This window comes from Euleptes europaea, chromosome 14, assembly GCF_029931775.1.
Source record: "Euleptes europaea isolate rEulEur1 chromosome 14, rEulEur1.hap1, whole genome shotgun sequence".
Lineage (NCBI taxonomy): Eukaryota > Metazoa > Chordata > Lepidosauria > Squamata > Sphaerodactylidae > Euleptes > Euleptes europaea.
This window is the reverse complement of record NC_079325.1, coordinates 59,756,506-59,899,994: the sequence shown is the minus strand read 5'-3', so window position 1 is coordinate 59,899,994 and position 143,489 is coordinate 59,756,506. Positions and strand designations below refer to the sequence as shown.

The window sequence follows — 143,489 nt, the reverse complement described above, 5'->3', positions numbered from 1 at the left end:
ACCAAGAGCCTCCTTGTTCGATTACACCAGGAGGCAGGGTTTGTTCAGAGCGTTCCATAAGGCATTGTTCCCGAAGGGAATTTAAGAAGGATTCGGAGATGGGAACCCCCCCCCTTGTTTACAGTGGCAGTAGTTATGGGGGATGACGAGGGGGAAGCGCTTACGTGCGGCGGTGTGCAGATTGCAGGCGGCTGGGCGGCCGGTTGGGTTGGAGGAGCTGGAGCGCCGGTCATCGTGAGCTTCCGTGGTGGGAGCAGCTGGGTGGCCGGTAGGGCTGGAGGAGCTTGCGCGCCGGCTACTGCGTGCTTCCGCTGGGGCAGCGTCTGGGATCGAGTTTGTACAGCCAGTACGGGTAGGGCTTCTCTTTGCGCGGGCGTAAATAAAGAGTCTGTTGGCCAATCGAGTTTCGTCGGATATTGAGGCAGCCGGGAGAGAGCATCTGCGAGAACGTTTTGTTTTCCTGGGACATGTTTCAGGACAAAACGAAACTGAGCGAAGAATTCCGCCCAACGCTGTTGTTTCGCGGATAACTTATGGGTTCCCGTGAGGGCGGCCAGATTCTTGTGATCGGTCCAAACTTCGAAGGGGACCTTAGACCCTTCTAGGAATTGTCGCCATAGAGTAAGTGCATGGTGAACGGCTGAGGCTTCTTTCTCCCAAATGGGCCAGTTCAATTGGGAGTGCGCAAATTTCTTTGAAAAGTAAGCGCAGGGGTGAAGGAGACCATCCAGTCCTCTTTGGAGCAGGGCCCCTCCCATAGCTACGTCGGAGGCATCGACTTGCACAATGAACATTCGATTTGGGTCTGGGTGACGTAGCACAAGTTCCGACGTGAAGAGGCGTTTGAGGGCTACAAAGGCTGTCTGGCATTGATCAGTCCACAGTATCTTAGCGGAGGGTAATGTAGCAGAGCTTTCTTTACCCTTGGTTTTCAGAAGGTCGGTGATGGGCAGCGCTATTTGGGCAAAGTTAGGAATAAATCCGCGGTAGAAATTAGCAAAGCCCAGAAACTGTTGTACTTGCTTGCGGGTAGAGGGAGGAGTCCAATCGAGGACGGATTGGACCTTGGTCGGGTCCATGCTAAGGCCATGGTGGGAGATTATATATCCCAAGAAGGTTGTTTTGCTCTGGTGAAATTCGCATTTAGCTAGTTTTGCAAACAGTTGGTGATTGCGCAGGCGGTGCAGAACTTCTCAGACCAAAGTGACGTGCTCGTCCATGGTTTTTGAATAAATAAGAATGTCATCCAAATAAACTACCACTCCGCGGTACAGTAAATCATGGAGGATTTCGTTGATGAGTTGCATGAAGACCCCCGGGGCACCTTTTAACCCGAAGGGCATCACAAGGAATTCAAACATTCCAAAACAGCTAGAGAAGGCAGTGAGGGGTTCGTCCCCCTCGCGGATACGGACGCGGTAGTAGGCTTCCACTAGGTCTAATTTGGAGAATATACGTCCCTCTTGCAGTTGTCCCAAAATATCTGAAATGAGCGGAATAGGATAAGCGTTGGCTTGAGTAACTGCATTGAGTTTTCGGAAGTCAATGCAGAGACGTAGGTCGCCCTCCTTTTTTCGGACGAAAAACGCGGGGGCTGAGTTGGGAGCATTCGACGGGCGAATAAACCCTCTGGCAAGGTTTTTGTCCAAAAAGTCCCGTAGTACAGTGCGCTCGGAAGTGCTCATAGGGTAGATCTTACTCTTGGTTAATGTGCAGTCTTTCACCACTTCAATTGCACAGTCAGTGGCCCGGTGGGGGGGTAAGGCATCACATTCTTTAATGTTAAAGACATCCGCAAAGTCCTGGTATACATCAGGTAGGGACGGCGGTGATGGGACATCGGAGATTAATGCCGGAGCGGGTGGAGACAGCACCGCAACTTGCTGCCGGTGCTGGTCGCATTTGGGGTTGGCAAAGGAGATCGTGTTCGTCTCCCAGTCTATACTGGGACTATGACCTTTAATCCAGTTAATTCCCAGGACCACTTCAAATCAGATAGGGGCTATGGTAAAGTCTATTTGCTCCCAGTGGGAGCCAATTCCCATCGCCACTCCTATAGTGCGATGATCAACTGGGCCCCCCTTGAAATGGCTTCCATCCATTTGGGCAAATTGGACGGGGGCTGGTAAAGCCCGGACTTGACTTTGAGTGCTGCAAATGTGGCCTCATTGATGAGAGTGCGACCGCAACCGGAGTCAATGAGTGCCTTAACGGGTAGTTGGGGACCACCTTCATAGTGTTGTAAAACTGCGTCCACATAAACGGTGGTTTCCACTTCCTTTACTTTAGTGGGAGCTTTTGGTTTAGCAGGAGAATCTGCAGAGGTCTGTGGAGACGCTCCACTCACCACAGACCGGAGCCGTTTTTTGACAAATCAAGGGGGGAATCCAGGTTTAAAGCTGGAGAATTCCATGGGTTCTCTTCGTCCGAAGAAGGAAGGTTGTCCCCCAATGGGGCATTTGTAATCCGGGACCCGGCGGGGTCATTTGATGTAGGAAGGATAGATGAATCCTCAACGTGAAGTGCAGAGGGTGTGGGTCTTCCCGGCGCTGCGCTGCGGGTGGCCGCGGTGCCTCTGCGTTGAGGTCGTCCTCTAGCTCGGGCTGTCATGCTGGGACGAAAGGGTTCAGGGCGATGTGGGCAGACTGCTGCAAAGTGGCCCTGTTCCCCACAAGTGAGGCAAGCACCTCTTTGAAATCGGGTTTCGCGGTCCTGGGGTGGACGCGCGGGTTTCCGTGGATTGGGGGGCGGTGCCTTGGGCTGTGGCTTTTGGACGCTTTTCTCCTTGTTTCTTTGGCGGACAAGGGAAATAAAGCGCCGGCGGCTTTCCACCTCTTCGGCTAATAGGATCCAATCCTCAAGGGTGTCGGGATCACCCCGCATATACGACCAGTTCAGAATGTCAGGGTGTAAGGCTTCCCTGAAATGGTGAATTAGGGTGGCTTCGGGCCAGCCCACAATTTTGCTTGCTAGTCTTTGAAATTCATCGGCAAACTCTCGAACTGGAGTAGAGCCCTGTCTTAGTTGTAGAAGCTCCGCTTTGGCTCGTTCCCCCAGAAAGGGGTCCTCAAACCTCCTCCGTAAGGCAGTCATGAAATTGTTGAGGGAACGGATAGAGCGGGATCGGGTGTCGAACTGGAGGACCATCCAGTCGGCTGCTTTACCTGTCAAAAGGGAAGCCACATAGCGAACCCGGCTGTCCTCTGTAGGGAAGAACTGTCCTTGTTCTCGCATATAGCTGTCCACCGGATGCAAGAAACAGGGTAGGGTTTCGAGAGATCCATCGTAAGTAGTTTTCAACTTGAGTTGTTTCCAAGGACTGGGCATAGGTTGACCCGGTTGCACGGGTGCCCTGGGTGCAGGTAAAACGAGACCTCCGGGAGCCGGAGGTTGCGCAGGCACATTAGCGGGTGGCTGGGCTGGCACTCCCTGAACCGGTACTGCGGCTCCCTGTGGAACGGGTTGTGCTGGGGTTGCCAGGGCCTGCTGCAACTGCCTGTTGTCCTGAAGCAAACGTTCCATTAGCTCCTGGAGTTGATCAACACGGCCAGATAGCTCTCGATTCTGAGCTCGTAACAGGTGAACGTCCTCTCCTGGGCCACCTGTACGATGAGGTTTGCTTGTCCTAAAACTCGTGGCCCATTGAGAACTGTCCCCATATAAGTCCTCTTCCTCAGACTCCTCAGAGTCTTGGCGTCGTTCCACGAGGCGGCGTGCGCATTGGGTCGTGCGCGACGGGGCAAATACCGGGGAAAAAGACAGACCCAATGGAGGACCGCTCCTTCTGGAGTCTTTGGGGCGGCCGCTTGTCCGCGCCCGATCCGCAGCCAACTGCAGTTCTTTATCCCTTGCGGCTTGAGCCTCGGCTTCCGCCTTAGCCGCTTCAGCAGCTTCCTTTTCCGCGAGAACTTTTGCGCTTTCAAGTCTCAGAGCTGCAGCTGCGGTAACGTGCGGTAAAAGTTCAGTTTCCAGGAGTGTGAGTAGGGGGTCGGGTTCCCCACCTAGCAATGGTTGCACTCGGACCGCAATCGCGGGTGCATCGGCCCCGAACGTCGAGGCCAAACATTGAGCCAAGGTGGCTATCGTGGTATCCTTTGTACAATCCGCAAAGAGGAGGGCCGTCTGGATAGCGACCCTCTTGGCTTCAGCTTGACAGCTAGCTGCATCGGGTACCAATGAAAAACCTGCCGGTGCGGCTCCCGCCATGGTACCTTTCCCCAAGGCGACAGGACGCGTTAGAGCCGTGGATGAGAGAGTCTCACGGGCAATAAGCTTATCCAATAAACCGGTTAGTATTTGTAAGTCCTCAGTTGCCAGCCGAGCATCATCCAGCAACTGATCAAAATCCTGGAGGTCTAAACGAGCATTAGTATCCTCCGACGTTAACATCCAGAGAACCCTCACCAGAGATTGCCACTGTGTCTGGACCAGTCCACTCAAGCGGCAAACCTCTGAATTAGTCCTAAAGAGTTCAGCTACTATGTCCTGTAGAAGGGTAGGATCCTCAGATGAGGACTCCAGGGTTCCAAGAAGCAGTAGTCACGGTTCACTCGGAGAGCGCCCTCCTAGCTCCCATCCGAGTGGCAGGCGAACCCTCCGGGGCTCCAGCCTGACTAGAGAATCGATGAAGTAGAGATAGCTGTCATAATGTGAGCTCTTGACCCATCGAACCAGAAATCACCACAGAGACAATCAGATTCCAAGCAGATGGCTTTACTGGTCAAATAGGCAATACAGTGCATTGAGGATAAGATGACAGCTATGAGTTGTCTTGCCCGTTAGTTGGAAATATAAGGCAGAGAAACGGCGGGAGATTACAAAGCATAAACAGAGCATTATTTCCCAGGAGTGGCGTTCCCAGGCTTTGGTATGTGAAGCCGTCCTTGAAGTCTGGACGGTTCAGCAGAGAAACGAAAGGAAACATCTGAACCGAGATAACAGCCTGACAATAGCGGACTTGTTTTGCGCGGTTTTTCTCTTTTCTTTTTTCTTTCTGCCAGTAATTCTTCTTCTAGCTCTTCTGCTTCATCCACATTTCTGATTAATCTTCTTCCTTTTGGCAGCTGTACACTCATAAAATATGGGCCGATCCACTTATACCATATTTCTAATTCACGAAGTAGTTTACGTAGTGAATCAAATTCTCGTCTTTTCTTTCTCACCGCCAGTGGAATATCTGGGAAGATTGCGATCTCTTTACCTTTAAAGACTAAAGGTTTCTTTCTTTGTTTGGACATAATTTCATCTTTTATTTTTTTATCAGAGAATTTTGTCAAGATTTCTCTTGGAAGTTTTTTCTTAGATGCATACGCTGAGTTAACTCTATATATGTCACATATATCTAGGGCTGTTGATTCGGTTCGGCCCGAACTGAAAAACAGCCAAATTTCCCCTGATTCGGTGGGTTTTAGTTCAGGACGAACCGAACTAAAAAATGGCGGGCACCGGGAGGGGGTGCGAATTCAGCGAGTTCAGGAGTTCACGAATAAATCCGGCCAATTCGGGGCTGTCAGTAAGCAGCATAACCATCAGTAAGCAGCATTCTCCTCCCCCAGCCAATTGGTGGCCAAGCTGGGTCTTCTTCGGGCCAATCAGTCAGGATTGAGTACTGGAGGAATCAGCTGATGTGCAGCCCGGCCGGGGGGGGGGGAGAGAGAGAGAGAGAGAGAGAGAGAGAGAGAGAGAGAAAGAGAGAGAGAAATCTTTGTGTGTGGGGGGGTGCTTGTGCACATTCGCTCCTTTCTGTGGCTGCAGGGAGCGTATTTTTTGGGGTACAGACACAAAACTTTCATCAGAGATTCAGACAAGCCTTCTTAAGAGACCACCCAAGTTTTGTAAACATTGGGTCAGGGGGTCTCGAGATATGGGCTCCCCCCTTTTTTCTTTCCATGGCTGCAGGGGGCGCATTTTTGGGGGTATAGACCCCAAACTTTCAGTGGAGCTTCAGATGAGCCTTCTTAAGATACCCCCCAAGTTTTGTAAACACTGGGTCAGGGGGTCTCGAGATATGGGCTCCACCCCTTTTACCTCCCCCCTTTTCCATTTCCATGGCTGCAGGGGGCGCTTTTTTGGGGATACAGCCCCTAAACTTTCATCATAACTTCAGACAATCCTTCTTAAGATACCACCCAAGTTTTGTAAAGATAGGTTCAGAGGGGGCAGAAATATCGGCTCCCCCCTTTTCTCTTTCCGTGGCTGCAGGGGGCGTGGAGCTTCAGACAAGCCTTCTTAAGAGACCACCCAAGTTTTGTAAACATTGGGTCAGGGGGTCCCGAGATATGGGCTTTCCCATTTCCCCTTTTCCCTATTGGGATGAATGGATCAGTATGCATCTCCAAAGCAAAACGTCCCATGCCTAAATGGAATTGTCTTGGATTACCGGGTCCTCCCCAGCCCCTCCTGATGGAACAGAAGACAGCCACAGTAAGACCCCTTTGGGGGCTTTAATCTATAATTTTTCTCCTGTGTGTGTGTGTGTGTGGGGAAGCAGAGTCTGTGTGTATGTGGGGAGGGAGCAGTTTCTGTGGGTGGGGGGGGAAGCCAAAGGGGGCTTTTGCCGGTTCTGCCTGGGGTGTGTGTTCCTCCTCGAGTCTCTCTCTCCCTGGTTTGAGGGGGGGTTTCAGCTGTGTGTCTTCAGGTTTTCCCTCATTCATAAGAGCGGTTAGGTCTATTTGGATGCTTGCTCAAAACTTGTTTTCAAATGGTGACTTAAAGAATGCATTTGGAGTCCCATGCAAAAGGGGAAATTCCACCCCTGCTCATTATGCATAGCTAGCTGCCTCTGTCTCTTTCCATGGTTTGCAAACTCCCAGGTGTCAGGTGTTGCTTTGCACAGTTGCAAAGATGTTGCTTACAAGGTTGTGTTGCTTTTGCAGTCGTGTTGCTTGCAGTTGTGTTGCAATGCTTTGCAAACTTCTCAGCTGTTTGTCGGGGCTGGGAGCTTTGTGCGTGGGCGGCAAGCTCTGCTCAGAGATGCACATTAAGGGTGGGGGGACCCCTTTCAGGGCCCATATCTCAGCCCCCCCTGACCCAATCTTTACAAAACTTGGGGGGTCTTTCAAGAAGTGTCCTTTGAAGCTCCGCTCAAAGTTTGGGACCTCTACCCCCAAAAATGCCCCCCCGAGCTGCGGAAAGGCGCGGTTGTGTTTTTAATGGCTTTATTCAGCCGAATTTATTTCCCGAACTTTGAATTCCTGCTGAATTGCACGGACCCGAAGCGGGGGAGTTCGGACTTCGGCATATTCCGAATCTAAACGGGCCGAATTCAGCCAAATCCGAACTATACCGAATTTTTTTTAATTCAACAGCCCTACTTATATCTACAAGTTTTTCTTGTATTTCCAAATAATCTGCCAAGGTCTGAATCATTGTCTCTTCTAAGTGTTCTGGTTTTATGCCTTCAGTGACCCCCTGGAGACAAAGATTCATTTCTTTCGATTGCATTTCAGTGGATGCCAACCTATATTCCGTATCTTCTTTCCAAGCTCTTTGTTCTGATTGCGACTTTTCTACTCTAATTTGTCTTTCTTTAAGCTTTTTAATATCTTCTCTATTGGATAAGATCTCATTGGTGTTTTTCTCTAACTTTTGTTTTATGTCCAGGAATCCTGTAGTTAGTTCTTGTTTGACTGTCTTCATTTCAGTTTGCACCTTCTGGACATCTGTCCTGACTGAGATGCATTCCTTTGTCAACGATTCAAGTTCTTTATTCACTCTATCCATTTTGTTACTGACTTGATCTACCTTTGCATTCAATCTTTCTTCTGTTCCGGCTATTTGAGCTGTGAGTGCTGCAAGTTGGGTTGCCAATTTTTCCAGCATCTTTTTCATGTTAGATTTTGTGCCGCTGCCTGAAGGCTGTTGATAGAATTGCTGTTCTGTGATTTCTTCCTCTTCTTCTCCTTCTAATTCCTCCTCCTCTTCTTCTTCTTTCTCCCGATCTTCTAGATCTTTTTTAGCGGGTATAGGTTTTTTCCCTGTCTTCCTGTTTTTTTCCCCCATTAGATTATATCTGTAGACTCGTCTTCTAGTTTGTAGTTCCTTAAAGGTGTCTGACATACACGGAGAAATCTACAGTATTCTGGCTTCTGAATGAACTTTGGTGCAAGTATTCTTATTAATCTTGTAAATCTTATAAATATGCTCAAAATTATAAATACCTCAAATAGTATCGCTTGAACTAATACTTAATTTAATATTCAATTAATTCAATTAATTTTCCACAATCATCTGAATCACTCTGTTAGTGATCTTTTGTTTTCTATGGTGTTATCAGCAATGAAATTAGCTCCATTAGATCACCAATAAATGATTAGTTATCTTAAAGCATCAACCAATTTCATATAAATAGGCTAATTTTCCGTTAATTAATCACACAATCAGTTATTATTTCAGCACATGAATTCATGTTAATTACTCAGTCCACTCTTCACCCACCAAAATCCCCAGTCTGACAGGAAACTTTAAAAGTCTAGCAGACTCAGTGTTTGGCTGGCTGCACGTTTGCTCCGTGCCTTACTGCCGCTATGCCACCTGGGAGTTGTAGTTTTGATCTTATTTTACTTTTGAATGTCACCGGAAGTTCATGTTGTGCTGCCGGGGGGGGGGTTGAGAGGGGTTAGTTTGTTAAAGTGGCCAGCCGTATTTTCCCAGTTCAGAGCCTTTCCTCAGCCAAGCTTTGCCTCTTTTATACACAAACGAACGCCATCCGCCGGCTCCTCCCGAGATGGCACTGCCTTCCAGGTACAGCCAGCCGGCCTCGGAATCGCCACCGCTGCTTCTCTCCGCCTGCCAGCTGGTGCCGAATTCTTCTGCCGTCCTCTGCCTCTCTCTCACTAGCCTCTGCGCCCGCACTGCCACCTCTGCCTCCTCCGTAAGCCACCTCCGCGAACCGCCGCTTCGGGCCGCCGCTCCCTCCACAAACCGCTGGCCTCCACGAACCGCTGCCTCGGTCCGCCACCTCCTCCGCAAACCGCCGGCCTCTGCAAGCCACAAACCGCCGCCTCGGGCCACTTCCTCCTCCCTCTCGGGTCTCTGAACAGGACAGCCCTTGGAAAAGCGAGAAACAGTAATTAGTGGTGTTCCTATCCGAATAATATCTTTCCTTTCCAACGTTCAGTACAGGGTGACGTTATTAAGGGAAGGGAAGGGACGGGAATGTGAGGAGAGTAGGGAAGTGGGGGGGTCGGTTGGTAGGTCGGAATTGCAAGGACTTGCCTGAAATTGCCTGCTAGTATGTCTGTAGCTCTTGTAGAGTAGCGACGTTCCTCCTCCCAATCAAGAGTTGGGTTTTAAGAAGAAAATCTTCTGACCCCGGGCTAAAGAAAGTAGTTTTTAGCCACAAAACAGATATTTTCAATCCTGCTCCTGCGAGGTGCGGTCATTCCGCCATCTTGACCAACCGGAAGTTCCCCTATGGATGCCTCACTCTTGATAGAATTATTTATTTATTAATGCTTCCTATTACCCATCTCTCTAAAAAATTTCCCTAAAGGCAGCTTACATCACAATTGATAAAACATCAAATCATCACGATGAACCAATTAGGCTTAAAAACATAATTCTGTCACTTTAAAAATTCCATAACCAGCAAAGCCAGTCAGATCCAGCCATTTAACCGGTGCCAGGGACTAGTCAAAATAAGAGGGGCCCTTAGGTTGTCCCCTACACTGCAGGAACAGTCATCATGTCCCCAGGGAAGGGGTTCTGGAGGTTTGGAGCAGGGTTCCCAACCCTTCTGAGACCGTGGACACCTTTGGAATTCTGACACAGAGTGGTGGGCACAGCCACAAAATGGCTTCCACAGGAGGCCGTGCCAACCACAAAATGGAAGGGAGCGAGGTTAAGCATGATTATAAGTAAATATTCCTGAGGGGGGGTATGTGAAGTTTCTTAGGAGCTGGCATGACCCCGCACCAGTGTAAGTGCCCATTTAGCCTGGGATAAGGGGCACTTACGCCAGCACAGAGGACATGCTGGCCCCAGGATACCATGCCATTGCATAGGCTTGGGCACTAGCACAGACTCCCGCCAGCATTCTCCTGGTGCAGTTCCCCGGGCTGACATCCTGGGGAGGGTGTTCCCAAGGGCAGAACCTTTCAGATCAGGAATACCCCTTTTGCCCTTACAGCAATTTACACCACCTTTTTAGGTGACGTAGCCCCGTGGAACGCTATGAAACAGTTCCATGCGGCTTGCAAGTAAGGGCAGCTTTCTGGCTTCAGTGGGTGGGCTGGGTCCTGCTTTGGAGGCAGTGCAGCTGTCCTGCCTCCAGCCTCCACCTAACCCCCCCACAACAGGAATGAGCTGCCCCCCTCCAACATTTCATGCAGAAGCTCCATTTATCAGGATGCCTTTTTAAATGAATTAAATTAATTTTATTTGCCTCTAGTATGTCAGATAAAACAGGTAAAACAGAAACTGGCCATACAGAGTAGATGTTTACAACCAAGGCCAACAAAATTAGGAATCATCCAATTTTACAATATATTGTCGAAGGCTTTCACGGTCAGAGTTCATTGGTTCTTGTAGGTTATCCGGGCTGTGTAACCGTGGTCTTGGAATTTTCTTTCCTGACGTTTCGCCAGCAACTGTGGCAGGCATCTTCAGAGTAGTAACACTGAAGGACAGTGTCTCTCAGTGTCAAGGATGTAGAAAGAGTAATATATAGTCAGAAAGGGGTTGGGTTTGAGCTGAGTATTGTCCTGCAAAAGTATTGTCCTGTAAGTATCAAGATAATGTGCTAATGAGGGTATGGTATGTTAATATGGAACCATTGTATCCTGAAGTGATCTGTTAATGTGTGTAATCCAAAACTAATCTGTATGGCTATTGTTGAATGTTGTCTTTGTCTGGAGGTTTTTCAGGGCAGGAAGCCAAGCCTTATTCATTCTTAAACTCTCCTCTTTTCTGTTAAAGTTGTGCTGATGTTTGTGAATTTCAATGGCTTCTCTGTGCAATCTGACAAAATAGTTGGTAGAATTGTCCAGTCTTTCAGTGTCTTGGAATAAGACCCTGTGTCCTGTTTGTGTCAGTCCATGTTCAGCCACTGCTGATTTCTCAGCCTTATTTCATCATTGTTTGACAACAAGTTATTTCCTATGGGATCAAGAATTTTATGAACAGATTGATGGAGTAGCTATGGGAAGTCCACTCAGTCCAGTAATAGCAAACTTTTACATGGAATATTTTGAAAAGACAGCATTAGAATCAGCACCTTACAAACCTACAGTCTGGTTCAGGTTCGTAGATGATACATTTACCATTTGGAGCCATGGTGAAGAAAAATTAATGGACTTTCTAAACCATCTTAATAATATCCATCCAAACATTCAGTTTACCATGGAAAAGGAAATTGAGGGTAAACTCCCATTTCTTGATACCCTTGTCATCCGTAAATCAAACCTTCAGTTAGGTCACAAGGTCTACCGGAAACCAACTCACACAGATCGCTACTTACACAAAAACTCCAACCACCACCCCCGACAGAAAAGAGGAATAATCAAAACATTAATGGACCGTGCAAGACGGATCTGTGAACCACAGTTTCTCAAGGAAGAAACTAACCATCTAAATCACGCACTGCTAGCAAACGGCTACTCCAAGAATGAAATCAGAAGGACCATTGAACCAAACAAAAATCAGAAAACTCAAGAAAAACAGTCTCCCATAGGAAAGGTATTCTTGCCATTTATTAAAGGAGTCACTGATAGGATGGAGAAACTTTTGAAAAAACATAACCTACAAACAGTGTTTAAACCCACCAAGAAAATACAACAAATGCTACGATCAGCAAAAGACAAAAGAGACCCCCTCACCTCTGCAGGAGTATATCGTATACCTTGCAGCTGTGGAGAAGTTTACATCGGGACCACAAAACGCAGCATACAAACAAGGATAAAAGAACATGAAAGATACTGCAGACTTGGCCAACCTGAGAAATCAGCAGTGGCTGAACATGGACTGACACAAACAGGACACAGGGTCTTATTCCAAGACACTGAAAGACTGGACAATTCTACCAACTATTTTATCAGATTGCACAGAGAAGCCATTGAAATTCACAAACATCAGCACAACTTTAACAGAAAAGAGGAGAGTTTAAGAATGAATAAGGCTTGGCTTCCTGCCCTGAAAAACCTCCAGACAAAGACAACATTCAACAATAGCCATACAGATTAGTTTTGGATTACACACATTAACAGATCACTTCAGGATACAATGGTTCCATATTAACATACCATACCCTCATTAGCACATTATCTTGATACTTACAGGACAATACTTTTGCAGGACAATACTCAGCTCAAACCCAACCCCTTTCTGACTATATATTACTCTTTCTACATCCTTGACACTGAGAGACACTGTCCTTCAGTGTTACTACTCTGAAGATGCCTGCCACAGTTGCTGGCGAAACGTCAGGAAAGAAAATTCCAAGACCACGGTTACACAGCCCGGATAACCTACAAGAACCATCCAATTTTACATTTCCACAGATCAAGGGAGTTCATTAAGGCGACGTAGCTTCATTGCTACTGCACAGTCTTTTGTGACCTGGGTGCTGATTGGCGAGTCATCTCCCAGCAGAAACCTTTTGGTCCATTCACCCTCTTCACCAGAGCCCATTTCCCTAAACAAAGGGTACCTTTTAAAATGAACATATGAATATATTCTTTAAAAGTATTTTCTTCCTCCAGTCACACAGTGATGGTCCTTGTGCCTTGGTGGCAGCTGCAATATTTTTTTGCACCTGTAGTGGAAACTGCGGAAGACCATTGTACTACGAGGAGGTAGATGGTGGTCAATGCAGCCCTTCCCCATGTGAGAGCAATCTCAGGTCATTAACTTGCACACAGCACTGTAAATGATGAGCACCTGGTGGTGGGGATATAAATCACTACTGAGGAGAGAAGGGAAGGGGGCTCCAGATAAGAAGCCAGAGAAGAAGCGTCTGCAGAACAAGGACGGGCTACCAGACAGGACGAAGTGGCTTACCTCCCAGGAGATGACTTCCCATCTTCCTAAGGTTATTAGCCTGGATACAGGGTTATTTTTGTTTAATAAAGCTGCATACCTTTTCCTCCCCAATATCTGCCTGTTGGAATAATTTCCTTACCTAACCATGGGTAATACAGCACCTGCACAGCCAATCAGATCCCCAATGGCTTATCAGAAGTCCTGTTCAGCAAAAGTCCCACCTAACCCCACCCACTTCTAAAAACACTTGGCTGGTGCCAATAAAGTTGCTGGCAGACTCTATGGCGCTCACAGATGCCATGTTGAGGACCCCTGGACTGGAGCTACCATGGCGAAGGCCCTTTTATGGGCAGCTGCTGTACATTCTTCTATAACAGATGGAATGTGCATCTGCAAAGCAAGCCTTCACAGAGTAAGGTGGGGGTATTTAGCCTCAGCACCTCACCTCTGGTTTCTAATTTGGGGCTAATACTAGCAACCTGCTTTGTAAAGATGTTTGGAAACCTTAAAATGTGTTATCTAAATGGAAAGTGTTAAGACAAGGGCCCCGCAGGCACCTGTTTCTGTCATGGGGGACATGGAATTTACTCAGCTGGTCCACGTCTCAAGCCGCTAGACCTCAATGAAGAACCACCTCTTTAGGGTTGTGCCACACCCCTCTCCCAGCACATCTAGGACTCCTCTTTGCTGCCACCAACAGGCCATCAGCAAGAACCTACAGCTTCATTCCAATAATATTCATTGGAATATTATTCAACCACCCAACTGAATTAGTACATTAAAATAATTTTCATCCAAGGTTGTCTAATCAGCTATTTTCTGTTATAAACACGATGATTATTTTGTTCTGATGCATCAGAATCTGTTCTTGGCCAGAGCCAAGCTACTGGGTAAGGTGCTGTGAGTACTGCCAACTTGTCCGGAACACAGAGTGCTTGGAGGAGATTATCACTGGATCCAGGGAAAGAGCGGCAGCCAACCAAATGCATTGAAGAGATGCAACTAAGCCATCTGTCCATGCCATGTGCTACTGCAAGCCTCGTCCTTGCTGGAGAGGCACCTGTGCTGCTGACTGAAGAACATGATGCTCAATGGAGTCACTTGGAGGGAAGAAACACAACAGTGGAGTTCAGGGGTATGTGCTGCAGGGGGTGGAAGCATTCCTTGTTGTTTTGTTTAAACTACCTGGGGAATCCTTCTGAATTGAAAGGTGGCAGTGGGGGAAGACGATATGATACGAATGAATAAATGAATCATTATTCAAGTCTGCATTGCAAAAACAGCACATTTTATTTTGTTGATAAATATCCCAAACTCACAGTGTCTGCATATGGGGAGGCAGAAATAGTCACACAGAGAGAAATCCTTTCTGCACATTCCTAGCCAGACTCAGCATGAACAGCAACACCATGTTCTTTGTCCACTTGTGAAAGACAGACAAATTCCATCTATAACTTTCTGTCATCTCCAGATGGCTCAGAATCCACCGGAAGCAGAAAGCAAAAGTGTCCCCTCCTCCAGGTGCTGCAATTGATGCCTTCTTTATAGGACTGAAGCTGAAGTGCTAGAAGGAATTAATGGGACCTGTCACTGTAGAAACAACCATTATTTGAATATTGGAATTTTGACGGAGCCCACATTTACGTACACAAAATGGCACATGTAATTTAAAAATACCTACAGGAGGCTTGTAGTTGGTTTCTGTCAGAACTGATGGGGCTCGGCAGAGAGGAATGCTGGAACCAGGACAGATTCTGGGCTTGTCTGGCAGGAAGGCACAGGCAAGAATAGGGCTGCCGTACTCTATTGCTATCTTAGACTTGATTCTCACCAACAGGGAAGAACTGGTCGATGAGGTTAAAGTAGTAGGCACCCTGGGTAGTGACCACATACTCTTGGAATTTACAATCTTAGGGAAAGGAAAACCTGTACGTAGTCAGACATATAGGTTGGACTTTAAAAGAGCAAATTTTAGCAAACTTAACCTTATGCTGGGTATAATCCCATGGTCGGAAATACTTAAGGAGAAGGGAGTTTCATTTCTTAAAAATGAAATACTGAAGGCGCAATCCCAAACCATTCCTATGAGAAAGAAAAATGGGAGGAGCCTAAAGAGGCCAGGGTGGCTCCATAAACAGCTTTTTAAAGAGTTGAGAAATAAAAAAGACTCATTTAGGAGGGCCTTATAACCAACGAGGAATATAAACAAATAGCTAGTGCTTGTAGGGAGAGTGTTAGGAAAGCTAAAGCTCAGTATGAACTTAGGCTAGCGAGAGATGCTAAACGCAGCAAAAAAGGTTCTTTTCCTATGTACAGAGTAAGAACAAGGACAAGATAAGCCCATTGCATGGACCGGAAAGTGAAATTGTAACAGGAGATGAAGAGAGGGCAGAACTCCTCAATTCCTACTTTTCCTCAGTCTTTTCTCGTGAGGGAAGTGGTGCTCAAGATGGCATAAACAGAACATGTGATGAGGGAAGGGATTTGCAGCCTAGAATTGGCATTGGGGTAGTGCACAAACACCTGGTTTCTTTAAATGAAACAAAATCCTCTGGGCCAGATGAATTGCACCCAAGGGTACTCAAAGAACTTGCAGATGTAATTTCTGAACCTCTGTCCATTATTTTTGAAAAGTCTTGGCAAATAGGTGAGGTGCCAGAAGATTGGAGGTGGGCAAATGTTGTCCCCATCTTTAAGAAGGGGAAAAAGGAGGATCTGGGTAACTACCGAGCCATCAGCTTGACTTCTATACCAGGAAAAGTGTTCGAACAAATCATCAAACAGACCGTCCTTGAGCATTTAGAAAGGATGGATCTGATCACTAAGAGCCAGCACAGGTTCCTCAAGAATACGCCATGTCAGACTAATCTTATCTCCTTTTTTGAGAAAGTTACTACCTTGCTGGATCAGGGGAATGCTGTAGACATAGTTTATCTAGATTTCAGTAAGGCTTTTGATAAGGTTCCCCATAGTATTCTAGTTGACAAATTGGGAAACTGTGGTTTAGATCCTATTACTGTTAGGTGGATTTGTAACTGGTTGACAGATCACACCCGAAGAGTGCTTCTTAATGGTTCCCCATCCACTTGGAGAGAAGTGACTAGTGGAGTTCCTCAGGGATCTGTGCTGGGCCCTGTGTTGTTCAACCTCTTTATAAATGATTTGGATGAAGGAATAGAGGGGATGCTTATTAAATTTGCAGATGATACTAAATTGGGAGGGGTAGCACAGAGCCAAGATGCAGGATGATCTTGACAGGCTGGAGAAGTGGGCCAGAACAAATAAAATGCACTTCAACAAAGACAAATGTAAAGTTCTGCATTTAGGTAGGAAAAATCAAATGCATAATTATAGGATAGGGGAGACTTGTTTGAGCAGTAGTGTGTGTGAAAAGGATCTTGGGGTCTTAGTAGACCAAACACTGAACATGAGTCAGCAGTGTGATGCGGTAGCTAAAAAAGCAAATGCAGTCTTGGGCTGCATCAACAGAAGTATAGTGTCCACATCACGCGAAGTGATGGTATCGCTTTACTCCACTCTGGTTAGACCTTAACTAGAGTACTGTGTTCAGTTTTAGGCACCACAATTTTAAAAAGATGTAGACAAGCTGTCTAGTTGTCCAGAGAAGGGCAACAAAGATGGTGAGGGGTCTGAAGACCAAGTCCTATGAGGAAAGGTTGAAGGAGCTGGGTATATTTAGCCTGAAGAGGAGAAGACTGAGAGGGGATATGATAACCATGTTCAAGTACTTGAGGGGCTGTCATATTGAGGATGGTGCTGAGTTGTTTTCTGTTGCCTCAGAAGGTCGGACCAGAACCAACAGGTTGAAATTAAATCAAAAGAGTTTCCATCTTGTTAGCCGAAATGCTATTAAAATGGGGAATTTAGTTATGCATACGATAACTATAATATTTATAAAGCGGGATACAACCAACTATACCACAGCCAGTAACCGTGACCTTAAAATAACGACAGAGGCAAGGGATTCCAAATTAAGAGAGTATGTTTTTCAAGCATTCAAATGGTGCAACATAAACATACACAGAGAATCTAGGAATAAAAGGGAGGAGAGACTTTTGCCATGTGGCAGGCAGATGGAGGAATATACTGCACTTTTCCTGTAGAGGAGATGCCCTGAGTTCCATGCAGCTAAAGGAAAGGGAAGGGGTATGGATTTCCGTGGCTTAACCAGCAGGGATGGAATGCTGGGTGGTCTGGCATTGCTGCCTAGACCGGCAGAGTGACAGTCAATATGAAGGGGAAGACCTAAGGTAATAGTATGGACTTTCAGGACCTCAGTTATACTCTTTCAGGGGGTGTGGGCTGACTGGATTACCCTCGTGGTTCCCAAGCTAAAACAAAAGTTGACAAAAAACTAATGGTCGGCTACCGGGGTGAGGCGACGGGCAATTTCGTAACACTATACTAGTTCCATGGAATTGTGCAACTCTGAGATGGCCAGGAATTTCTGGAAGACTGGATTAACGATCCTTCGTAATGGCTCTAATTGCTGTGTCCGGACCGCCTCACTCTGCATAGCTGGAGGGGAGCGGCTCTCCAGTGCTATCTTGACTTCTTCTGATGGGATCTTAATCATGTTGATGAAGGAGGCGAGGGGGGGGGAAGGACTGCTTGCGTGCCTGGACATGTCTCGCAGAATGACAGCTTACTGGAGACTGGGTCAGAGAAGATGGCTTTCCTCTGGTTCTCTCTGAGAGGTTCCTCTGTCCGTGCTTCCTCCTTGTCAGTTTTCACTGGCAGGCACGGGAGCCTTCCCCATTGCGTTTGGAGCTTGGCGCACGCCTGGAACAGTGGTGTCACACATCTGTTTTGGTTGCCATGACCAGTCCAAGAGATTGGCAAGCCCATTTGCTAACAGTCTAGACATTAGGAAGAATTTTCTAACAGTTAGAGCGGTTCCTCAGTGGAACAGGCTTCCTCGGGAGGTGGTAAGCTCTCCTTCCTTGGAGGTTTTTAAGAAGAGGTTAGATGGCCATCTGTCAGCAATGCTGATTCTGTGACCTTAGGCAGATGATGAGAGGGAGGGCATCTTGGCCATCTTCTGGACACTAGGTGGGGGGAGGTAGTTGTGAAATTCCTGCATTGTGCAGGGGGTTGGACTTGATGACCCTGGTGGTCCCTTCCAACTCTATGATTCTATGATTCTAGCCCCGGCCCCCAAATCCAGGCCACCAGATTTGGACTGCATGCAAACGGTGGGCAAATGCTCATGACAGGTATTACCAAAGTGGGGAAGGAGCAGCGGATTGATCTTTGTCCCTGGCATTCATCCAGCTGTAGCGGTAACTGTTGGTGCAAAATCCTCAGGGCTGGGAGCTGCACCAAGGCTGGGCCACGGTGCAGGTCCAGTATAGCTGAGCTGCTCCCAAAGGGCTTAGTTGTGCTGTGGCCAGCACCCCACGATGGAGGGAAGTTTTCATTTTTAAAACCACAACACCAGAGCATGGCCACGGTGGCACTGTGCTGCAGCCTAGGAGAGTGGCAGCAGGGCCCTGACAGACAGGGTGGCTGCTGCCAACCAGAGGGCTGGAGGAATGCGGTAGGAGCGAGTGGCCAGCTCCAGCCCTAGGGGGGAGAGAGGTGGGAACAGGCAGACAAGCTCCCAGTCTGGGCCCCACTCCTCTTAGGGGAGGGAGGGAAGCCTCCCAGTGGGACTGGGAGAGGCCCAGCAAGTGCAGACCACTGCCTGCCCCATAAGACCAGTCACCCTGTAGACCACAGCTGCTGCCTAGCAGGGTGGACCTTGTTAAGTTCTCTGAAAAGACACTCTGCACCACGGGAATAAAAACAGCATGTTTATTGTCACTCCATAAATCAACCACCGTCCAAATATCTGAAGCTGTTGGAAAAAGGGAAAGAAACCAGGAACCAAAAGTGTGAGGGGAGCCCCACGCCCCCCTGTTGAGAGCCAGCGTGGTGTAGTGGTTAAGAGCGGAGGTTTGGAGCGGTAGACTCTGATCTGGAGAACCAGGTTTGATTCTCTACTCCTCCACATGAGCGGCAGAGGCTAATCTGGTGAACGGGATTTGTTTCCTATACACGAAGTCAGCTGGGTGACCTTGGGCTAGTCACACTCTCTCAGCCCCACCTACCTCACAGGGTGCCTGTGGTGGGGGGGGGAATGGAGGTTGATTGTAAGCCGGTTTTATTCTTCCTTAAGTGGTAGAGAAAGTCAGCATATAAAAACCAACTCTTTTTCTTCCTTATTTAAAGGGCTAAGCTCCCACACAATTAGGTATGGCAAGCCAGGGAGGCCAATACATTACAGACCCCATAGCGACACAGCCCCCCCATGTCCCCCTCCTTCCCTGGCCCATTGCCACATGAACGGTGCTCTCACAAACATCAACAGGCCATCCTCGCCACCCCCCTTTCCACCAGCCAATCACTCGCCTGTTGAAAGGGACCGAGGAGAAGCCCCATGCCAGGGCACAGGACAGTGGTCACCTGTCCAGCAGCATCCCTTGCGCAATCACCACCCCCCAGACGACACACGGTGCAAAGTGCGAGCAATGTTCAAAGGGTGAGGGGAAGGAATTGGGGGGGGTGGACATGGTCCCCAGCATGTGCATCTGATTGTGGCCGTCACTCACCAGCAACCGCTCAGTGCAGCTGGTCACCCCCATCTCGATGTACATCTGTCCCTCTGCCATGCTGCTTGTGACAATTAGCGACCCCTCCAGGTGCCCGGCAGCCGCTGTCACCAATGCTGATAGCCCTTCTATCCACTACTGACCCTGGCAAAGGAATCCCATTACTGCCCCAGGCTCCTGCCCCTGCCAATGGACCACTGGCATTTGGGTTCCCTTCCTCCCCCCTTGCCTTCCATCGATTTGGACCTGAGGACTCCCACCCGCACAGGGGACTATGGCCACTGTGCCCAGTCGACGGCACATTTCCCCACGGCTCTACTCCCGCTGCAAACTGCCCCCTCCAGAGGCTGAAACCAGCACCTGAAGTTCACTGTGGGCATTCATCAACACAGCCAAATGAGGGCGAGGTACCAGGCAGCTGCGTGGCCCCCACAGGCCTCCGTACAGCTAGACCCCTTGAAATTGACCAGACTATTTTCCCAACGCAAACTGATGGCGTTTGCAATCTCATCTCGTGACTGCGGTGTTGTATTCTAGACGGCTCATTCGGCCCTCACTTTCTCCCCGCCCCACTCTATTCGGTGCACATGGAGTGTGCCCTCTCCCTCCACACACCCCTTCTATTGTGGGTGTCCGCCCACCCTTGATTGATGCCTTCCTCTCCTTCAGCACTGTGGCCCCTTCCCTTCTACAGGTGCCTGGCCTTCCCCAAAGCATCACTCCACCATGCTGGAGCTTTGGGCACCTGAAGGACATTTGGGTGCTGTCCCTCATTACTGGAGGTGCAGGCAGGGCCGTAACTGGGGGAGGCAAGGAGGGCAGCCGGTGCCCCCGTGGCATGCAGAGAGGGCGGCAGAACTGCCTCTCATACCTGGCACAGAGGTGCCTACAGGAGAAGCAGTTCTGCTACTCTCTCTGCTTTCCACAGGGGGGGGGCTGCCCTCCTCGCCCCCCTCCCAGTTACAGCCCTGGGTGCAGGCTTCAGATCCAGAGGTGTGTCCATGCTGTCTTGAAGCCATCAATAGGAGGGGACAGCTGCCCTCATTTGGTGGCAAGCTTTCAGCCTGTGCTTTTCGCAGCAGCCTCCATATATTCCCTCCCCAACCCATCCACCAATCCTTCCACCCTTACAGAGAGGCGAACACACGGTACTCAAAGTCAAGAAAGCTTTATGGGGGTGGGGGGGCAGAGGCATGGGAGAGTCCAGGCTCTGTATCCACCTCTGGTTCTGCCGGGAGTGAGCATGCCTGACTCTCCCGGAGCAGCTGGGCAGTCAGGTTGTGGAGCAAATGGTACAGCCGTCTGAACGGTCTAGATCCATGCCTATGGGGGTCTTGTTTGGCTTGGAAACCTCTGGGTGGAGCAAACAGTTAGAGGTCCTCTGCACATCTGGACCACTTGAACAGCCTCCTGCAACAGTCGGTGAATAGAAAAACAGCATGGATGGCTGCAGCAGGGTGCCCGAGACTTCCTGGTGGGCGTATAACAACCCCTCTGGGATGTTCAACCGGTCCAGATGCAAGCCCTTGGCGGTGGGGTCAGTGGCATTGGTGCTGCTGGCCCTGGCCCCCCTGGCTTTGGGATCACAATGTTGGGGTCTCTGCCAGCTGCCTGGTGCTCCAGCCAACGCTGCCTTTAATAGATGGGTCCTCCTTGGCATCTTCTCCGGGGGAGGGGGGAGAGTTAATGGATAAAAGTTCTCTTTTGTAACATAGAATCATAGACTCATGGAGCTCGAAGGGGCCACACCGGCCATCTAGTCCACCCCTCTGCTTAATGCAGCATCAGCCTAGAGCATCCCTGATAGGTCAGGCTGTGAAGGGTGGAGCTGAGCTTTACGTCCCCAGCCCCTCGCTCCCTGGCCATTGGAGGAGGCCGTTGAAGCGGATGTGGTGCGTTTGCAGGTCCTTGCTATCTGCCCTTCCCTTTGCCCACTCCCCAGCACATCACACCCCTTTGCCAGAGAGGGAGGGGGAAGGGCAATGTCTGAGAGCCAACAGCACAAGAGGCGCCTGATCTGCTAGGATACCCAACCCCACATGGGGGAAAGAGAGGGGTGGGAAGGGGGTTTGGGGGTGCAGTGCCCAGTTTACCTGTCAGATCACATCTGGCCCGTCGGGTCCTGGCACTGTACCTTTTGTACCTGAGCAGTTGCTAAAGTGGGAGAGCTCAGCCACAGAGCGAGTGGACTTTGCTCTCCCGGATGAGTGTTTGTACAAAGTGCAATCCCCAATGTGCTAAGTGCTCTTCTTGTGCTTTTCCCACCACCATGCGTGCCAAACCACTCACTCTAAGTCTGCACATCAGGTAGCTATAAGACAGCATCCCATGCTGCACCCCTACTGTCTGAGGTGTGGTGTGTCCTGCCAGGGGAGTTTCAAGGTGAAGGGGGGCTGCCATTGGTTGCTCTGGAGCAGGGTTGACCAGAGTTTGGGAACATGACATGGTTCATCATAAGGTGACTGTGGCCATGAGAGTGAGGCTGCTCCAAAGGGGAGGCACTATTTATTTATTTATTTATTTATTTATTTAATCACATTACATTTCTACCTCACCCTCCCCAGACAAAGGCTTTTAACCTCTGCATGCCGCCTAAGGACTGTCTCGCCATTTTTCCCGGCACAACTTTATGCCGGCAAAAGGGGGTGTTCCCATGCTGAAAGGTCACAGGGAGTCAACTAATGTCAGCCCCGCCCCCAGGGATGAACCAGCACACAAAAACTGCACAGCTACACCAGCTCTCAGCTGTGGTGCAGCTGTGCCACATCCCTGCGCCAACATAAATGCCCCTCGTGCTTGCATAACTGCTAGTTTTCCCAGTGTGGGGGTCAAGCCACCTCCTAAGAGGCTTCCCCCCTTTGAGGATTGCACTGCCCAATATCACTAACCTTTTCTTGCTCAGTTTGCAAACTAACAAAGAGTTCAAGCACTTCTCAGTTGTCAGTGAATTTTGTTTGCTTCAAGTTACTTTCATCTTGGACAACTAATTGAAACAGTTACAGAAATGTTACATTAATTGTTTTTTACTAAAGGTTAAGAATTGAGATTGGCCTTCTTGTGTTATATCAGATGTAACTCTTCTGCACATTCTGATTGGATTGTTTGCACTTATGTTGATTATCTCATATTTAGTTATGCACCAATCAGTTATCCAGATAATAATCACATTATTATGATAGAACAAATTTAGAGAAAGATAAGATTGATACTTTTCTATCAATATGCATTCCTGTGATAAGCAAATCAGATTTCTCTGGATGGAAGTCTCATTAGAAGACTAGGGCCTTTTATGCCCTCAATTATCCCCTCCGTCAACTGCACTGGCTCCAGCTGGAGTACCGGATCAGGTTCAAGGTGCTGGTTTTGACCTTTTTGGGGAAATTTTTTTTAATTAGTTTTTATAATATAAATTTTCCATGTTAACAAACAACAATATACGTAGTATTAAAAACTAAATCATAGGTAATGTTGTTATAATTGTTTAAGTGCTAAATAAAATTAAAAAATAAAGGAAAATTTATTGACTTCCCCATCACCTCCGTCTGCCTCTTAATAAAGTATTCTATCCCATCATGATATGGTCTGATCTTAATTATTCTTATATCTCAATTAGGTTTCAATCACATTATACTATCAATATAATTGATTACGTTTCTTTATGTTAACAATGTCATCTAGATCAGATTAAAAGGTATTCTTCCATTTTCCCCAGTCCTAGTTCATATTCACAATATTTCATCCACGCCTCCCATTCCCCCATAAATTGAACATTGTCTTTTTGATTTAAAATAGCTATAAGTTTTGCCATTTCCACCAGTTCAAACATTTTCATAGTCCAGTCTTTTTTCCCAGGAGTGTCTGCCCCTTTCCATTTTGCTGCATAAAGCAGTCTTGCAGCTGTAGTCGCGTAAATCAAAAAAGTCCTGTGTTTTAACAAATCATCAGGTATCATACTTAATAGCATCATTTCTGGTGTTTTGGGTATGTTTTTTTGTACTATTAGTCTTAATTCGTTATAAATCATATCCCAAAAATCCTTAGCTTTGTCACAAGTCCACCACATATGATAAAAAGAACCAACTTCTTTATTACATTTCCAACATTTAGGGGATGTCACTTTGCAAAGATCTACAATCTTCTTAGGCGTTAAATGCCATCTATACATCATTTTATAGATATTTTCTCGAATTGACTGCGCATTTATTCCTTTCAGGTCTTTCGCCCATAGTCTTTCCCATTTGTTTAGGGCAATATCATGTCCCACAGTTTGAGCCCAATTAATCATTGTTGGTTTGATTATTTCCTGCTCACAATAAATTGTTAAAAGAAGATTATACATTTTAGAAATCAGTTGAGTATTATTATCTAATAGCATCCTGTGAAAAGATGATTTTTCTTTAGAGAATCCATTCTTCATATCTTGTGTAAATACTGATTTAATTTGATGATATTGAAGCCATTGTAAATCGTCTTTAAGTAACTGAAAGTCTTTTAGTGAGCTTTTCTTTCCTTCCCAGTTAATTAACTCTTAGTAGGTGATAAATTTGTCCAATCTAAGTGGGCGTAATATCAACATTTGTTGAGGTGTTATCCACATCGGTGTTACTGGTTCAAGAATATGTTTATATCTCATCCATATATGAAATAAGGAGGACCTGATTATATGGTTACGAAATGATGCTTGTATCTTAATTTTACCATACCATAAATAGCCATGCCATCCACTTATATTGTTAAAACCTTCAAGATCTAACAAACGCGAATTGGATAAGTTCATCCAGTCCTTTAGCCATACTAAAGCGGCCGCTTCAGCATAAAGTTGAAAGTTAGGTAGTGCTAAACCTCCTCTAACTTTAGAGTCCACCAGATGTTTATAAGCAATCCTCGGTTTTTTCCCTTGCCAGATGAAATTTAATACGTCTTTCCTCCAGGTATCAAAGTATTTAACATGTGATATTATAGGCAAATTTTGGAATAAGAAAAGCATCCTTGGTAAAATGTTCATTTGGATTGTTGATATACGTCCCAAAAGTGACAATTTTTTATTTGACCAAATGATCATATCAGTTTTTATTTTGTCCCATAGTTTAAGATAGTTATTGGTTATCAAGTCTTTATTCTTTGCAGAGATCCAGATTCCCAAATATTTGATCTTATTAGCCTTCTCCCAACCTGTGTATGATATAAATTCCTGTTGTTCTGTTTCTGATAAATTCTTAAATATTGTCTTTGTTTTTTCTTGGTTAACTTTAAATCCCGATACATTTCCAAAATCGTCCAAAGTTTCCAACAGTATCTTCATTGATTGTGTTGGATTCTCCAAGATTAACAGAAGATCATCCGCGAATGCTCTCAATTTGAATTCATGTTTTTTAATTTTTAATCCGCGAATGTCCTCCATACTCCTTAGCTTACAGCATAGTGATTCCAACACCAACAAAAATAATAATGGAGACAGAGGACATCCTTGTCTGGTTCCTTTCTTGATTGCGCAGTTGTCGGACATCGATTCATTCACCAGAATTTTTGCCTGTTGGGATGTATATATGGCCGATATACCTCTCAAGAAACGGTCTCCAAAATTTAATTTTTCCAATATCTAGGTTCTGGTTTTGACCTTTGAAGCCTTACACAGCCTGGGACCCTTGTATCTGCGGGACCGCCTCTCCTGGTATACCCCCAAAGATCTTTCCGATCATCAGATAACAACCTACTGGTGGTCCCTGGCCCTAAGAATGTGTGGCTGTCCTCAACGAGAGCCAGGGCCTTTTCAGTTCTGGCTCCGGCCTGGTGGAATGCTCTGTCTGGTGACATCAGGGCCCTGTAGGACCTTAAAGAGTACCGCAGGGCCCACAAGACAGAGCTTTTCCACCAGACCTACAGTTCAGGACAGCTGTGGGTATCATCCTCTGCTGGCCTCCCTATCCCCCCCTTGTTCTATGTTACTCTCATTGGGGGGGGCAACCTACTACCTATTCCAGGCACTATGGGCCAAATTAAGCGCCATCTGGAGTTCTTAATGGTTTTTAATTGGGTTTTATTGTTTGATTTTAGAATTATTACTTTTACTGTTAATATTATAAGTGTGATGTTCCCCACCCTGAGCCTGGTCTTGGCTGGGGAGGGCGGGTTATAAATTGAATAAATAAATAAATTTGCAAGATCTGAGTGGGGCTGTTGAGGCTAGGACGTTGATTCATAGGGTCTCCATGAGTCGGAGGTGACTTGACGGCACTTAACACACACACACACACAGTTTCTGCTGGAAATGCTGCTCTCTTGATGCACAGTATATGAACTCATAGGGGCTTTTCCCACAAAAGAAATTCCCAGAGTACTTAGTTAAATTTATGCATCACCAGGGGAAATGTGGCGCTTCAGAATGTGAGGGCCGTGTGTCTCTGACTCCCCTTCCCCTTTTTTTGCTTCCTCTATCTCTGTTCCTTTGAACTTGTAAAAGCAGTTCACACCTCCCTTGCCTTCCCAGGTGCCGCTCTTGCCCTCCCCTGCTGCGCTTCCTGCATGCACTCCCTCGGGCCGAATATGGCCTTGGGGATCTGATAGTCCTAACAGTCTCTCTGGGACCTGTTTGATGTTTTGTATTGCACCAATCTATCTTGTAACTTCCCACGACAAAAGAGCCTTGTAGTAGATATATACTGTAACCCCGATAAGCTAGCTCACTTGCAACTTCAAACCCGTGTCTGTCTTGTACTATCTGAAGTCTTCAATAAATCCTTTGTTTCTGCATCCAAGTCTGAGCAAGTGATTTTGCGAAGTTAGCACAGCTAGGTTGAGACTCTCACATTAAGTTGCAAGTCTCTGCCTTTTCGTTCTGCATCTGTACCTTAAGGGACAGTAATGCCAGGCGAGGAGGATACCTCTTCTCCCCCAGGTTCACCGGATAAATCCGAGGTTCCGGAGAAACCGGACCCTAAGGAGGAGGGTGCCAGGCGGAAGGTACCCGGTGCCCCCCACCCGGGACCGGGTACGAAGCCCAAGAACACCTTTAACTCCTGGCTGGACTCGCCTAAGGGCTGGTCGCTTTCCCGGACCGAGGCGAAGCACCGCCGCTTGGGGTTGTCCGGTACGGGACTCGAGGACGACCCCGCGCGTAGGGAAGTCCTGATGGACGAGGAACGGAGGCAATGGCAGGAGCGCCTACTTCTCCAAGAAGTTTTCTCAGTCTGAAATCAACTGGGCTATTTGGGAGAAGGAGGCGGCGGCGGTAAAGCATGCCCTCACCATCTGGAGGCATTTTCTAGAAGGGGCAGAATTTCCGTTTGAAGTGTGTACTGATCACAAGAATTTGGAGGCTCTCAAGGGGGCTAGAAAGCTCAACGCCAAACAGATTAGGTGGGCTCAATTCTTCGCCAAGTTCCGTTTCACCCTCAAGCACGTCCCCGGGAAAGAAAATGCCCTGGCCGATGCCCTGTCCCGACTTCCCCAATACCGCAACGACTTTGACCGTCCCGTGGACTCCCTGTTCACACCCGAGCAACGGGGGGAAGTCCCAGGTTTAGCCGTCACCACCCGGTCCCAAGCCCGCCACCCGGGTAGTCCCATGCTCAAAGGAGTCCCGGAAGCCTTCCAACAAAGGCTCCGAGACGCGTCTCTGCAGGAGGCGGAGCAACAGCTTCTCCCCACCGGCATGGAACAGCGGGATTCCTACTGGGTACAGGGTGGGAAGCTTTACGTCCCTACACCTCTCCGCAAGGAGGTCTTGGGGCTCGTCCATGGGGCCAAACTCGCAGGTCATTTTGGTTTCGTGAAAACCCTACACCTGGTAAGGCGGCAATTTTGGTGGCCAGGCATGAGAGCCGATGTTGAACTATACGTGCGCAGTTGCCCCATCTGCGCCACTGCTAAGAAGAGGATGGGAAAACCCCCGGGGCTTCTAAAGCCCTTAGAAACGCCCTCCCGGCCGTGGGAAGTAATCGCCATGGACTTTATCACCGATCTACCCCCTAGCCGGGGTAAGACGGTCCTATGGGTAATCACGGACCTTTTCTCCAAACAGGTCCACTTCGTCCCCTGTGCCGGACTCCCCTCGGCCCAGGGGCTAGCCAAACTATTTGTTACTCATGTCCTGAGACTTCACTCGATTCCCAAGAAGGTCCTCTCCGACAGGGGGGTCCAGTTCGTTGCCAAATTCTGGCGTGCTTTCCTGAAATTGATGGGAGTGGAGGAGCAGGGACTCTCCTCAGCTTACCACCCCCAAACCGATGGTCAAACTGAGCGTGTAAATGCTGTGGTCGAGTGTTACCTCCGATGTTATGTCAATTACCACCAGGACGATTGGGTGGACCTACTGCCATTTGCTGAATATGCCTATAACAACGCCCCCCACTCCTCCACTGGATTTAGTCCTTTCCAGGTGGTGTACGGTACGGAATTTGGCCCTTTCGGCTCCACCCCCGTCACTCCTGAACTCGAGGCGGTCCCGGAGGTCCAGGAGTGGGTACAGGTGGTTCGATCCACTTGGCCCTGGTTGCAAAAAAACCTAGAGCGGGCCAAGCGCAAATACAAGGAACAGGCCGACAAACATCGGTCCCCGGGTTGGGAGCTCAAGGTGGGGGAGCAAGTTTATCTCTCCACCAAGAACCTACGCTCGCTTCGGCCCTGCAAAAAGTTAAACGATCGTTTTGTAGGTCCTTTCCCCATTTCCCATGTAATCAATGATGTTACTGTGGAATTGGAACTGCCAAAAACCCTTAGGGGCGTTCACCCCGTTTTCCATATCAGTCTGCTCAAGCCTTACGTACCCGCTCCCCAATTCCACTCCCCCCCCGACCAGAGGTTCCGACAGTAGTAGGTGGGGACACGCACCTGGAAGTATCCAAGGTTTTGGATTCTAAGTGGAAAAAGGGTAAACTGTTTTACTTTGTCCGATGGAAACATCTGGGACCTGCACATGATGAATGGGTGGCAGCCCCCCACATGGCGGCCCCCCGTCTCATTCACGAATTCCACTGCGCCTACCCCGATAAACCTCGCCCTCCCGACCTTGTGGGAGGGGGGCCTTAAGGGGGGCAGAATGTGAGGGCCGTGTGTCTCTGACTCCCCTTCCCCTTTTTTTGCTTCCTCTATCTCTGTTCCTTTGAACTCGTAAAAGCAGTTCACACCTCCCTTGCCTTCCCAGGTGCCGCTCTTGCCCTCCCCTGCTGCGCTTCCTGCATGCACTCCCTCGGGCCGAATATGGCCTTGGGGATCTGATAGTCCTAACAGTCTCTCTGGGACCTGTTTGATGTTTTGTATTGCACCAATCTATCTTGTAACTTCCCACGACAAAAGAGCCTTGTAGTAGATATATACTGTAACCCCGATAAGCTAGCTCACTTGCAACTTCAAACCCGTGTCTGTCTTGTACTATCTGAAGTCTTCAATAAATCCTTTGTTTCTGCATCCAAGTCTGAGCAAGTGATTTTGCGAAGTTAGCACAGCTAGGTTGAGACTCTCACACAGAACTTCTCACGAGCACGCTCACTAGTTGCAAACACAAAAAACCTGTTCGATCAGGCAGAGGGCTGGAACTGACCACACTCACTGTGAAACTGACCAGATAAACAGCAGCATAGGTCATTTGTGATTATTTCAACATTCTAGCTAGTCGCAAACAAAAAAAACTTGTTAGTTCAGGCTGAGGTCTGAAACTGACCACACTTGCTGTGAAACTGACCAAAAAGCAGCCTTATAGTATTCCCAGATTCAAGGGGAGGGGTTGGATGGGAGGGAAAGACAAGTGGGAAGGAAAAGCAAGAATGAGCCCAAATTGACAAGTATGCACAGGAACAGCTTTTGATTTGGGATCGAGTCAGATATTAAACTTGGGGTAAAACAGCACCCACAAGACACAGGAAAAACATAAGGGGAGAGCAAGGCAACTTCTAAAGGTCAGTAAAGTCATGCATAATGAAAACAAAGCCCCAAAGTAGTCCAGACTTGATGGCAATGGAAACACCCAGTGCATAAAAGGCTTGGGTGAAAATTCTTGGTGGGTAACTTGGGCTTTTTGATAATCCCTAAAATCAGAGAGGCCCAGATCTGGATAGCCCAGGCTAGCCCAATCTTGTCAGACCTTGGAAGCTAAGTAGGGGCAGTCCTGGTTGATAATCGGACGGGGAGACCACCGAGGAATACGAGGGTTGCTATGCAGAGGAAGGCAACGACAAGCCACCTCTGAACTTCTCTTGCCTTGAAATCCCCATAAGGGGTTGCCATAAGTCAACTGTGACTTGAAGGCAACTTGACAACACACACACACACACACACACAAAAGCAGTGAGACAAAAAGCTGATTTGCTTTTTAAACTATTATTTGTTATAATAGGATTAAACGATGTTAGGATCATTGCTTATTTTAGCATCCATCTTCACAGTAATTATAGGGTTTTTAACCCTATAAGGGTGTGCATCCCTTCTGGATGCACACCTTAATGTGGTGAGGGGGTTAGTGAGTGTCAGGGAAGCTGAGAGCAATACCATAAGTGGTCTAGACTCTATCAAGAGACTAAACTCCTAGCAGAGTCACTCAAGACGGAATGGTCACAGCTGAGACACCAGACGAAGATGCATCCACCCCCTTAAGGGATCAATGGCCACATCCGCAGAAGAGAATAGGCAGTTCCAATGGGGATGGGGGTAGAGGAATCCCTGAAGGTTAGCTACTGGGCAGCAGCAGTAGTGGAAGGTGACACTGGCGGAAGATCTTTCGTAGACAACGGCAGTGCCACTACGGCTAACTGTGGTTAGTTCTGCACAGAAGAAGGCACTGATAAACCACTTCTGACCAACCTTTACCTTGAAAACCCTATGATGAGACAATCCAAAATGAAAAAAGATATAGTGCTGGAAGATGGGACCCCCAGGTCGGATGGCACTCAATCTGCTACTGGGGTAGAGCAGAGGACAAGTACGAGGAGCGCTGTTCTTAATGATGCGATTGGACTAAAGCCGAAAGGACATTCAGTGGTTGACATGAATAGATGCAAAAGGAAAGTCCGAAGCTGTTCGACGCATATAATAGGAACATGGAATGTGAGAAGCATGAATCAGGGTAAGCTTGAAATTGTTAAACAAGAAATGGAACACATGGACATTTCAGTCCTGGGAGTAAGTGAATTAAAGTGGACTGGATTAGGACATTTTCAATCAGAAAATTACAAAGTGTTTTATTCAGGGAATGACAAAAAGAGAAGAAATTGAGTTGCTTTAATAGTGAGGCAAGATGTAGCAAAGGCAGTCAGGAGCTATAATGCAAAGTCTGACCGAATAATATCAATCAGACTTCAGGGAAAGCCTATCAACATAAGCATCCTTCAAGTTTATGCCCCAACTACAAATGCTGATGAGGAAGAAATTGAAAGTTTTTATGCCAGTGTTCAGGAAGAAATTGATCACACACCTAAACAAGATATGCTGATAATCATAGGTGATTGGAACGCAAAAGTAGGAAACAAAGCAGAATCAAATGTTGTTGGCAGAGTTGGGGTAAGAGCACGGAATGAAGCAGGAGAACGCCTCATAGAATTCTGTGGAGACAACAATCTGTTCATTGCAAACACATGTTTCAGGCAACCAAACAGACGATTGTATACATGGACATCACCAGACGGCCAGTATAGAAATCAAATAGATTATATAATTGGAAGCAGAAGATGGAGAAGCTCTATTCTCTCAGCCAAAACAAGACCAGGAGCCGACTGCGGTACAGATCATGAATTGTTAATATCAAAAATCCAGATAAAGCTTAAGAAAAATACCAAAACATTCATAGCACCAAAATACAATCTAAGCAATATTCCGGAAGAGTTTAAAGACCATGTAAGGAACAGATTTGATTACTAAATTCAAGTGAATGTAAACCTGAAGAACTATGGGTGGAAACTAGAGATATTATCAAGGAAGAATGTGCAAAGACTATTCCTGTAGCCAAAAGAAAAGAAAAACCTCGATGGATGTCTGAGGAAACTCTTAAAATCGCCAGAGATAGACGAGAAGCAAAAGTAGAAGGTGACAGAAATAGAATCAAAAGTCTAAATGCAACGTTCCAGCGACTAGCACGTAGAGACAAAGAGACCTATTATAATAACCAGTGTAAAGAAATAGAAGAGAACAACAAAAAAGGAAGAACAAGAGATCTGTTCCACAAGATCAAAGAAATCAAAGGGAAATTTAAAGCATGGTTAGGCATGCTGAAAGATCAGCATGGAAATACATTAACTGAACAGGACAAAATAAAGAAAAGGTGGGAACAATACACTGAAGAACTATACAGAAGAGATGAAAGGATAAAAGATTCTTTCCAAGAAGAATCTTTTGAAGAAGAACCTACAGTTTTAGAAAGTGAAGTGAAAGCTGCATTGAGAGCAATCGGGAGAAACAAATCACCAGGAGCAGATGGGATATCAATAGAGCTATTCCAAGCCACAGAAATGGAGTCCATCAAAATCTTGACAAGAATTTGCCAACAGATATGGAAAACAAAACAATGGCCCACAGACTGGAAACGATCCATTTACATTCCAATTCCCAAGAAAGGAGACATCAAAGAGTGCAACAACTATCGGACCATTGCATTAATTTCTCATGCAAGTAAAGTGATGCTCAAAATCTTACAGCAAAGGCTGTTACCATATATGGAATGAGAAATGCCTGATGTTCAAGCTGGTTTCAGAAAAGGAAGAGGCACTAGAGATCATATTGCAAATATACGCTGGTTACTGGAGCGTATGAGAGAATTTCAGAAGAAAATCAGCTTGTGTTTCATAGATTACAGCAAAGCTTTTGACTGTGTGGATCATGAAAAGCGATGGATGGTTTTAAAGGAAATGGGTGTGCCACTACATCTGATCGTTTTGATGCGCAACCTGTACTCTGGACAAGAGGCCACAGTTAGAACAGAATATGGAGAAACGGAATGGTTTCCAATTGGCAAAGGTATCAGACAAGGATGTATTTTATCTCCCTATCTCTTCAATCTATATGCAGAACATATAATTAGGAAAGTTGGATTAGATTTAGATGAAGGTGGAGTGAAAATTGGAGGGAGGAACATTAATAATTTGAGATATGCTGATGACACTACATTATTGGCAGAAAATAGTGAAGATTTGACACAACTACTGCTGAAAGTTAAAAGAGAAAGTGCCAAAGCAGGACTGCAGCTGAACATCAAGAAAACAAAAGTAATGACTACAGGAGAATTACACAACTTTAAGGTTGACAATGAGGAAATTGAAATTGTTCAAGACTTTCTATTCCTTGGCTCCACCATCAACCAAAAGGGAGACTGCAGCCAAGCAATTAGAAGGAGATTGAGACTGGGAAGGGCAGCCATGAAGGAGCTAGAAAAGATTTTAAAGTGTAAGGATGTGACTCTGGCCACCAAGACTAGAATAATTCATGCCATCAGATTCCCTATTACTATGTATGGGTGTGAAAGCTGGACAATGAAGAAAGCTGATAGGAAGAAAATAGATTCCTTTGAAATGTGGTGTTGGAGGAGAGTGTTACGGATTCCGTGGACTGCCAAAAAAACAAATCAGTGGGTTATAGATCAAATCAAGCCTGAACTGACCCTAGAAGCTAAAATGACTAAACTGAGGTTGTTGTATTTTGGTCACGTCATGAGATGACAAGAGTCACTGGAAAAGACATTCATGATAGGAAAAGTTGAGGGCAGCAGGAAAAGTGGAAGACCCAACAAGAGATGGATGGACTCAATAAAGGAAGCCACAGCCTTCAATTTGCAAGATCTGAGCAAGGCTGTCAAAGATAGGACATTTTGGAGGACTTTCATTCATAGGGTCGCTGTGAGTCGGAAGCGACTTGATGGCACTTAACACACACACAACTTTTTCATGCCTGTATTTTTTTCTGTCTTGTTTAATAAAGAGAGCACTCTCTTTTCTCAATTAAAGATAAACGTTTCTACAGGTGTTCTGTCTGGTTTGCTGTTAAAAGTTCAAAGAACTGAACTCCCCCCACTTTTTATTATCAAAGGTTGTTAATCACCCTTTAAATAGATAAATCCTGGAGAACTCCACTGCTAAATAGTTTTGCACAGACAAAGCCTTTAAAAGTGTTTAGTGCAGGCCCTCTAATTGGATGTGGGAGGGAATCTCTTGTTACACACCCAGCCCACCTTTCTTCTTGAAGAGCAAAGCAAAACATGCTGGGTAGTAGGGTTGCCAACTCCTGGTTGGTGTAAACTCTAGCCCTGTGGCGAACCCATAAACAGATTTCAGCAGACGGCAAATCCACGAAAGCAGTTTTATTGGTTAGAATCGACAGGTTTCAGAAGCCATATTCAAAAGGACACTAGTAAGGGGCAAAGGCAAGGTGCATAGCATATATGGAAAAGCAAAAGAAGATAACTGGTATCCTAGGCAACCCCCCTCCCAGAGGCAGGAAGGAGCACTTGGCGATTCCCACATTATGGGAATCTATGAAGACTAAACACGGGGCACAGACTGGCCTTGGACAGAACAGCACAACAGCACCTGGGAGCAGCACAACCGCACTACCACATACCATCCTCATGGCTTGCTCCTGACATTCTGCCCCCTAAAGACCCCCCCTCACCCTCCCACCATGGGTTTGTGAGGGTAGGCTGCATGAAATTCTTGTACTAAGCGGGGGGCAGAGACATCACTGGCGCGCACCCATTTTTCCTGGGCGGGACTAAAATGCTTCCAGCGAATGCGAGAATCCAGTATTTTAGCCAGTTCAAAATGCTCCTCCCCCCCCCACCATTTCAGGCACTTCGGGTTGTGGTTCAGGATGCCATTTTTGGGAAGGAACAAACGGTTTTAAAAGACTGACATGGAACACAGGATGGATTCTGCGTAGGGACTTGGGCAAGGAGAGTTCCACAGCCACTGGATTAATAATCCGGGAAATGGGGAACGGACCTACATACTTGGCACTGAGTTTATCACATGGGTAGGTGGATTGTAGGTTCTTGGTGGACAAATAGACAAGATCCCCCACTTTGCATTCCATACTGGGGGAGCGATGTTTGTCAGCCTGAACCTTGTAATGCCGTTTGTCCCTCTCTAGATTTTTAACCAGCCATGGCCAGGTTGTTTGAATAGAACGTACCCATCCGGCCACATCCGCTCCCCCCTCCTCCTCAGAAACATCAATATGACCAGCGGGGCCAAACTCTTTACCATGGACAACCTGGAAAGGGCTGAATCCTGTGGATTGGTGAACCGCATTATTATAAGCATATTCAGCAAAAGCCAACAGGTCTACCCAATCATCTTGATGGTAATTAACGTAACAGTGTAAATAGCATTCCAACACAACATTTACCCTTTCAGTCTGACCGTCCGTTTGGGGATGGAAGGCACTAGACAGTCCTTGTTCTATTCCGACCAGTTTGAGAAAAGCCTTCCAGAATTTGGCCACGAAAGTTGACCCCCTGTCTGTCACTATCTTGCGCGGAAAGGAATGTAGACAGAAGACATGTGACACAAAGAGGCGGGCCAATTTCAGGGCGGAAGGGATACCTGTGCAGGGTACAAGATGCACCTGTTTCGAAAACAGTAATCACCCAAAGAACTGTCTTTCCCCCACTAGGGGGTAGGTCCGTCATGAAGTCCATTGCAATCACTTCCCACGGTTTTGAGGGAGTCTCTAATGGTTGTAAAAGTCCGGGCGGTTTGCCCTGTGATCGTTTGGCCGCTGCACATATGGGGCAGCTGCGGATGAAGGAGTCCACATCTGATCATATGCCCGCCCGCCAAAACTGTCTCCCTAGCAAATGCAATGTTTTGAGGAATCCGAAATGTCCGGCGGTCTTGGCGCCATGAACCAAACCCAAAACCTCCCCCCGCAATGCTGCCGGAACATACAATTTAGAATCTTTGTACCCAAACTCCCCGTGTTTAAGTAAAGTAGCTGGGAGGGTTTGCGAGGACAGTTCCGCTTGATAACTGCGAAGGAGAGTCTCCTTAAAGGAATCAGACAGTCCTTCCACCCCCTCCGGAGAGGAGGCGGCGGGCAGCTTGACTGGGGACGAAGCCGATACGGGTGCAGGGAGCGACTGAACGGGGCGCTCGGGTCCCCACACCTTGGGAACCGTGGTTGTCAATCGCTCAGGGGGAGGAGGAAGCGAGGCTGGTGGTGCTGTCAGCTCAGCTGGGCGTGGGGCTTCCCCCCCCCATCGAAAGCGGCGGCGGTGGGGATCGGGTCTGAGAACGGGTTTGTACGGTCAAAGTAGGCAACAGACCTCGTTGGGCAGGGGTGAAGAGCGACTCTGTGGGCCGATCAACCTTGGTGGGATATTGGGGAAGTCTGGATCAAGCGTCAGCCAGAAGGCTTTGCTTCCCTGGTACATATTTTAGGACGAATCAAAACTGGGCAAAGAAGTCCACCCAGCGCACGTGCTTCGCGGACAGCTTGCGAGCCCTCGTTAGGGCCTCTAGGTTTTTGTGATTGGACCACACTTCAAAGGGCCCCTTGGAACCCTCTAAAAACTGCCTCCACACTGTCAGGGCATGCTTCACCGCAGCGGCTTCCTTTTCCCAAACGGCCCAATTGAGTTTGGATTGAATGAACTTTTTAGAAAAATAAGCGCACGGATGCAGGTGCCCATCCTCCCCACGCTGCAGGAGTGCACCCCCCATCGCTACGTCGGAAGCATCTACATGCACTACGAATGGTTGATTGCAGTCCGGGTGCTGCAAAACAGGTTCGGATGTAAAAAGCTGCTTAAGATTATCGAAGGCGGCTTGACACTGGGGGGTCCACTCCACCTGGGCGTTGGGTAAGGTGGCTGTATTCCCCTTTCCCTTAGTCTTTTATATATATATGTGTGTGTATATATATATATATATACACACACACACACACACACACACACACACACACACACACACACACACATTTATTTATATTTATATACATATATTATTTTATAACATAAAACAATACAATACAATAATAAAAAGAAAATACAAGAGTATCAATTATATGCTCTAATTAATACATTCATAGCTACAAAGTTATAAAGTTCAAAAAACAAAAATACCCTTTTGACCCTCCACCCACCTTAAAAAGTGACCCATCACCAGACTTTCGAAGAAGTGTCGAAGAAGTTTTAAAAATTACATTATTAACAGTAAAACAGAAAAGTAATAAAACTTGTTTCAATAACTTACTAACTAAAATAGTAAAATCCATTTTTGCCAGTTTATCCCAATATGTGAGGGCCTTTGCCCAAGTTTTTTTGAATTCTTCCATATCTTTTCCATGTAGGAATTCTGTTAATTTGGCCATCCTCATATACATCCATAGTTTCTCTCTCCAGTCACGAATTGAAGGTTTATTCACTTGCTTCCAAACTTTAGCTATTACAATTCTTGCAGCAGCAAAACTATATTGACAAATGACCCTATCATTGCTACCCATATTTTCTTGTGGAATTCCCAATAAACAAAATGCAGGTTTTCTTTTTACTCTCATATTAATCAAATTATTAGTTTCTCTGAAAACTTTTTTCCAAAAGCTTTTAATTTTTTTTACATATCCACCATGCATGCATAAAAGTTCCTCTTTCCTTTCCACATTTCTAGCATAAGTCCATATCTCCTTTTTTTCATTTTGGATATCATCACGGGAGTTATATACCATCTATAAAACATTTTATATAAATTTTCTCTAATTTCATTGGTTATTGTAAATTTAAATTCTTTCTTCCAAAAAATTTGCCATGTTTCCAAATCAATATTGTATCCTAACTCCTTCATCCATTTCACCATTACTGGTTTAATTCTTTCTTGTTCTAAATTTACTTCAATTAATAATGTATATATCCTTCCTATCAATCCTTTAATTCCCTTTATTAGTATATTTTCCAATTTGGATTTATTTTTATTAAATCCAACCTGTTTATCTTTATTAAATATATATTTTAATTTATAATACAAAAACCAGTCCTTAATATTAAGTTCCTCTCTACTTCTTAAAGCCCATTCTCCTTCCTTACATTCGGTAATTTCTCTATATACATCCATCTCTAAATTTAAATGTATCTCTCTTCATAAATGCTTCTACTGGATTAATCCATCCTTATTTTCCAAAATCCTTTTATATTTTTTCCAAATTTGAAATAAACCAAATCTAATAATATGGATATTAAAATCTTTATTTATCTTCTCCTTATCATACCATAAGTATGCATGCCATTCAAAACGTAGATTAAAACCTTCTAATTCCAATACTTTGGGATTCTCTAACAAAATCCAGGTCTTTAACCAAACAAAACAAGATGCCTCATAATACATTCTTAAATCTGGTAACCCCAAACCTCCTGTTTCCTTTAATTAAATTATTATATGCTATTCTGTGTCTTTCCTTGCCCCATTAAAAAATTAAAATATCTTTTTTTCCAAATTTTAAATATTTAAATGTTTTGGCCCCTTTTATAATTGGTAGATTTTGAAACATCAGGAAAGAAAATACCTTTCACAGTTACACAGTCTGGATAACCTACAAGAACCAATGAACTCTGACCATGAAAGCCTTCGACAACAATCTAGCCGTTTGATGAGTGTAAATATTTCCAATAGCTGACTGAAATTTTTTCCTATACCCATGTATAATATTTCTTTCATAAATTTCCAATTTACATTATCAAACACTTTTTCTGCATCTAAAAATATCATTGCTATAGGTGTAGTGACAGATTCTGCGTATTCTAAAAGATCCAATACTATTCCAACATTTTGACTAATCAGTCTACCTGGAAGAAATCTTTCTTCCAGGTAGACTGATTAGTCAAAATGTTGGAATAGTATTGGATATTTTAGAATACGCAGAAACTGTGCTTTAGCACTGAGGGGTTCCTAGCTTCTCTGAAGCATGACCCTTTTAAATCCTCATGGCAAAAAATCTTAGATGAGAAACTGGCGTTGTTGGGCTTCTCGCAGGATATGTTATCAGATCTTGGGAAAACTGAAGCTTTTGCCAAAATTAAAAAGTGCATTAAAGAGCTCGATTATAACAGCACTACTTTTCGTGCTCGTGTCTGTTCATCCCAGTTCTTCGGAATACCCCCTCCACGTGGTCTGCCTGCCTATACATATTATCTAACAACTCCTCGTCTCTGTAGAGCTTTTTGCTTGGCTAGATTGAATGCTAACCCTTCTATGGTAATGCAGGGCAGAATTCTGAATATACCATACTCAGACAGGATCTGCCCTTGCTCTTCTGGCTCTATTGACTCATTAGCCCATGCCCTTTTGGAATGCCGCTTTTACGAGGAACTTCGATCGCACTATATTTTCCCCCTTTTAATATACAAATCCAATGCCTCTGTGACTGACATAATGCCTTTTTTACTAAGTGATAGGGACCCCAAGGCTACATTGTCAGTGGCAAGATTTGTTTCAGTCCTTATATCCCTCCAACACTAGATATATGCTGCTCAAGATCAATTGATCAAGGAGCTTCTAAGGGATAAAAGGAAAGGAAAGGATGGTTATCATAGCCCCTCTCAGTCTTCTCCTCTTCAGGCTAAACATACCCAGCTCCTTCAACCTTTCCTCATAGGACTTGGTCTCCAGACCCCCCACCATCTTTGTTGCCCTCCTCTGGACATGTTCCAGCTTGTCTACATCTTTCCTAAATTGTGGTGTCCAAAACTGAACATAATACTCTAGGTGAGGTCTAACCAGAGCAGAGTAAAGCGCCCAAATTCCTCCGTGCAACCGCGCAGACCCTTGGGGGTCACAGATCCGGCACCCCCTCAGCCGGATGCACATGGAGATAGGTTACTCGCTACCGTCCCGCTGACACAACCACGGCACAGGTTACAACAGCCTACTTGTTAGGGTCGGCATTGTGTTTTTAAAAACCAGCTCCGAATGCCACGAAAATAGGCGGGGCGCCCAAGCTCGCAGCCCCTGACCTCTGTGCCCAAGCTCACCACTCTGGCAGGCTCTCCCCGCGAGCTGTCATTGTGTTTTGTTTTTTTAAAAAACCACACATGTGGGGCAAAAAAAAACAGGAGGCCCCATTTGGTCTCTCTCGGGGCTGGGCGTCAGGGGTGGTCGTGTGAGTGTTTTGTGGGGGTGAATGACCCTACCGGCCTCTCTTTTTCCACAAGAGAGTTTAAGGAAAGTTTAAGAAAGTTTACTTTTACGTCAACATCCCTGCCCCAGGATGGGGTGATGGCTGCCCGCTTGGAGAGGTTGAAGAGGGGAGTGGAGAGGGGTATTCACGGCTCTGAGTTAGAATAGATACTAGTCATGCTTCCTACCTATTCTCCCTAGGATCAGAGGAGCATGTCTATTATTGAGGGTGTGGTGGAACACAGGCAGGATGGTGCTGCGGCACTCGTCTTTGTTTGTGGGGCTTCCTAGAGGCCTCTGTTGGGTCACAATGTGAGCACTTGTCCCCGTGGTAATCCCACAAACAACATCCACAGATGAGGAGTCCAAAAGAGAGTTGATTTATTGGAAAACCTACAGGTATACAGAGCTAACAGGTAAATTTGGCACGAATGGGAACTGGCATCACGGTACAGAACCTATATGGGAAAGCATTCGTCACAACAAGTCATGGCAACCCCCCTCCTAACGAGGAGCCGTTCCCACGGGAGATAGCGCTGGGACAGGAATTCAACAGCAGGCTCGGCCTTGAGAGGCACCTGGTGGAACCGAAACCAAAACATTCTCAGTCTGACAGGCTGCTGAGAGCAGTGGAAAGCAGGCCTGACACACTGTGTGAACAGACTGCTGGACTTGGTGGGCCTGGGTCTGATCCAGCAGGGCCTTCCTTATGTTCTAAGCAAGCAGGAGCCATACAGCCCCCTCCCCCCGCCCTGCTGCTGCTATGCTCTAATCTAGGGTCTCGTTCAACCACTTAGAAAAAGATAGAAGGCTTCAGAAGCTATTTCTCCACACACACACACACACACACACACACACACACACAGCCTTGCACGCTGGCTAGAGAAGTTCCATAGCCCCTGTTCCCACCCCCACCCCTGCCTTGGAGTTGTCAGATACTTCCCTGTTTGTAGCGTGTCTGTTATCTAGGTCTGCAGCCTCTGGGCGATACCCCCTCTTTCCCTAGAAAACACGCCATGAGATGGCTGTTTTTTGGCACAGAGGCACTTAGGAAAAAAAAGATGACATCTGGCAGTCGGGGCTGCCCCCCTAAAAACTCAGCTCATTCCACACCCTTGTGCTTCAGACACCCCGTCTGTTAAAAGCTTAAAACTGGTGTGTTCTGTTTTAAAAGATAAGGGGTAAGCTAGAGAGAACCCTCCCCCGCCCTTCTCCCCCTCCCTCCTCTCTTTCCCTGTCTCTGTGTAAAAACCCCTCGGCTAAGTGTCATACTCCCTCCTCCCCTTCTCCCCCCTGGGAGTAGCCTATCAGATTCTTTAACTGGATATCAGGTGGTAGGGCAGGGAGGGCGTTTCCAAAGACCCAACTCCGCCTTTCTTTCTTTTTGCTGGACGTCTCTGCAGGGGTGACGTTGGTTTAAACTAAAAAGAGAGACTAAAAGCCAGGCTCTCTCTTTAGCTGTCTCTCTCAGAACGCGTGTGGCTTTTAAAACAGGAAGCCTGGGCAGAGATAACAGCTAGCGGGGCTTTTGGATATGGAGAAGTTAGTTTGGGCAAAATCTGCTTTTCTCAAAAAGTTCCTGCAAGGAACTTGAGTTTGGAGGGGTTGGGGGGAGGGGCTGTTGGCTACACAGCACACTGAGTAGCATGCCTGCCTGGGGCCATCTGCCTGCCTTAGCTACGAGGCACTGTAGAAATAACGAAAAGGGCACAAAACAGTTCTTTTTTTCTGCTGGGGGGGGGGAGGAGATAGGCTTCACCCCTCATAAAACATGTTTTAAAATCTATGTCTGGGGCTTCTCTCCTCTCTCAGGCTCTCTCTGTGCATAACAGGAATAGCCGGGGGCCAGAGATAACCAGCTCTGGCTGGTACACACTAGCGAGATAGCAGCTCTCTGCCTTAGCAGCGTGGTTTTTTCAGAACAGCACCATGCCCTGCTCATTCTGTAAGGGAGAAAGCTGCTAATGGGCCTCCAGCCCCTCCTAGTAAAAAAAACCACTTGTTTTGGGAATCTCCTGGCTGGAGGTGGCATGGGCTGAAATAACCACTCAGAAGGGCTTTACAGCCCCACTGACTGGGGGAACATCCCACCCCCTCTTCCCCTCCCTGTACACAGAGGTAGGGGAACACAAACACACACACCCAGTATGCACGGTCTCTGGCAGTCTGTAAAAAAACAGGCTCTGCTGTATAGCAACTGATAAGGGCATTCACCGGCAGAGAGGCTTGACCCCCCACTCACTCACGGTCACACAATCCACACACACGCAGAAGTCCCCACCTCCTGTAATTTTTGACAGCTGGAAGTTCCGCCCTTTCTCTGAGTTGATAAAAGTCCCCTATAATAGCTACTAATATACTGAGCAGCCCCAAAGTCAGGGTGAAAAGAGAAGGAAGTCTCTTGAATCGCCAGGCTCTGACTCACAAAGCCCAGGTCACTGGGTGAGGTCGTCACAGGCTCTGAGAACCCTCTTTTTCTCATCGCAGAAGTCCCATAACCAGAAGATGGTCATACTTCTGCCAAGTGCCCTCCTCACAGCTCCATAAGCTGCCTCTTTGGGAACCCCGTCTTCCAGAGGAAAATCCTCCATCTCTTCTGAAGAAAATGTCTCAGCTCCTTCTTTTCTCTCTTGAAGTTCTCCCCCACTTCTCCTGTTGTGTTGGCACCCCGACACACAGCCCGTGCAGAACACCCCTCCCTCTAGAGAGCCAACGTGGTGTAGTGGTTAAGAGCTGTGGTTTGGAGCAGTGGAGTCTGATCTGGAGAACCAGGTGTGATTCCCCACTCCTCCTCATGTGTGGTGGATGCTGATCTGGTGAACCAGATTGTTTCCCCCACTCCTCCACATGATGCCAGCTAGGTGACCTTGGGCTAGTCACAGTTCTCTCAGAGCTCTCTCAGCCCCACCTACTTCACAGGGTGTCTGTTGTGGGGAGGGGAAAGGAAGGTGATTGTAAGTTGGTTTGATTCTTCCTTCAGTGGTAGAGAAAGTCGGCATAAAAAACCAACTCTTCTTCTTCTTCTTCATATTTCTAGACAAAGACCCACTACACTGGGGAAGGCTGGTCACACATCTGCATAATAACATATCTTACAAGGTTTACACAACTTCCCTTGTGCTTCCTGCATTTCATGGACCCTTGGCCATGCTGCAACACACACCCAAAACACACAATGCTGGAATCAAATCTTGTTAGTCCTTAAGCCCCCTACCCTGCTTTCTTCAGGCAGTATCCACTAGATTGGTGCTTAAGAGCCTCACTGAATAGGCAGCCAGGGTCCCACTTTCCAGAGCTGCCCCCACCCACCGGCAGCAAATGCTGAGGTTCTGAAGGGGGGGTAGCATTGGTGGTTCTAGTGAAATCTCCTGCCCTCTTCTTTGTTCGCTGTTGCTGCTGTTGTTTTTGCTTTTTGCACAAGTTTGTGCTTGCTCTGGTTTTTATAAAAAGAAACTTGTTCTAAACTAAATGACACTCAAACCTGTTCGTTTATTATATGTCTTGATTGCAAAGAACAGCTGCTTCATAAAACAAGATGTTTGTGTGAACATATAGAGAGGGCAGAATGGCAGTGCTGGTTAAATGCAAACATCTCCAGCTACCTGATCCGGCTGCTTTTCTCATCATCCCTTTAATGGCTTGCCTCAAAACTTTAATTTGCACCCACAACCCAAATCAATCCTCACTTGTATGCTGAAAGCAGAGTGCCTATGGGGTGGGACCGCAGCAGAAAATCCCTGGCCCTCCTGACAATGGCTGAGTTGTTGGTGTGGCCCAGGAAGATGCTTCCAAGGAGAGCTCCCACCAACAATTCTCCTTCAGGCCGGCAAATCAGCCGGGGGGGGGGGGGGGAAGGCTCATCCTCTGGCCAAAGATTGGAGTTTTAACAGAAGCCCAAAGAGCTCCTGTAAGAGGTGTGTGTGTGTATGGGGGGGGGGGGAGGCAATCTACATGATGGATGGCTGCCACACCCACGGCTCACCCCACCTAAGGGTAGTTCTCTTCTTCAGGACTTCCACTTTCAATATTGACAGATTTTCTCTCTTTCTTTCTCTAGGTAATGGACAGGCCGTTTCTCCACAGTCCTGCTCCAGGCGGCCAGGGTTTGTGACCTGCGTTTCACAAAAGAGGCCTCAGTGTCCACATGCAAAGGGACCCCAGCCAGCCAGCCAGCCGGACGGAGGCCTGTCCCAGCAGCCTGAGGCACCAAGGACAAGAAGCCTCCTTATTGCCCACCATGAAGGGAGAAAGGCCCAGATTGGCCCCTCTCCACAGTGGTGGGTGGGAGGGGGCAGCGAGCACAGTCTTGGCAGCCTGCCTGTGTCTTTGTGGTTCCCCCACATATTGGGGGGGAAGGAAATGGCAAATCACCCCGTAAACATAGTCTGCTAGTAAACGTCGGGATGTCATGGCGGTCAGTCTTTTGGGGTGATTTCTGGAGATCAGCTGGACAACCAAACCTGCTTGCCTCACAATATGCATGTCGGGCTTGGCTGAACTGCTTGGCTGCCAAGGGCCGCATCTCATGGGGCAGCACTGGTCGTGGGAAGATTGCCACTAAAAGGATTCACTCTCCCCCTCCCCTGCTGCCTTTCACTGTCTCCTCATCGTCTGTCATCTTTTCCTTCAGGACTTCCTGCCCCTGGCACCAGATGGAAATCTGACACATTTCCCCAGTTCGCTCCAGGATCCGGACTTCGCCCACTTTGCTCCTTCTGCAGCTTGTGGAACTAGTTCGAGGCAAGTCTGGCACTGGGCACCCCGTGGGGATTCCAAACAGAGAGGAGAAGTGGAGGGAGGGCAGGAGAACAGGAGGGGAAGCAAGAGGTAAAAGAGGGGCCAGGCAGCCACCTCCTTGTCTGTGCTTGTCCTTCCACACCAATCTCGGGCAGCTCTGAAATCCCTGACGAAAGAGTGGGGACTTTGTCTGATCCCAGAACCACCCAGGCCATCTTGGGCTATGGTGGACGGTCAAAGTGGCCAACAGGCTTGCTGTGCAGAGGCTTCCCACAGGGATCACCAGGCCAGGCTAGTCTTTCTGTTGGCTGCCAAGAGGAGGGATGCTCTCAGCCACCCTGAGGAACAGAGCTTGAAGTTAGTGCTATTTACTTCCAAGTAAACAAGCTTGGGGACTGGATGGTAAACCTCAAAAAAGCAACATGTGTGAAATATATTTTAAAAAGAGACCTCCAGCAGTTCTTAAGCAGAGCTCAAAGGAAAGGGCCCTGCCCTGATGTCTGGACATGGGATCAAGTGCCCAGAGGTGTCCTGCCTCCAGGAATTCTCAGTTCAGAAGTTAATACAGTACCACACACCCATGAATCTATACACACTGGTCTTTGGAGCAAAAGAGGTCTTGCGGCCCGTTACATCAGCAGCTGTCTGTTTTTCTCATGCTAAAAAGAAAGTCCCTCAGATTACTACGGTCATCTTCAGAGGCCCCTGCTTTGGGTGTCCCCGCCTTCTGAGGTTAGGTGGGGGGCGATCTGGGAGAGGGCCTTCTCAGTTGTGGCTACAGTTGCCAACCTCCAGGTGGTGGCTGGCATAATTCTTCTGGAAGTGGGACCGCCCAACTGTGAGAGAGACGGAAGACGGGAGCGCTCTCCTTGGAGGGTGCAGGGCCTTTCCAGGGTCAAGGATTCTGCCTTTTTCCAGACTGCTCCACCATACAGGTACCTCTTCTGGACAGCGGAGATGGGGCCGCAGTCTTGACTCGCCTGCCTACCCAGGGATTGTGGGACTGTGGGCTCCTCACCACCCCCTCTGGTCACCCACTAGCAAGGGCGCCAACTCCCTTGCTGCTGTCTTGGCTTGCCTGTCACCAGCAGACTATAAAAATATATAAAACTTGTAGAATTTTCCTATTTAAAGTTCATAAGCACAGCCTTATTTCGAGGCTTGTCTTTCATTTAAAAGTGAACCAGCCTAAACATTTTCTTGCCAAGGACTTGTACTGTAGTACTCTTGTGCCAAAGTCACAGTCTGCAACTCTCTCTACTAGAATGTTGCCACTTTCAGAAGGGCTCTCTCCTCTGAACTTTTCACTCTTATCAGAAATGCTTTTCTGCTCATGACCTTATCTAGGTACTCTAGCAATACATTTTGCTGACTGTGAATTAATGATGTAATGTAATAATACAATGTGATTTTATATTGAGTTTTAAGTCTTATAAAGTAAAGGAAATATTCATATTGATTGTGTTCTTCAGATGAAAATGTTGGAGAAATCAAATATTATAGAAACATAACAAAGACACAAACTGACTGTTTAGTACATGTGGCTATGGTCAGCAAATGACCTGATGTGGACAGGAACTCCTTATATGGGTAAATGCAGAAGAACTGCTGCCCCAGGTAACATACAGTTCAGGTGCATTTTTGCACAAACACTCTCAAGATCAGATAGACACTGATTTTGAAGGATATAAAAGGAGGAGCTTCCTAGCCAAGAGTTAGAGAATTCCTAATGAACCTAAATGGATCTCTCCATCCCTTGCATCGGATATAAGCTCTCAGACTTTGATCCTTGCATGGATTAAGGCTCTTAGAGCTTTTCAATCCTCATGGACTGGAGGAGCTTAGATTTTTCCAAGTCTTTGCATAGACATGGAGGTTCTAAGAGCTCCCTATAGATCTCTCCATCCCTTGAATGGAGGCACTGAAAACTCCTTAATACTTGCAAGTACTGAGACGTTTTCACTAAGATCTATCCAGCCCCTATAGACATGGAAGTTCTTAAGACTTCTCTAAGACTCAGGTCTTACACAGAACTCTTTACATGGCTTTAAGCTTTGCATAGCTTTCTCGTTCTGGCAAAGCTAGAGAGGGCATGCACACACAGAGAGATCTCTCTGATCTTAGCATAGATCCGAGGCATCTCAAACAAATGTAAAGACTCATAGACTCAGTCCTCTCATAGGCTGAGAACACTCCGAGATTTCTCTATAGTTTCATAAACCTGGTCCTGCCATGGACTGAAAATATGCTCTATAGACTTTAGTTCTTACATGAACTCATAGAATAATCAGAGATTTCTCTAGCCATTGCATACACCAAAGATATTTAAAGACTAAAATAACACATAGAGGACCTTAAAGGTCTATTCATCCTAAACATGGATTGGGAACTTTTAGATCTTTCCAGTCCTGCTGTACTGGGGAGGTTCACAAATGACATGATTGGGTAAAGTATGTCAATTTCTTTTATGATATTCTAGATACTTTGAATTAAGATGTTTTAACTAAATCAGATTTTATTCATTGCACTAACCATTTTTACAAGATTTCTGTAACTGTTATATTTGCTAAATGAAATATTACTGGTTTAAGGTTTGAAAACTCTCATATAGAGGTATAGAGATTGTTTAAGATTGCTTGCATACATGAACATGTTTAAGACTCATAATGTCTGAACTTTGTAACATTTTTAAGACTCTGTAACCATCTACTATAATATATATACTGTACATACATTTACACATTTTTCATATTTTTGAAGCATTTCAATAAAAAGTTTACTCCGGTAAGAAAGCAGTTGAGTCCTGCTCATTAGGTGTCTAACTGAATAAGATAACATACTTCTTCTCAGGAAGGGGTCGATTCTAAGAGAAAAAGGCACTGAAACGCATTGACCCGCTTCATGCCCACCTTGCAAGGGATCTGTTGGGCTACCGTCTCTCTCACTGCTGCCCCAGCGGGCCCACTCGCACTGCACACAGGATTTCAAAATGGTGCCCGGGCGCAGCGCTCCAACGCGCTCTAAGGAAAGTTCCATGAGGCACCAAGGCAACAACTGTTTCTTTCGGGCCTTCTGATTGGCCATGAGATTGAGCCTCTATATGCGTGGTCTAACTGCTGGATTACTGTAATGTTTTATTTATTTATTTTAAAAAAATAAGAAATCACTGCCCATTCCACCCAAAATGGCGAGGTGAGCAGAGCACGGTGGAATGGCACAGGCATTTCAGACTGCCAAAAAACCGAAATCAAGCTGTTTCAGAAAAAAATGTTTGGGGGGGGGCCTGGGAAACAGGTTTCAGAAAGAGCAGGAGGAGAGGGGAAACACAGGAAAACCAGGACAGCAAGGGATTGCTCATGAAGCTATGTGGAAAGGAGGAGGGGGGAATGGTAACAAAGAGAAATAAAACTGGAACATTAAGGCTATCTGGAAGATGCGTCATTTAAGGGCCTAGTGGTTATACTGGATCCAGCATTACTACTGGAGAAGCAAGCCAATGAAGCTGGAAAAAATCCTATCTGCTCCACTAAGCCTGGCAGCTGGGCCCCCCACCCTGACTCAGCCAAAATGGCCACCTGGATCTGTGCCATTTACTTATTTTTTATCCCACCCTCAATCCCCGGCCAAAGACCAGGCTCAGGGTGGCTAACATCATCAATACAGTACTCAATACAATAAAACAATAAAAACACAATTACATAAATCAATAAAATAAAACAATTTAAAACAACCCCATAATTTCATCAATTGTTACGTTGAGGCTAGACCACTATAATGCACTCCACATGGGACTTCCCTTGAAATCAACTCAGAAACTTCAGTTGGTACAGAACACAGCAGCCCGATTACTAGCAGGTGCCTGTTGCGGTAGCTGGCGGATTGTGCCAACGCCCAGGAATAACCATCAGTACCAGTAGAGCTTGTAGAAAATGCAGTTATTTATTCACCGTGCTACACACACACTCTTTCCACCACTATCTCCCGACATTAGACTCACAGAGTTACACTTATATACAGATGCCATCTCCAGGCAGCAATTAGTGTTCCTGGCTGAGTCACTCTCCAGGTGCAACTCATCACCTTCAGGCTGAGTCACCCTACAGGTGCAACTCTTTAACTCAGTCTCAGGCCTTCTAGGGGCTTTCCAGGTTATTGCATCAGCTTAGCTTGACACTTAGATCCCCTGAATCTAAAACCACCTGTCATTGCTAATATGAACAGACTTGCATATTCTGTCAGTGCCAGGCAGAACACACATGCTCAACCAACCTGCTGTCAGTTCACTGGCTACTGATCAGTTACTGGGCTCAATTCAACATACTGGTTATCAGCTACAAAGCCGATTATGGCCTAGACTCCCTTACTTGTATGTCCTGCCATGGCAGCTTTGGTCATCTCAGCAAGACCTTCTGAAAATTCCTCTCTGCAAAATGGTAAGGTCAGCAACCACCCACTCATGGGTGTTCTCTGTGGTGGAGTGGCCTGGCTGGAGAGGCCAGAAAGGGTCATCTTGTAATGGAATTGATCTGTAGTGGGACCGAATGATCCAGGTCATCTTCATATGGGAGGGGGAAAGGGGTAGTGCACTGTAATCCCACTCTCTGAATTGTTCCCATGATGTTGGCCTGGGTAGTTGCTGTTCATTGTCATTTAATTCCTATTGCACTAGTATTGTGGCATTTGGTTTTGAACTCCTGGTCCCATTGTATTGTTCATTCGATTTCCTGCACGGTATGATCACATCCCCCAATTTCTGTACTCTATAATCCACCCTGAGTCTCAGTTAGAAAAGCAGGTGATAAATAAGTGTGTGTGGGGGGGAGAAAGGAACAACAGCCCCACAGCACCCTGCCCACTCTGGCCAATTGTTCTCCTCTTGACCCACCATCTATCCAAGCCTCCTCAGTTTGTTGCCCTCCTCTCCAGACCCACCACAGGCTGGAGCCGAGAGACAAGGAAACAGAGCTGCCCTCGCAAAACAGCACCCTGGGAACAAGGCGTCCCTCAAGTCCAGCCTGTGCCAAGATGCATCAGCTGCTTCAGTGCCCCTTTAAGAAGAGAACAAGCCCAGAGGTGGGCTGGGGAGAGCGACGCCCAAGAGCCACCTGGTCCAAATTTTCTGGGAATAAGATCTACCAGACGGTCAAGGCTGGGGAGCAGAAGAAGAGCGTCTGGCAGGAACAGCCATTAAGAATAGGCCTGATCCTGGCACAAATGCAGGGTGCAACTCAAAGGCATTTGCTTGAAAGGGAAAAGCAATCTTTTAAATATATGCAACCCGTGGGCAACGTTAACATGCACTCTGGCGTCACTTGTGGGATTTACTGCTGGATGCCAATTTGCTCTGGTAGACCCTCTCTCTCTCTGTGTGTGTTTTTTTTCCCCAAAGAAGGATGTTGGTGCTGTTACCGTGGCAACTACCTGCTTGCATTAGGAGTGATGCTGTGCCTGAGGGACGCAGAGCCCTTCCTTAAAGGAACTGGGCGATTTCTCACCATCTGCTTATTTTGAAAAACAAGGGCCTGGCAAAGGGGACTGGGAACGGGCTGGCCTTCTGGAGCTTAACAGAACACCCAGTCTTCCTCCTCAACTGAAAGCAACAAGGGAACAGCTTTGCTGGATCAGGCCAGACGTCCATATCCAAGGACAGCCAGCCAGCCCCAGGAGGCCATGAAATCCAGTATTTACCCCTTCTTTATGCATCTCAAGCACCTGGTTCTTGGAGGTATGCTGCTGCTGCACATGGAGGTTCCATTACATAATCATGACTTATAGCTCTTCCCAGATCTACAGCTCTACCAGTCTTCACTTGTTTGTACCCCCCTTCTGTTATTTCACCACCTGCACCAATTTGGGAGAAGCACCTACCTTTTTTCCTTGTGCTGTTCTGAAAACCCTCCCACACTTAAATAGCACCGTAATAGGATACTAATGCTAGGTGTGTCCCTGAAAGATAGCAGTTTCTCAAGGGGCAAGGACAAAAAAATTTAAATTAGCCCTTGGAGATAATTGGGGACTAGGGGCGGGGCGGTGTCCTGTGATTGATATCAGCTGATCAGTGGAAGGGAATGAGTGGAGAAGAAAGCCAATAACCTGAGGGGAACACTTTCCTATCTATGCTATTGAGAGAATCCAATTCTCTATGCATTCTGCACTGGCCGGTCACCCAGCAGGTCTGTGAATAATTCACACTCCTGGCCTGGGGTGCACCATCTTGGGATTTCCAGCAGCCAGCAGAGGCAGAGCCCCACAACCATCAAGTGCCTCAGGAGGCATGGGGAGGGGGACGCTTTCAACTTATGTAGCATCCGTCGCTTCAGAGACACTGCCTCAATATATCTGCAAGGTAGGCATGAAGAGACACTGGCTGCATGAAGAGACACTGGCTGCCTGAAGGCCGCCGAGTGACTTTGTGCCAAAATTAACACCTGGTCACCTCGGCCACTTCACGTCCCATGAAGACCTGGCAGGAGCTGCCCGTGGTAGGAAGGGAGCTGGCAGGAGCTGGCCTCGGTCCAAATACAACCAAAGTCCAGCGGCACCTGAAAGACTCAGTCACCACACTGATGTTGTGAGCCCTCCCTTAGGAGCTGTGGTTATGAGAAAGGCTCCCGCTGAAATGCACGTGGCAAGACTTTCCGGTGCCCTGGGACTTGGGTCATAGCAGACTGCCAGGCCCCAGTGGGGCACAGACTCTGCAGGGGCAGCAGGCCCCAGGGGCAGCTTCCAGAGTTGCTTCCAGAGCTCCTAGTGTCAGTCGTCCTCCCCATGTCTGGGGCCTCTGGGGAGGAGGAGGCTGGTGGTGCTTCTCAGGAACAGCCTCTCTAGTGTGGTGGCTGCAGAGGCAGAGCAGTGAAAGAGCCGCCAGAAAAAACCCGACAACCTTGAGGCGGAGGGCAAGAGAGATGGGCGTTTTGCAAGGAGGGCCTGGATTGGAGAAGACTTCCCAAGGGACTCAGCCAGGTTGCTTTTGGAAGGAGGATGTTGGGCCAGATGGATCTTTGATCTGATCTCACCGGGCGGCCTTTATTATGCTAGAATTAGGATTAGATTCTAGGGTTAAAAGAAAACGGGGGATGGGTTTATTAGCTGCTACTAATCATGACAACTGAGAACGGAACCTCTTATGTTCAGAGGCAGTCTACCTCTTACTACCACGTGCTGATGACAAACCCAAGAGGGGATGGTCCTCTCCCACCATGGCTTGCTTGGGACCTTTTTGGAGGCATCTGCCTGTCCACGGCTGGAAACACAGAGTGCCAAAGTAGATGGATTTTGACCTGATCCAGCACGTGAAGTCCCTATGTCTCTGGACACGGACTGTTCTGAGCATCATGGCGCTTATAGCTGCAAAAGGGAGAAAAGAAGGTGTTTTAACTATTGACAATTTGCTCGTTTGAAACAAAAGCCTTGAGTGTCTGTGTTTGGTCAGACCATGTGAGACCAAACATCACCGTGACAATATTTGCATCATGTGATGTGTTAGTGACACAGCTATCGATCTGAACACAACCCAACCAAAGAAATTCAAAGGGACTCGGTTTTTCTCCCTCTCCAAATGTAGAAAGGGAATTCTCAGACACCTGATCTTGTGCAGGAAGGAACACTTGAAGCTCCCTCCGGACGAGGGGCCCCACCTACCCCGGCCCACCGGCAAAGTTGCTTCCCCAGACTTGGGGTCTTGGAATTGGAACCTCTGTCCTCCAGCGCAAGCTTCCTTTTGCTGACCTTCGGCTATGAGGGGAGGCAGAGAACTTTGCTTTGTGCTCTTGAGACTCGTGCCCACCGTGGGTTCTTCTACGTGGCTGGAAGGAAGGCGAGGAGGCGCCGGCTCTGGGTTGATGGTACAAAAGAGGCAGAAGCAGCAACCGGTGCCCGCCAGTGGTATCCACAGGCTTCCTCCCCCAGCAACAGCCCAGACCCGGCTTCCCTCCACCCCACTGAGCAGGACGTGCTGGAGGACCCTTGCGTGCATCGGCAGGGCCAGCCCCTCGGGCCACTCCTGCCTCCACCACAGGACAACGCTAGGCTGGCCCCAGCCCTCATGGCAGCAGGGGCGGGGTGGCGGGGGGGGGGGGCGACCCCTCAACCTCCTCAGCGTTTGGGAAACCCTGCAGGCTTGGCAAAGGTGGGGTCCCCTGGGCTGAGAGGCTGCTCGGCCCCTGCCCTGAGCCCAGCCCCGCCAGCTGCTCGGCCCCACCCCCACCCCCCTCGGCGGCCGCCCAGAGGTCGGGCTGCCAACTACGGGTTGGGGGGTTCCTGGAGATTTGGGGGAGAAGCCTGGGGGGGGGGCTCCCTGCGCAGGGAGTGGGGCTCGCGCCACCGCCCCGCCCCTCCCCCGCGGTGCCCGGGAGGGCAGCGAGAAGCCGGCGCTCCGGGCCCCACCTGCGCGGGCGGCGGGCTGCTGCGGGAGGGGCCGGTGCGCGCTGGGCGGGGGGGGGCGTCCCTCCTCCCCGCCCGCCCGATGCCTGATGTCACATCCGCTCCGGCTGCCCTCGGCGGGCAGGGAAAGTTTGGGCGCGGGGCGTTGCGGTGGGGTTGCGGGCGCGGAGGGGGGGGGGCGTCGGGGGCGCGGCGCCAGAGAGCGGCCTCCTCGCTCGCGGCCCCAGCGCGGCAGCCGGAGCCCGGCGGGCAGGCGGGTGCGCGGCGCGATGCCACCCGCCGGCAGGCTGCTGAGCCTCGTCTGCCTCCTCCTGATGGGCACCGACCTCACGCAGGTAGGGCCCCCGCCCGCACGGCGCCCCTGCAGAGTCGGCCGGCCGGGCGTCGTTCCGCGGGAGCCGCTTGGCTGGGGAGGGGGAGCCGCCGGCCAGCCGGCCGGGACCCTCCGAGGGGCCGGGGCGCCGGGGGGGGGAAGCGGCGCGTGTCCCCCCGCCCCCGCCTGCTGGGAGAGGCGGCCGTGTGATGGAGCGATGGGGGCCGGGGGGGCAGCGCGCTTGGGGCCCCTGAGCTGGGGGGGGATGGGGGTGCCAACACCGGGGCCGCTTCCGTTTGCGGCGCCCGCAGGGAGGTGGAGGGCGGGCGCGGGGCGCGGGGGGGGGTCCGTGCTGGGGGGGGCGGGCTTTGTTTGTGCAGCGAGCGGCCGGGCGCGGGGGGAGCGGGCCAAGCGGGCACTGCGCATGTGCCTCGGCCGGACAAAGCGGGGGCAGGGGATGCTCGTCCGGCGCCCCCTCCCCGCCTCACCCCCGACGGGCCGGGCGAGTCTCCCTGCGGCAGGGGTCGGCTCAGCCCCCCCCCCCCCGCGCCGGAGCCGTCTCCTTGGGCGTCGGCAAGGGGGGAAAGGACGAGAGATGGGGGGAGGGATGGCTCCCCTGGGGCCCCCTCCCCTCCCCCCCCCGGCGTCTTGCACCCGCGTCCCTCGGGGCCGCCCTCCGGCGACCGGCCCGCAGCAGCAGCAGCAGCCCCCGCGGGGGGGGAGGGGAGGGGAGGCGGGGCGGCCGGCGGCCCCTCCTCGGCCCGCGCTCGGGGGATTCGGGGCGGGGGTCGGAGCAAGAAACGGAGGCCGGCAGAGCCCCCCCCCCCCCAGCCGCCGGGAAGGGAGACCCCTGGGCCCCTTCTGCGCCGGTGGCCGCCTCGGGGGAGGCCGTCGAGTCAGTGGGGGGGGGGGTGCTGTGCCGGTTTGTGGCCCCCGGAAGGGCTTCGGCCGGAGTGGGGCCGCACTTGTGGGGGGGGGGTCCTTCCCTCCGCGGGGCCGCCGCCGCTTTTCTTCAGACGGCCCCCCCGGCCTGCCCTCCTGGCAGTTCCAGGGGGCCCCCTGGGAAGTTCTCCTGCGAAAGCCCTGAGACAAACAGGGGCCGCCCGAGAAGACCCCACGGCCAGGCGGGCCGCCCCCCCCCCCGTCTCTTGGGGCCTCTTCTCAGCCCCCTCAGCTCTTTTGCCCCAACAGAAATCTCCGGGTCTCTTTGGGAAACTCACTGGAAACTTTAACGGAAATGATAAAATGTTGCCAATATTAATGGTTTTGTTGGTTTGTTTGCCTGTCTGGCAGAATGGAAGGCGGGAGGGGGGGGGAGGTCTCGGTGGCCTCCCCGAATGTATCCGATGCTTCATGCTGAATGGAGCCCCCCTCCCTGGTGCCAATCAAACAACCTGTGAGGGAACCACGAAGGGGTAGGGGGGATAAAAAAAAAAAAACCCTTGGGGAAACCCACATTTGTGGTGAACCCCCCCTCCCCAAGAAAAGATAAGGTAAGGGTGTGCTTTAAAAAACAAACACCCCCCAAACTGCTGAAGTGCTCTATGTGCTTCGATACAACTTAGAGCAGAAATAGAAATCTTGCAGCCCAGCATGGTGAAATCTTGGCTGCCATTTTGGGGTTGCCCGGCAGCCCCGGTAAACATGACAGGTTTTTTTTGGGGGGGGGGGAGAAGGGGGAATGAGGCAGAGCAGAGAGGGTTGGATGGGAGCATGTTGGCAAAGGGGAGAGGAGCCAAGTATGTGGGCCAGTGAAGGGAGGGGTTTCCCCTCTGGTGCAAGTTCCTTGAGAAATAACAGTAAGGACAGGTGCCTCTGAGCATGTGCAAGGTACTTTTCTTCCCTCTTCCTCCTCCCAGGGGTGGGGCCGTGACTCAGTGGCAGAGCATCTGCTTGGCATGCAGAAGGACCCAGGCTCAATCCCTGTCATCTCCAGAAAGGATCAGGCAATAAGTTACGTGAAAGACCCTTTTCTGTCTGAGTCCCTGAAGAGCTGCTGCCAGTCTGAGTAGACAACACTGACCTTGATGGACCAGGGCGGGGGGGGGGGTCTGGTTCAGCATAAGGCAGCTTCATGAGTTCAATAAGTAATTATCTCTCACCGTACCACAGCTGGAACTTGTAGGCCATGCCTCTTGGGCAGCTTTTACAGGAAAATGTGAGTTCCCACATCTTTTCTGTACAGTTATTAGCCAATAGAGGACAAACATCAGCCGCCATGAAGGATGGAGGAAGGAGCTGCCATGTGGGGGCACTGAGGCCCCACTCCCTGATCCCCACTCTTTTGGCCGCCTCTGGGCACCGGGCACAAATCTGCCGAACAATGAATGATAGTGGAGATGTTTGGCTCACCCAATTAATTATGCACATACACACACCCCTCAGCATGGCATGGTGGACCCTCAAAATGACACAGGGTCACCCTAACCTGTTTCTGACCAATGTTTAACCCCCATGCCCCATTCCACACAGAGCGGAAAAATGGCTGCCATCTGTCCTGGGGGGCTGTAGAGTTACCTCTGAGGAAGGAGATGCTGTAGTGCGCAGCGTGAGGAGAGTGCAGAATAGGTTGCTTGCCTGGAACTTTGGAAGACAGATTGGCACCAGTGTGGTATAGTGGTTAAGAGCAGTGGTTTGGAGTGGTGGAGAACTGGGTTGGTTTCCCCACTCCTCCACAGCTGGGTGACCTTGGGCTAGTCACGGCTCTCTTAGAGCTCTCTCAGCCCCACCTGCCTCACAGGGTGTCTGTTGTGGGGAGGGGAAAGGAAGGAGATTGTAAGCCAGTTTGATTCTTCTTTAAGTGGTAGAGAAAGTCGGCATATAAAAACCAACTCTTCTTCTTCTTCGCCTCTCTTAAAGTAAAAAGGGATCCGTTGCTGTGCCCTGGTGTGCCGAGACTTGGGTGATGCTCCCTGATATCCCCCGCTGGTTCCTGGCCTGAGCAGCTTGGCTTTGCCCTGCCCTTGGCCCACGGTTCCTGCCATGTGCTTGCGGTCAGTCGCACATCTTGGCTGCAGATTGTTCTGACAGGAGACTGACGAGGTCAATGGCACCCATTCCATTCCGTTTGAGGTCTGTGGGTTGCTTCTGACCCACATCCCTCACTGAGTCTGAGTGGGAAAACTTATTTCTAAAATTAATTCCATACTTGGCATCTGGATGGTTTGCTCCAGTTCCTAAGTCTCACTCCTTACCCTCTCTTAAAGATTATGAGGGCACCTGAGCAACACCCGCACGTGCCTTAAAATGCTGCCCTAGAAGAAATCTGGTGGGGGCCATACCAGGCTTCCTTTCTCCACGGTGTTAATGAATGTGCTCATGGGCTTGCGTGCATGGGTGATGTGTGAGGGATGGGTGGGGTTGGATGGGGAGACAAATTGAAAACATGGCAGAGGGCACACGCGCAGTGAGCAAAGTGTAGGAATCAAAAATGGAAGCATGGGGGGCTGGGGCACGCTAACATGCTGAAGCTTCTCCATAAATAGAATCGAGGCACTTACACCTCCTCCAGCCTCGTGGAGAAAAGCAAATGGGAGCATTTTGTGAGCACACTCCCTGGAGGCCAGCAAAATGCCCACCGAGTTCATGTGCGAGCGGGTGTGCTGCCCACCTCTGTGTGCCCACACTGGTTCTTGATGCGCTGACTTTAGGCCAGCCCAGCGTGGCAGTGCTTAGTATGAGGCATGTTGGTTCTTGGGCATGCAGATAGGAGTGAGGCAATGGAAAGGGCTGCTATTTCCCAGTGCAGGTGCTCAGTGGAAGGAGTGCTTGGGAGCTGACCACCAGGCCAAAGGCTGTGGTTGCCGCCCTGTGATTGCCACCCTTCCCTCGGTTGGTTGGTTGGTTGGTTCGGGTGTGCTGCTGAGGCTGCCAAAGGAGGTGACTGAGACTGAGGAGGTGGACAGACACTGTGCCTGAGGCACTCCACTTCCTCTTCCAATTCTGCTGAGGACGAGTTCTCAGACAACCCTCCAGTTCTCCCAGCTTTTCTTCTGGCCCCGTACTCCCTTTTTCCCACACTGGGTAGCCCTCTTTTCCTCTTATGGGCGCAGGCATTTCCAGCTGGGGAAAAGAACTGAGTCCCCTCCCCAACCCTAGCCCTGATCCACATTGTGTCTCCCCTCTCCCATTGCTTTGTAAAGCCAGATTATCCACTCGTTTCAGTCCTGGAACACGTGTTATGGACACATGTTAGTCTTCTTGAGTGGGAGCATCAGTCACCCAACAGGGTTCTCCTTCCAAGTTGGAAACTCTGACCAGATCTATGTTCCTGCAGAACCTGTCCAGTTCAATGGACAACTGCAGTCTATCCCTCCAGGGCAGACCTGACAATCACCATTTGGAGGGGCCTTTCTCCCCTTTCACAATGCATTCTTGTTTCAGGTCCTCTGTGCCTATAGCGACGGAACAGAGTTCTTCCGGCTGGCTCCCTGGCTCTCCTGCCACCACACTGAAAAACTACCACTAATCGTAATCAGTGAAATGGGCCCATGTTCCTCTGATTCCCAAAGGCATGAATCCTTTTACTTGAGAGAGGGTGCTGCTTTGTCCTGCACTTACGAGTGTGTAAACCCCCTCCCCACCGAAAACCTATTTTGTTTCTTCCTGATATCCCTCCAAATTTGGCCATAGCTTTGTTTTGTTGAAATTCTTGCTGTCCTGTAGATTTGATGGAACTCGTTTAACAGGATCTAAGGAAATCCTGTTGAAATGCATACTTTTAGGGGGCTGCAGTTTTACCATATCCAAGAACGGCCTTGGGATCTTGTGCAATCTCCTCCCATCCCCCAGAATTATACATACATATACGTCTGTGCCTGAAGCACACACCTGTACCCATGAGCATGTATCTGTTCCCTTAGGCAAAGATGCTATTACATATTTATTAATGCCATTAAAGGATATTTTGCTATTTATTTATTTATGTTAAAGCCTGACTAATTTCTCTGGAAGCAGCTTCTCAGCTGTGAGTGCACTGGAAAAACGAGCACCTACATATTAGACAGCCCGACCCCCAGGAGGGCAGATCACTTTTGGCAATTTGCAGCTTGCCACGTGCCCAGAACAAGAAAGCTGGTGATGATGGGTGGCATTTGGGTGCCAGTTCTGACACGTTGTTACCCCAGAAAACAGCAGATTTTAAGAGACAGCAAGCCAGTATTTGACTGAGGCTGTATGGAATGGAACAAGCCCCAATCATATCTTTATTTAGCTGATTCACGTATTTATTTGTTGTTAATTCTTATTGTTCTTGGAAGTTGGGGCATAACACAAAAGAGGGGACTGGCCACACAAATTTTGCCAGGGAATGTTGTGGCCGTGGCCCACAGACTCCCTGAGCACCTGGTGGGGGGCACAGTCTTGTACGGCATTGTGTGGGATCCTTTGATGTGGGAACACCCCTCTTCTCCCCACATATCCAATATGGGGCTGACAAGGGGCAGCATGTCTGTGAACTGGGTCTGAGCCAGGAAGCCCTGTGGCTCACCCCCTCCCCTCCCCCGTCTGAAATATGGGGATAGGGATATTGTCCTGCCTTGTAGGATTGATGTCAGGTCCACTGAGAAAATGTACATGGGAGCCCTTTGGCCACTCTGAATGCAAAGCATCATGTGCTTGTTTCCACACTGTAGTACAACGCTCCTGTTAATGCATTCAGTTGAGGGAGGGGGCTGCTCCCACTGCCCTCTGGTGCAGTAGAAACAGACAGGCACCATGGCATGGCACCTGCTTGCCCTCCCCAGTGCCACCAACATGCACATTGGCAAGGAGCATTCTCCACCAAGAAATGCTCATGCACCCATGGCTTGCAGTGAGGTTTGTGCAAGGCAACGTCCCGGTGGATTGCGCCCCAAGAGTCTGTCCTGCTTGTCTGCCCCATTGAGGCCCCAGATGCCCCGTGGCCAGCAGGCCTGTGCCCCGACTCCTGGCTGCTTCAGCATCCAGGGTGGAGGCCTGCGAAAAGTCAACTGGCAAATCTCCAGTCCGTAACTCCAAGCAGCTGCCTCATCTCCTAAGCCAATTGATGTCACATTTCACTAACTTCAGCTTTCGCCAATAAAAGAGAGAGGTAATTTTCATTCTTGGGTCATATTTATTACTGGAGTTATCTGTCCTTGTAATCAGGATTAGCATCCCTGTGCAAAGTCATACAGAACTAATTACCATCTCGCTGAATTATACAGAGGAGGGCAGGGAGGCACCCAAGCAGCCGAAGGAGGGTCCAACTGTGGGCCGTTAATGACCAGGCAGGACTTGGCTTGCTGAACCGGGGAACCAGGAGCCTCCGAGATTCTCAGGACTCTTGCCAGTTTCATTCTTTCAGGGCAAAGATGAGGGGAAGGAAATGAAGCATTCATCTTCTCCATCGTAGGAACTGTTTCGGCAAGAAAGGAGAGGGGCTGGTGTTGGCTTTGGCCTTCTTTATTTGTATTTGTTTTAAGTATTTTACCCCACTTTTCTTTCCAGGGGGAATCCAAAATGGCTTGTAAAACAGAAAATACAATTTAAATAAGTGGGAAAACCAAACAGTACAATAACCACATCCTGTAGGAGTCTCAGGGGCACTGTAGGGGTCTCAGGGAAGGAGCAGCCCTGCCAGAAATCCCAGCCTCAAAAGAAATCTCCCAAGCCCAGTGTTGAAAGCCAGGTATGAATTTCTAGCATTTGACATCAGGATTAATTGCTCTGGGCTCAGTCTCTCAGTTGCTAGAATACATTTATGATGGGAATTGGGGAGGAGGAGTGATTGAATTCTGGGAAGGGAAGTCAGCAGACCAAAAGTGGGCGAGCATTCAAGGATTCTGGCAGGTCAAAGAAGCGAACGTCATCCAGGTCTGCCCACATCTTCCACAGGTATTTGGAGAGGTGTTCTCTATGCAGCACCACTGATAGCTGTTGAAACTATGTTTCATTCATCTCTGAAGGAGTCCGTGGCAGGATTTTAGCCTTACAATTGTCCTGTGAGGTAGGCTAGGCTGAAGAGGAAAGATTCACCAAGGCTACCCAGTGGGGGCTTCACAGAGGAGCCAGGAAGACAGCCCCAATCCACCCCTGCCTGCCTTTGCTCAGGGTGAAGGCTGTGACGATAGATGACTCCCTCCCAGTTCTTGCATGTTTGATTGTCACAGGATTACTCAGTGCTTGAAGGCTTGCAGCCAAATGTGTGAATTTACCGTGTCTGAAAAAAAGTGATTCATTTGATGTGGTTCAACAAAGGAGGCAGGACACAGAATTAGCTGCTACAAGACGCAGAGATGAATTACATGAGGTCCTTAGAGGGTCAAGACTATCTACAGCTGTCAGCTATGATTGCTACCCTGTAGTGGGGTCTACGCTGGGGACAGAACCAAGCAATAGCCAATGCCTTCATGTCCTGCTGGCGATCTGTGTCTGGAAACCATGCTGGGCTAGGTGGCCTGATCCTCTCTCAGCTATCATTAGTGGACATAAAGGCCCCTAAACATTCTGCTTCCTAAACTGCGTGGTCTGTAGTCCTGGTGGATGCCCGGACTGTAGGGTTCGATGGTTCCTCCTGACCCAGATGAAGGCTCAGATCTTATCTGTTCACACTGCTGAAGAGATTGCCTCTGTGTACCAGGGGTTGGATCCAGCCAGCTTATTTGCCAGATCTCAGCTGCTGCCCCTCCTTATTGCACCCCCCCACTTAGCTTTTGTCCAGGCTGCCCCTGTGACGCTCCTCCCTTCTTTGCCAGCACATGTGTGTGTGGGGGACACCATCTTAGAGTGCTTCAGGGGAGGGCTATTGCAGTGGGGGGGGGCTTTGGGGAAGGACTGCCTGGCCCCCTTGTTCAGAGATGACTCTGCCCCCTGTGGATGTTAAGGAGGGCTGGAGGAAGGGCGGTTCCTGGGCTCCCAATTAACAGTTTGGCTCTTCAAAGCACGCTGGTCCCTGAAGCACCTCATGTGTAGTCCCCCCCCCCAGGCTTCTTTCCCTCTCTGAGCTATTTCGAGCTGTTGGGCTCAAGCCGGCCCCTCCCACCCTCCCCAGCAGCTGCTGGCGTCATTCAGTGGCCCCAGAAGAACAAGAAGCATCCTCCTCAGTGCATGTAAGGCCATTTTTATTCATTTTTAAAGCATTCATTAGAAACCAAAATCTAAAAGCACAATTCAGACTGCAAGTATGACCAAATGCAATCCTAAATCAAACCATCTTGAAGAGCCTGCTAAGGATCGAGAGGGAGGGGGCCAGATGCACTTCCCTAGGGAAGTTGTTCCATAAATGAGGAGGGGAGCTGCCACTGGAAAAGCCCTCTCCTGGGTACCCACCAGATGGGGCAGTCCGGATGGGTCCCAGGCCGGAACGGGTGGTAGAAGGCAGTCATCCAGACAGCCAGGTCCCAAGTCATGTAGGGCTTTGAAGGTCAACACCAGCACCCAAATTGGGCTTGGGGGGTGGATCAGTAGCCCGTGTGGTTGCTGTCATGTTGGGCTGGCATGCGCCCGATAGCCGGCCCCACCCAGCAGTCCAGCCGCAGCATTCTGCTCTTGCCGCAGCCGTTTTTGTTGTAGCCTCTCTTTCTTTTTTAATATAGCAGACTTTTAAATTTGCTGCTGAGTCCCACAGGCATGCCATAGCCCTGCCTTGTCTACAGGTAGCCTAGCTTTGCTGCACTGTTGGCCGTCCCTTGGCCATTCTATTTGGCATGAGAAGGGTCGCCTGTTTTCCTCCTAGCTCCCAGCCTGGTTTCCCCTCCCCTCTGCCTCCCCCATTTTTATGTGTGGGGGATCTTTAAGCCTTATGGGGGTAGTTTTATATTTTTCTGGAAAACCAGGGATTATCCCAGGGCCAAAGCAACCCCAGACACCAGCCTCAGGTGCTCCCCCTTTGTGGCCTTTTTGATCAGCAGGGCAGGACCACCCGGTGCTAAGAGACAGGTGGGGATTAAACAGAAGTGGAGACCCACAAGCACTTGTGTGCCTGTCTCAAATCTATCCTCGTTTGCAACTGCATAAAAATGCTGCTCTTCCAGGGTCTCTTGCACCTCTTCTCTCCAACAGCAAACAGGCCTACTTGGTGTGGCAATCTGAATGTTCATAAATGTTCCATAACATCAAGCAACTGAGGCAATGGGAAGGAGGAGTTTGCTTCGATCAGCTGAAGCCAGGGGCAACTCTCAGTCAGTAGCCATGGAGGTTTAAAACTGCAGCCTGTGTTTCCTTCAGGCTTTTGACTTTGGATGCAATTATCTGATTATTTGGAGTGGAAAAATGGGCAAAATCAGCACTTTCTTGGTATGTCTGCAAGCTCTGTCTTTCAGTTATGTGCAGCATTCTATGACTGCAGAGGGCCCGAAAAGGTTATCCAAAGCCAGTATCTGACAAAGGGAGCTCTGACTCTCAAAAGCTTATTCCCCGAAAAATCTTGTTGGTCTCTGAGGTGCTGCTGGACTCAAATCAAGCTATCCAAAGTTGGTATTAACTTTGCATATATATATATATATATATATATATATATATATATATATATATATATATATATATATATATATATATATATATATATATATAACATCAGAATTAAAACACCATAAAACACAATAAAAACATACAGTTTACCTCAATTAAAATCAATGATCTCTACAATAAAACCAGATGGCGCTCGTCTACTGGCACACAGGAGCCAGGCCATCCCGTGGAAGCACTTAGGGGAACGAGAGGAGAGGCCAACTATGTTGAAAAACAGTTGCTGCCGCCAACCATAGGCCTGGCAGAACATTTCGCTCTTACAGGCCCTGCGGAGCTGCACCAGATCCCACAGGGCCTGGGTCTCACTAGACAGAGAGTTCCACCAGGCCGGGGCCAGAGCCGAAAAAGCCCTGGCCCTGGTTGAGGACAGCCAGACACTCTGGGCTGGGGACCACCAGCAAGTTGGAATGTGGAGAGCGTAGCGCTCTCTGGGGGGGGGAAGGGTGTATCGGGAGAGACGGTCCCACAGATACGATGGTCCCAGACTGTTAAGGGCTTTAAAGGTAAAAACCAGCACTTAGACCTGATGCAGTACTCCACCTGGAGCCAGTGCAGTTCTTGGAGCACTGGCTGTATGTGTGCCCTCAGTGGGGTCCCTGTCAGGACCTCGCGGCTGCATTTTGTACCAGCTGGAGTTTTTGGATCAGTCTTGAGGGCAGTCCTACGTAGAGCAAGTTACAGTAATCTAGCCTAGAGGTGATCGTTGTGTGGATCACCGTGGCTAGGTCAGGACGGGACAGGAAAGAATGGTAGAATCAAGAAATGGTCCATGGGGAAGAATAGCTTTTATGCGCTAATGGGAATTTGGGCTGTACCCATACTTGGGGGGGGGGGGGAGTCTAAAGCAGGCATCTCCTAATTGCATTTCAAAAATCCAGACTGCCACCTGTTCCAATTTAAAAATAATTGTCATTTACAAAAGAAAAGTGAAATGAAGACTTTTCTGTCAGCTCTGTTTTACTGTGAGGCCTTCATTGCTCAGCCCACACCGGCTCCACCATATGCGACCTGTTATGTCCCTGACGTAGGACCAGCTGTTCCGAGAAAAACACCCTCCACGCAGCGCCCCGGCATCTGTCAAGTGAGAAGACAGATCAGAACGGAAGGCGCCTGCGAATTGGAGCCATCCGGATGCCCCTGCGGAGGTCCTCCAAGAAGAGAACAGCCTGCAGTCCACCCCAACCATATGAGTGACTTCGGAGGGATAGAAATGTTTCCTGAGAAACTTTGAGTGCATATTTGCTTTTTGCCAAAATTGTTTGGCGCCCTCCTTTCTCTGGGATATCACTGCTTTGGTGCCATCTTCCCTGTTGGCCATTTTGCTGGATTCATAAGCCAGGATTCTGAATCATGTGCAAATACCATAAACATTTTGAAGTAAATGTTTAAAACCTTGTTTTGAAAGCTTCATGTGCACAAATTGAGAGCCAAGCTTGTGTGTGTGTGTGCGCGTGCACCCATGGTGCAACTCTCATGCTGCAGAGATAGACAAATGGCTTCCTGTACTTTAGCTCTAGGGTGTAGAGCAGGACAATTTCCCTTCCTCTCCCTTTCCCCTTTAACTGAAGCGCCTCCATCCTCTGTGTCCCCTGGAGGCAGCATGCTCAGTCCTCAAGACATGGGGGGGGGGTGTATTTTCTGCATGTTCTGTGAAACATCTCTTCTGAGTGGGTCCATTCCTGCTGTTGGGGATTAATAGCCTGTGATGTTTTGAGATTGTTCCAGTGGTAGAGGTTTCTTCCAGTGTGTGTACAAACTGTCATCAATCTGCCCAGCCTGCAAGTGGGTATACTTCTTGGCCCCATTGCTAGGGGGCAGCCCTAATTCCCTTTTGGATGCATGTAGTAACCAGAGTATCTTGGGCTATGTGCTTACCAAAGTTCAGCTTTCTTAGTGGTCTGGAAACACCATAACTATTGGGGGGGGTACATTTTTTATTTGATGTGTTTGATGGCTCGGGGTGGGGGAGGGAAATGCCTCCTTTGGACTTGGCTAGTAAGTGTGGTGAGAAGTGTAGCTTCCATGGGAGTTGCCATTTTGACCTGCCACTTGAATATCTGCTTTGGAGGACAGAATGCAAAAATATCCAGTTTTCAAATTTGCTTGTAGCATATTTCAGCTCTTGTGGTCATGTGGAAGTCTGATTCTTCCCAGAGACAGAAATTAGTGCTTACAACCTGACCAGGCACAACACGTAGTGCAGAGAGGAGGGAGGAGGCAGATCTGGGGCGACAGGCTGCATCTTTCCAGGGCAGCTGTTGGACAGAGCAAAGTAGTTGTTCAGGGTGGGGAGTGTCAGAGAAGAATGTTTCCAGGAGAATGGCATGATTTTTTGAAGCTGTTGCATGCTTTAAGGAGCAATCTTAAGAAGGTCTGCTAGGGAGTAAGCCCCATTTTACTCCCAGGAAAGTGTTCTTAGGACTGTGTCTTTGGCTTGAGTTGGTATTTGTCAGAGACCGCATGCTCTTTCCCAATATTAAATAATACTTTACGTATCAGCTACCAAAATAGGTCACCTACCACATTTTCAAATCAAGCGGCATTTCTGTCACATTTCTAAGCGCTTCACATGCACCATCTTTCAGTGACCCTGTGAGGCAGGGCAGGACTGTTCTCCCCGTACTGCAGAAGCTGAGAGATGACAGCATTCCTCCGGTCCGTTCAGAGAGGGTGCAGCAGGGAGAGGCTTGATTCGAAATTGCTCTACTACAAAGGGCAGAGAGAGGAATTTCAGCGGCATCCTTTCTTCTGCGCTCCGACCACTGCTGAGTCTTGCAGAATTGAGGCTGCAATGCCAGCTTTTCCTGGAAGGGGGCACCAGAACCCAGCAGTTGCCCAGCATCGCTGGCAGCGCCTTTGTGGAAGGCAGAAGGTTGAGCCCCGGCTCTCTGCAGCTCTTTGTCTTGGAAGAAGTGTTCAGTTTTCTGCCTACAAAGCTCAGCTGCATGGTTGGGTTTCCAGGAAAAACTCAGCCATGAAAAGCAAGAACAGAGCCAGCACTTCCACCCGGCCTTCCTCTGTTTCTTTTCTTCCCAGTCTGGAGAACTTACAAGAGCTGCCTGGAGGTGTAGAAAGGTTGCAGGGAGCTGCATGAAGAACACACTGTTTTGTGCTATTCTCTTTGGTTCCAATAAAAGGCATGACATGAACATTTTTAAAATGTTGTGCATGTGCACTGAATTACCACAAGGCTACACAAGGAAGTAAATCATGCCAATGATGTGCATTTGCTTAATTTTTGCATAGTTAACTGTCCATCCAGTTTTCAGATGCTTTTGCTGATAAACAACAAAAGAATTTACAGAGGAGAATGGATTCTCAAAGCAACAGTACTGTAAAACCTTTTTCTAGGACTAAGGAAAACACCCCAAAAGAGTAAGCAATCTGAGTAAGCAATCTGGCTGAGCAGCAGAGCATTCACCTGATGTGCAGAAGGTCCCCAGCCAGCCACAAGGTACCTTGGTGGACTGGAGGTCAGACTCCGTTTCCAGGTGTCTGACTTTGGACCACCCCAGCATTCTTAATCAGGCTGGATGAAAGATATTCCAGGCTGTGATGGAGAGAGCGGCCCCCATTCCGCTGAGTGCAGAGTCTTCCCAACGAGGACAGGGGCTGTGGGCAGACGGAACTAGATTAGACGGTGCTGGATGAAAAACAGGTTGCCCCAAGGGCTGCTGGGACAGAAGATGGCTACACTCCCTTGTCGGTTATAAAGGTCAGCAGTCCACAGCACTCTGTAAGGCAGAGAGCAGGAGTGAAGTGTGCCTGACTGCACTGACCAAGCTGAAGTTCAGCGCATGAAGGAATGAGTCTGGTGTTTGGGATGGGGGGTGGGGGGGGCAGGCTTCTGCTCCCCCAGACACTCTGGGCTTTCTGCAGTACTTACAGTGTAATGACTATCACAACAACCCTGCAGAGGCTGGGAGAGGAGAGGGCCGAAGTGTGCCGAGGTCCTGGCTTCCAGCCCCAGTGAAAACACTGGCCCTCCAGTAGGACAGCTGTGATGTGCGGGTGCGTGGGTGTGTTTGTGGGTGATGTTGCTGAAGGCAGCCCTGGAGGCCCAGGGCAGGGGAGTCAGTGGGCCTTGGGGGGCTGGAGTCAGAAGGCCGGAAGCGCAGCCTGGGCCTTAGCAGAGCCGGGGGCCCCGGGGCAGACGTTCTGGAAGCGAGGGCAGATCTCTGTTTCACCCCCTCTGTCCGCCTTGTGTCTGGGGGCCTGGCCACCCTTCTCTCTCTCTCACACACACACATGGAGGGAAGGTGCTGATGGAACAGCCAGTGGGACTTGCCTGTGCGAATGCCTGGAGCATGGCAGGTGTGTGTGTGGGGGGGGTGTCTCTGGGGCCACTGCGAGTAGGGTAGCCAGCCTCCAGGTGGGGCCCGGAGACCTGCCGGAATGGCCTGGGGTCAGCCGAGCGGCCTTGCGCTCTGGCCTGGCCTCTGGCGGGGTTCTCGTCCGGCTCCGCTCCGCTCCGCCGGCGCCTTCTCCCGCAGCCCCTTCGCGCGCGCTTCGCCAGCCGGGTCGCCCAGGCGTCGGGGGCGTTGCGGAGCCGCTGGGCGGGGGCGGCGGCGGCGAGGCGGGCGGGTCCCAGCCTTGACATCAGCCGCCGCGGCGCCGCCTCCCCGCTTCAGTCGCTGGGCGGACGGGCGGGCGGGCGGCGGCGGCGATGGGGCCGAGGCGGGGGTCGGCGCGGCGGGGCGCGGCGGCGGCGGCGGCGGCGGCGGGGGTCCGCGGCGGGGGGCGGCGGCGGGGGTCCGGGCGCGGCGGGGCATGAGGGCGGCGGGAGCGGCCGAGGCGGAGCCGCGATGTCGGTGCCGCTGCTGAAGATCGGCGTGGTGCTCAGCACGATGGCCATGATCACCAACTGGATGTCGCAGACGCTGCCGGCCCTGGTGGGGCTCAACGCCACCAAGCTCAGCGCCGCCTCCGGGGGCACCTTGGACCGCAGCACCGGCGTGAGTCCCGCGGGCGGGCGGGGAGGGGACGAGGCCGCCCGCTTGGCCGGCGCTCGAGGGCGCGCTCACCGGTTCCCCGAGGGGCCCGGGCCGGGCCGGGCCGTCTCGGGCGTTCGCCCCGTCCGAGCGGGCCAAGGAGAGCGTGCCCGACCCTCCTGGGGGCCCTGCGGCCCGGGAGTGGCCAAGGGCCGGGGAGGGGCTTCTGGAGCCGCTTGCGAGGGGCCCGCCTCGCCCCAGCGGGGCCAGGGAGCCGCAGCGCCGAGTCCGGCGGGGCGGGGGGTGGTGGGGGCGCCGGCGCCTCTTCCTGGCCAGGGGCGAGAGGGGCCGCCCGCCGAGCGCGTCCCCGGGGGCGCGGCGAGGTCAGGCGCGGAGGGCGGCGCGTCTCCGAAGGGCAGCCGGGAAGCGGGGGCGCCCCGCCAAGGACCTGGGGGTCGTCTTTGCACGCCCCTGCGGAGCATTGATGGGGGGGGGGGTCGGGGGGCTGCGTCTCTGGCGGCGCTCCTCAGCCCCCCCCCCCCCCCCGCTCTTGACTGGTCGAGAGGGTGGCCGGCGCTGCTGCTTGCCAAAGGAGCCCCTGGCTGTTGAATGGCTCGCACCCTCGTGAAGGAGGCAAGCTTGCCCAGCCTGGATTTGGCAGCAAGGGCTATTGGGATCAATGGAGCCAAACTCCAGAGGAAGCCTGGACCCCTTCCTGTTGCACAGGTGACTTTCCTGCCCCCTCCTGTGTTTTGGGTCAACTCCCATGTCACGTTGGCGTAGCAAGGGTCCACAGGGTCTCCAGGAATCTCCGGAGGTTTGTGCTGCGTGAGCGGCTTCTGCTGGCGAGCGGCGGGGGAGGGGCACCCTGGTACCCTTCCTGGGCAGCGGGAAGGCCTGGCCGCTGGGGGCTCAGTTCTGTGCAGGCCCTTGGCTGCTCGCCCCCCCCCCCCCGGGTCTGGCTTGTGTCTGCGAGGGGCCACGAACGAGCCGCTTGGTGGCCACGTGGCGCCTGGGGCCGGCTCCCGCGCTCGCTGGCTCTCTGGCGCCCTCTCTCCCAGGGTGGCTCGCGGGAGCCCGCTGCCACGGCGGCGGAGGCTGCAGCACATCCTAGGGCTGCTGAGACGGGACGGGGAGGCTCCGCTTCTTTGGCTCATTCCCACCTGCGGAAAGAGTGGATTTGGCGGCTCCAGGATGGTGCTGCGGTGCCCCCCCGGCCCGGCTGATCCCCTTGCAATCCAAGTCCTTTGGAGTAGGATCCACGAAAGCAGCAAGTGGGGGGTTGTGTCCCCCTCTCTCTTCAAGGGGATCGGGGTTCGCAATCATGGATATCCTTTTTAGCAAAACGAAAGCGGAACAAGCGCAAGCATCCCTGTCTCCGCGCAGCATGTGGAGCTGCCCCGTTCTGGACCCTGGCCCTCCACTCTGCAGCCAGCCCTTCACGCTGGAGGTCACTCACCTTCCGTCGTTTCGCCAAAGCCCCCTGAGAAAGAAGTGGGATCTTGGAGCCACCCCAGAGAAGGCCAGGTCTCCGCAGCCTCCGCTTCAGGTGCAGGGACAGCACGCTCAGGGAGGCGTCCACAGCTCACAGGAGGAGACCGTAGCAAGGAGCTCAGATCTGTGGATGGAAAAGTCCCAGCGACCAAGTCTGCGTGCCTCTGCGGCTTTCCTCTCGCACCGCTGCCGTGCTCCTAACTGAGCCTTTGCACCAAGGCGGAAGTGCTCATAGAGGCAGAGGGTAGGGGTGCACATGCATGCCATCAGCTATTCCCTTAAGGCATCCAAAGCATGACCATGTGGTAATGAACAGCTGCACAAGGTTGTCCGGTGTTATTTGGACTGCCTTGTGAGAGGGGGTGAGGTGGGAGAGAGAAACGGGCCCAAGGCCATGCAAAGAGCTGTGGGGCTGAGCAGAGACTTGAGCTAGAAGGATGGCCTACAAAGGCCACACTTGCCCCACAGAGCAATGAGAGCCAGCATGGGGTAGGGGCTGTTAAGAGTGTCGAACTAGGGTCTGGGAGACCCAGGTTCAAATCCCCACGCTGCTATGATAGCTGGCTGGGATAGTCACACAATCTCTTAGCCCAGCCTACCTCACAGGATTGTTGTGAGGCTAAAACGGAGGAGAGGGGAACAATGTCAGCCACTTTGGGTCCCCAGTAGGGAGAAAAGTGGAGTTACATCAATGATGTAAATAAATTAGAGGAGAGTAGGGGAACTGATTCGCTGATCCTTTGTGATTGTGTTTTGCTTGGTACTCAGGTTCCCAGGGGGTGGAGCTTTCGTGTGCTCCTCCCCTCTACAAGCAGGAGCCGTTGGATGAACAAAACAGGCCAATCTGCTCAGTTTTATACTGGTAGCAGAAGCTGTTCTTGAGTTACGGTGGTGTCAAATTTTGACTTTTTGTGTGGAGAGCTGGCGATCACTCTCCAAGGTCTTTGGCAAAGACCCGTTCACTGGAGAGGCTTCCAGGCCCCTTCTGCATGCGAAGAGTGTGCTGTGATCCTGCAGACGTTCCAGAGGCAAGGGGGCAGGGGCTCTGGGCCAGAAAACCCCACCGTCCCATTGCCAGGTGCCTGCCACACTGAAGGGCTGTTCCACCCACCGGTTCTGCGTTGAGCTTCTGAAGCGGCCTCAGTCCGAAGAGAGGCCCTTGCCCCCTTCAGCTCAGCACCATCAGTTCCAAACAGCAGCAGGGCTGGAGTGAAGAGGGGGCCTCTCCAGACCCCTGACTGCCAGAACCCACCAGGGGAGGGAAACTGAAGGCTCTACACTTTCCTGACGGTAAAGATCCCAGATGGAAGAAATGCTCTGGCGTGGATATTTTTTTGCCCTGCCTTTTGGTTCAGCTCTCCTTTTTGTAGGCAACAGACAGACCATAAAGATGCTTTTATTTATGTCCTTAGTAAAAAAAAGAAAGAAAGAAAGAAAGAAAGAAGAAAAGAAAGTCCCTGGACATGCTATTCAGAATGCCTGAGCACTGGAAGAATTTGAACCTTGTACAAGATCACAAATGCACTGGAGAACAGAAGGGTCTGGGAAGTTTGGGTGCAATGCCCAGAGGGGTTTCTGTATCCAGTTTATTCTCGCTGTGGTTTTTGCTGTGGACGTTGGCCGTGGAAATCAGCTGGCAACATTTAGTTCCATCCTAGTGAATTTGGTCATTTTCCAGTATTACTGTTATGCTGTAAGCTGATCCATCGGCAGCAGGCACATTTTTAAGGATCCACCCATCTGTGAGAAAAGAATGCGTTTAGCAATTTGTCAGTGTCTGGCAAGATTATTGGTTATTTGTAGGGGCCGTAACCATGACAAGCTGTCTTTTTACCAGCAGACGAGGCCCGTGGCAGAAACCACAATCTGAGTGGTAATTAAAGAATGCATTTCTCAAAATGTGGTGTGATCAAAGAGGAAAGAATTAACAGCAGAGAACCTTCAGGGGCTTGATGGTATGTGTGCGTGAAGTGCCTTCAAGTCGCAGCCGACTTACGGCAACCCTTTTTTTGGGGTGTTTTCATGGCAAGAGACTAGCAGAGGTGGTTTGCCAGTGCCTTCCTCTGCACAGCAACCCTGGTATTCCTTGGTGGTCTCCCATCCAAATACTAACCAGGGCCGACCCTGCTTAACTTCTGACATCTGACGAGATCAGGCTAGCCTGGGCCATCCAGTTCAGGACTTGATGGTACAGGGTAACAAATGTCTTTGTCTGGTGCATCTTCCTCTGGTGCATAACCTTTGTAGAGCTCTGCAACCAGGTGCGGATAATGCCTTCAAGGTTGTATCCCCCATTAGCTGGTGTGACTTGGCTTCCTGTCATCCTCAGATAAACAGATTTCACTGTGGGCAGAAGCAGCCTGGCATGTGGGAGAGAGAGGGGCAGGGTGTCCTCACCCTCCCAGCTCAGCTCCCCCTCTCTGGACCTGAGGTGGCTTTGGTGCTCCCCTATGGATGGCTCTGGCTCTGGAGCCGGCATGCTCTGATCTGTATCAGTTCAGTGGCTGCCAAATAGTAACAGCTTCTGGTTTGTGTGACAAAGCCCATTTGGTTTAAGGGTGGTTTTACAAAGGCCAGGTTTATGTAGGGACTGTCTGTGCTGGGTGAGGGCCAGCCTTCTGTCTCCTGTGCTGCTGACCTATTAGACACTAGAGAGAGAGAGGGTGCAGTGTTGCTCCAACTACTCAGCTTGGGTTGTTGGAGCTGGGGGAGCAAAACAAAGGGGCTGAGCTGAAACAACCAAGGCGTGGGGTGGCTCTCACTTTGCTCTTGGTGGTCCCCCCCCTCAACCCCCCACTTGCAAAACTGGGGTAAGAACAGTGGCGTACCTAACAGGATTGTTGTAAGGATTGTTGACATATATATGAATCAATTTGAATTACAGAAATGGAAGAGATATGATGGATTTGCCTTTGGCCTGCAAGCAGCTTCCCTCTCCCCATTTTGCCTCAGGCTCTTTGCCCTCTTCCCTCGCTAGCTTTCTGTTCCCTGAGTCTAGTGGAGGCTTCTCATTTCCTTTTTTTATTATTTTTTTCCTATTTTTCTATACTAATTAGACAAGGTATTCAACAATCAATATAGGTAAACATCAGAGTATAAATTCTAATAAACAATTGAAAATACATACATATATAGATAAAAAAATAAAATTTAAAGACTTTCCCTACACCTCCCTCAATCTTGTCATTTATTTGTAATCTCCTTTGTTTAAGATTCTAATCCTAATATTGTTACAAACGTTTATAAGATTTTTTTCTTTATTTAACATAATCTAAGTATTTGCTATTTCATTTATCTATATTCAAATAAAGAAAATAAAAAAAAAGAAAGAACAGAAATAAAAAGCACTATTTTTATAATAAAAAATGGGTTAGATAATAAGTATCATTTTTAACTTCCTTTGAGAATGAATATCATTATGATTCCTCCATTTCTCCCACATATCTAATAAGTATCAGTTATGTTAATGCCATTAATTATTCTGTTTTTGTCAGAGCCAAGCCATTTAATCAGTCCTTTTTAATTAAATCCTGAGAAAAATTAAACCCTTTGACCCAGTCTCTTTATCTTAAATTTCCAGCATCTTCCTCTTTTTCCCAGTAGCTTTAAACGTCGGGCATCCATGGAAGTTGTTAGTGCAATTCCCTCTGTAAAAATTGATGGGGGATAGTAAATCTGCAGCATGTTTTCTTCCATCCCTAAGGCGAGAAGAAAAATCCCGGTATTTCCAGCTTTTTGCCCTTTTAAATTCTCCCAGTTAACTTTGAAAAGTTCATCAGGTAGATCATACAAACAAAAGTCAAAGTCTCTTACGTTCATATCCATAGTTGTCAGTTGGGTTGGTTCAATTTCTTCTTGCAGATGTATATCCTTTGGTAGTCCTTCATAGCTCTCCATCTACTTTACATAATTTAATTCTTCTTTTAATGGTTTGTCGTTTGGGGAGCTTCCTTCTCTCATCTCTGATCTCATTGTCATAATTCGGTCTTTTATATCCTTGAGATCTCCCAAAATTACATCCAGTTTCCGATTGACAAGTTTGTAGATATTGTTTGTCAGAGAGACTAGTCGATCCATGAATTTAGTCTCACTTTCCATGTTTGCTACTTCTGGTAGTTTGTTGAGGTTTAATTTGTAAAATCCAGACAGGTATACATTGTGAGTTGTAAAGTGGTGTTACTGGGGACAGGATATAAGGTCGCACGCCTGCCGTTCCTTCCTTTTGCCTCGGAACTTGGGAAGTATTTGTCAGTTACACAGTGGTGCCACACATCCGGTCTCAAATCCCGTAGTATTCTCGTGGTGGCAGACGATAGCTGATGCTTCCAGATAAGACATGGCTTGAAAATTTGTTTACTCAGAAAAGCCTCCTCCCGGAAGTGAGGGGGGAATCTGCTCGTCCCTCCCCTTTACACTTCTGAATTTCTGATTGGTTGCTATAACGTCATTCAAAAGGTCCCAATTGTTATGTCTATCCACCGATCAATTTGATTAAGATTCTGCCGGCTTATCCAATGTTTTTAAATGTCAAAGAGTCATCCGAACCTCAGATGGGGAGATACGGATTCTATAGATATTTTTTCCACTCCTTCGGGACTTCCAATTCCAGGTAAAACAAAAGAGTTCTTGTTACTTACTCAGATTTTAGAAGAGTAGGTATTCTTGCTTATGTATCATTGCTTAGATGGTAATAGGTAGGGGAGAGCTGAGCCTAATTCCAGAGAGACGTTCGCGGCAATGTTTCCCCTCAGGCCAGGCGGGACCTCATCCAGGATTCCGAGAGTCGTCCGATGGCTCTCTCAGCAAAACTGGGGGTCAAACCGCACTTCAGGGGCAGCAAGGGAATTCCTGTTTCCCAATCCACTATTTAGGATCGGGTAGGGGTGCAGAATTACACCCCAGATTCGAAAGAATCTTGGTTCCCTTGGGAGCCCCCAAGAGATGTGGTGCTCAGCTCAGCGTCCCTAACGGAAGTCGAGGCTTCTCATTTCCTCAATGCCTTCTTGATTTTGTTCTCCATGCTGCCATCTTAGAGTTCCTTTCTTGTGTGTCAAACCAGGTGTTGCCTACCAACCCCGAGGAAAGCTGGCAGGTGTACAGCTCTGCTCAGGACAGTGAAGGGCGGTGTATCTGCACGGTGGTGGCCCCTCAACAGACCATGTGTTCACGGGATGCCAGGACCAAGCAGCTGCGCCAGCTGCTAGAAAAGGTAAGTGGAGGAGCGGAGAGCAGGTCGCTCTGCAGCGCCCACGGGCGCAGGACTTGGCTTGACCTTTTGCATTCGACTTTTATCAGAGCAGCTTTGAACGTTTTTTGAAGGAAACTAAAGGTAGTTTTTGTTTGATCAATGATCGTTAGCTTTGGGATAGTAAATTACAAATTATCTGACGCATCCTTCGGTAGGAAAAATGGAGCTGCTTTATACTGAATCAGAACATTAATTTTCTTCTCTGACTAGCAGTAGGGATGTACGGTCAAAAATTTACTAATCAAAGTCTAACCTGAGCCACTTGGAATTTGTGAACTTAGTAAATGTAGTAGGGGAGGGGCCGTGGCTCAGTGGCAGAGCATCTGCTTGGCATGCAGAAGGTCCCAGGTTTAATCCCTGGTATCTCCAGTTAAGAGGACCAGGCAGTAGGTAGTGTAGAAGACCCTTTTCTGCCTGAGACCCTGGAGAGCAGCTATGAGTCTGAATGGACAGTACTGACCTTGATGGACCGATGGTCTGATTCAGTATAAGGCAGCTTCATGTGTATGTGTTCATGTGAATACAAGGAAAATTATTTTTGACCTTTGAGAGCCAATGGAAGGCTTCTGATACAACTATTTATTCTGGCACTCCACATCAGGTTTCATTTTTATGGGCAGCAGGAAGGGCAGAGATGAAAAAGATATGTACCTGACAGGGACATGTACCTGACAGGGACATGATCCAGCCTGCGCAATTAGTCTATTTTCCTACCACACAGAATGGTACCAATTGGCATTTTAGTGCTCAGTGTTTCTACTTTCCTCCAGTTATTTCTGATTCAAGCATCCATTGAAGAGGAAGTATGCTGAGCCTGCCCATTTCTGTATAAAGTGAGGGGGCCCCTTTAAACAAGGGAATTAAATCTGCCAATGTGGTGTAGTGGTTAAGAGTGGCGGACTCTAATCTGGAGAACTGGGTTTGATTCCCCACTCCTCCCCATAAAGCCTGCTGGGTGACCTTGGGCTAGTCACAGCCCCACCTGCCTCACAAAATCTGTTGTGGGAAGGGGAAGGGAAGGCGACTGTAAGCCACTTTGAGGCTCCTTATGATAGAGAAAATCAGGGTATTAAAACCTTTTTCTGTGCTCTTCTGTTTGAAACATATTTTCTCCCAGCTAGGCTGTGATACGGGAAGTCAGCCAAGCTGATGAAAAAGTGCTGAAAGAAACTGGGCACAGGAGATTAAGGTGTAGGAGGGGGCGACACATAGTGTCCCTCACCCACACGTCGCATTTGGGTAATAAAAACAGCTCCCCCTTCCATAATTTCCTACTATGACTAGTTTTAATTCCAATATTAAATAATCTGATTCAAGTTTTAAAAACAAGACAACCTGACTATTTTTTTTTTTTGCATGAAATGTAGACATGTGGGTAGAAATGTGGAAAATGAGGAGTGGAGGGGCGAGAAGGCAGCTCCTGAATGTTGTGGATTTTGTTTTTCTGAGGCTGCTTATTTATCTGGGCTGAGGTTTTGGTTTCTCTTTATCCTGGATGAGCACTCATGAACTGCTGTGAATGAAGGAAATGCTTATGTGCTGTATGGGGTTACTTGGGGTTTTATTTTATTCTGTATGTTTTAAATTGTGATTTGTATGCCTCCTTGAGCCACTGGAGCTGAACAAAATATTCAGAATTCTTAAAACTTTTTCACTTTCACCACTCAGATGTTAAATTATGAGCTGTGAATTCATACTTCAAATGTGAATTATTATTTTTTGCCTTAACATTCAAAACTTGATTTTGGGGGGGGGGGGAGTTTTTTATTTTTAAGATTGCTGTGATTATTTTGAAAGGCACCAGCTGTGAGATTTTAAAGTGCCAAAAGTCAAATTCTTGGTTCCTTTGCCTGTCCGTTAGCAAATGCTGTGCAGTAGTCGCAAGCAGTATACAGCCTTTGCATTCAACCACCAAATGCTGAAAAAGGTCAAATATTCTAATCCAGTATCTCATGATACCAAATTCTGATCAGCCAGAAAACATCTGGAGAATAGTTGATATTCACATTTGCAGATGGGAATTATGGGAACAAATTTATTCCAGAGCTCTAAGGCCTTCATGGGGGTGGGGGCAGTCTAGAGAAGATAAATTTATTTGTTTCAGTGAGGCACTTGATAGTTATGATGGTGGTGAAAGCCACAAACATATTCCGGAAGTTAAGTGCATGCTGGTTAATTAAAATCATGAAAAGATCAAAGCCATGCTGTTGCCCCAAATAAATCTGCAGGAGGGGGAAGTCTCCAGTTGGCTCAAATCACATGACAAAACAATGCTCTTTGCTTCAGTAGCAGGGCCACTTGCTTCACATGCAGAAAGCCCCCAGTTCAACCCCCAGCATTTCCAGGTAAAGGTAACTTGTGACAGACCTTGGAGAGCCCCTGCCAGTCAAAGTAGAAAGGCGGAGCTGGGCGGAGCAGCAGCCGTTCCCATGCATTCACAAGCCTAGCAGGCCTTGGTGGTCCGCTCGCTTTCCTTTTAAGGGCAGCACTTTCTCCCCCTTGGAGAGCAAGGCATGCGTGTTTGCTTGATCGCTCCCACTTCAGGCTGTGGCCCTCTTAGTCCAGTGTTCCATTTCCCGCAGAAGCGGGCCCACTGCCTCAGGCCACTCCTAAGCACCACAAGGAGTTTCTTTTTCTTAACATGTCCTCAGCCGCGTAGCACAGGGTGCACGGCCTCTGAATATGGAAGCTCTATTTAGATAGCATTCCTTATGTCCATCAACAGACAGATCCTCCGCAAATGCATCTACTCTTTTTATGGCAACTAGGCTAATGGCTGTCCCCAGTGCATACAGATGCTCCACTCCTGAGCCACACCCTCTACCAATGAGGAAACCTAATATGGGTCACAGAACCTAATATGGGTCACAGAAGCTCTTTTCAGCCACCAGAAGCAGACTCAGAAGTAGACTCAGAAGTAGACTCAGAAGCAGACTCTTAAAAGAGAGAAGTGCTGTTGCTGGGGCAGGCGGTCTTGCTGGGTCGCTCACTGGGGCCAGGGGGGCCCTTCTCCTTGTCAAAATGGGGCTCCAGGGAGGCGGATGGATGGCAGAGGCTGAAAACAAAACACTATTCCAGAGGGGTTCCCCTGTTAGTCAGTTGCAACAGAAAGAGTGAGTCATGTGCTACTTCACAGACAAACAGATTGTGTTCTAGCGGAGGCCTTTGACAGCCAGAGTTGATCTGTGTCATCCCACAGCCGATGCGCCCTCCATCTTAAAAGCCAGGGATTCCCGCTGACTTTGGCATGCCTGCCCCCTTCCCCCAGGTGGGGAGATGCAGATGGAAGCTGACCATCCTGAGGTTGACTCAGTTCTCAGTGGTTCCCATGGAATTCCTTGGGGCAACATGCACAAATTGTATCAGTAGCTCAGCTAAGAATGGGAAGATCTAGAATGGTGTTCAGGAGGACATGTTTGGAGCATGAAATGTGCAAGGAAACTGGACACACTGAGAGGCTCTGGTACATATGTCACAGATGACAACGACAAAGAATGCCTTGAACTTGTTCAGAAAAGTCTATTTTTCTAGGGGGAAATGCCAGAACAGTTGGCATTTACAACATTTTTTGTGCCAAAGATCCTGTTTCCACGGGAGCAATGTAGTTGGCCTGGCCAAAGCATGAGGTCATTGCAGCTCTGGATTAAAAGGACACAGAAACTCAGGGCTGACTCACATTCTGGGAAGGACTGACTGGCGGGACAGGTTTCACACAGGTCTGATTTTCTGCATATACTAACTTCGTGTAGATGCTGAAGACTACGTGGGCTGAGAGAGGCTGGGTGGCCCAAGAGAACCCAGGGAGCCTTGTGGCTGGGCTGGGATTCGACCCCAGCTCTCCCCACTCCTCAATTAGTATTCTGACCACGATGCCACACTGGTTTCTCCTGCAGGGAACAGAGAAGCTCTGGGGGCCTGACCGAGGCCTGCAAAATGGTGGTGGTGAGAAGAGAGTTGGGACTTCTAGCCATCAAGCCCCCCCCCTTTGAATGACAGAGCTGTTCCCTTCAAACCCCCCACCCCCCACCCCCCGGGTTGCCTACCTCCCATGGCCTCTGATTTCTACAACCTGCAGAATGAGAGAGTGAGAGCTCTGAATCTGTGGAGCATTTTTTCTGGCAATGGATTGAGGGTCTCCACAGTACAAAGTTTGGTTTGCCTTTGCCTGGCTGTTGAAATTTGGGAATGTACACACACACACACACGCTGTTCAGAGACAAGAGATTTAAACCGTTTGTTTAGAGAAGTTCTGTGCCGACTCCTTAGAGATCTGCCGTGTAAAAGAAACACAATAAAATCATAAACATAACAGCAGAAGTATTGCCAATATTAAAATGTGATGAAAACAGGGCATAAAACAGCAGAAAACACCATGTAGTAGCCTAAAATTATATTCCACAAATCAGTCCTCAGTCTAGCTAGATGAAGACCATAAAAACAGCTTGAAAGACAGAAACCGTCCATTAAAAACCTGGGTCAGAAGGAAGGCCTGGTCCTGGCACTTAGAAGACAGGAAGGTAGGCGGCAGGTAATAATTTCCAAGTATGCAAGAAAACAAGAGAGAAAGAGGTTGAATCTGGAAATCTTCCACTGGGCTCTGGCCCAAAAAAACTCTTGTTCTTTGTGAAGCCCTCCGCCATACAGCCCGGTCTTTTGCAGGTTTGGCCTTGGGCATGGAGAGCCGAGGGGCCGTGCCCCGCCCCCTGGCACTGCTTCCCAACCCACTTTGGGACACAGTTACGGGCCTAATTTGGAAAATGGCCCTGGTTAACAAAATGGACAGCAGCCCAGATGGGAGGGCAGAGCAGGCAACTGGGGCCCAGGCCCATCTGGGGAAGGCCTGGTTTCAGCCATGGGGGGCCAAAGGCTGAAGCTCCTGCCTGCTCTTGAGAGCTGGTGGGCATGAACAGCCCCCCCCCCCCCGTGGCTTCCATCCTTGCAACTTCTCCCCCACTCTCAATTTTCTCCTGGGGTCTCCCAGTCAGAAAGTGGCCCCTGCTGGGCAATAGATAGTGTGTGTGTGTGTGTGAGTGTGTGTGTGTGTGTGTGTGTGTGTAGAAGGGATGTGTGATTTGACAGGGAGGCAGTGAACTGTGGGCTTGGGAAGGGTGAAGCTTCTCTCCCCTGTGTGTCCCCTTTGGCTCCACAAACCAGACCCTCTACACACACACACAATTCAAACAGGACTGGGGAGCCCCACGTCTGCCTCCATGTCTCATTTGACCCTCAGAAAGCAATTCAAGGTGCAATTCAAGAGCTCTCGTTGGTTACTGGGAGGCTGGATAGGAGGGAAGCCCCTGACCTTGGGTGAGCCTGCATCCCCAGGGCAAGACTCCCTTCACCAAGACATCAGTCTGCAGTCGTAAGGATGAGAACCCTGGCTTTGAAACAAAACAAAAATGGAGACTAAATTCCACAGATGATGATGTCACGTCTTGGTGTTTGCACAGAATTACAGCACGGGGGCAAGCCTGGTCTATAGCCGGGACACATGCTGGTGACGTCATCCCAGGGCCCCACTCCAGGAGAGAAGTGCATGGGCTCTGTCCTTCTGGAGAGACCCGGAGGAAAGGCTGCACCCCCCCCCCCAAAGGGCTCATGGTTGATTCATGTAGGGCCTGCCTCCCTCCATTCTTGTCTGGTGACTGATACTCGCAACAATTAGTGCTTCGTTTGTTAAAAAGAAAGGCTGTGCTGATTGGTCCCATCACGACTTGTGGGTGTGTCCCCCCCCCCAAAAAAAAGGTTCTGGTACTCAGTGCCAGGGAGTGCCAGCACAAAAAAACCCTGTTCACCATCAAGCCAAGTTTGTGGCCCCTGCCTGGCAGCGATCCTGGTGGCTGACCTTTGGCAATCGATGACTGTCATTTGCAAATGACATGATGCTCGTATTGCAGCGGAAACATCCTTCTGAGTCGAACACATCTTGGGAGGGGCTTCCACAAGGGCAGGCAACTCTTTATCTCATTGATTGTCTTTGTTTGCACCAAGGGGACCAGGATTATCTTCCAGAACAGGGCTGAGTAAATGGCTGAGAAAGCTGATTGTCTTCCATTTGAGATCTCTATGCCTTTGACCAGATGTTTCTCAGTGCCTGGTCTACCACCAAGTTCTTGCAATGGGGCTTTGTTCAGGAAAGCGCCCTGGAAGACCACAAATGCGGTGGCAGATTGCATTGCCAACTGTTTTGCTAGCCCCTGCTCATGTGCTTTTGTCAGCAAATAGATCCATTGTTATCAGCGGGTGTTGACACTAAGCACCTTCTGACAACAGCTGTGCTCACCCATTGCTGCAGATGGCACAGGAACAGCTGTGGTTGGGGATTCCCCATTACGCCGGCAACCCAAGTGGCAGTACCAGCCAAGCACTATTGGGGGTCTGGGCACAGTGTGGCATTCTGAATTCTGGCAGCTGTACCGTGTTTGCAGCGTTAGAAGCGCTAACATATCACATTATACCATCTCTCTCTTTTTGGATGTGGTCCTGAGCACACTTCCATCTGAGTGGACATGCTTAGGATCGTGATCTTTGTCTCTCTAAGAGAAAATGTATGCAAATTGTTTGTTAACCGCTTCTCTCCCCCTCCCATAAATTGCTTGCTATATAAGCCAAACTGTGCCTTTTAAAAGCTATTCCTGTTAACTATGTTATCAGCCTGATAGTCTCTGTTTCCTTCATATTCCCCCCCCTTTTCCCACTACCCAACCAGGTACAAAACATGTCCCAGTCAATAGAGGTGTTGGACAGGCGGACCCAACGGGATCTACAATATGTTGAAAAAATGGAGAATCAGATGAGGGGGTTGGAATCCAAGTTCAAGCAAGTGGAAGAGACCCACAAGCAACATCTGGCGAGACAGTTCAAGGTGAGTGTGCCTGCCGCGGCCCTGAGCCCTTCCCTTGGTGTGGGAGTTCAGTAAGAGTGAGACCAAGGCACCCAGCTCCAAAAGACTTCCAAAATAAGCTACCATTTTAAATTTTCCAGATGTTTCCTATTCCGATTTACCTGGAAATCTTTTCCCTTTAATCAAGGTAATTGAGATAAATAAGACACGCCCCCCCTTCACTTAATACACTGAACTTTTTTTTTCTATCACGCTCCAGAAAAGGGCTGGCACTTTGACTGGCCCCGCGGCTGTGCCTTTCTCAGCATCATGACATGACAGAATGGAGCACGCCCCAGACAGAGAGGGCCCCTGGCACCTAGCAGGGTCTTCAAAATCTCCCCCTCAAGCTGCCCTTTCCCTGTTTTCATTCAGTTTGGCAGCTGCTCTTCCTACCTTGCCGTGAAGCCATCTTTCCGTTGGCTCTGCAGCCAAAGGGTGTGGCGTTCAGGGTTAATTCTGCACTGTGACCTGAAGGTTGCTTCGTGCCTTCACTTGTTCCACACAATTGATTCTTGTTTTGTTCATCATTGGGAAGGGTGGTGCTGTCACCATGGAATCTCCCTGCCCACATGCGCCGGCCATTTGTATTCATCCATTTCTCTGCCTTCTGAGATCTCACCAGGCATTACCCTGTACACTTTCAAGCACAGGCCCTCAGCTAGGGGTGCTAGGAACTTCCTTTTTAATAAAACTAAGGATCCTTTTATTAAGGAAATCTGAATTCGGCACCAGTTCCACATTTCTGCCTTTTTTTTTTTTTTTAAGCTTTATCCATTTGCAGGGTCAGGTCTGACTTTTGTCTGAATGTGGGTTGGGGTGGGGAATTCCCACTGAATGTGTGTTGAGGGTTGAAGCAGAAGCACAGCATGGGGGAGGTCCTCCAGCACAGGGTCGTTTATTTCCTTTCACACTCTGAAGGACTTTTAAAGGAAGCCCTCTTGTTTCCTTTCAGCCACCCAAAATGTGAGAAATGCTGGCTGGTCTCCAGGCTGGGGGGGGGGGGCGTCCCTGTTTTTGTCTTGCTAGCCATCTTGGCTGCAGATACTGAACCAGTTTAAGCAATTAGCAAAGTGAAGGAATGCAAGCTCCAGGCTCCAGAGGTGTGGGCTTGCCCGTTTGATCTGCCATATACCAAAAAGGCTCCCTCTGCATAGGAAGGCAGCGCCTCTGGAGAGGTTGAGCTGAACGCTTCTTCTTGATAAGCTAGTTTTCCCACATGCACGGAGATCTTTGTGGAGCAGAGAATTCTGGATTGGGAGAGAAAGTCCACCGCCTCCAGCAACAGGATGTTTACTCCTGGGTTTTGTTGGTGGGAGAAGCAAGCCCCTCAGCTCTGAATGTGCCGCAGGCAGTCTCAGGGCCAAGGGCCTCTTCCTCGGGCCGTGCCCCCGGCTGCACCCCCTGGCCGCCTCTCTCGCCTGGCTTCCCTGAGAGCGGCCAGGGTGGTTGGGGGCTTGGAGGTTCCACACGGTTTCCACCAGACACACCAGGCAGCAGCTGAGCACTCCAAGCCCTTGCCACATCTTGGCAGGGGGAGGCTTGTGGAGGGTTTGGAGCAGAGGGACCCCCAGGCGCGCCCCCCCACATGGTCCCACTGTCATCTCTGGGACTCTGATGGGCTCAGACTTTGGAAGGGGCTCCAGCTAAAAGCCATTGATTTTTGACTGATTGTCCAGCTAAACTGATTGATTTTAGGCCCTGCCAAACTGGACCGTGAGTAATTTGCCTACCATCACTAGTGGGCGAGGATGGTGGGCCAGCCTGTGCTTGGCCGGGGTCTGCAGGCAAGGAGGGCTGGGGACCTCTTGGACTCAGGGGAGGGTCTCATTCCATAGTGTGCTCCCCACTGGAACGCCTTCCCTCCCCTTCTGATGCTCTCCCTCCTCCTGCCTGGTTTTCTGGTTCCTTTCATGGTTGTGTACATGGGGTAATTTGTCTGGGGGAGGGGGGTGAAGACTGCCGCTGCCACAACTCCTTCTCCTGCAGAGACCCCCAGCAGGTACCAGTGCCCAGATGCCTTCCTGGGCATTTTGTACAGTGCCCCCCTCCCTCCCTCCCCCTGAAAATTTGGGGATTATGGCGTAGCTGTGTGGGAGGCTTTGTGGGAAATGGCCACAGGCTATGACGCTGCCCATTTTGACTCAGGGGTGAGCCCACTGGGTCTGTCTGGCAGTGCAAGAGGGGAGGACTGAGCCTGTTGTCTTCATTGGGGGGGGTCTGTGAATTCTCTCTCTTTAAGGCAGGCTGGCTGGCTGGTGAGCACCGCTCTTCAACAGTGTCTCATTTTCTTGCTTGCAGGGCTAACTTTACAGAAATTTTTACTATGTCGCACTGGCTGAAGAAGCTGTTCATTCCCCCCCCCCATGTAACCATGAAAAAAAGAGGGCATAGAGCTTTCCCCACCATCCTTTTCCTTCCTTTCAGTTCACTTTTTCTCATCCCCCCACCAAGTTAGCACCATTTGTCAGACACCACGCAACTGAGAGCCTCTTCCTTTGCATGTAACTGTAGAGATGCATTTCATTACTTCTCGTTTTGGAAATCCTTGTCAATGCATATATTATTATTATTATTATTTTATGGAAAAGAAAAAAACAAGAATTTGTGTATGTGATCTGAAGCATGTAACCTTAAGATGTTGCATTCTAAAAACAAAAAAAAATTCTAAATAAAGGCCTTTTCCCAAATAAGACGGTGTTCTTCAGACTGTTTAATATATTATATATGTAAAATATATATATTTATATATCCTTCCACATTTGGACTCCCCCCACCCCCCGTGCCAGCATTAATAATACTAATAATTGTGCAAGCGTAGACAAGGCAGCGAGGGGGCAGGTGCCGAGGCAGGGGGGGGGGCCGGGTGTTGCACACAGACCACTGAAACCAAGCTTATTTTAACCTTGCAGGCAATAAAAGCGAAAATGGAGGAGCTTAGGCCCTTGATCCCAGTGTTGGAGGAGTACAAAGCCGATGCCAAATTGGTTTTGCAGTTTAAAGAGGAGGTCCAGAATCTGACGGCAGTTCTAAACGAGCTCCAGGAGGAAATTGGCGCCTATGACTACGAAGAGCTTCAGAACAGAGTGTCAAATCTTGAAGAGAGGCTCCGGGCTTGCATGCAAAAATTAGGTAGGCCGTGCACCCTGAGCAAGGACCCTGAGCACCGTCCGCGTAGGGTCAGTGCGTTCTCACATGCGGCGCTTCTGTGGGTGCGGACAGGCCCCTGCCTGGGAGCCACGCCTGAAGCAGGGCTTCCTTTGCGCCAGCAGTGGCGTCTGCATGCAGTGCCAGGGGCTTACCTTTGGGACTCTTGGTGTTCAGGACTGCCCTTGAGTGGGCGCAGAGTGCATTTCCTTCCACGCTGAGTCCCCACACCTCTGGGATAAGGGGAAGGGTTTCCAGGTCAGAAGACGGAAGGTTTTATCCTGGGAACTAAGCGCTGCACACCCAACGGGTAGACCTGAAGGGCAGCCGGCTGCACAGAATCCTGCAGCTGCTTTTGCCTGCCTCAAGGTCTTTGGATTGATTCTTCCCCAAACAGCACCCTCTGCCCACCAGTCGGCAGGCCTCTTTTGGTAACGGAGGGGCATTTCACAGCTCGTGTTGAATTGGGAAGGGGTGGAGGGCAGAGGTGTCTGCCATGCAGAGGGAGAACGGAAGCCTGAGACTCCCTTGAACACAACCAGGCCCTGCCTGGGAGGCACTCTTTCTCGCCATTCTTCAGTTCCAGACACTGCATGCTTCGAGCTCCAGGGCCCCCCTCTGAAAACCAGCCACACCAGTGTCCTTGGCCGTACTCGGAATGGCTCCAACTCCCTTGGTGGTGTGGCAGCAGGGCCTGTCCTGCCCCACATGGCAGCCCCTGCTCTCAGTGCCTTCAATAGTCTGCGCCACTCAGGGCACTGCCCGGGGGGGGGGGTGTCTCATCTCAGGGAGGTGCCAGGAAGGAAGCCATGCTCCAGCAAACAAGGAGGCTCGTTCATCAACCGGGTGTTTCAGAGCTGGGGTAGGGGTACCAGGAGATGTCAGCAGGAGGACTGTGCTGGCTGTAGGAGTTGGGGGGAGCGTCAAGCAAGGCACCCACGTGAGGACAGCAGCAGTGTTGGGGAAAGGGGCCTCTGCCGGTGGAAGGGTGGCAGCAGATGACTCCCTTTGTCATCCTCTAGATAGGCAGGGGATTTCCATCTGCCAAAGTCTCTGCCTAGGACCGAGTCCATTGCCTGGGATCCCTGGAAGCAGGAGAGCTCCTAATCTAGGTTACCCTTCCCAACCCCCCCAGCCCCGGCTGCTTTGGCTCTGCAGGCGAGCAGGTGGGCATCTTGCAGAAGTGTGACCAGAAGCCCACCAGCCTGTTCTCGGGGCTGAAACCTAGACGTTTGGCCCATTTAGCTGGGGCTTCCTGGGCTGTGTGTTGCTGTGTGTGACCCTTCCTCCATGGCAGGCAAGACAGAAGAGGGTCCTCCTTCACATGAGGTATCCTTGAGAGGCTCACAGGAGGGCGTCAGTGGTTAGGGGCTCAGACGGCATCAGCCCCCTCTGCGTGGAGGGCCAGGTTTGTCATATAGCCGTCGGCCAGGAGAGCTGTGGAGCCTCCACACATAGTGGCAGAATACCTCTGCGTAAGGGTCACCAGGATGGAGACTGCCAGGATGGAGACAGTGGGAGACCTCCCGCTCTCCCTGGCTGTCGCTCGCTGGCCCACTGGTGGCTTGCAGGAGGGAATATTTTTTAAAATGGCTCCACACCAGTGATGCGACCATCACTTCCAGCAAATACTGGAAATGACTTTATGCCAAGGGTGAGAAGTCGATGATTTCACCATACAATTTGGCACCAAACCTAGAGTGTCACGTTGACATTACACTGGGGACCTGACATCACTTCTGGGTATTCTCTGTGACTGAGGTTGCGCGGACCATTCCCTCCTGCCCCCTACAGCTGGTTGCCGGTCATTAGCTGGAAACCTTAGTTGCCAGCCTCCAGGTGGGACTTGGCTCTCTCCTTGAATTGCAACTGATCTCCAGGCATCCAAACTAGAGCCGCCCTGTAAAATGGCTCCCCTGCCTGTACATAAAGACAAAAAAGAGCCCACACCTTCCCCCAGAAACAATTGGCTCCCATGTTGAATCACTCATACCCTGAGGTGGTTTCTTCTAATGTGCAGCCAAAGTTTTGTAAGGAGATCCCATTCCTCAGAGGCACCAAGGGGGGGTGTCTGTTTAGTTACAGACTTTGCATCCCACCTTTCTGCCCTTACCAGGGCCTCCAAGGCAGCTCACTATTTAAAGCATACTGCCGATAGGCTGTGGCTTTCAGGCCTACTTGTGACTTCTCCGCACGTGTGATGGAAAGGTAGCAGGTACATTTCCTAAACTAGAAAGTAAGTAGACCTGGCTGGGCATGTGCCCAAAAGGAGGGTCCTCAGCCAGACCTGGTCTGGGAGAGCTCTGCTGCCTGGCTTCCGGAGTCTGGTGCTGGGGGCGCCTGCCAGCCCTTGAGACCCTGAGCTGTATGGAAACAGGTCTTTGGGCTGTTGGACTTGAAAGGTATTCACCTGTGATATTACAACCAAGGGTTGCAATGCCCTCTTCTTGTTCATTCTTCTGCAGTTACTGGGAAGAAGACTGGGGGTGTTGGCTGAGGCCCTCCTCTTCCTTTCTGCCCTAGATTCGCATCATTCCCACCCGTGTGCAAAGAGAGGCAGAAAGAGCAAACCCTGCCCAGGCCCTGCAGTGAGCGCCAGGGAGCCGCGCAGGCCTGTAGTGCACTTGGAACACTGGCCGATCCTTTGAACTGCTGGGCTGGTTTCAAGTGGATATCTGAAGGTGGTTCTGTGAAGCCCCCCTCCCCGCCCCCCGGGTGCAGGACTCTTAATATAGCAGAGTCCTGGTGCAGAGTCAAGATCACATTGTTTACAAATCCCTTTCCACTTTATTTATGTTGTTTATAGTCCGCCTTTCTCACTGGGACTCAAGGCAGATAAAGCAGTGTGAGTGAATACAATCAACAAGATGGGACATTCAATAAGCAATGACATAGGATTTAGGTTGTAGAACCAACCAGAAATCAGGAAGACAGAACTGAAGGAAAGCATAAATGATAACGTGACACATTAAATGATGTAAACTTACACAACAGGTGCCAACCCACAACAAACTATGCAGAGTAGTACAGACCACAGCCCCCAATAATTTATCCAAGTTACTTTGTGAAGCCTGTTGTTCAGTGCTACCCTATTGCCTGCATAGAAAAGCCCTCTAGGATAATTCAGTCTTGTACAGTTTGCGGAAAGCCATGAGAGTGGGAGCCTCCCTGACCTCAGGCAGGCTGTTCCACAAGGTGGGGGCCACAACAGAGAAGACACAGGTACGGGCAGTTGTTGACTTTGCCCATTTGCAGGTTGGCACCTGTGGCAGTGCTTTAAATTGAGCCCGGCAACTGATGGGCAGCCAGTGGGGTGACTGCAGAGTGGGATAATCCGCATGCCCCATCTGGCTCCCGATAGTAACTGAGTTGCCACCTTCTGCATCAGCTGGATTTTCTGAATTGATTTTGAGGAGAGACCAGTGTCTGGTGCGTCACAGTAGTCTAGTCTCGATGTCACCATGGCCAGATCAGCTGCTTTAAGGTAAGGGGCCATTTTGTGAGCTAGGTTGAGCTGGAAGAAAACCTTTTTTGCAACTGCATTAACTTGCTTCTCCAGCAATAATATTGGGGCCATCCTTAAGCCAAAGGAAATGGTAAGCAAAAGAATGGTATTTTGAACATGGTCACTCATGAAACAGGAAGACATTTGTATGTAAAAGGGAGCGATCCAGATGGTAGAGTGAGAGTGGGGCTGGGGGTGGGTGGGACGGGCTACAAGGAGAGACCGGAAAAGGAAACTGTTGGAGAAAGGAGTGGGGGTTGGGGAAATATACACCTTAGAAATGGGCCTTGAACCAACTTCCTTGCCGGCTGGAGCCCTCACACCTTTCAAATTAGAAAGGAAGCTTTGCCTCCCCGCAGCTCTTGAACACAGCCCCTCCCTGGTCCAAACTGGGCACGCCAAAGCACAGAATTACCCAAAGGGAGTTTCAGAGCCTTGCCTGCCTGCCTGCAGATGACAGAAATATGACATAACGTGGGGGCCCCTCCAGCCCCACGCTTCGTACCCTGCTTCTGAGGTGCTCTCTGGCAGAGAGGGCTGAACACCCCCACCCCTGGTTTGGCTCCAGTAGCTGATCATTTAACCTCTGAGTGGGGAGGTTTCATTGTCAGCTCTCAGGAGATCCACCTGACTTGAATTTCTCCAGTCCCTGGCTAAGATAATGGCCTTCAGTTGGCTGTCGTTATTTATTGGTTTAAGTGAGAAACGGGTGTGCCGCCTCTCCAGAGACCTCCATGAGCTGGTAAAATCATTAAAATCATAAAAACAACAACCATAAATAACTAATTTAAAACAAGTCATAAAAACTGTTCAGCAGCCTAAAACGTCCCTACAACAACCCTCAAAGTAGAAGCAGATCCTAAAACTGCTCAAAATATGTAAAACCCATAACTCAAAAGCTTACCTAAAGAGAAGTGTTTTGGCCGGTTGCCTGAAAGACTGGAAATGAGGGGCTGGGAGGGCATCTCAGAGTTGACTAGGTCACACCTGTGGTTGCCCCCACCTTACCTTGGGGGGAGGATCAAAGAGATCAGGACGTAGGAAGAGGAAAGTGGTGGGCTAGACAACACGAGAGGATTTGGTCCTCTGAGTCTCCCATCTCCCAGGATTATAGGGCCTTAAAGGGGCACTTTGAATCGTGCTTGGGAACAGGCACACGGTGCAGATCTCACAGCCCAGGGGCGATATAATTCTTGCATCCAGACCTCAACAATAACTTGGTCCGAGCCCCTTAACTGTAGGTCAGATCCAGCAGCATCCTGAACTACGAATCTGCTCCTTCAGGGTGACTCCAGCCTCCTTTGGGACAGCCTCGTTCCTGAATGCTTGGGGAAATATACACCTTAGAAATGGGCCTTGAACTGTTTTCACCTCAGTTTTGTCCTGGTATTCAGTGAAGAAGAAAAAGCACTCTGCATATGTTCAAGTGCCACATACTATTTCATGTGGATTATGGCTAGATCTTGAATGGGGAAATGGATTCCAGGACTAAGGCTTGGTTTGATTTGGTTTTTTAATAGCATTACATGCACTGAGTGTGATAAAGTGGTTAGAATGTTAGCCTAGGATTTGAGAGACCCGGTTTCAAATCCCCACTCTGCTATGGAAGCTTTCTATGGGACCTTGGGCCCTGCCTGACCTTCCTCACAGGGTGGTGGTTGTGAGGATAAAAAGGAGGGGAAACCTTTTTAAAAGCAGCTTCAGGTCCTCACTGAAAATAAGGGATAACTATATAAATAATAGAAGTAAGAAATAGTAAAATGTTAAATACAATTTCATGTGCCAGCTGTTATTGTGTGTCAATGGTCCAATCCTGTTGTTACCATGTATTCAGTATGGAGATGAATTGTCACTGAATATCAAGTACCAACATAAAATATTCAGTTGTTTGAGAATATCTCCTGTGAGAATTTGCACAGGAGAATTTGGGAACAAGTGCATTTCACCGTTAGCAAAGAGTTTTGATGGGGGGAGTCATAGCCCTGTGCTGACCCCCTCCTGCTAGCATTCTGCTGCCCTGGCAGCCCAGCTGTTTGCAGGAGCTCTCGCCTTTGTGGGGCTGGGCGGAGAGGAGGCCCCTGCTCTCTGCGAGGGAGGCAATAGCCAGAAGTACCTTGACAGCTCCTCTCAGTTCAGTCCCTTGTGATTAGGAAGAGTGCCCTGCTACGGCTGCATCGAAGCTTCCTGCCCTGCCGACGGCTGCCGAGCACTGGAGGGGGAAGCCGGACAGCCCCGTGGCTCACTCAGCCCGTCCTGTTGGAAGCCCTTCAGGGCTGGCCTTGTGGTTCCAGCATCCAGTGGCTCAAGAGAAGCATGTCAGGTCCCTTCCCTTGTTAGGGGACAGCCGCTTGGGGGTCCAGACAGCCCTGCAGCTGGGACAGTGGGGCGGGCTTCTCTGCTGGGAGAGGGATTTATGCCTGCAGTTTTGAAATGGTGAATAACCCCAATTCAAATAAGATTCATAGTCGGGTGAAACCGATTTTATGGCAGTCACAGGGAAAGCACTTATCTGGGTAAGCATTCTACATTTGAATGCCCTGGTTCATGCATGTGACATGCCCACCCATGATGCCAAGTGCCATTGCTCTCACAACTGGGCCAATACTTGACTCTGGAGTGGCACATGTGTGCGGAGAAGTGCTTTACAGTCCCCCAGGGATTGGCAAGCCTCCTATGGGAAGTTACGTTGAAAGAGAGAGAGGGAGGGAGCAGTTTAAGAGGCCACAAGTCAAGAGCCTGTTAACCCATTTGAATGTTTGTCAAAATTCGCTCATTCATGCAGTGTTTGGCTGTTTTGCAGCCTGTGGGAAATTGACAGCAATAAGCGACCCAATCACGGTCAAGACATCTGGATCAAGGTTTGGCTCATGGATGACCGACCCCCTGGCTCCAGAAGGGGAAAACAAGGTAGGCTGCAGCGGCATTCACCTCTTGCTGGTTCCTGGTGTGGCATTGCATGGAGAACGAAGGATGTGTGGCGCTATCTGGAGCAGTCAAGCGGGAATTTCCAGACTGTCCTTGTTATTTTGCTTGAGATAAAATCTGGCTGCCACTCTAGAAAGGGCCAGGGCTGTGCCGGTCCCTCTTGATGCCCGGCCTGGGAGCATCCCATAGGCACAGACACCTGAGCAACATGAGCCAGCCAAACAGTGGGGCTATGGGTGGGCAGAGTCTCTGGCCCACTCAGTAAATCTCCCTGCCAACAGAAGGGGATATGTGCGCCCCTTTGCACCGCCTCCTTCCCATATCAGTGTGGGTTGAGGGTCATTTACTGACTCAGCTCCAAAAGGATCACCAGAAGGGGTTTATTTTCATCTCAGTCCCAGCTGCAGCAGATCTTAGGAAACAAGAGGGAGGGAGAAACAAGACATTGTCTCCAGATAACCTGCTTTCCCCTAGATATTCAGGTGATGTTGAAGGGCTTTCAACATCCCTGTTGAAAGGTGGAAGAGAGCCTTTCAACAGGGATGTTGAAAGGTGGAAGAGAGCCACTCGGAGGCAGGCCTCAATTGAGAGAGGAGTTAATTGCTCTCTTACCTTCTAATTTATGCAGATTTAATCATTGTACTGAGTGCTGCAGAGTGACAGGAAGGATCTCCCTGGCTCATTACACTCTGGCTTTGTTCTGCAGAACAAGGGCTTGGATTCTGTTACCTGTAACCCTTCAAAGAGAACTTCCTGCTTCACAGAGCCAGGATGTTATTGTGCAAGTGGGATTTGGTTTCTGTTATAGAATTCTACGGTTGTTATTGTTATTGTTATTATTAACACATTATTATTAACAACAACATAATATCTTATTAAGACAATCCCAAATTTTTTAACCTTTGTGCATTTTGGAAGTGTGTATCTTCTGGACATGGAGTAGGGGTTGCTGGGGGTGTGGTGTGGGAGGTAGTTGTGAATTTCCTGCACTGTGCAGGGGGTTGGACTAGATGACCCTGGAGGTCCCTTCCAACTCTATGATTCTATAATTGTTGCTATTTTCCCTAACGTCGTCTCTGTTTTTTGGTTTAACCAAATTCAGGGTTGCTTGTCCTACAGAGGCTACTTGGAATCTTACCCCTGGAACCCTTCTGGCTTCCTTTGCCAAGCTTTGTCCACATAATTTGAAGTGTGGTGTCGCAACCATGAGGACTAGAATCTTTCTTTTTTACAAAAAGTACTGATATACCACATTCAGCACTTTTTCTGTGCTCCAGTAGAATCGCTGCTTACGCATAGCCCACGTGAAGCTGGGTTTCTGTGTGTGGGTGCACAGCAGCGTGGGCCACCTTTTTGCCCAAGCACTGGGAAGAGGCTGCTGTGCCAGCAAACAAACGGGTGTCAAAAGATGGGGGGCTGGCTGGGAGTTGCCACTCTCATGGGCAGATGGTGGCTCAGAAGACAAAGCTGGGCACAATCCCCCTCACCAGCGGTGCTGCCGGTGCCTCAAGGGCACGACCTCAGTTGCTTGGGCAGAGAAGAACACCACCACCACCCCCGCAGGCGAAGCTGCACATGGTGCTGCAGGGGTGGCCTATCCCTGGCCCCAGCGACATCCGGTGGCGCTCAAAAATCCGGAAGGAGGAGCCTCACTGGTCAGGCCCAGTGGAGATGCAAATGTTGTCATGAGGAGCCAAGGGGAGAGAGAGTGCTTGCCACAAAGCCCTGGTTCACACAGACACGCTAACCAAACGAGGCCAGAGGAGACCAGCGGTCCGTCACATTCAATGTTCTGTTTCCAAGAGATGCTCACAAAGCAAGGCAGGAAATCAACAGCCCTGCCATGCCATCCCGTCCCAGGCACAAAACATTCAGGATGCAGACTGCTTCTGTCCATGGAGGTTCCAGTTAGGAGCTCGTGATGGGTCTTTCCTCCATGAATTTGACAAATCCATTTTTATTAAGTTAGTTTTTTAGATATTTACTACATATACTGCTTTTCAACACAAGTTATATAAAAATGTTAAATGGTTAAAACAGCAAAGAACAACAGCTCTTCATGAGTGGGCGCAGTGAGGGCAGCTCTCGCCCCTCCCTGCGGTGGTTTCAACAATGGTCTTCTGCAAATGGAGGGAAGGGAGGAGACCCACGCCCATGGGAAGGGGTCTGGTGCTTCCTGCTCACCCTCGGATAGCCCCACCCAAAGCTGTGTTTGTACCTGCACTCCCCACCCCCCCTTCATATTCCAGTGCTATGTTCTTGATGCCCAGTTGCTGGCAGCATAGATGTACTCCACTGAAACACAGTCTGTGTGAAGCAATATGAGAAGTCATCCAAGACCCCTCTGTGATGGTCATACCTACGATGACCCCTTTGCCCTGCCAGCCACCCCTCAAGCCACTGAGTGACATGCATGCATGTCTGAACTGGCTCCTCAGTCACATTCTGAGTGCTAAACGCAAAATGCCAGTGACCACAGGGCAACCTGGCCCCTGCTTTCCCCCTGGCATTTTGCCAAATGCACTGGTTGATGCACCTTTTCTAACATTGGTTTCTCTGCTTGTGTTGTTTGTACAGGTCTGGTACATGGACAGCTATCACAACAATCGCTTTGTCCGCGAGTACAAATCCATGGCTGATTTTATGAACACAGACAATTTCACCTCTCACCGTCTCCCACATCCGTGGTCTGGAACCGGCCAAGTTGTGTACAACGGCTCGATCTATTTCAACAAGTACCAAAGTCACATAATCATCAAGTTTGACTTGAAAACTGAGACTATCCTTAAGACTCGTAGCTTGGATTATGCTGGCTACAACAATGTCTACCACTATGCCTGGGGCGGGCATTCCGACATCGACCTCATGGTGGACGAGAATGGCCTTTGGGCTGTCTATGCCACCAATCAGAATGCGGGGAACATTGTCATCAGCAAGTTGGACCCCAATACCTTGCAAAGCATCCAGACCTGGAACACCAGTTACCCAAAACGCAGTGCGGGTGAAGGGTTCATCATCTGCGGTACTCTGTATGTCACCAATGGCTATTCGGGAGGGACCAAGGTGACCTATGCCTATCAGACCAACACTTCCACTTATGAATATATAGATATCCCCTTCTTAAACAAATATTCCCATATTTCTATGCTGGACTACAACCCCAAGGACAGAGCCCTCTATGCCTGGAACAACGGCCATCAAATACTCTACAATGTCACCCTCTTCCACGTCATCCGATCTGATGAACTGTAGTCCACTTTTCTCGGGAAAGGAACTGAATGCGTTAACAGAAACAAACAAGAAAGAAAATAAATACATGCAGCGTAGAAATACGCTTATTCAGATAAAAAAATACAGAAATTTTTAAACAGAGCAGCTGCCAAAATGTGCGAGCGAGAGGATGAGCCAGTCTTGAAAACTTGCAAGATCAGTACTTACCTTTCCACGGAATTCAACAGTGTTATAGACAATGCAAAAATTAAAATAAATCACTTGTTTGCAGCTGGAACTGCACTTGAAAAACCACTTTTGAGGGGTTTTGTTGAAGGGTGGGGCTGTTCCCCCCCCCTTATGTTCCAGTAGCAAAGCCGTAGTCATATAGTACAATGTAAGGCAATGACTGTTGGAAATTTATTGTTGAGGTGGGGGGGGGGGTAGGAGAAATACAGTTCTCTCTTTTTTCTTTTTTTTTGGTAAGTTGCATGGACATTTTCGTACATCACGACCAGTTATGATGGATGTGTGGTTTGTATTTGGAAATATTAAGTTGATTCATGTTGGCAGTGTCTGATTAAAAAACAAAACAAATCCCAGAGGTCAAGGGCGGGGTTGCCATTCCATTGGAGCGAGCTGCTAGTCTCTCTCTCTCTCTCTCTCTCTCTCTCTCTCTCTGTTTTATGTCACTTTTAGAATAATTGTTTGGGGACCCAAAGTAGCTGATGGATCTGTGTCTTTAATAGCGATTAAAAAATTAAAAAGGAAAAAAAAAGGTTTTCAGTACGTACTATGGACAAATTGTTGTACCCAAATATTTGTTTGAACTTATGTATCCAGCCAATATCTTGTACAATGTATGTCTGTTATTAACCAGAAGTGGCAAAACTTTGTATGTCCAAGTTTATGCAAATGAATGTTGTAAATGCAAATGATGTCATTTGGATTAATAAATGAAGGTTTCATATCTTAAAAAGATAAGAGTACTGTAGTGTTGACCCTTATGGACAGATAACAATTTTAGTGAAGATAGTAAAACTAGACATGTGTATACATACCCCAAATCTCAAAAATCTTGTAAAAACTCTACCCTGGTATGTTTTATTTTGGAGTCCTCAGCTTTGCTTCAGGTTTCACAGTAGACAAAACTGTTGGCAGCACCTTGAAATGCAGCTGCTGGTGGAAAGTGCCATTAAGTCACAGCCGACTTATGGCGACCCCGTAGGGTTTTCAAGGCAAGATACATTTGGAGGTGGTCGGCCATTGCCTACCTCCGCATGGGCTGAGAGAGTTCTGAGAGAACTGTGACTGGCCCAAGGTCAGCCAGCAGGCTTCATGGGGAGGAGTGGGGAACCAACCTGGTTCTCCAGATTAGAGTCCTCAGTCTGCTCTTAACCACTACACCACGCTGTCTGTCTGAAATGCATTTGCCATTCTCTTAATACCCAAGATCATGAGCAGAGAGTCTTGAACTCTGTGGTACTGAATGGAAGGTTAGTTTCCCTGTGTGTGTGTTAAGTGCCGTCAAGTCGCTTCCGACTCATGGTGACCGACTAGTTTCCTTAGATCCCTTAAAATTGCTGCTTTTTAGATAAACACCATCTTCCACATTTCTAGATATTATGTTGCAGAAGAATTTGAAAAACTGTTTACAGTAAGAGTTCTTCAGCAGTGGAGTGGGCTACCTAGGGAGGTGTTGAGCTCCCCCCTCCCTGGCAGTCTTTAAGCAGCAGCTGGACAAACACTTGTCAGGGATGCTCTAGGCTGATCCTGCAGTGAGCAGGGGGTTGGACTGGATGGCCTCTATGGACCCTTCCAACTCTGTCATTTTGTCTTTGCATGTGCATGTTCAATATGGTCATGAGACCTGGCAGTGTGACACATGTACCATTGGCCATGCATCCATGAAGTGCCAACATTACTAATGGAGCACCTGTTGTATGATGACACCCACTGTGTCACTGATATTTACATTGGTGTATTATGCGACTGCCCAGACCTGGATGGCCCAGGCTATAAGCCCACTCTCATCAGTTTTCAGAAGCTAAGCAGGGTCGGCCCTGGTTAGTACTTGGATTAGACTTTTTTAAAAACCCTGGGGTTACAGGGGAAAACAGCAGCCAAGGGTCTACAGCAAGAGAAGAGAAGAAGAAGAATTGGTTTTTAATATGCCGACTTTCTCTACCACTTAAGGAAGAATCAAACCGGCTTACAATCACCTTCCCTTCCCCACCACAGACACCCTGTGAGGTAGGTGGGGCTAAGAGCTGTGACTAGCCCAAGGTCGCCCAGCTGGCCTTATGTGTAGGAGTGGGGAAACCAATCCAGTTCAACAGATTAGCATCAGCTGCTCATGTGGAGGAGTGGGGAATCAAACCCAATTCTCCAGATCAGAGTCCACCACTCCAAACCACCGCTCTTAACCACTATACCATGCTGGCTCTCCCAAGGAGAATGGCATCGATGGGGGGTTGGGGAAATGTGCATTTTCCATCCATACAGCATGCAAATGTGCTTTAAGTGCATTACTGTTTTTTAAGTACATCAAACCAGATTTGGGAACAATCGAAGCAAAGCAGAGGGAAATCTGGAAAGTGGACGATTATAGATGATGATGTGTGAATGCCTTTTTTTTTTGTTCTTTGTTCTGGATGCCAAAGTGGAGCAAAGACTCTATGCTATTCAATGACCACTTTGAAAACTCATGGAAGAAAAGGAAAGCAGACAGACCTTTAACTACCAGCCATCGTTACTGCATTAGAATAATGAGAGCACACAGAATCTCCTCCCGCCTGCCAGATGTTCCCCTGCTTGGAAGGATTTCAATCCACTTGCATCTGTCAGTTGACTTCAAACAAGTCATCCTGGGTGGTGTGAAAAACCACATTAATCTCAGCTGCTGCACAACTGTTCCACATCCCTCTCTATGGCCAACGTGATGATGAGTCAGGGGAACCTTCTTCGCAAGCCCCCACATATTACTTAAGACAAGTTCATGAAAAACAGAGGCATCACAACGTGTCATCTAAGGCTGATCAATAATTTATGCTACCTTCAGAAGAGAGCATGAAAATGCAATCCTGCAATGGCGGCGGCAGCAGCAGCAAGTGGCACAGGAGTGGCTGAGAATGGTGCCCGCGCACCACGATCTGCTCACTGCTGCCACCATCCCAACCCCCACCCCTCCCTTTCCCACATTGCACCTGCACAAAAGCCAAAAAAACCCATCCCTCCCTGTTGCTTGCCAAGCTGCATTATAGTGCTGCAGCACAGCTCGGCAGGGAAATGGGGGGGGGGGGTTCAAAGGACTAGAAAGGGGTGGGAAATGGTGCATGAGAATGGGCAGCCCTGTGCCCATTTGAAAGGAGGGGCTTGGGACTGCCCTCCCCCCATGGTGACCACGGCTGGTGCATCCAGACAGATGCACAATCAGCAGCCATGATGCAGGTCCCCCTTTAATTTGGAGGAAAATGGGTTTATTGTTTCAAAGGGGAAAATAAACCTGCTTTTCTCTGATTTTTCTCCTTTGGACTCAAAGGGGGAAACCCCAGGGTCACTTGGAACAAGCACAACATCATGTGCACATTCCCCTTCATTGCAGGAGCTTTTTGCACTCTGTGCCAGGAAAAATCTGGAAGCCTCCTTAGAGAGATGGAAATCATCCTAAAAAATGTCTCTGCACTTATCATATTTATTTTATCTGGCTGCCCATCCCTGCAGTTGCCCCAACACCCTTTGGAGACATTGCCAGGGGGTAAACCCTAAGTATGGTCACCCAAACAATCTCTTGGGTGACTTGCAGTCAAGACTGGTCCTGATTCTAGCCAGTGCTGAAGCACAAGATGAGAAACACAACTGTAGTTTAGCACAACCAAGAACATGAGAGCATCAGAAGAGCCCTGCTGGATCAGACCAGCAGTCCATCTAGGGCAGCAACATGTCTCAGACTGGGGCCAGCCAGTTGCCCTGGAAGAAGCTCAACAAACAGGGCGTGGAGGCCAAGGCCCCTTCCCCGGTCTGATGGTGCCTCCTGGCACTGTGGGACTCAGAGGTCTGCTGCTCCCTCTAAACACGGAGCTCTGCTTCACTCACTGTGACCAGCAGCCATCAATAGACCTCTCCCTCATGCATCTGTTAAACTCCTTTTTAAAGCCATCTTTGCTCATGGCCATGCCTACATCTTCTGGCAGTTAATTGGCCATTGAGTGAAAATGTACATCCTTTTGTCTGTCCTGAATCTGTGGCCCATCAACTTCATTGCCTCCCCCCCCCCCACTGCCCCAATGCTGGTACTAGAGGTCTCAGTCTATAGCGGTAGATACTGTATCCTAAAGCCCTGACCTGGATGGCCCAGGCTAGCCTGATCTCGTCGTCAGCTCTAGCCTCGTGATAATTTCATGAATAAATTCCATGAGATGCTTAGTCCAGAAAATCAGGTTTATTCAGAAAAGTCAACAGGTTTCAGAAGCCTAAAAGTCAAATGGACTCTAATGCAGGCGACAGGCAGATACAGAACATAAGTAGCAAAACGTAGACTGATAACAGGGCACCATGGTAACCACCACCACCCCCCCCCCCCCCGGAGACCAAAGGAGACCAACGGGGCACTCGGTGCTTCACACGGCGCAAAGTCTAAACAGAGAATCAGGCGAGACCTTGAATGAGGAACACAACAGCAGCTGCTCACAACCACAGCATAACATTCCCAGGACCTGCTCCTGATATTCTGCCCCTCCAAAAGCCTCCCTCACCCCCCAGTGGCAGGCTTGTGAGGGTAGGCGGCATGAAAGTCCCGAACCAACCAGGGGGCGGAGATGTCCCTGGCACGTACCCACTCAACTTGCGCGGAGCCAAAATGTTTCCAACGGACTAATATTGAAGGGTGCCCCGGTGACATCACGAATCTAAGATTTTAGCGACTGTGAAATGCTCCTCCCCCCCACCATCTCGGGCATCTCAGGTACCTCAGGCAGTGGTTCTGGATGCCATTTTTGGGAGGGCACATACGGTTTGAGGAGACTGGCGTGAAATACCGGATGAATTCTGCGTAGAGATTTGGGGAGGGAGAGTTCCACGGTGACCTGGTTGATGATGCGGGAGATGGGGAAAGGACCCACATATTTGGCGCTGAGTTTGCCGCAGGGGCGAGTGGAGTACAGATTCTTGGTGGATAAGTACACTAGGTCCCCCACCTTACAGTCCTTCCCTGGTGAACGGTGCTTGTCAGCCTGAACTTTGTATTTGCGCTTGGCTCGTTCTAAATTTTTAACAAGCCATGGCCAAGTCGTTTGGATGGTGTGCACCCACTCGTTCACGTCAGAGTGCTCCCCCTCCCCAGACACATCAAAGTGCCCGATGGGGTGAAAGTCTTTGCCTTACACTGCCTGAAAGGGACTAAACCCAGTGGACTGATGGACTGCATTATTGTAAGCGTATTCTGCAAAGGGCAATAAGTCTACCCAATCATCCTGGTGGTGATTAACATAACAGCATAAGTAGCATTCCAGTACAGCATTCACTCGCTCTGTTTGACCATCAGTTTGAGGATGAAAGGCAGACCCTGTTCCACCCCAACCAATTTCAGAAAGGCCCTCCAGAATCTGGCCACATATGTGCCCCCCCCCGGTCACTCACGATCTTGCGCGGAAAACTATGTAGTCGGAAGACATGTGACACAAAGAGGCAGGCCAGTTTTGGGGTGGAACAGATCAGTAATCACCCAAAGTACTGTTTTTCCCCCACTGGGGGGAAGATCTGTCATGAAATCCATTGCAATCACTTCCCAGGGTTTAGAGGGGGTCTCCAAGGGTTGTAAGAGTCCGGGCGGCTTGCCTTGGGGCCGTTTGGCTGCGGCACAGACGGGGCAGCTGCGGATAAAAGAGTCTACATCCAATCGCATGCCCGCCCACCAGAATTGACGCCATAATAGATGTAACGTTTTGAGGAATCCAAAATGTCCGGCCGTCTTGGCCCCATGAACCAAGCCTAATACCTCCCCCCTTAACCCTGCAGAAACGTACAACTTGGAATCTTTGTACCCAACGTCTCCCCGTTTCACTAGAGTAGCCGGTAAGGCTTGTGCAGAGCTGTCAGCTTGGTAGCTACGACGCAGATGTTCTTTGAATGAATCAGGCAGTTCCTCCACCCCCTCAACCCCGGGAGTTGTGGAGGTGGGTGGTGCTGGCGGAGCTGGTGCCCCGGGAGGGAGCGGAGCTGAGCGGCCAGGACTCTGCACTTTGGGAATGACAGGTTGTTCGGTCAGCGGAGACAATGAGACGGGCGGCCCTGCCGGCTCAGCTGGGCGCGAGGTTTGCCCGTCCTCCGACAGCAGTGGCGGCGACAGGGTTTGGGATCGCGTTTGCACTGCGAGCATGGGCAATAAATGTCCCTGGGCAGGGGTGAAGAGCGAGTCAGTTGGCCGATCAACTTTGGTAGGATATTGGGGAAGTCTACACAAAGTAAGTTTTGCTTCCCCGGTACATGTTTCAAAACGAAGCAAAATTGAGCAAAGAAGTCCGCCCAGCGCACCTGTTTCGCGGACAGCTTGCGAGCCCCTGTTAGGGCCTCCAGGTTCTTGTGATCGCTCCAGACTTCAAATGGTAGTTTGGAACCTTCTAAGAACTGTCTCCACACAGTCAGGGCATGCTTGACAGCAGCAGCAGGGCATGCTTTTTCCCATATGGGCCAGTTGAGCTCGGACTGTATGAATTTTTTAGAGAAGTAAGCGCACGGATGCAATTGACCATCTTCCCCCCGCTGCAACAAGGCTCCCCCCATAGCGACTTCAGATGCATCAACTTGCACAATAAACATTTGGTTACAGTCTGGGTGTTGTAAAACAGGTTCAGAAGTAAACAGGCATTTCAGAGTGTCAAAAGCAGTTTGACAGTGGGGGGTCCAATTTACTCGAGCGTTGGGCAAGGTAGCTGTATTCCCCTTCCCCTTAGTCTTAAGGAGGTCTGTGATGGGGAGTGCAATGTGAGCGAAATTGGGGAGGAATGTTCTGTAAAAGTTTGCAAATCCAAGAAACTTCTGAACTTGCTTAGGGGTGGAGGGTGGCTCCCAATCGAGTACTGCTTGCACTTTGTCAGGGTCCATAGTTAGCCCATGGTGTGAAATGAAATATCCGAGGAATGTCAACTGCTTTTGGTGAAATTCACACTTGGATACCTTAGCATAGAGCTGATTGTCTCTGAGACGTTGCAACACTTTTCAAACCAAGACAACATGTTTGTCCATAGTTTTAGAATAAATAAGTATATCATCCAGATAAACTATAACCCCTTCGTGTAGAAGGTCATGTAGGATCTCATTAATGAGTTGCATGAAGACCCCTAGAGCCCCTTTTAACCCAAAGGGCATGACCAGAAATTCAAACATCCCAAAGCAACTTGAAAATGCTGTTAGAGCCTCATCCCCCTCCCGGATCCTAACTCTGTAATACGCTTTGACTAGATCCAATTTAGTGGAGATATGTCCCTCTTTCAGTTGTCCGAGGAGATCTGAAAGGAGAGGGATGGGGTAAGCGTTGGTTTGTGTGACAGCGTTGAGCTTGTGAAAGTCAATACACAAATGCAAATCTCCAGTTTTCTTGCGTACAAAGAAAGCGGGTGCAGAAAAGGGAGCAGTGGAGGGACGGATGAAGCCCCGAGCTAGGTTCTTATCCAGGAAGTCCTGAAGCACCCCCCTCTCTGTAGGGCTCATTGGGTAAATCTTACTTTTTGACAGTTTTCCATTGCCCACCACTTCAATAGCACAGTCTGTCCGGCAGTGGGGGGGGGGTGGCAAGATGTCACATTTAGGGCTGTTGAATTAAAACAAATTCGGTATAATTCGGATTCGGCTGAATTCGGCCCGTTTAGATTCGGGATATGCTGAAGTCCGAACTCCCCCGCTTCGGGTCCATGCAATTCGGCAGGAATTCAATGTTCGGGGAAAAAATTCAGCCGAATAAAGCCATTAAAAACACAACCGCGCCTTTCCGTGGCTCTGGGGGGCATTTTTTGGGGTAGAAGTCCCAAACTTTCAGCGGAGCTTCAAAGGACGTTTCTTGAAAGACCCCCCAAGTTTTGTAAAGATTGGGTCAGGGGGGGCTGAGATATGGGCCCTGAAAGGGGTCCCCCACCCTTAATGTGCATCTCTGAGCAGAGCTTGCCGCCCACGCACAAAGCTCCCAGCCCCGACAAACAGCTGAGAAGTCAAATGCATTCTTTAAGTCACCATTTGAAAACCAGTTTTGAGCAAGCATCCAAATAGACCTAACCGATCTTAAGACACAGGGAGAGAGAGACTCGAGGGGGCACACACCCCAGGCAGAATGGGCGAAAGCCCCCTTTGGCTTCCCCCCACCCACAGAAACTGCTCCCTCCCCCCCACACACACACAGACTCTGCTTCCCCCCCACACACACACACAGGAGAAAAATTATAGATTAAAGCCCCCAAAGGGGTCTTACTGTGGCTGTCTTCTGTTCCATCAGGAGGGGTTGGGGAGGACTGGGTAATTCAAGATTTAGGCACGAGACGTTTTGCTCTGGAGATGAATACAGGATCGGCTGATCCATTCATCCCAATAGGGGAAAGGGGAAAGCCTATATCTCGGGACCCCCTGACCCAATGTTCACAAAACTTGGGTGGTCTCTTAAGAAGGCTTGTCTGAAGCTCCGCTCAAAGTTTGGGATCTGCACCCCCAAACATGTGCCCCCTGCAGCCACGGAAAGAGAAAAGGGGGGAGCCGATATTTCTGCCCCCACTGAACCCATCTTTATGAAACTTGGGTGGTATCTTAAGAAGGATCGTCTGAAGCTATGCTGAAAGTTTGGGGGCTGTATCCCCAAAAAAGCGCGCCCTGCAGCCACGGAAATGGAAAAGGGGGAGGGAAAAGGGGTGGAGCCCATATCTCGAGACCCCCTGACCCAATGTGTACAAAACTTGGGGGGTATCTTAAGAAGGCTCATCTGAAGCTCCACTCAAAGTTTGGGGTCTGTACCCCCCAAAATGCACCCCCTGCAGCCATGGAAAGAAAAAAGGGGGAGCCCATATCTCGGGACCCCCTGACCCAATGTTTACAAAACTTGGGTGGTCTCTTAAGAAGGCTTGTCTGAATCTCAGCTGAAAGTTTGGGGTCTGTACCCCAAAAAATACGCCCCCTGCAGCCACAGAAAGCGAATGTGCACAAGCACCCACACACACACACACACACACGAGGATTTCCCTCTCTCTCTCTCTCCCCGGCCGAGCCGCACATCAGTTGATTCCTCCAGTACTCAATCCTGACTGATTGACCCAGCTTGGCCACCGATTGGCTGGGGGAGGAGAATTCTGCTTACTGACGGTTATGCTGCTTACTGACGGCCCCGAATTGGCCGGATTTATTCGTGAACTCCCGAACTCACTGAATTCGGCTCCCCGGTTGCCCACCATTTTTGAGTTCAGTTCATCCTGAACTAAAAACCACTGAATCAGGGGAAATTCGGCTGTTTTTCAGTTTAGGCCGAACCGAATCAACAGCCCTAGTCACATTCTTGCACGTTAAACACATCTGCAAAGTCTTGATATTGGGGGGGGCAGTGCGGGCGGATCAGAGGTCTCTGAGGCCAGGGCAGGGGTTGGGGTATTGACAGTTTTAACCGCCACCTCGTATCGGTGTTGGCTGGAGCAGCGTCCTTGGCTTGACGGCTGGTAAGGGTGATGAACTGCCGACGGCTTTCCACTTCTTCCAGTAAAATCCACTCCTCCAAAGTCGCTGGGTCTCGTTGCATGTAGGCCCAATTTAGAAAATCGGGATTCAGGGCTGTACGGAAGTAATGGATCCGAGTGGCCTCCGGCCAATCGACTATTTTACTCGCCAGTCTTTGAAACTGGTCGGCGAATTCTCTCACAGGGGTAGAGCCTTGGCGGAGTTGCAGGATGGCAGTTTTGGCTTTTCCCCCCTGGAATTGGTATTCAAAACACCTCCGCAGTGCCCTCATGAACTCATTCAGAGAGTGTATGGATCGGGCCCGCATATCAAATTGAAGGGTCATCCACTTGGCAGCCCTTCCCATCAGCAGAGACGATACGAACCGCACTCGGCTGTCTTCTGTAGGGAAGGCATGCCCATGTTCCCTCATGTAACTGTCCACTTGATGTAAAAAACACAGCAACGCGTCAGCGGAGCGGTCGAAAGGGATGCGTAACCGAGGCGGCTTCCACGGGGTGGCAGGGGCTACTGGTCCCGCCGCCAATAATGGAGGACTGGCTGGAGGTGCCACTGGTTGCCCTGGCAGCGCTGCTGGCGCTCCTGCTGGCAGCCGCATCTCGGGGTTCCGGGGACCATGTAGAAAAGGACCATTCCGATTTATCGCGGCTCCCCGCTTGCACCCCAAAGGCACCTCGAGCCCAAGCCGCGGCTTCCTCCTCCGCCCGCTGTTGGTCAGCGAGCGTTTTACACACCGCGAGTCTGGGAGACACTGTCCTTCAGTGTTACTCCTCTAAAGATGCCTGCCACAGCTGCTGGTGAAATGTCAGGAAAGAGAATACCAAGACCACGGTCACACAGCCCGGATAACCTACAAGAACCAATACCAGGGTTTCTGTGCAGAGGAAGGCACTGGCAAACCACCTCTGTTAGTCTCTAGACCCCAAAAGGGGTCGCCATAAGTCGGCTGCGACTTGACGGCACTTTACACACACACACACACACACACTGTATCCTAAAGACAACAGCATCCTAAAGCTCCAGTACTGGAAGAGAGTAAAATCCCCAGTTCAAGAGTGGTGTTCTCGTGCAAGAGAACACCAGTCTTGAACTGGGGATTTTACCACCATAGCTCTAAAGCCAGCATGGCGTGGTGGTTAGAATATGGGAGAGCCAGGTCTGACTCTCCTCTGTGCCATGAAAGCTCCCTGGGTGACCTTGGGCCTGTTACTCTCTGTTACCTCACAGGGTTGTTGTTGAGAGGATATAATGGCAGAGGGGAGCAATAAACTGTAAACCACTTTGGGTCTCCATCAGGGGAAAAAACCTCTAGATGAAGGCCAGCCGTCCCAGGTGGGCTGGAAGGAAGAGCGGGACGTGGACCTTTGTCTCAGGGGCTGCCCTTTGGTGCCTGGCAACAAGTAGGAATCTCATTGGCACCCTCTGCATCCTCATCCTAAGCTTTGCCTCCAACTAAGTCAGCTCTGTGCTGGCAAATGCGAAGATGTGTTGGCCTAGGGGGGCCCTACTTGAGTGATGACGTTCAAATGGGCCATGTGAGGGGACAGCTGGGACAGAGCAGGGCTTAGTTGACACCATGAGCCACCCCAACCTGCAATGTTACATAAACCTCAGGCTGGGACCCTTGCCAGGGCTGTCTGGTAGCTCTCCCCAGGCAGGGCTCATCTCAGGGAACTGGAGCCCCGCTCCCCCCCCCCGCCTTGCCTTCCTCTGCAGCCCTGCCTGCCTGGGGCGACGTGGCGCTGCAACCGGCTACGGAACCACTACTGCCCTCTGCTGTGCCACATTCCAACCTGTGATTGGCCCAAGGTCACCCAGCAGGCTTCATGTGGAGGAAAAGTGGGGAATCATAACTGGTTCACCACATTAGAGACCACCACTCTTAGCCACTACACCACGCTGCCCCACTAGGCAAAGCAGGCTGCTTATTGCAAGGGATGGGGTGGGAGAGAGGACAGAGCACAGCAGGACCCAGCTCCGGCTGTTTGGATGATTCCACCCCACCCCCATCACAGCAATCCATCCCGCCTGATAGGGAATTCAGGCCCCACGCCCAACCTGAATCCCCAACCCCAAAGCAGGATGCTGAGCAACGCAGGCCGTGTTCTGGTTCTGAGGTCTGTCTCCACACTGGGGAACACGTGAGAGACACCAGGAATGAGGCAAAGGCAGGGAAAAGTTCTGAAAAGAGGCGCTTCCTCATCTCCAAGTGTTCTTTGTGGAATGGAATCAAAGAAAGCATGAATGAAAAAGGGGGAGAAATGATACCGCAGAGCAAGACGGTGAGAAGGGCCCTAATTAAGCACAAACAACCTACCATTTTTTCTTCAACGCTCTTGCTACGGGCTGTGTTTTGCTGCTGTATCGAAGAACCTGGGTGCAAAATCCATTTGCTGAATGAGGGGCGAGAAGAAGCTGGTGCTTCTGGGTTCAGAGTATATCCCAGGTGGGCCTTGTGGTACCTTGGACAAAGCTGAACGTCGAAAAGAGAAGGCAATCCTGTAGAGTGCAATGCTAAGAGCCCATGTTAGCCTTCTGTTCGTCCATCGGGTTGTCCTTCTGAAAAACTCCCAGCCCTCAACAAGCTGATTCTGGGTTATGTGGAGAAGTGCTTCCTTTGGCCTCCCCATTCAGGAGAGGGAGACAAGCATCTACTCTGCTCCCCAAACTGCTTAAGCAGGAGATTGTAAGCTGCCTATAAATACAGAGTAAATAAGAATGGCTCCAACCCCCCCATCCCCACCCCCACTCCCCATCTGCTCCGAGACAAATCCCAAACAAATGAAAGGGGCATCAAGGGAAACTAATGAGCAGCAGATGCTCCCCGCCTGAGCCATGAGGCATGCAGCTGCAAAGAGGCACGCAGCCCGTCCTTTTTTGTCAAGGCCGCACAACCTGCCCCCCCTTCTTGCCACCCTCGGAAACACCACTTCCCTGACAATCAGGCCGCTCCCACTGGCTGCTGCAGCGGATGCTGCAAAGGCATTCTGAATGGCAATGGAGCACCCACAAGCAGTGCTCCCCGGTCTTGCCCCCTTCCCCATGGCCATCATTCCTCCCTTCCATTACACCAGCACTTGCTAAATCTCTGTATCACTAGAAGGTTATTACCATCTATTGCCATCGTCTGCTAGTTCCTCTGAATGTTCAGCTTTCATTACCCCCCCCAAAAAAACGTTTATAACCCTGATCATTGCTGAGGTCTAAGGGGTGCACCTTTCTCCTTATGTCTCTGCAGTGAAAAGGGCTAGATTTTTTTTTAAAATGAAAACCGGATTCAGAGGAGCTGGTGGATTGCAGCAACAGATTGCTATAACATAATTGCACTGTGGTGACCTAGCAATCACTGATTCAAAAAATACGTCTGAAAAAGCCCTCCAGTGGCATGGGGAACAGGTGGCAGCCCCAAAGGGATGAGGCAAAAAATGGTGCCAATGTAGGCAGCACCTGCAGAAATGTACACCTTCCTGTCTATGTGGCATGCAAAGGTGCTTTGACTGCAATCTTTCCAAAGATCAGTTGCTTCCACATGGAAATTTCGCTGCATTACCCGCCCCCCCCCCAAAAAGGGCAGCAGTTTTTTTGGGTGGGGGCTTCTGCGCAATACCATCACGCAAGTGTCACTTTCTGTGTTTTCTTCAGCTCCACTGTGTGGCTTCCCCAACCTGCTTTGGCACAATCATTCTGGAAAGAGACGACTCCAAATTAGGTGCGGGGTTTCATGCGGCTGGGCACCTAGGGCTCTCTAACCCCCCGCCCCCCCCCTCGCGCACCCGCCGGCGTTAGGCCGGCTTTTTAAAAACCCACTGGTGGTAGATGCAGCGGGTTGGGGTCCTTACGCCGCTGCGACGGTGGCTCCCGCGGGGGGAGGGGGGGCGCTCCCTGTTGCACATTAGCGATGGGGCACCCGCACGGGGGGGGCAGGCCTCGCAGCGAGGGGCTCCATCGCTGCTGTGCAACGGGGAGCGCCCCCCCCCGCGGGAGCCGTCGTCGCAGCCAGGCGGGGTGCGCGAGGCCCCTTACCGTCCGCTGCCTGCAGCAGGAGCGCACGCGCTCCCTCCCTCCCCTGCCGCCGGCCCTCACAACAACCCTGCGAGGGAGGGAGGTGCGGACGAGAGAGGCCGGCCGGCCCCCCTGCCCCGCCTCTCCCCGGCGACCGCCCGGAGCCTGGCAAAGGAAGACCCTGCGCCCGAGCCCCGAGAAGGGGCCGGAGCCTCGTCCTTCGCCGCTGCGGCTGCCCTCTCGGGGGGGGGGGGTTGAACCCTGGCGCTCAGCTTCGTCTGCTCCAGCGGGCGGCCCAAGAGCCAGGCGCCCCCCGCTCCCTGGCCCGGGCGACCCTTCCGAAAAGGTTGCCTGGTTGCCGGGAAAAGACCCCCCTCCCGCTCCCCTTTCCACCTGGCCCCGCGTCTCTTTAGGATCTGGATGCATCTTTGTGTGCCCTGCGCTGCTTTGGCACATGCATGCCCCACCTGCTTTCTGTTTTGGAAAAGCCTCCCTGCTCGGCTGGCTGAAGGCTGCAGTAACCGCGCGGTTAGAGCCTGTTTGGATTCTGCCTTGTTACGAATCAGACGGTTGGTCGGCTCTACCAGGTCACCGTTGACTGCTTAGACCGGCAGCCGCTCTCCATGGTCTCCAGCAGAGGTTCTCCACATTACCTGTTGCTTGGTCCTCTTCACCCCAGATGCCAGGGAATGAACCCAGGGCCATCCTCATGCCAAGCAGATGTTCCGCTGCTCAACGCAGCCCCACTCATCCTAGTTTTCCTACCCATTAGAAAGCTAACATGAAGCTGATGCCCAAATTATTGCTTCACAGTGCTAATGGGGGGGCATTTCCCTCCCTGCCCTTTCTCTCCTGGTCACTTCTGCAACTTTTCCCCCTAACCAGGAGTAGGGAGACCACAAGTAGAAAAATAACTTTGGGGAATATGGGCTGCGGGAGGAGCTCAGCCATGGCCTTTTCCCTGCTCAGTGACTGCTCGACCCCCCTCCCCCGCTGTACTGTATTTGTGCTACTTCCTCAAATGTGAATTTGGAGGCACATTTTTGAAAACCTGCCTGCATTCAGCTTTTCAAAGGATTTGCATCGAATGGAAATGAGTGGCCTTAACTCGGCTTGTTGGCTGTGACCCCCCAGCTCCAGCTCTCCCATCATGGGACTCACGGCGCTGGTTCTGAGAGCCCCAGCTGAGAATGACAACACAGGGAGATCCAGCAGAGTCAGAGAAGGGGGGGTCCCATCGCGCCCAGCATCCTTTTTTGGGCCAGTCAGATGCTCCTGGGAGGCCCAAAAACCAGGTAGAAAGGCAATAACTCTCCTGTATTGTTTGTTCTCAGCATCTGGAAGCCAGAGGTGTGCCACTACTGAACACGGAGGTTGTCATGGTGAATAGGCCTTGAGAAAACTCTCCAAGTTGCCAACAAAATTTCAGCCAACACAAAATTCATTTCAGCTCAGGGGAATCATGCAGGGACTTTTGAGGAAAGCCAAACAAGTTTTAGTGTGGGCCATGCATGTGTTGGGGTGGGACCATCTGTGTATGCTGTGGAGGGGCTGTAGCTCAGTGGCAGAGCAGCTGCTTGGCATGCGGAAGGCCCCTGGTTCAATCCCTGGCAGCATCTCCAAAGGATCTGATGAGAGTTGATCAAAAAGACCTTTCCCTGAGGCCCTGGAGAGCCGCTGCCAGTCCAAGGGGACAAGACTGACATGGACGGGCCAACGGCCTGACTCCAAGCAAGGCACACTGAAGACTCTGTCTGCCATTGACAGTTATCCTGAGCAAGAGCCTTCTTTGGGTGCCTTTTGCCGGCTCAACAGCAACGGGCCAACAGCACTAGGGAGAGGCTGCCAGGCAGTAGGCAGGGTGAGTGCATCAGCCTCAGACCCCAAGAAGGATGCTTACCAGTGCAGTCAGGCCCTAGAGCAGATGCTGCCTGGAGCAGATGCACAGACTGAGCCCCCAAAGCTGCATGCTGGGAAGGTCTTTCTGAAGGGCAGTTTTTTCATACAATTTATGTACAGTTTCTACAGAAGCCTTGCTTGGGTGGGGTGTGTCTCAGGGGCTGTGAAGCCAGACAAGGGCTTGGGGGAGGGCTGCCTGGGACCCCATCTGTGCAGCAGCTCTGTGATGGAAGAGAAGTGTAATAGAAATGTAATCAATAAATAATGATGGCATTTCTCAAGGCTTCTTTGTGGGGGTTTTGCACACACACACTGCATTTGAGTCTCAGCTGCATCACATTTGGAATTCAAAAACACTGTGATGTGAGATTGCCTTTGCGACAGATTGTGGGCCGCCTCCAGCAAATGCGCATGAAGATTACATCCTAGTTGGTTTGGAGGAGGGGCTGGGTGAGGGGAGGTGTCTGGTGTGTCTTCTCTCTCCCTGCTGATGGATTTATTTTTATATATAATCTGGTAAATAAATACTGGACTCTGTCCATGGGGTAAGCCTTCTCGGGGGCCGTTTCTGTCACAGCATCACCCTTTGCTTGACCTGCCATTGCTGTCAATGGCAGCTTGCTTCCATGTTGTATTGGAAAGACAAAAAAAAAAAAAAATAGCTACAGCAAAGTGACCCAGTTTCCTAACCAGCTGCATGCTGGCCAGGCAAACAGACACCGGTCCAGATCTCCATGGCAACGGAATGTGCTCACACTTTAATTACCTTTGTACACCAGACACTTTTCCTCTTTGAGAATGCATGGCTTTCAGATCAAATAAACATGTGCCCCACCCCAGACAGGGAGCCCAAGAGTAAGGGGAAAGTGGGGGTAGCTCTGACTGCCGCAGCCCCCAGCCCTCTCCATGCCCCCCCCACCTGGAGGAGCTCTGGGATCAAGTTGGGAATGTGAGGGGGGAATTCTTCTGTTCAACTCTCAGCTCAAGAATGAACTCACAAGGTGACAATCCACACTTTCCTCTACCCCAGCTCATGGCAGTGGTCTACCTTGCAGGTCTGTGGTCAGGAACACTGAGGCAATGCACGGGAAGACTTCTGGACACCTGAAAGGAGCCCTCGAGATGTCAGGCATGATTGTGCTTCGTTTCATGAGCTGCCGGGGCCACACAGAGCCACCTCCAATGAAAGATCCGGGCTTTTTAACGTGGGATCTGCGAATCAGTGAAGCAGACCAATGTATTCAGCAGGACTTTCAGCCCAGGTAATAGGAGCCCAGACTTGCCATCCCAGAAAGGACACTGCCTCTCTTCTTACCCCACAGGCTGCCTTTAGAGGTGATTCCAAAACCAGCCCCCTGTGCTCACTGACAGGCCTGCTCTGGTCCTGGCAGCTCTCAGTGCAAATCCATGTTCACTTCGAATGAAGCTGAGAACAGTGACCTCATTAAGAGGATGGGTGGGGGACTAGTTGGAGCCCAGCCCCAGAGAGGTGGGGGGAGTAGTGCTGTGCAGGGGGTGGGGGCTGACACTGCCAGCTGGGCCTGTCATACTGATTGACTTAGTCCACTTTTACTCTTCTAAGAAACTCAGGGTAATCTACAAGGCTCTCCCCTCCTCCAACAACCCTGTAAGGTAGGTTAGGCGGGTGGGAAGGGTCTCCCCAGGCCCAGCCCAATGCTAAACCACAAGAGCCACTTGTGCCAGGTGTCTGAGGCATAAGAGACTCATCCCAGCAGGCAGAAGGCCCTCTTGGTCTGGCGCAGGACATAGTGATTGTGAGGCCCTGGGCAACCATCCAGGATGGAGCCCCAGAATCTGTGCCACCCCACCTCCCACTGGGCCCCCTGCTGCACCTACCCCGCCCGCCTGCCACCAGGGTGGAAGCAAGGGGTTGCCCTTGCCTGATGTGAGGCAGGTGGGAGCTGCTGCCACCACCAGAAGCCCAAACCCCAGATGGGGCAGGTGTGAAGCAGCCACTGCTGCTGAGGCAGCTGCTCCTCTGTCTGGGGGCGGGGGAGGTTGGGACCCCTCATTGTGGGGCCTGGGGCAGCCACCCCTGTTGCCCATTGGTTAAGACAGTCCCAATGTGATGTGATGCGGCCCACCTCCTTCCTCTCCCCAGTTGCTCCTGGATCAAAGAGCAGAATCAAAAAGATCGACCTGGCACTTCACCAGCTTGGCTCTTGCCCGCTACCCTCCTTGAGTCCCTTCTAACGCACAGTGTGGAACGTACTCTGGCTGTTTCCTTTTTAATCTGCAGAAGGAGAAAGAATCAAATATAACGTGACCCATTTTCCCTTCTCTCCCTGGATGAAGGATGCCAGCGTGGCAAGGGGCTCCATAGCAACAGAAGATGCACAATTTAATTACTGAATCCCCCTGGTGTACTCTGGTGAAGATAAATGGATGCAGGATGTTTTTCACCTTTCACAGCCGTCCCTATGTCTATATTTAGAAGTTTTGTTGTTCCCGTTGAACCACATGTAGATCAGAGAAGGACAACCGATAGATCAAGCCTTTGTTCAGGTTCTGAGGACTGGCTGGGCATTGCCCCTGCCCTTTCTTTGCCATCAACACAGAACAGTGGGCAAAAAAGGAGGTATTAGGTGTACAGCTGAGTAGGACCATCAACCTCCAGTTAAAAAATGCTACCCCCTTGGCTGGGGACTGGTTAGGAGCAGAGGCCGGGCAGAACTTTGTTGCTGGAGAAGCAAATTAATGCAGCAGCAGCAGCAGCAGCAGCAAAAAAGCATTCTTCCAATGCTATCAAATCTGGAGGATGGGGGCCCCTACCTTGACTCAGCCACTCTGGATTCCTGCTGTGGTAACATCAATACACTAATGCGTGGAGTATGGGAAACAAGCAGGAAGAACTCGTAGCCCTAATACAGGAAGGGGATTTTGACCTAATAGGCATTACTGAAACGTGGTAGGATGTCACTCACGATTAGAATATTAAGACTGAGAGGTACAACTTGTTTAAAAGGGACAGACAGGTAAGGAAGGGGGGAGGAGTAGCATTATATGTCAAAAATGTGTACACTTATGAAGAAGTACATGAATCTGAGCACGGAAGTTCAGTTGAGAGTCTCTGAGTAAAAATAAAAGGAGTAAGAAATAATATTGGGGGTCTGCTATCTACCACCAAACCAGGCAGAGGACTTGGATGAGACACTTGTTAGCCAAATTGCTCTTTAACTTGGGGAATGTGAGCTCTAGCCCTATGAAGACTAAACACGGGGCACTTGAGCTTGCTGTAGGCGACCGTACTCACGCATCAACACGTCCATTTGGTCCTGCATATGATCCAACAGTTCTCGGTTTTGAAAACGCAAGGCATGGATCTCCTCCTCAGCCCCCTCAGTCTGTCGAGCTTGGCTGACTCGGTAGTTCGTGTTCCAGTCGCCCTCCTCTGAATATTCCTGTATATCAGGAGCAAAAGTGAGCCGTTGCCTGCGCGCCACTTCCTGGGGCAGACCAAGGTCCGGGGAGCCCAAAGAAAATGGGGGCAACGACCAGTCCATTCCCCCGCTAACTTTAGATCGCGCTCCAGTTCCAGCCGCTGCCCGCGCCCGAGCGGCAGCTGCATCTGCCAACAGTTGCTCCTGCGCCCGCCTCTGGTCAGTGAGCGCTCTGTCCGCCTTGAGTTTGGCGACCGCGGCAGCCATCACAATTGGTTTGGCCACTTTTCCCAAGAGCGTTAGGCTCTCCTTGTGTTGGCCCAACAGCGGTTGGACCTGTTGAGCAAGATCCGTGGAGGAAGGACCAAACTCAGAGTTTAGTACCTTCTCGACATCAGCTGCTGTTGCCGAGGTTGGCGGTAAGTCCATGAGGGCCAGGACTATCCGGGCAGCAACGCTCTGTGCTTCCCGGTGGCATAAGGTGGGATCCAGAACAGTTTGGGGAACGTGGCTCGAGCCCCTGGATTGGGGCCGCCGACTCCTGTTGCGCCCCACGGAGCATAAGCTCAGCCAATAACCGAGTTAGCAGAATAAAGTCCTCTTGCGCCAACCGGGTCTCCTCCAGCAAAGTATCCAGTCCCAAAAGGTCATCGTGGGCACGTAGATCAGCATCTTGGGTCCTCCAGGGGGTCGTCACTGCCAGGCGACACCACTGATCAATCACCAGGCCAAGCAGCTGGGTGGCCTCCATGTCAGTTCGCAGCGTCTCCTCCAAGACGGCATGCAGTAAGTCAGGGTCCTCGGGGAGCTCGTCCTGCACCCCAAGCCACTAGTCTCCTCGACTAGTGTCCAGGCGAACCTCCAGGGCTCCAACCAAGGGCAATAAGTAAGGAGGACTAGTATCCTAATGTGAGCTCTAGTCCTGCGGCAAACCATAAACAGATTCCAGCAGACGGCAAATCCACGAAAGCAGTTTTATTGGTTATCATAGATGGGTCTCAGAAGCCAAATTCAAAAGGATACTAGTAAGGGGCAAAGGCAAGGTACATGGCATATATGGAAAAGCAAAAGGAGACAACTGGTAACCCAGGCAACCCCCCTCCCAGAGGCAGGAAGAAGTACTTGGCGATTCCCACAGTATGGGAATCTATGAAGACTTAACACGAGGCATGGACTGGCCTTGGACAGAATAGCAAAACAACACCTGGAAGCACAACCACGAACCATCCTCATGGCCTGCTCCTGACAGGGAATTAGCAAGCAAGATGGCAAACTACAATATTTATATAGCGAGAGCAACCTTTGTATACCAGAGCCGGTAACTGTGACCTTTAAATAAAGACAGAAGCAAAGGATCCCGAATTAAGAGAGTTTATGTTTTTCTTTCAAATCCGTGATGCATACACACATACAAAGAAAGCTAAGAAATGCAAAGAGAGTAGTACAAGCACAGATGCCAATGTGGCAGGGATCATTGATGGGGTGATATTTACCGTTCTTGAAGAGGAGTTGTCCAAGTTCACGTAGACTAAGATAGAAGAAATTAAGAGCAAAGGGGTTCCCATAGACTTGGCCAGCAAGGCGGGAGGGAGCGTGGTCAGGCTGTGCAAAACCAAACCAACAGAGTAACGGCGAAGATGCCAGGAAAGACCTAAGGTAACATTATGGGCTGGGGGCACCCCAGGTATACTGTTTTTCTGGGGGCGGGGAGAGGGGATTTACCCCTCCTAGGTTCCCAGGTGACAAAAGGTGACAAAAGGATTAATCTTCAGCTGCCTGGGTGGGGTAGTGAGAATTTGGAAATGTATTCTGAAACAATAGGCGCTATCTCTGCAAACGTTTGGGGATCGCTGCTGCATAGCTGGAGGAACAACTCATCGCTGATATCAGGATCGCTGCTGATTGCCCATTAAGCTGCGGATGTTGCAATGGTAAAGGGGGGTGTTGGCACTGACTACGTGACTGTCTGCTTTCCATGACATGGCTGCGGCTGGAACAGAGTCTGCACAGGAACATGGAGTCTCTCAGGTTCACTGGAGGTTGCCCTTGAGCTCGCAGGAGTGGCCGTGTCAGTTTCAACGGAGCGCGCAGTGGCCATCCCAGTAGCGTTTGGAGCAGACGCGCAGCTGGAACAGTAGTCTTGTGCCTACATATCGGGTTGCCAGGTCCAGACCGGGAGTTTAGGCGGCCCGTATGCTTACACACTCCTAGACCAGATTACAAAGTTCTCGAAGAGACGGGACATGGTGGTCATGGGAGATTTTAATTACCCGGATATCTGTTGGAAGTCCAACTCTGCTAAAAATGCAAGATCCAATAAATTCCTGACTTGTCTTGCTGACAACTTCTTATTCCAAAAAGTGGACGGAAACAAGGGGATCTGCTATCTTTGATTTGATTCTCACCAACAGGGAAGAATTGGTTGATGAGGTTAAAGTAGTAGGCACCCTGGGTAGTAGTGACCATGTAATCTTGGAATTTACATTCTTGGGGAAAGGAAAAACTGTACGTAGTCAGATATATAGGTTGGACTTTAGGAAAGCAAATTTTAACAAGCTTAAACTTATGCTGGGTACAATCCCATGGTCAGAAATACTTAAGGAGCAGGGAGTTCAAGAAGGGTGGGAGTTTCTTAAAAATGAAATACTGAAGGGGCAATCTCAAACCATTCCTATGAGAAGAAACAATGGGAGGAGCCTAAAGAACAACAACAAAAGAGGAACTTTTGGAAGGAAGGCCTTATAACCAAAGCAGAATAAAAACAAATAACTAATACTTGTAGGGAGAGTGTTAGGAAAACTAAAGCTCAGTATGAGCTTAGGCTAGCGAGAGATGCTAAACATACACACACACAAAAAGGTTTCTTTTCTTATGTACAGAGTAAGAATAAGAACAAGAACAAGATAAGCCCATTGTGGGGACCAGAAAGTGAAATTGTAACAGGAGATGAAGAGAGGGCAGAACTCCTCAGTTCCTACTTTTCCTCAGTCTTTTCTTGCGAGGGAAATGGTGCTCAACATGGCATAAACAGAACACATGATGAGGGAAGGGATTTGCAGCCTAGAATTGGCATTGGGGTAGTGCACAAACACCTAGTTTCTTTGAATGAAACAAAGTCCCCAGGGGGAGATGAACTGCATCCAAAGGTACTTAAGGAACTTGCAGATGTAATTTCTGAGTCTCTTAACATTATTTTTGAGAAGTCTTGGAGAACAGGTGAGGTGCCAGAAGACTGGAAGCGGGCAAATGTTGTCCCCATCTTCAAGAAGGGGGAAAAGGAGAACCCAGGTAACTACCGACCCATCAGCTTGACTTCTATACCAGGAAAGGTTTTTGAACAAATCATCAAACAGACCGTCCTTGAGCATTTAGAAAGGATGGATCTGATTACTAAGAGCCAGCAGGGGTTTCTCAAGAACAAGTCATGTCAGACTAATCTTATCTCCTTTTTTGAGAAAGTCACTAACTTGCTGGATCAGGGGAATGCTGTTGACATAGTTTATCTAGATTTCAGTAAGGCTTTTGATAAGGTTCCCCATAATATTCTTGTTGACAAATGGGGAAATGTGATTTAGATCCTTTTACTGTTAGGTGGATCTGTAATTGGTTGACAGATCGCACCCAAAGAGTGCTTGTTAATGGTTCCTCATCCACTTGTAGAGGAGTGACTAGTGGAGTGCCTCAGGAATCTGTCCTGGGCCCTGTGTTGTTCAATATCTTTACAAATGATTTGGATGAAGGAATAGAAGGGATGCTTATTAAATTTGCAGATGATACTAAATTGTGAGGGGTAGCAAATATGGCAGAGGACAGAGCCAGGATACAGGATGATCTTGACAGGCTGGAGAATTGGGCTAAAACCAATCAAATGCATTTCAACAGAGATAAATGTAAAGTTCTGCATTTAGGTAGGAAAAATCAAATGCATAATTATAGGATGGGGGAGACTTGTCTGAGCAGTAGTGTGTGTGAAAAGGATCTTGGGGTCTTAGTAGACCAAACACTGAACATGAGTCAGTGTGATGCTGTAGCTAAAAAGGCAAATGAGATCTTGGGCTGCATCAACAGAAGTACAGTGTCCAGATCACGTGAAGTGATGGCATAGCTTTACTCTACTCTGGTTCAACCTCACCTAGAGTACTGTGTTCAGTTTTGGGCACCACAATTTAAGAAGGATGTAGACAAGCTGGAAGTTGTCCAGAGGAGGGCAACAAAGATGGTGAGGGGTCTGGAGACCAAGTCCTATGAGGAAAGGTTGAAGGAGCTGGGTATGTTTAGCCTGAAGAGGAGAAGACTGAGAGGGGATATGATAACTCCTGAGATGAGCCTAGAGATGGAGCTCATCCTACGGGCACTCAGCCCCTCTGGGAGGACAAGGCTCATGAGAAAGGATACGGGGGCTGCAATGGTGAGGGAGTACTTTGGGGAGCCCTACAAGTTGCAGTCCACGAGTCTGCTGAACTACTGGACAATGAAAGAGTCGGTCTGGCCGGACCTCTCTCTAGTGGCCCAGAAGCTCGTCTCTCACACTCCAATGAGTGTCCAGAGTGCGAACATTTTTTCCCATCTGGGCAGCACATTCAGCCCACATCGCTCACACATGGCACCCTGGCATGCAGAGCAGTTGGTCTTCCTCAAGGTCAGCTTGCCTCTGTTTAGCTTTCCAATTCTGGACTTTGAGGGTGACTGAGGTGAGCACATGCTTGTGCTTGCATCCCCTCGGGGTCTGTCTTGGGAAGCTGGGGTGAAACGCTCTTCCCGGAATAAAAAAGTCAGCATTAGAAAGAAGTGGCAGGTCAGATTTCCCTTAATGCCACCCCAAACCCACCTGCACAAACATCAAGGACTCCATTGTTCCTTCGTGGCTGTGCAGCACAGGGGAATGTTGAAGGTAGTTCTCACCTCACTCAGCCCCTTGGACATGCAGCCCACACCAAATGTGCATGCTGAGATTAATGCAGCTGCACCAAAACTGTTCTTCATTTCTTCAGAGATTAAAGGGGCACATAGGGGCCTGCATTTTAAACATTACACAGCAGAAACCAATGGAGTGGCTACAACAATAATGAAGCTATTCAAGTCTTTCCCCCCTAACTTTCTTCTTTGTAGGGGTGGGAGGTGGGAAGAAGAGAGACAGCGATGATGAAAGGCGGCTGCAGCACCACAGTTTCCACCTTGTAAAGAACCCCCTCCCTCTCACTTTCTGATGCCTTCCTTCCAAGGGAAAAGTATGGGTATGTATCTTAGTTGCGTGCCTGGTTGTTGTTGTGTTTTGCCCTGTTCGTTGGATTGGCTTGACACTACATCTTGACTGGCAGCAGTGCCCCCCAGACCTCCAGCTACCTGGCATTGTGTGGCTGGACAGGGGTTTTGCTGGGTGTGTGCCACCAGAGTGTGCCTGGGTGCTGGTGTTTGGCCTCCATCCTGTGCATAGTGTAGGATTGTGGTTTTGTATGGGATGGCAAAAGTGCCCCCACTTTTGATTTTGTTGTGGTGTGTTGTGTTTCAGGGTTTTTGTAAAGAGTTGGCTACGTTAGACTTCTCTGTATGGTTTGTGTACTGCTGGATTGTGTTGATGTCTGGTTGTGTTGGGCTTGCGTTAGTTCTTGGGGAGGGAGGCATTGGCCTGTGCTTATTCACATGCCTCTCCGCTTTTCCACCAAAACTTTCTCATCATTGGTTTCAATGGGCCCATGTAAAGCAATGATGAGAAACTTGGCTTGGCAATTCCCAGCATAATAGTTGTTGTGAAATAGGGACACTGTAGTCTATGGAATTTTTTTGAAGCTTTGCCATGTTTTCCTATGGGGAATGGGGGCGACTCCTTTGGGGGCCATAAAATTGGACCCCCTGGCCCAATCTTCACCAAACCTCAGGGTTCATGCAAGGAGACTCCCTTGAAGCTACCCTGAAAATGTGGGAACTCTACCCCAAAAAATGCCCTCACGGGAGTTTCGGCAGGGGGGGGGGGAATTCCGTAGACTATAATAGATCAGAATTTTCTCAGTAAAGCTGGAAATAAAGCCGAATAGCCATTTACCGGTATGGGTATTAAGCTTATTTCAGTTTTACCAAAAAAATTCAGGCCCAACAAACCCAGACCCAAAATTTACCGATTATTTTTTTCTGCACAACCCTACCTTATGGAGTTTTCAAGGAAAGAGACTAACAGAGTTGGTTTGCCAGTGCCTTTCTCTGCATAGCAACCCTGGAATTCCTTGGTGGGCTTCCATCCAAATAGTAACCAAGGCTGACCCTGCTTAGCTTCTGAGATCTGACCAGATTGGGCTATACCATGCTGCCTTCCCTCCCACATGCAAAATTACAGTGTGTTCTATAAAACAGCCTGTTCTGCTCAGTCAGAGAACCCAGCCCAAGACTGACTGGCGCTGGTTCTCCCAGGTTTCAAGTGGGAGCTTTCTGCCTCGTTGCCTACAATTCTGTTCCACGTGGATGGCAGGCACAGTGCCCAGCTGAGGCTCTGCAGCCGCCCATCAGATGGAACCCACTTGAGAAATCTTACTCATCTTAGAACTGGTTCACTCATTCCGGACAATGAGGTGGTAAAATGCTGATGTGGTGGAATGGGCTGGCTCACTTTATTTATTTGTTTGTTTAGAAAGTGTATGTGCTGCCTCTCCAAAGACTTGCATCGGATGGCAGGTGATGGATTCCTGATCTGAATGCTCCTCACAGAAGGATCTCTATGTTAATAGTATGCTGGAGGAGGTTCTCTCTCCCCCCCCCCCCCGCCCCACTTGCTGGGCAGACTTTGCAGGGAGTTTTTAACACCAGGAGCAGCTGCAGTCAGAAGCAGTGTCATCTGTCCGTTCTTTCACCTCAGGTCTCTGCCATCTCAATGACACCAGATTGCCCAGCAGTAGGGCTGTTGATTCGGTTCGGCCCGAACCGAAAAACAGCCGAATTTCCCCTGATTCGGCGGTTTTTAGTTCCGGATGAACCAAACTAAAAAATGGCGGGAAACCGGGGGAGCCGAATTCAGCGAGTTCGGGAGTTCACGAATAAATTCAGCAAATTCAGGGCGTCAGTAAGCAGCATAACCGTCAGTAAGCAGCATTCTCCTCCCCCGGCCAATCGGTGGCCAAGCTGGGTCTTCTTCTGGCCAATCAGTCAGGATTGAGTACTGGAGGAATCAGCTGCTGCGCGGCCGGGCCGGGGAGAGAGAGAGAGAAATCCTCGTGGGGGGGTGCTTGTGCACATTCGCTCCTTTCTGTGGCTGCAGGGGGCACATTTTGGGGGGTAGAGACCCCAAACTTTCAGAGGAGCTTCAGACGAGCCTTCTTAAGAGACCCCCAAGTTTTGTAAACATTGGGTCAGGGGATCCCGATATATGGGCTCCACCCCTTTCCCCTCCCCCCTTTTCCATTTCCGTGGCTGCAGGGGACGCTTTTTGGGGGGTGCAGCCCCCAAACTTTCAGCATAGCTTCAGACAAGGCTTCTTAAGAAACGCCCCAAGTTTTGTAAAGATGGGTTCAGTGGGGGCAGAAATATGGGCTCCCCCCTTTTCTCTTTCCGTGGCTGCAGGGGGTGCATTTTTTGGGGTGCAGCCCCCAAACATTCAGCATAGCTTCAGACGAGCCTTCTTAAGAGACCCCCAAGTTATGTAAACATTGGGTCAGGGGGTCCCGAGATATGGGCTTTCCCCTTTTCCCTATTGGGATGAATGGATCACCCGATCCTGTATGCATCTCCAGAGCGGCAACCTCCTGTGCTTAAATAGAATCATATTGGATTACCCAGTCCTCCCAGCCCCTCCTGATGGAACAGAAGACAGCAAGACCCCTTTGGGGGCTTTAATCTATAATTTTTCTCCTGGGTGTGTGTGTGTGTGGGGGAAGCAGAGTCTCTGTGTGTGTGGGGAGGGAGCAGTTTCTGTGGGTGGGGGGGAAGCCAAAGGGGGCTTTCGCCCGTTCTGCCTGGGGTGTGTGCCCCCTTGAGTCTCTCTCTCCCTGGTTTGAGGGGGAGCTTCAGTTGTGTTTCCTCAGGTTTTCCCTCATTCATAAGATCGGTTAGGTCTATTTTGATGCTTGTTCAAAACTGGGTTTCAAATGGTGACTTAAAGAATGCATTTGCCTGGTCCCAACTCGAGTCCGATGCAAAAGTGGAAATTCCACCCCCTCCTGCTCATTATGCATAGCTCGCTGCCTCTGTCCCTTTCCATGGTTTGCAAACTCCCAGGTGTCAGGTGTTGCTTTGCATGGTTGTAAAGGTGTTGCTTTGCAGTTGTGTTGCTTTGCAGTGTTGCTTTGCAGTTGTGTTGCTTTGCAAACTTCTTAGCACCTGCCCCGCCCTTGCTCTCAGCTGTTTGTCGGGGCTGGGAGCTTTGTGTGGGGGGGGCAAGCTCTGCTCAGAGATGTACATTAAGGGTGGGGGGAGCCCATTTCGAGGCCCATATCTCAGCCCCCCCTGACCCAATCTTTACAAAACTTGGGGGGTCTTGCAAGAAGGGTCCTTTGAAGCTCCGCTGAAAGTTTGGGACCTCTATCCCCAAAAATGCCCCCCCTGGAGCCACAGAAAGGCGTGGTTGTGTTTTTAATGGCTTTATTCGGCTGAATTTTTTCCCCGAACTTTGAATTTCCGCCGAATTGCACAGACCCGAAGCAGGGGAGTTTGGACTTCGGCATATCCCAAATCCAGATGGGCCGAATTCGGCCGAATCTGAACTATACCCAAAACAATTTTTCAACAGCCCTACCCAGCAGGCAGGGACCGGGGCTGAATGAAACTCTTCTGGCTTCCTAAGACATTTCTCCCAGGAAGAAACCTCTCGCTTTCCCTAGGAAGGTGCCTTTCCAAGAGATTCTTTCCATGGCATTTCAGGAAGCGCTGGTTTCAGCTGCCCCACACTCCCATGTGGTGAGAGGAAGGCGATGACACTCACAGCTTGGCAGACCCCCCCCCGCAGGGTAGGGGTATGCAGAGCCTGCCGGAGACAGTTAGCTGATGTGAAGCCTGCTCAGTCTGCTCAGACCTTTCTCCTGCGCAAGGCTGTCCATGAACCACGGGGGCAGCTCTAGCCAGCAGAGCTCTGGCACACTCAAGTTGCTCTCTGGCCTCCAGTCAGACACCTAGTTGTACCCCCACTTGTTCGTGTCTGGCTTTCCCAAACTTGGCACAAAGTGCAGCATTGGAGCTGATGCTTCATCCTCAACTCTTCCATGCAGTAAACCCAGCAGAGCTGATCAGGAAACGGATCAGGGCCAGTGTGACAGGAGCCATTGGTTGAGCTAATGAACTAGCCTGAAGCGCATCCAGTTCATTTCCCTGGCCTGCCCAGCTCTCCAAATTTATGCCCACCCCTCAGTGTTATTGGTTAATTGGAAAATAGATTGTCTCTTTCAGTGTGGCTTAATTGGATTTGCAGCATCAACACCTCCGGTCTTTCCCTCACACAGGCCCCTTGCAATGAATCGAGCTGCATAATGGCACGGTGCTTAATTTATTGGGCTGGGGGATGGGGCAGGTTTTTAATTTTTCCAAAATAACTTTGGGCAGAAGGAATCAGGGGCAAGAGTTCTTTGTGATATGTGTGTGGGGGGGGGAGCCTAGTCCGTGGACTGGAAGACAAATTCCATCTGCAATTTAAAAAGTGATCTTGCAGTGTGACTCTTCCAGGGGCCTTGTGGATGGCCACTTCACAGTGGCCAATCAAAGGCTTCTCAGAGCAAGGCCAGCCAACTGGGCTGGACTGTCACTCCAGCCAAGCCGCTCCTCCCTTGACCAAGTCCGGCTTGGACAACAGTCAGCTTTGGCCTGAGGCTTCTGCTTGCTGCTGGTTCCCGCTCCATGGCTGGGCACACAGATTAGCACCATCTGCTCAGCATGCCTGCCGGCTCAACACAACATCTGGATCTCAATTTTTAGCCATTCTATGCAGCTGAAGGAAGTCTAGAACAGGGATAAGTAGATTTGCAAAAATAAGGTGCTCAAAAATTGAACATACCTAATTCACAATACTTGGAAAATTCAGTCAACAACCTCCTGTTATTTCATTGGTCTCTTGCTCACAATTTGAAAAAAAAAGCAGTATTTTGAATGGTACAGCAGCAGCATTTAGTACAGCAGCTGGCTGGGTAGTTGTCAGTGGCATAGACACACAGTTCATTGAATTATGTATGCCCATGGTCATCATGTGCAAGCCAGGCAGCATTTAAAATGAGTCCATGCTGAATGTATATGCTGCTTTTGCATCTGTGCAGTCAAAGGCATTACTCAGCAGCATTCATCATGTAGGCACGTGCTCAGCGCTTACTGGATTGGACTACATTTACCAGGCAGCAGTGCAGGAACGCACACTGTATTTGCACTCCAGTTTAGAACACGAGATGAATGCGGGTTTAGGAGCCAGGCAGAGCAAGGCTGGAATGTTAGAGAGACAAGCCGGGCAGCTTTCCTTCTACTGTCCCTCGGGAGACAGTTGAGTCTTTTCTATCAGGTTGAGGGTGAGTTGGGCAGAGTATGGAGGATGGACACAGGGAAATAGTGTGAGAACACCGACGTGCAAATCATTGGCAATACAATTTTGATGGTTCTCCAGTGTTTGTAAGCTTTGGAACGTGCTTGCAAATTGTTCATTAAAGAAATAAAATCGCTATTCCAACGGAATCCTGTTTGTTCTATTACTAATCCAGAACGGAGTCCTGTGGCATTTCAGCAGCTGCAAGGTGTGTTGCTGATGCTGTAGCATATCTCATGGCCATGGGTCCCATAGATTCCTTATGATTTTTCCTATTTGCCTGAGATTCCACACTGTCCATGCCTTTCATTCATTGAGCAAGCTCCCCAGACAGTCACAGCAGACTGCTTGGTTTTATGGAGCCAGCAGGGCAATGGTGATTTTTCTCCTTCTCTCCCTCTCATTGCCATCCCAGGTAAAATCTGAATCCCAGGACAGGCCCTGGGGCAGCATTTGTGGGAAGGGCACCCAGTCATGGACAAGAGAATGGGTGCTGGCAAAAATCTACAGTGCTCCAGCCCAAGGAGCTCAGGTGAGCCATCCTGGATTCTGTCAATGGCGGTCGCCACTGTTCATGATGTGTGTGCCAGGGGTGCATGAGTCAGGCTAGTGGCCCTGAGAGATGGCTCACAGAGCAATGAAGTCAGTTAGGGAAACAAGCCCATGGCAGGGAATTCTGCTGCTTTTCCTTGTTGCTTTTTAGTTTTGCTGAGTGCTCCAAATTCCATCACTGCAGATGCCTAGGGTAGTGCAAGAAAAAAAAATTGGTAAATTTCGTGTTCAGGTTTATTGGACCCGATTTTTTTCAGTAAACCCAAAATAAGCTGAATACCCATACTGGTAAATATTGGTATTTGGCTTATTTCTGAGTTTACTGAAAAAATTCAGGCCCATTATAGTCTACAGGGGGAAATTTCAAAGCTCCTGTGGGGACATTTTTGGAGGTAGAATTCCCAAATTTTCATGGTAGGGTCAGGAGCAGGCCCTGAAGACAGTTCATGGCTGTGCTCCCAGGTGTTGTTTTGCAGTTCTCTCCAAGGCCAGTGTTTAGACTTCTTAGATTCCTTTAGTCCTGGCCCTTATGGACTTACTGCTAAACACAGCGACAGTAGCGAAAGTTGAGAAAGTGTTACGCCCGGTGTTTGGTCTTTCCTCCGCGGATCTGGCCCAACAAGTCTAGCCGCTGTTGGGTCAACACAAGGAGATCCAATTACTTTTGGAGCAAATGGCTGAACCAATTGTGACAGCCGTCACAGTCACCAAAATCGAGGCGGACCGAGCGCTCGCTGACGAAAGGCGAGCAGAGGAACAACTGTTGGCAGAGGCGGCCGTCGCTCGGGCTCAAGCAATGGCAGGGACTGCAGCACGGTCAAAAATTACTGGGGGGATGGACTGGTCTTTCTCTTCATTCTCCTGGGGCTCCCTGGAACCAGGACAACCCCGGGACGTAGCACGCAGACAGCAGCTCACCTTTGCTCCTGATGTCCCCGAGTACGAGGAGGAGGAGACCGAGTATGTCGAAGAGGGCGACTGGAATACCAATTACCAGGTTAGCCAAGCCCGACGGACTGGGGGGACTGAGGATGCAGGACCAACTGGACTTAGTGATGCGTGAGTATGGTCGCCTGCAGCGTACTCAGGGGGTGCCTGTCCCAAGCCAACAACCCCTGGGGCAACCGGGACAGCTGACCCCGGCGCAGTCGGCGCAGCCGGGACAGCCGAGCCAGGCGCAACCAGGGCAACCAGTGCAGCCACTTCCGGGGCAGCTGGGACAGCCAGCCCTGGTACTACCGGCTCCAGGGCAACCACCAGCACCACCCTCTGTAGTCCTGATTGTGCAGTGGAAGCAACCCCGTCTACAAGTGACATTTGATGGCTCCGCAGATGCATTGCCCTGTTTTCTATACCAAGTGGACAGTTACATGAGAGAACAGGGGCATTCCTTCCCCACGGAAGACAGCCGAGTAAGATTCGTCTCCTCACTTTTTGCTGGAAAAGCCGCAGATTGGATGGTTCTCCAATTTGATACCCAGGCCCGCTCCATACGGTCGCTTAATGAGTTCATGCGAACGTTAAGAAGACGCTTCGAGGATCCGTTCCAGGGAGAGAAGGCCAAGGCGGCTCTCCTCCAACTTCGGCAAGGATCCTCCTCAGTCCGTGAGTTTGCAGACGAGTTCCAAAGACTCACTAATAAAATAGTTGATTGGACTGAAGCAACCTGAGTGCACTACTTCAGAGCAGCTTTGCATCCCGAGATTCTAAACAGGGCATACATGCAGCGAGACCCAGCCACCCTGGAAGAATGGATTTTACTGGCGGAAGAAGTGGAAAGTCGCCGCCAGTTTATTTCTCTTGCCCGATGGCAGGCCAGGGAGGGGAAAGCCTGAAAAACCCTCCCAAACCGGCAGCTCCTCAGGCCCCATGGAGGCAGGCTCTACCTCCACCAGACCAAGCATTGCGATTTCAAAGGGGAGCCTGCCTCGTTTGCGGTGCCATGGGCCACTTCACAGCAGGCTGCCCGTCACGTCAGCCTACCGAGTCCCTCTCCCCATACGGCGGGGACTCCTCGTGGGAGGGGATGCGCTCGAGCGTCGCTCTGAGATGAAAAGCACCCCCAGCTCTGCTTGCCGGATAGGTGACGATGGACCCTTTGCCAGCGAACCCGTCGGGGTCCAGGATTACAATTACTACACCTGGAAAGATCAGCTCCACTTCCTCCAAGAAGGGTGACCACTGGAACTCCCCTGCCCTTTATCTGGAGTCTCCCCTTGAACCGCCAAAAAACAGACTGGGTCTGCAGTAGAGGGGGCAATACTGCAGACCCCCGCAGGAGTTCCTGCGAAGCCCGGGGCAAAACCCGAAGCCCCCTTCATGGTGAGTGAAGTGGAAGAGACTGTGTATGTAGATGTCATATTACAACATTATAGAAAGGGTCCTCAATTACACGTGAAAGCCTTAATTGACTCTGGATGTGCCCGCTCGTTAATAAATGAAACCACTTTTAAGGCACTCCAGGTGAAGTCAGTCCCTCTGCCTGCTCCGGTCCAGTTCACCCAGATGGACGGCAGTGACTTCAAGGGGGGCCTGGTAGATCGTCGCACTGACGGGGTGGCATGTTGACATTTAGGACTGCACAGAGCAAGCAGATTGCAATGATCTGAGTGACAGCCAGGTGATGGGTGGTGTCACATGATAGCTCAATGACTGAGCAGAAAATCTGGCTGAAACTGGACTGAGCTAGATGGTCCTGGCAACTAGGCAGCCAACAGTTCATTGGCTGGGACACTGTGCCAGAAGTGTATATATATATGTACTATATGTGAATAGTTGTGGGGTGTGAGAAGGAAGTGCTGGCGAAGCACTTTATCTCTGTGAATAAAAGAGCACTTTTGTATACGTGCTGTCTCTGCTGCATTCACTCGCTACTGGGGCGACTACCACTTCTCACAAAACACCAACAGGGCTATGGGCCCAGCTCAGCTCAACTGCACTATGTCCTGGAGGTTCTGAATGGAGGTTCTATCTGTGGAACAAGGGCTGTGGTGAGCAGAGGGAGTGAGTGAATGTCTGGTGTGGATTCAGATGAAGCAGAGGAGGTGGCAAGCCGGTCTGCTGAAAGCAGCGCATCTGAGGAGGAGGAGGAGAGTGACACAGAGGAGGAGCAGCTGGGAGCGGAAGAAACCATGGCTCAGGCTGCAATGTCCTTGCTTGTGGAGAAGCTCACTTCTACCAACTATAATGTGTGGGCGCTGCGTATGGAACACTATCTAAAAAGGGAGGCACTATGGATTTATGTCTCCAACCCCCCAGACCCTGAGACAGCTCAAGACGTGGTGAAAGATGAGAAGACACTGGTTACAATTCTTCTCAGCGTAGCTAATGACCAACTTGTACACGTCACGGGTAAGCTGAAACCCAAATCAGCATGGGACTCCTTGTGTAAGGTGCATGTGCAGAAAATGGCTGGCTCTTTAATAGCCATTACCAGGTGTGTGTACAGGACTGTTATGCAATTGGGAGTGTCAATTAGGAAGCATATCAACATGTTAACAGAATTCTTCCAGATGCTAGAACTGAGAGGCAAAACTTTGTTGGAGGAAGACAAAGTCTTTATCATACTAAGCTCTCTGACTGAGGACTATAACATGCTAATTACTGCTTTGGAGTCGGTGGAAGTAGATAAACTGACCTTGGAGTAAGTCACAGGGAGACTGTTAGAGCACGAGCAGAGATTAAACATGTCAGCGTCTGAGAAAATTGCCAAGTTGGAGAGAGGCGTGGAGGAGACACATTGCTTCACCGGCTGGGAGAGATTCACAGAAAGAAAGCCGAAGGAAGATTTTCAGCATGTGGCGTTGAAAGTCAGGAAATGCTTTGCATGTGGATCTATAAATCACCTAAATAGGGACTGCCCCGACATCAAGAAAAGGAGCTGAGAGGAGCACTCTTCAAAGAACGCAGCCAGAGGTCAGAAGGCGTCACTGGTGCTGACAGAGACGAATGACTCTAATGGCGTTTGGATTCTGGACTCTGGGGCTTCTCAGAACATTTGCCAGAATGAGGAGCTGTTACAGGATGTGCACAGTTCCAGCTTGCAGCATGTCAGCTTAGCTGATGGACGTAATTCAGATGTGGCATGTGAGGGAAGGGTGAGGTTCCCTGTGCTGAGCTATGTGTTTAAAAAGGTTCTGTGTGTACCAACCATTGAAAATAATTTGCTGAGTGTCTGTGCACTAGACAATGCAGGGTTTACAGTAACTTTTGCTGGAAAGTCATGCCAGATAGCAAAGGGTGGAGAAGTGCTTCTGAAGGGGAGGCTGTGTCATAATGTATATGTAGTGGAAAATGTGCATGTGGAGGTGTCAGGCCTGTGTCTCAGTTTCGCTTTTCCACCAACTTGCTCCCAAGGATTGTTTTGCATTCTTGGACTCTTTGAAGTAGACAGTACTCCATGGGAACGGAGGCATCTCTAGACTGTTTTGAAATAGTAATCTCTTGAGCCTGTCCTGGGCTGCTGAATGCTGAATGCTTTTTTCTATGCTTTTATATAGTCAAGTGTATCCCAGTGCCCTCCATTGCTGTCTTAGATCCTGTATGCTCTGTTTACCTATGCTGCCAGTAAACCATCTTCCTTGGACCAGTGTGTCTCCTGTCGTGGTTATTGGTTCTGACTAGGGCAAGGGCTGACATTAAGACAGCAATCCTACCTTTTTCATCTGTCAGGCTGGAGCCCCGGAGGGTTCGCCTGCCACTCGGATGGGAGCAACGATACTGCTCTCCGAGTGATCTAACCATGGCTGGAACCCCGTGTGGTTCGCCCCGGGCCCGGTGGATCTGATCCCCTGGTAGCGGGTTCCTGCTGGGAGCCCTGGAAGGCTTCCATCCATGGTCCCTTCCATTGGGAACGCTGACTGACAACCCCGAGCTTGTATGGGATGTTATAGCTGAGCTATATCGAACCAACGCAGAAGCCAACCACTTGACTGGACTGGTCCGAGCTCAGTGGTGTTCCCTAGCCGCAATGGTCCCCTGGACGTCTGACATTGTGGATGCCAGCGCCTGTCAAGACCTTCAGACCCTTGACTGGTTGGTGGATTATGCTCGTTTGGCAGCTGAGGATTTACAACTGTTGACTAGCCTGTTGGCCGGACTCACTACTTGTGAAATGCAACTGACTTTGACTGCGGCCCCGATCCGTTCGGCCGACATGGCGACTCCGGTCACACCACCCCCTGAGCTTTGCCAAGCGGAGGCTAAAGCGGTAGCCATACGGGTGGCTGCCCTCTTCCAGGGCCACACTGAGACCACTATTTCCGTGGCAGAACTTACCACGCATCTCACCCCTGATTTCGGTGCGAATGCGGCGGCCCTGGCGGTACAAATCCAACCGATGTTGGACCTGCAAGATAAGCGTGCAGAGCTCCTTTACGTTTTGGAACAGGAAGCCCTTCCACTCATTACCGCGGCACTGACCGCCAAGCTGGCAGCTGACCAGGACCTGGCTGAGCGCACAAAAGCGGAGGAGCAAGCGTGATCTACAGCTGAGGCCGACGCGAAAGCTCAGGCGGAACAAGTGGAGAGGGAGCGTTTAGTCCACGAACGGGTGCGGAGTGGCGTGCGTCCTCGCCAGCCCAAGGACTATGAATTCCCTCCGTTCTTCCTGTCTTTCGTCCCATCTCTTAGCGTTCAACGAACCCGCAGGTTGGCGGGGACTTTGCCCGAGAGATCGGATAATTCCGACGAGGAGGACTTATATACAGGAGAATCTCTTTGGGCCACTGGTTTGCAGTCCAGCCAGTCCCGCCGGACTAGCGGTGCTGGCAATGAGATGTTTTTACTACGTAACCAAAATATGGATCTCATGGAGCAGGTAGCACGCTTGCAAGATCAACTGGCTTTGGTACTCAGGGACAATGACCAGTTACAACGGGCTCAAACTGCTCCCGTTACCCCCACTCCCATGATACCGCAGCAGCTGCTGCAACAACCAGCTGCTCCGGTGGTTCCTCCTGGCGGAGGAGGTCCCGCCGGAGGCCCTGTCGCGCCTGATGGAGGATGTGATTCCAGGCGGAGGCCCTGCAGCCCCTGGCGGGGGTCCTGTCGCACCGGGTGGGGGACCCGTAGTCCCGGGCGGAGGACCAGCAGCTCCTGGCCCCGCAGCACCTGGAAGAGTGCCTGTTGCACCTGCCTTACCGGGAATTCCAGCCCCTGGATACCCGCCTATGGCCCCAATACCATGGAGACCACCAAAACTGAAAGTTACTTATGATGGCTCTGTTGAAACCTTGCCCCGTTTTTTGCACCATGTGGATAGTTATATGAGGGAACAAAGACAATTCTTTCCAACCCAAGATAGCCGCATTCGTTTTGTTGCCTCTCTGTTAACGGATAAGGCGGCCGACTGGATGATTCTACAGTTTGAAACACGGGCGCGCTCCATTCGTTCCCTCGACAATTTTATGTTCATCTTGCGGTGACGCTTCGAAGATCCCTTCATGGGAGAGAGCCAAAGCGGAACTTTTACAACTCAGGCAAGGCTCCTCTCCAGTTCGGGAGTTTGCAGACGAGTTCCAACGACTCGCGAGTAAAGTAGTGGACTGGCCTGAAGCTACCCTTATGCATTACTTTTGTGAGGCATTACTTCCGGACATTTTGAATTGGTCCTATATGCGAGGCGACCCTGACACCCTCGAGGATTGGATTTTACTGGCGAAGTTGAAAGCCACCGGCGGTTCGTTTCGCTTGTTCGCAGTAGAACCAAGGAAAAGGGCGGACAAAAACCGCCCACTAAACCTGCAACTCCCCACCCGCGGAGACAACCCGACCCTCTCTGGACCGCGAGTCTCGATTCCAGAGGGGAGCCTGTCTCGTTTGCGGGGAAATCGGTCACTTCGCGGCGGCTTGCCCTCAACGTCCGGAAACCACTCGCCCCAGCTTACCGCCCCGAACTCGGGGACGACCTCAACGCAGAGGCACCGCGGCAACCCGCAGCGCAGCACCAGGATGACCCACACCCTCTGCACTTCACATTGGAGAATCGTCCAACCTTCCCACAACAATCGACCCCGTAGGGTCCCGGATTACAAGTGCCCCAGTGGGGGACAGTTCTCCTTCTTCTGATGAAGATAACCAATGGAATTCCCCAGCCCTTAATCTAAAAACCCCTCTCGACCTGTCAAAAAACGGGCACGGTCTGTGGTGAGTGGAGTGTCCCCACAGGCCCCTGCAGAATCTCCTGCAAAACCCAAGGCTCCTGTCAAGGTGAGTGAAGTGGAAAACACTGTTTATGTGAACGTAGTGCTACAAAACTACAAGAAGGGCCCCCAAATACGTGTCAAAGCACTCATAGACTCCGGCTGCGGATGCACTTTAATCAGTGAGGCCATGTTTGCAGCCCTAAAAGTCAAATCCGAAGAACTACCGGCCCCCGTCCAATTCGCCCAAATGGACGGCAGCCAGTTTAGAGGGGGGCCAGTCGACCGTCACACACAGGGAGTAGCGATGGGTATCGGTTCCCATTGGGAGCAAATAGACTTTACCATAGCTCCCATCCAATACGAAGTTGTTTTGGGAATTAATTGGCTCAAGGGTCATAGCCCTTACATAGATTGGGACGCTGACACAATTACGTTTGACAGCCCTAAATGTGAACAACACACGTGAACTCGCGGTTGTACCTCCACCCACGCCTGCCTTAACCTCTGATGCAGTAGTGCCAACACCTTTACCTGAGGTATATCGAGACTTTGCAGATGTTTTTGACATGAAAGAATGTGATGCCTTACCCCCCCATCGTGCCACGGACTGTGCAATTGAAGTTGTGAAAGACTGCACACTGTCCAAAAGCAAGATTTACGTCTTCGAACGTGCTGTGTTGCGAGACTTTTTGGATAAAAATCTTGCTCGGGGATTCATTCGGCCGTCAACCACCCCTAATTCAGCCCCCGCTTTCTTTGTCCATAAGAAGGAAGGTGATTTGCATTTGTGTATAGACTTCCGAAAACTCAACGCAGTTACCCAAACTAACGCCTATCCTATCCCATTGATGTCAGACATTTTAGGACAACTACAGGAGGGGCGTATTTTCACCAAATTGGACTTGGTTGAGGCTTATTACCGGGTTCGGATTCGTGACGGGGATGAACCCCTCACAGCCTTTTCTAGCTGCTTCAGCATGTATGAATTTCTTATGATGCCTTTCAGGTTAAAAGGGGCCCCATGGGTCTTCATGCAACTCATTAATGAGATTCTCCATGACTTATTATATTGTGGCGTGGTAGTTTATCTTGATGACATCCTTATTTATTCTAAATCCATTGAAGAACACGTTGCTCTAGTCAGAGAAGTGTTGCAACGTCTCCGGGATCATCAACTCTATGCTAAGTTGTCTAAATGCGAGTTCCACCAAGAACAACTAACGTTTTTGGGGTACATCATTTCACATCGGGGCCTCAGCATGGACCCTGCTAAGGTGCAAGTGGTTCTTGACTGGACACCTCCCTCCACCCGTAAGCAAGTGCAGCAGTTTCTAGGCTTTGCCAATTTCTACCGTGGTTTCATTCCCAACTTTGCTCAAGTGGCACTGCCAATCACCGACCTCCTTAAAACTAAAGGTAAAGGAGTCTCAGCTACGTTACCCACCACCAAGGTACTTTGGACTGATCAATGTCAAACCGCTTTTACAGCCCTCAAACGACTTTTCACTTCCGAACCGGTGCTGCAGCACCCCAACCCGAACCAAATGTTTGTTGTGCAAGTGGATGCATCCGATGTGACCATGGGGGGGCTCTTCTCCAGAGGGGGGCTGACGGTCTTCTCCACCCCTGTGCTTACTTTTCCAAGAAGTTTACGCACACTCAATTGAATTGGCCAATTTGGGGAAAGGAAGCAGCGGCCGTTCATCATGCCTTCACCCTATGGAGGCAGTTTTTGGAGGGGTCCGGGGTCCCCTTTGAGGTCTGGACTGATCACAAAAATCTAGAGGCCCTCACAGGGACCCACAAACTGTCCGCGAAATAACAGCGTTGGGCTGACTTCTTTGCCCAATTCCGTTTTGTACTTAAACATGTACCTGGGAAACAGAACGTGCTTGCTGATGCTCTTTCCAGGTTGCCCCAATATCCAATAAAGATTGACCGTCCCACGGACTCTTTATTCACTCCAGCGCACAAAGCGGCTTTGCCCGTCCTGGCGGTAAAAACTCGGTCCCAAACTCTGCTCCAATCCCACACCCAAGCATTGGACAGCAGAGCATCGGGCTCAGGAGAACCCTCTCCAAATCAGCCTGCGCCGACCGTCACCGGCGCTCCACAGCACCCGCAGTCCCCCCTCCATCTCCACTGCCAGCGGCTCCGGATCCCTCCTCTTCTGTGGGGGGGGGGAGTGATCCTGTCCAATTCCTTCCTGGACTCCCTTCGTACTCAATGCCTGGCCGAACGCTCCGCTCAAACTCTACCCCAAGGCTTGCTTGAACGGAGTGGATGTTTGTACAAGGACTCGAAACTGTACGTGCCTAAAGTGCTTAGAAGGGAAGTCCTGCAATTAGCTCATGGAGCTAAAACGGCAGGACATTTTGGTTTCCTAAAGACCCTTCACTTGTTACGCAGGCAATTTTGGTGGGAGGGCATGCGTACTGTTGTGGATTCCTTTGTTCGCAGTTGTCCCATTTGTGCCACTGTCAAACGATCCCAGGGTAAGCCTGGACTCAAGCCATCCGCAACACCTGGCCCTGGCTAGTAAAGAATCTAGACAGGGCCAAGCGCAAATACAAGGCTCAAGCAGATAAACATCGTTCTCCCAGTAAAGACTTTCAAGTGGGCGACTTAGTGTACCTTTCCACCAAGAATCTACGGTCCACTCAACCTTGCCATAAACTCAGTGCCAAGTACGTGGGGCCATATCCCATCGCCCAGATAATTAACCCCGTCACTGTAGAACTGGCTCTTCCGAAAACCCTGAGGCGTATCCACCCCGTTTTCCATGTTAGTCTCCTCAAACCTCATGTCGCCTCCTCAGATTGGCACCCGGAACCGCCCCCTGAACAGCCTGTGATGGGGGGGGGAGGAACATTTCGAAGTGTCTAAGATTTTAGACTCTCGTATACGTCATGGGTCTCTACAGTATCTGGTTCGTTGGAAACACTTCCCCCCTGCCTATGATGAATGGGTGAAGGCACGAGATGTCTCCACCCCGGACTTGGTGCACGCCTTCCACACAGCCTACCCCGATAAACCATCCCCCTTGCTGACTGGGAGGGGGACCTAAGGGGAGCAGAATGTCAGACCTGTGTCTCAGTTTCGCTTTCCCACCAACTTGCTCCCTAGGATTGTTTTGCATTCTTGGACTCTTTGAAGTAGACAGTACTCCGTGGGAATGGAGGCATCGCTAGACTGTTTTGAAATAGTAATCTCTTGAGCCTGTCCTGGGCTGCTGAATGCTGAATGCTTGTTTCTATACTTTTATATAGTCATGTGTATCCCAGTGCCCTCCATTGCTGTCTTAGATCCTGTATGCTCTGTTTACCTATGCTGCCAGTAAACCATCTTCCTTGGACCAGTGTGTCTCCTGTCGTGGTTATTGGTTCTGACTAGGGCAAGGGCTGACAGGAGGCTAAAATAGTAATTAATCAAAGTCCACATGACGGCTGCCTGCATTTGCTGCATAGGCGTCTCGGCCATGCAGGTACGATGCTATAAATAAGATGTCTTTACTGGGAAAAGAAAAAGTGAAAAAATGTGGGAGGTTTCTGGACTGTGAGGTCTGTAAATGTGTCAAATCTAAGGCTTACCCAGTGGCTAGACACCATGACAGAAGGTCAGAAAAGGCTTTACAGTTGGTGCATGGCGATGTAATTGGTCCTTTCAGAGAAAGCCATTCAGGTAATAAATATGCTCTGGTTCTGACAGATGACCATAGTAGATTCACGTGGATGTTCCCCATAAAGAAGAAGTCTGATGTGTTTAAAACTTTCAAGTACTGGGCTAGAAGGGTGCAAAAGCAGCTTGGTCAGGAGCTGTGTGCTTTGCAAACAGACTTTGGTGGCAAATTTATGTCTAATGCATTTGCTAAGTGGTTGCAGGAACAAGGTGTGCAACACAGGGTGGCAAATGTGGCTGTGCCACAGGAAAATGGAATAGCTGAAAGGCATGGTGGGATGCTACAGACTAAAATGTATGCAATGTTGTGAGATGCAGAATTACCCATGACCTTTTGGGCTGAAGCCATAAAGGCAGCCAGCTATTTGTCCAACAGGATCTGGACTAGGTCCATAGACAATATTCCATACAGGGTACTGTATAACAAAGATCCTAGCCTGAGCTATCTCAGAGTGTTTGGAGTGAAGGCCTGGGTAAATGTTCCTTTAAACCAGAGAAGGAAAGGAGGAGCAAGAGCCAAGAAGCTCACTTTCCTAGGTTATCAAACAGGGATGAAAGCCTACAGGTTTGCAAATGAGCAGAATTCCTTGAGTTTTAGCAGATCTGCCAACTTTTGTGAAAACAGTAATTGGGATAAAATTCATGGACAGCAGGTGTCACAGCAAGTATTTCCTTTGTCAGATATCTCAGGATGGAAATGGGGTGAAACTGGAGGGATCTCCTTGTAGGGCCTCATCAGAGAGTGTGCAAAGCCAAAGGCCGATATTTAGAGTGTCCAGCAGGAGTACCAAAGGAGTACCTCCTATGAGGTTTGGTTTCGAAACAAATGATGTGAATCATGTGTATATAAAAGAACCACAGAGTTATCAGGAGGTGATGTTGCTGGAAGAGAAAGAAAAGGAGGGTGGGCTAGAAGCCATGAAGTCAGAGTTTGACTCTCTCCAGGAGAATGAAGTGTTTTCTTTAACTCACCTACCGGCACAAAGAAATGCCATTGGTTGCAGGTGGCTGTACAAAATCAAATATCTTACTGGTGGGAAAATTCTTAGGAAGGCCAGCCTCGTGGCCAAGGGTTATTCTCAGAGGGAGGAACAGGATTTTGACAAAATCTTTGCCCCCACTGTAAAATCTGACACATTAAAAGCTGCATTATGCAAGGCTGCAAGGGACAGTATGCAGGTGCATCACTTTGATTTTACAACGGCTTACTTGAATGCAAGTCTCAGTGAGGAATTGTACATGGAGCAAATTCCAGGGTTTGAAAGCAAAGACAAGCAAGGTGTGCTGAGACTACATAAGGCAATCTATGGGTTGAAGCAGAGTGCACGGGCATGGTCACAATGCCTTAGCAAGGCGTTAATCAAACTTGGTTTTCAGCAAGGTGTGGCTGACCCATGCATGTTCACAAAGCGTGTAGGTGACACAGAATGTATACTTGTCGTGTATGTGGACGATATCTGCCTTATGTTCCACACAGAAGAGCAATTGCAGTGGTTTAAAAAGGCTGCTGGGAGCTTGTTCAAAATAAAGCACTTGGGAAATATTCAAAATTATCTAGGGGTAGAAATAACCAGAAACCCAGAGGGATTTTGAATTGAGTCAAGAGAAGAAAATTGAACAACTGTTAATAAAGTTTGGAATGACTGAGGCTAAATGTACGGATACTCCCATGACAACAGGGTATGCAAAGGAGGTGGATGACAAGGTGTTCCACAACAAGGTGTTGTATCAGTCCCTGGTGGGATCCTTACTGTATTTGTCATGTTGGACCAGACCTGACATATGTATAGCAGTACATTTATCATGCCAGAAATGTGTCCTTATGACAAGGATTGGATAGCAGCAAAGAGGGTGCTGCGGTATCTGAAGGGTACAGCTTCAGCTAAACTGAGTCTCAAAGCTGATGAGGAGGAGCCAGTCACTGTTTACAGTGATGCTAGTTGGGGAGACAGGGAAGACGGGAAATCCACTACTGGGTATTTGCATGGAGCCCTAATCATGTGGAAGTCATTAAAACAAACCCATGTCTCAACTAGTACGTGTGAGGCTGAATACTCAGCAATAAGTGATTGTGAGATACAGTTGGAATGGCTACAGCAACTGGTTAAAGATCTAAACCTGAAATGGAACCTGCCTGTGAGTGTATTTTGTGACAATACTGCAGCACAGCAGTTGGCAGGGGACCAAGGCATTAGAACAAGGAGCAAACATATCACTATCTAGTACAATAATGTCAGGGTAGCAGTAAACAATGGGTTTATTAAGTTAAAACATTGTGCATCAAATGATAACATTGCTGACATGTTTACCAAATGTTACCTGTGGAAAAGTTTATAAAATTTTGATGTTCTTTGGGGCTTGCTATGTCAGTCTAGGAGGAGTGTTGACATTTAAGACTGCACAGAGCAAGCAGATTGAAATGATCTGAGTGACAGCCAGGTGATAGGTGGTGTCACGTGATAGCTCAATGACTGAGCAGAAAATCAGGCTGAAACTGGACTGAGCTAGATGGTCCTGGCAACTAGGCAACCAACAGTTCATTGGCTGGGACACTGTGCCAGAAGTGTGTGTGTGTGTGTGTGTATATGTACTATATGTGAATAGTTGTTGTGGGGTGTGAGAAGGACGTGCTGGCGAAGCACTTTATCACTGTGAATAAAAGAGCACTTTTGTATATGTGCTGTCTCTGCTGTATTCACTCGCTACTGGGGCAACTACCACTTCTCACAAAACACCAACATGGCAATGGGGATTGGCCACCACTGGGAACAAATCAACCTTACTATTGTGCCTAATTGTCAGGCCTGTGTCTCAGTTGGTTTCGTTTTCCCACTGAGCAGACTCAAGGACTGTTATGCATACCTAAACCCTTTTGAAGCTGTGGGAACCACAGCGCTGTTTGTGTTTTGTAATCTCTTGCTTTTTTCTATGCTTTTATATTACCAAGTGCAATCCAGCAAGCTCCATTGCTGTCACCTTTTCTTTATGCTCTGTTAACCTATTTGACCAGTAAAAACCAGCTTCTTTGGACCTGACTGTCTCTGATGTGGTTTTTGGTTCAGATTGGGCCAAGGGCTTACACTAATGTTAGATATGCGGTGGTGTTGGGAGCAAATTGGCTCAAAGGAAACAGTCCCGCCATTGACTGGGACGCTGGAACTTTAACGTTCAATAGCCCGTTGTGTGAATTACACCGACATGACATGGCCATTAAAATCGTAGTCACGCCAACCCCTGCTCTTGCCTCGGACCCCTCCAGTCCAACCCACTTACCACCCAACTATCAGGACTTTGCAGAAGTAATCAATGTGCAGGAGTGTGATGTTTTACCTCCCCACCGCCGGACTGATTGTGCTTTGGAGGTGGTGGGGGATGAAAAACTGCCAAAAAGTAAGATTTACCCAATGAGCCCTACAGAACGAACGGTGCTCCGCGAGTTTTTAGACAAAAACTTGGCTCGCGGTTTCATCCGACCGTCCACCGTGCCCTGTTCAGCACCTGCCTTTTTCGTGTGGAAAAAAACGGGGGATTTGCGTTTGTGTATTGACTTCCGGAAACTCAATGCTGTTACTCAAACGAATGCCTACCCCATCCCCCTCATTTCTGATCTCTTGGGACAATTGAAAGAAGGACACATTTTCACTAAGTTGGATTTGGTCGAGGCTTATTACAGAGTCAGAATTCGGGAGGGGGATGAATCTCTGACAGCTTTCTCCAGTTGCTTTGGGATGTTTGAATTTATGGTGTTGCCGTTTGGATTAAAAGGGGCCCGGGGGTCTTCATGCAACTCATTAATGAGATCCTCCATGACCTGCTGTTCAGAGGGGTGGTGGTTTATTTGGATGACATTCTTATTTACTCCAAAACCATGGAGGAACATGTTGCTTTGGTCAGAGAGGTATTGCAACGTCTTAGAGATCATCACCTCTATGCCAAACTTTCTAAGTGCGAGTTTCACAAGAAGCAATTAACCTTCCTAGGATATGTCATCTAGCACCAAGGACTGACTATGGATCCAGAAAAGGTGCGAGCAGTGCTCAGTTGGGAATCACCCTCTACTCGCAAACAAGTCCAAAGATTCCTCGGGTTTGCAAATTTTTACAGGGCGTTCCTCCCTCATTTCGCTCGGATTGCTCTGCCCATCACGGATCTCCTTAAAACTAAGGGGAAGGGGGATTCGGCCACTTTACCCACACCTGGGTGGAGTGGACCCCCCAATGTCAAGCCGCCTTCAATAGTCTAAAGCAGCTCTTTACGTCCGAGGCGGTCTTGCAACACCCCGACTGCACTCAACCGTTCATAGTTCAAGTAGACGCTTCCAACGTAGCGATGGGGGGGTGGACTTTTGCAATGGGGGGAGGATGGACACCTGCGTCTGTGCGCTTATTTTTCCAAAAAGTTTACCCAAGCCGAACTCAATTGGGCTATTTGGGAAAAGGAAGCAGCCGCTGTAAAACATGCCTTGACAGTGTGGAGACAGTTTTTGGAGGGTTCCACGGTACCTTTTGAAGTATGGTCCAATCACAAAAATCTGGTTGCCCTAACAGAGGCCCGCAAACTGTCCACAAAACAAATGCGTTGGGTGGACTTCTTTGCCCAAATCCGATTCATTCTGAAGCATGTACCAGGGAAGCAAAATCTACTGGCTGACGCCCTATCTAGACTTCCCCAATATCCCACCAAGGTTGACCGACCCACAGAGTTGCTCTTCACCCCTGCCCAACGGGGTCTAGTGCCCACTCTGGCTGTGCAAACCCATTCTCAGACTCTCTCTTCGCCGCTACCGCTTCCGGAGGGGATGGATGCCCTGCGCCTGGGCGAGCCGGTGACGCCACCCATCTCGCTTCCTCCTCCCTCGGAGTGATCTATAGCCATGTCTCCCGAGGCATGGGGACCCGAGCACCCTGTCCAGCTTCCCCCCACTCCGGTATCAACTCCACCCCCGGTCCAGCTGCCCGCTGGCACTACTCCGGAGGGGGTTGGAAGATCTGTCCGAGTCCTTTAGGGACACTCTTCTTCATAGTTATCAAGCGGAACTTTCCTCGCAGACCCTTTCCTCGCAGACTTCTCTAGTTAAACGTGGGGAATTTTGGTACAAGGATTCTAAACTGTATGTGCCAGAGGTGTTGTGGGGGGAGGTTTTAGGATTGGTTCATGGGGCCAAGACCGCCAGACATTTCGGATTCCTTAAGATGTTGCATTTACTTAGGAGGCAATTCTGGTAGGCGGGCATGCGGTCAGATGTGGACTCCTTCATCCGCAACTGCCCCATCTGTGCAGCGGCCAAATGGGCTCAGGGAAAACTGCCCGGACTTTTACAACCGTTAGAGACCCCCTCTAGGCCTTGGGAGGTGATCGCAATGGACTTCATGACAGATTTACCCCTTAGTGGGGGAAAGACTATACTTTGGGTGATTACTGATCTGTTTTTGAAACAGGTGAATCTTGTGCCCTGCGCAGGTATCCCTTCTGCCCCGAAGTTGGCCCACTTCTGTGTCACATGCCTTCCGTCTCCATTTCTTTCTGCGCAAGGTGGTCATGGACAGGGGTTCAAATTTTGTGGCCAAATTCTGGAAAGCTTTCATCAAACTGGTCGGAGTGGAACAGGGATTATCTAGTGCCTTCCATCCCCAAACAGATGGTGAAACCGAATGGGTAAATGCAGTCTTGGAATGTTATTTGTGCTGTTATGTCAATTACCATCAGGATGACGGGGTAAACCTGTTGCCTTTTGCTGAATATGCTTACAATAATGCGGTTCACCAATCCACAGGGTTCAGCCCATTGCAGGTTGTTCATGGTAAAGAGTTTAATCCTGTGGGTCATGTCGATATGTCTGAGGAGGAGTGGGGAGCTGATGTGGCTGAATGGGTGCGTTCCATTCAAATGACCTGGCTGTGGCTGGTTAAAAATCTGGAGTGAGCCAAACGAAAGTACAAAGCTCAGGCTGATAAACATCGCTCCCCCGGTAAGGAATACAGGGTGGGGGATCTCGTCTATCTGTCCACCAAGAACCTATGATCCACCCGCCCGTGTGATAAACTTAGTGCCAAGTACGTAGGTCCATTCCCCATTTCTCGGATTATTAATCCAGTGACTGTAGAACTCTCCTTGCCCAAGTATCTACAGAGAATTCATCCTGTGTTCCATATCAGTCTCCTAACACCGTACGTTTCCTCCCAAAAATGGCATCCTGAGCCACAACCCAAAGTGCCCGAAATGGTGGTGGTGGGAGAACATTTTGAAGTGGCTAAGATACTGGATTCCCGCTTTCACTACGGTGCCCTACAATACCTGGTTCGCTGGAAACATTTTGGTCCCACCCAAGATGAATGGGTACATGCCCGTGACGTCTCCACCCCTCACCTGGTGCAAGAATTCCATTCCACCTACCCTCACAAACCATCGGTGGAAGGGTGAAGGGGGGGTCTTTAGGGGGGCAGAATGTCAGGAGCAGGCCCTGAAGACAGTTCATGGCTGTGCTCCCAGGTGTTGTTTTGCAGTTCTCTCCAAGGCCAGTTTTGCAGTTCTCTCCAAGGCCAGTGTTTAGACTTCTTAGATTACTTTAGTGTGGGAAATGCCAAGTGCTCCTTCCTGCCTCTGGGAGGGGGGTTTCCTGGGTTACTGGTTATCTCCTTTTGCTTTTCCATATATGCCATGTACCTTGCCTTTGCCCCTTACTAGTATCATCCTGAATATAGCTTCTGTAACCTGTCGATTCTACCCAATAAAACTGCTTTTGTGGATTTGCCGCCTGCTGAATTCGGTTTGAGGGATGGAGCGCAGGGCTAGAACTGACAGGTAGCTTGAAGGAACTCTCCTTGCATGAACTCTGAAGTTTGGTGAAGATTGGGTCAGGGGGTCCAATTTTATGGGGTCCCAAAGGGGTTGCCCACATTCACCATAGGAAAACACTGCAAAGTTCACACAAGGAACTGCCAAAAAAAACTGCCAAAAACCCTCTCTAAATTCAGCAGTGAGAATGATAACAACAACAAAGCAGTGCCCCCCCCAAAAAACAATCAAATCACCCCCTTCTTTCAGGTGAAAGCCAGAAAGATCTGAAGCAGAGAAAACCCCAAAATTCAAACAATGCACCTTTGAAACAGCAAGCAGTGGAGTAATGAAAGCAAGCACCTCCCCAATAATCAAATCCCCCCTCAAACTAGCAACCCCTTCCCCCATCACCAAAAACCAACAGACCAAGGTCTGCTGGCTTCTCGCAAAATTTAGAAAATAAGCCCTAACAACAACTTGTTTAAAAGGAAAATGGTGATATCTCAAACCCTTCGATGTCTTCTCCTCCAGGCAGCAGGCAGGAAGGAATCCAACCCAAGCAGCAGGTTGTAATCCAGCAGGTCAGGATGAGGCACCAGGATTGCAGAGGAAGAATCAGGCAGCAGCAGCTAAAGCCAAGCTATGCCACCAAACTCTCTCAACCGGCCTGGTCTGGGAGCCAGACCTGCTTTTATAGTCTCTGGCCTAGCAAGAAAAGTTTGAAAATAATTCCAACCAAAAAACATCTTCTGTGATTGGCGAAAGAACATTCTTCCTCACCTGGGGGGGCCTTAAGGGGGGCAGGTTGTCAGGCCTGTATCTCAGTTGATGTTTACTTTCGCTTTCCCGCCGACCAGACTCAAGGACTGTTATGCCAAGGTCTGTTATGCCTACTGAACACTGTTTGAAGCTCTGGGAACACAGCTTTGTTTTTGATATGTAATCTCTCGCCGTTTCAGTGCTTTATATTACCAAGTCCTAGCCAGCCAGCCCCATAGCTGCCACCCTTTTCTTTATGCTCTGTTAACTTATTTTGACCAAGTAAAACCAGTTTCTTTGGACCTGACTGTCTCTGATGTGGTTTTTGGTTCAAGTGGGGCAAGGGCTGACATCAAGCCAGTATGGCTCGGCTCAAGCACCTACAAATGACCCAAGGAGGAGGCAGGGCGGTTGGCGAGCGGAGGGAGAGACTCGCACACGCACACACCGCCGCACGGGCTCAACTGCAGGCGAGAACTGGCCACATTTGGTGTCATCTGCAAACATGGCTACTTCACTGTTTAACCCCAACTCCAGGTCATTGATGAACAGGTTGAAAAGCACCGGTCTGAACACAGATCCCTGAGGCACCCCACTGCTCACATCCCGCCATTGTGAGAACTGACCATTGATTCCTACTCTTTGCTTTCTATTTTTCAGCTAGCTCTCAATCCATAAAAGGGCTTGTCCTCTTATCCCATGACTATGAAGTTTGCTTAGCAGTCTTTGGGGGGAGGGGACTTTGTCAAAAGCTTTTTGGAAATCCAAATACACAATATCCACAGGCTCATTCCTGTCCACATGCTTATTGACGCTTTCAAAAAAACTCTAATAGGTTAGTGAGACAGGACCTACCCTTACAGAAGCCATGTTGGGTTTTGCCCAGCAGACCTTGCCCTTCTATATGCTTGACAATTCTACCTTTAATAATGCTTTCCACTAATTTACCCGGAACAGACGTTAAGCTAACTGGCCTGTAATTTCCTGGGTCCCCCCTGGAACCTTTTTTTTTTATAAATGGGTGTTACATTGGCCATTCTCCAGTCCTCTGGTACAGAGGCTGATCGAAGGGACATATTACATATCTTTGTTAGAAGTTCAGCAATTTCCCATTTGAGTTCTTAAAGAACTCTAGGATGAATACCGTCTGGTCCCTG

The 143,489-nt window shown here is 49.6% G+C and overlaps 1 protein-coding gene across 2 annotated transcripts; it reads left to right on the top strand.

Annotated features, from left to right (window-relative positions):
- The first annotated feature begins 53,048 nt into the window (after positions 1 to 53,048).
- OLFM1 (olfactomedin 1) lies at positions 53,049 to 94,050 on the top strand. 2 transcript variants are annotated; one of them, XM_056860477.1, is made up of 6 exons: positions 53,049 to 53,130; positions 74,082 to 74,231; positions 80,980 to 81,135; positions 84,066 to 84,285; positions 90,606 to 90,712; positions 93,308 to 94,050. In XM_056860477.1, exons 1-6 carry the CDS (start codon positions 53,065 to 53,067, stop codon positions 93,980 to 93,982), a joined length of 1,374 nt encoding a protein of 457 aa, XP_056716455.1. In that variant the 5' UTR covers positions 53,049 to 53,064; the 3' UTR covers positions 93,983 to 94,050. The 2 variants fall into 2 exon arrangements, with proteins under 2 accessions (XP_056716455.1, XP_056716454.1); XM_056860476.1 differs by lacking the exon at positions 53,049 to 53,130 and adding an exon at positions 67,378 to 67,552.
- Positions 94,051 to 143,489: the final 49,439 nt, after the last annotated feature.

Bases quoted from the DNA above. Each gene is read 5' to 3' on its own strand.
- OLFM1 (XM_056860476.1), top strand. From the start codon at position 67,403: ATGTCGGTGCCGCTGCTGAAGATCGGCGTGGTGCTCAGCACGATGGCC. The intron at 67,553-74,081 runs GTGAGTCCCGCG...GTGTCAAACCAG, and splicing joins CCTTGGACCGCAGCACCGGC to GTGTTGCCTACCAACCCCGA. The intron at 90,713-93,307 runs GTAGGCTGCAGC...TTGTTTGTACAG, and splicing joins CTCCAGAAGGGGAAAACAAG to GTCTGGTACATGGACAGCTA.